Source organism: Marmota monax, unplaced genomic scaffold, assembly GCF_021218885.2.
Source record: "Marmota monax isolate L192 unplaced genomic scaffold, Marmota_monax_Labrador192_F-V1.1 WCK01_AAM20220418_F8-fsc00512, whole genome shotgun sequence".
NCBI classification, from domain to species: Eukaryota; Metazoa; Chordata; class Mammalia; order Rodentia; family Sciuridae; genus Marmota; species Marmota monax.
The window spans coordinates 40588-184766 of NW_026692701.1; the positions used below are offsets into that span (position 1 = coordinate 40588).

At 43.5% G+C, this 144179-nt stretch overlaps 3 protein-coding genes and 1 long non-coding RNA gene across 4 annotated transcripts in view; 2 read left to right on the plus strand and 2 right to left on the minus strand.

Annotated features, from left to right (window-relative positions):
• Positions 1 to 21552: 21552 nt before the first annotated feature.
• Positions 21553 to 58414, minus strand: LOC131424253 (uncharacterized). Its single transcript, XR_009226970.1, has 3 exons — positions 57995 to 58414; positions 32634 to 33852; positions 21553 to 23824 (listed from the first exon to the last, which is right to left on the minus strand). It is a non-coding gene; the product is annotated as an uncharacterized LOC131424253 (long non-coding RNA).
• Ccnd2 (cyclin D2) lies at positions 56736 to 83617 on the plus strand. The gene is made up of 5 exons (XM_046446685.2): positions 56736 to 57215; positions 58954 to 59169; positions 61749 to 61908; positions 69252 to 69400; positions 78229 to 83617. The coding sequence occupies exons 1-5, from the start codon at positions 57024 to 57026 to the stop codon at positions 78376 to 78378; spliced, it is 867 nt and encodes a 288-aa protein (XP_046302641.1). The 5' UTR covers positions 56736 to 57023; the 3' UTR covers positions 78379 to 83617.
• A 16696-nt stretch (positions 83618 to 100313) lies between these two features.
• On the plus strand, positions 100314 to 123467 carry Tigar (TP53 induced glycolysis regulatory phosphatase). Its single transcript, XM_046446688.2, has 6 exons — positions 100314 to 100475; positions 107050 to 107087; positions 111894 to 112015; positions 116567 to 116644; positions 120410 to 120520; positions 121345 to 123467. Exons 1-6 carry the CDS (start codon positions 100444 to 100446, stop codon positions 121774 to 121776), a joined length of 813 nt encoding a protein of 270 aa, XP_046302644.1. The 5' UTR covers positions 100314 to 100443; the 3' UTR covers positions 121777 to 123467.
• A 17674-nt stretch (positions 123468 to 141141) lies between these two features.
• The window catches only part of Fgf23 (fibroblast growth factor 23), an 8062-nt gene continuing 5024 nt past the window's right edge, over positions 141142 to 144179 (minus strand). Inside the window, exons 2-3 of the mRNA XM_046446687.2 lie at positions 144059 to 144162; positions 141142 to 142688 (exon numbers count right to left, since the gene is read on the minus strand). Of these exons, the coding sequence (XP_046302643.1) occupies positions 142245 to 142688; positions 144059 to 144162 (548 nt within the window). The 3' untranslated portion in view covers positions 141142 to 142244. The remainder of the gene's footprint in view (positions 142689 to 144058; positions 144163 to 144179) is intronic.

Sequence of the window (144179 nt, forward strand, 5' to 3'; positions counted from 1 at the left end):
AGGTAACACTTACTGTTACATCTCACCTTTTACCCAAAGGTAATTCTAGAGATAGAAAATAGATTAGTGGTTGCTTAGGACTGGTGAGGTTGGAGCTAGCGGAGGACGATGGCTGGAGTATACAAGGTCTCTTGTCTTTTTTTGTACCAGGGATTGAGCCCAGGGCCACTTAACCACTGAGCTACCCCAGACCTTTCTATTTTTGTTTGTTTTTTTGTTTTGTTGTTGTTGTTTTGAAACAGGGTTTCACTGAGTTGCTTAGGGTTTCTTTTTGATGTAATGGAAAAGTTCTAAAAATCGAACGTGGAGATGACTGCACAACTCTGAGAATATTATAAAAACATATGAATTGTAGATTTGAAATGAGTGAATTGTATCTCAATAAGGAAATTGTTTTTAAATATTTAGTTTAACAAATTATTACAAAATGAGTTACCCAGATAACCATCACCCAGATCAAGAAATGGAACATTCCAGAATTCCTGAAGTCTTCTTATCTCCTGTAAGAACATGTATTTTTAATGTGTTTATTTGTTCCTCTATCTCCAGAAATCTTACTGAACATCCCTGGAATGGGTCGTTGGTGGCAGCAGGCATTAACTTCCATGGTCTACAGTAAGACAGGGCAGCCTCAGAGGTGATTTTTCCCATGACACACACAGTTAATTTCTGGTGTCCCTTTAAAAGGGACACTGATAAATTTGGGCTCAACCCAAAGAAGTATGGACAGAACAAGAAAAGGTCCAGATCACATGAGGAACCACTGAAGAACCAGCTCCTCTTAGCCTGGAGAAGAGATCTCTGGGGACCTTGTTGTTTTCTTCCCATATTAGAGCTGCCACATTGACCTGTGTATCACACATTCAGCAGATCTAGGAAACGGAGAGACAGGCATAGTCCCAACAGGTATAGAGTCCCCCATTACAAATGGCATTTGACACCCCAACAGAGTCACAGCCATTTATCAAAAGTCCAGCATGTATCAGGCTCTATGCATTATCCAGAATCCTCACAATGACCTTGTCAAATAAATTTAATTCTTCCTCATTTTGCAAATGGTGAGCTAGCTGGGAGGAGAAGAACTTTATGGGGGTAGATTTCACAATGTGATCCTCTCCCGAGCATCATTATCCTGTTTGAAATGAACATGCAAAGTGAAGGAAAAAAGGATGGAAAGAAGGGAGGGGGAGAGAAAGGAAAAGAAGACAGGAACAAGCCATAAAAGCCTGTCCAGAGGAGGATAGAAGAGAAATTGAGATTGGGTAGCAGGATTCCCCAAGCTGGTTTGTTCTGAAGAACTGCAGTGATACCCCCTTGGCCTGTCCTTGACCAATTTCCCCCACCAAACCTCTGTGCTTTTACTCTCAAGCCCATTCCAAAGGATCAGGGGAACGTCTCCCCCCAAATCCAAAGCCAATATGACCATGCTGCAAAGCAAGAGAGATACAGGGAGATTAGCAAAGGAGCTGGGAGATGGGGGTGCTCCTGAAAATTGCTGATGAAGGAGAAAGAGGGAGGCTATCAGATATGCACTTGGCCTAGGTACGCGCAGGACTGGGGCTGTCTGTGGATATGAGGGTGAAACTGACCTAGTGTTGGAGGACGTCTTACCCTTTACTGAAATTCAGATTCAAGATTCCACTTGTCCTAAAGGCCTTTAGGAACTAGCCAGTCTCAGAGCTTGATGTCATTCTTATCATTAACCCCTTAGATCCCCACACCATCCCTGTGTAATAAGCAACATTGCCTGCCCCTATATTAAAGATGATGAAACTAGGGCTCAGAGAGCTTACGTTATTTGCCTGAGCCCAAACCAGAAGCGGCATCAACTGTGTTGTGAAATATTGGTCTATTTCTGGCTCCTTCCAGGTTCCTTGTCTAAGGGGCCATGTGATCATTCGCATACACACACACACACACACACACACACACACATCACCTTTGCCAGGCCTTAGGTTCCCAATCTGTGAACCTGTGGCCTGGAAAGAGCTTGGTTCAATGGCTGGAATAAGTGGCCTGAAGAGAAAAAAGAAAAGTGCTTTTTGAAATTGAGCTCATACTATGACATCATTCAGGTACAACTCTTGGTTTAGGGACAGGTTGCTCAAAGAGTTGACCATATAGAAAATTGCTCGGACGACTGAGATTTGAGCAGAGTCAAGAGATCTGACAAGTCAAGGTCATCTTGCAAGCCAAGGTTTGGTGCACCAAAGTTGCAAGTGCTTCTGTCTCTGAGGCTCTGTCCAAATCTGTCGCGACCCCTTGCCCGCAAGGAAGACGCAACTCGAGAATCTTCTTTCAACAGTTTATTCAGGCCCTGGATATTTCTTCTTCTTCCTCTCGGGTGCCCCTCCCAGCCTTAATAAAGCATCCCAAGCCCCAATGCAAAGCTGCCGCGTGGAACTTTCTCACAGGGTGGTGAAAAATCATGTGCCAACTTTCCCAGATAAGAAATTGTTTGTCACAGACCACAGCGGAGCCAGCGCCATCTTGTAATGGCGACCATAATCTGCAGAAACGGCAGAAGCGGCTCACCACAGTTCCCCCCTTTCTATTTTATTAAAACAATACAGGCGAGAGTAGAGGTCCTATCCCACTGTGCAGAAGTGGCTGCATAGTATGGCTCAGTCCCAAGGAGGGCCCTTCCCCAGATCTGAGGCCATATCAGCCGACGCCTTTTTTCGTGGGGCGGGGCGTGAACGCGTCTAACCCGCATGCAATAGGACATGCTCTCCTTGAGGTCCACGTCAAGGATCACTCAAGTGCAGTGCCTTGCCTCGCATCCTGTATCGTGACGATGGTGGACGAAGGGGGATAGCTGAGGCTGAACTGTGGCTGTTCATAACGACAAACAAGTTGACAGCACCCTGAAAGAAAGGCACGAACTTCAAGGCGATAGAAAAGCACTAGTGTGGAAACCCATCTGCGTGCAATGGCAGTAAGACCGGCAGAGTGCAAGGGCTTTCCAACACTAAGAGAATAACAAGGAAAGTCATGTCGATCCCAGTGCAATGTTATAATAACTTGGGGTGTAACGACCATGACAAAGGTTTATTGCTTAAGATGCGCAAGCCAGACTTGAGGTGAGTTGCCATTTTCTAAAGCTGCAAGAGCTTGTATGATCATAGCCTTTTCTTGTGCATGGCGAGTTTTAAGGCGACAGAGAAGCCACAAACAAAGTACAACACTGAAGCAACACATTGCACCAAAAATGCCTACCCCCCCCACTCTTTGAAGAAGGAAAAAGCAGAAGATATCCAATCGGTGAATTGACCCAAAGTCACTGGTTCGACACGGGTACTATTCAAAACAGCAATCTGAGTTAGTTGAGACTGGATCAAGTTTTCTGCTTCCATGGACCAGGTTCCGGATAGATACTCTCCGATGATGCGGGAGGCATTTCTGGAATCATTAAATCTGACAGAGGTTATGCATAAATGTGCACGTTGGTCAACACAACCCAAAAGCACCAAGTCGGCCAATTCTTCTACCTGAGCTTGGAGTAAATCTATTCTTTGGTTGGCAGCTAAAATCCCTGACAAAATATGTTGATTAATTGAATTTTGGGACTCAAGTATAGTAGAAGTTTGTTGAACAACTTGATTAATGGTGGCAGCAGTTTGTACTTGACTGGCCATGGCCACTCCGGCCGTAACCGCTGCAGCAGCAGACACTGCCACAGCTGTCACTATAGCTGCCGTAATTCCAAAATCCCTGCGGACTCTAAGTAGCTCAACAATGGGGAATTTATCTGGGTCCGCAGTGACTGGGATTGGGACAAAGGTTGGAATTTTCATAACCACTGCTACAGTCCAAGAACCATTCCAACACTCAGATAAGAGACAGGTAACACTAGAACAATCCAGCATCCCTGACGAGGTGTCATTAGTCAAAAGGAGCAAGAATGGGGATTGGACGCAGACCATCGCAGGGGGCAATGTGGCATTATATAGCAAAGAGTTGAACGAAAGAGATGTAAGTCTATTACCCCGTTCACTCTCGCGAACAGTACCAGAAACATTAGCCAGCCAGCTTCTGACTCCCAGCAATTGAGCCAATGCAGAAATATCAGCTGAAGCCCCCTTCTCATTGAAAATCAGCCATTGAAACCAGGACCAACCTACTCTTGTAGAGGAGTTGGCACTATGGTTAAAGTTATAAACATACCTCTTAAGAGAGGGGGAAAAAGAGAAACCCTTAGCAACTTGAAGTCTCTCCCAAGAATGATCCTGACAAGGCGTAAATGTTGGGGGGAAACCAAGATTAGGGGTACAGTAAGGAGAGGCCTTAAAATGAGTGGCATTGTAAGTACTATTAGAAGAAGGAGGCACTGGGATTAGTACCTTGGAGATCATAGCCAAGGTAGTTATGTTAAAAGCAGAGCTATTTACAGGGGTCCCTGAACCTAATTGCTTCCCTGAAACTACTTGGCTCAGTACGGCATTAATAATACTCCCTGAGACCTGATTGGACCGCAATGGATCCTCCCAGTTAGTCAAATTTTTGGTCTTAAGGCTGATGCAATTAGCGTTTCCAAGGCTGAAACAAAAAACTCCTGTGAGATTAACCTGAGATTGATTAAAAATGCTCTCCACGTCCCCTCTAGGAGAGGCACAGGGAGCAGACATCTCACATGAGGTAGAGAAAAGAGTGGGGAGGACACTAGAACTACCATGAACCGGCATCGGCATTGGCCAAGCCCGTGCCACTGCCCACCACTGCATTGGTGTCGTCTGTGCCATCGGCACCAGCACCAGAACCAGAGCACGTAGCAGAGTGAAGATCCTCATCACAGGGTTGCTGTGGTATCTGTTGTTGTTGGTCGGTTGATGTCAAGACTCTTCTTGTCAGACGTTCAGGGACCCACAACGGCTCCGTGCGATCCTGGGGAAAAACACATACAGATCCTCGTGCCCATGTCAGCACGGGGTCGGGGCCGTTCCATTGGCCCGTAAGAACATCCTTCCACTTAACATAGCCAAACACAGAGGGCTGAGGGGACACATGTCTATCGGCCACAGAGTGACCATGAATATCCAAATTTAAAAAATTAATGGTAAAGAGAGCTAAGGACAGGCGTTCTTTAGGAGTGTGTTCAGCTCCTATTCCCCCTTTTTGTTTTTGTAAAGTTTCCTTTAAGGTGCGATGAGCACGCTCAACAATGCCTTGTCCTTGAGGATTGTAAGGCAGACCATGAGTAAGCTGCACTCCCATGGTAGAACAAAAGGATGTAAATTGTTTGCCAGTATAAGCAGGTCCATTATCAGTCTTAAGGGATGCAGGAGCACCCCATGCTGCCCATGCTTCTAGGCAATGAGTAATAACATTACGTGCCTTCTCTCCCGACAAAGCAGAGGCATGAATAACTCCAGAGCACGTATCAACAGAAACATGTACATACTTGAGGTTACCAAAGTCAGGTATGTGCGTCACATCCATTTGCCAGACAACCAATGGCTTCAATCCCCGTGGGTTCACTCCATAAGTGGGGGGATGAAGAAATGTGACACAATGGGGACATTGTAATACTATCTGACGAGCATCCGCTCTTGAAATGGAAAAACGCCTGCGCAGCGTTAAAGCATTAACATGGAAATTCTGGTGAAATAATTTAGCCCCCTCTAAGGAGGAAGCCAAGCATATCAACTGGCCTCTAGTGGCTGAGTCTGCACAGGCATTACCCTGTGATAACGGACCAGGAAGAGAGGTGTGAGCCCGTATGTGCATTGGATAAAAAGGAGCAGTGCGGCTACAGATAAGTTGTTGAAGCTGATTAAAGTAAGCAGATACATTATGGGCATTACTAATAGCTCCCACGGCCTCCAGGACTTTGAGTGCTTGTACCACATAAATGGAGTCCGAGATAAGATTAAAAGGAAAAGAACATTGTTTAAAAACCTCAATAACAATTTGCAGTTCAACCCATTGTGGATTACCAGGAGCAAATTGATGCTGAACAGGGGGAGAATCATTAATTACATAAGCTCCCATTCCAGACTTGGAACCATCAGTGAAAATATTAACAGCCCCCGGAATTGGGTTGGGTGAAGTTACCTTAGGGAAAATGATGGGATGTTCTTTAACAAAATGGAGTAATGGATGGGAAGGGTAATGATTATCAATATCCCCTTGAAACGAGCAACATAGAATAGCCCAGTTGTCTAGAGTAGCACACAAAACATTAAGCTGAGCCTTAGTATAGGGTATAATAAGAGAAGAAGGTGATTGTCCGAAAAATTGAATGCTTTGGTGGATCCCTTTAAGTGCTAACGCTGCAACAGCATCAGGATAGTATTCTAAAGATTTTCCTGGGGATATATGTGGGTGGATCCATAGTAAAGGCCCATCTTGCCACAGTACTCCAGTAGGCTGCCGCATAGTGGCAAGCACACATAACTGGAAAGGTTCATCACTGCGGAGCCTGCATAGAGTAGCATGTTGTATAGCTTCTTCTACTGTTATAAGGGCTGCCCTGGCCTCTTTGGTGAGGCTACGAGGAGAAGCAAGATCTGGATCACCCTTAAGGGTAGCATACAAAGGCTGGAGCACACCATTAGGAATATGTAAATATCCCCTTATCCAATTAATATCTCCCAGCAGTTTTTGAAAATCATTCAGAGTTTGGAGATCCTGAGTTCTTATGGTGATTTTTTGTGGTTTCAATTTGTCATGCCCAATGATTGCTCCCAAATACTCAATAGAATTCCCCGTTTGAACCTTTTCAGGTGCGATATGTAGCCCATATTGAGCTAACAGCTTTACTAAGTCTCTATAGGCCTCATTAACTATCTGCTCTAACCTAGCGGCCAATAACACATCATCCATATAATGAATGATCTTGATGGAGGAATACTTATGTCTGAGAGGTGCGAGTGCCTTCCCCACATACATCTGGCACATCGTGGGACTATTAGCCATTCCCTGCGGCAACACTACCCACTCAAACCTAAGATCTGGCTCCTCGTGGTTACACGAGGGAAGGGTGAAAGCAAAACGTTGTGAGTCTTTAGGATGCAAAGGAATAGAAAAGAAACAGTCTTTAATGTCAATAGCAATAATATGCCAGCCCTGAGGAATAGAGGAGAGCAGAGGCAGCCCTCTTTGAATGGGCCCCATAAGTTGCATTTGAGCATTAACTGCTCGTAAATCATGCAGTAGGCGCCACTTTCCTGATTTTTTCCTAATAACAAATATGGGAGTATTCCATGGAGAAGTGGAAGGTTGGATGTGACCCAAGTCCAGTTGTTCTTTGATTAAATTATGGGCTGCTGCCAATTTAACCGAGGGAAGAGGCCACTGAGGCACCCAAACAGGCTCCTTGGTGAGCCATGTTATGGGTATTTGAGCCCCAGTGGCCCCTAGGAAAAACCCAGACCAAATCTGTTAAGCTTTTGATGACCTTGCACAGGATGCCTACGCCCCTGTAGATGTTTTCCTAGTCCTAGACCTGGCCTATACCCCATATTTTGCATAATCTGTTGAGACGCCGGGGAATAGTCATTACTAAGAGTGAACCCCATGTCTTTCATCAGATCACGACCCCATAAAGAGATAGGTAAATCAAGTACATAAGGCTGAAAAGTGCCATTGTGTCCTTCTGGGTCCTTCCAAGATAGATGTCTACAGCTGATTTGAGGGGCTTGGGCATATCCCAAACCTCTCAGTGATTGATCTGAGAGCTGCACCGGCCACCCCTTTGACCAGTCCTTTTGTGCAATTATACTACGATCTGCTCCAGTATCGAGCAATCCCAAAATTGATTTGCCTTCTATGGTTAAGTTTAAAGTAGGACGGTCATTCATATCTAAGGACAAATAAACAGAATTCCCTCCAGTAACTCCAATCTCATCACTTGTCCTTGAAAAGGAATCAGCAGAAAAGCGGGTATGCAGGCTGGGTAGAAGTAACAATTGGGCAATCCGGTCTCCTGGGGAAATAGATACAATGCCCCTTGGAGCTTCCACCATAACTTTTATTGTCCCTACAGTATCAGGGCTAATAACTCCAGGAAAGACATGAAGACCTTGCAAAGTAGAAGATGCACGTCCAATTAGCAAACCTACAGTGCCAGGTGGTAAAGGCCCTTTGAACTCAGTTTCCACCAATTGGACTCCCATCTTAGGTGTTAATACGAGTCTGGAGGTGGAACAGAGGTCCAATCCCGCGGCACCTGTAGTGGCTCTCCGCGTCTCATGGGATGGCGTAGAGATGGCCATGTCTTGGGTTTGGGTGTGACATTCTCCATTGCCCCATATATTTGTGGGCCCTGGGGTCGGGGGCCCCTTCGGCCGTTTTTTGGCCCAGCTGAAATAGGCTGTCCATGGATGTCCCTCATTGATCTACACTCTTTTGCCCAATGCTTCCCTTTTTTACATTTTGGACACAGCCCTGGTTGACGAAAGCCATTGGAAGGGCCACCGTGAGGGGGTCCAGTAAAATTATCTTTTTTAGGACATTCACGTCTGAAATGACCGGGCTGACCACAATGGAAGCATGTTCCGGCACCAGGATTGCCCCCTTTTGCCACCCGAAGGACAGCAGCTGCAAGACCTGCATTAGTTAAAGGTCCTCCAATCTCTCTACACACTTTCATCCATGCTTCTATGCCCTTATTTTTATAAGGAGTGATTGCCGCTTTACATTCCTTGGTGCATTGTTCAAAGACCAATTGCTTGATAAGGGGCATGGCTCTATCAGGATCCCCAAAAATCTTTCCAGCAGCATCCACCATCCTTGCTACAAAATCTGAAAAAGGTTCTGTAGGGCCTTGTAGAATCTTGGTCAAATTGCCAGACACCTCTCCTCTATTTGGAAGCGACTTCCATGCCCGAATACAAATATTGTTAATTTGATCATATGCCTCAAGAGGAAATCCTGTCTGTTGATTTGCAAATCTACCCTGTCCCAAGAGCATATCCTTGTCCCAATGGGGGCGTCCCGCTGCATGGTTTTGGGCGGCCTGCTCTATTGCGCCCTCTAGCACGAATGCTCTCCAGTCTAAATATTTACCCGGGGAAACGCAAGCCCGAACAAGGCTAGCCCAATCAGAGGGAGTCATACAGTATCTAGACAGATTTTCCACCTGAGTCAGCGTGAAGGCGGCATCCACCCCATAAGTGCGTACAGACTCCGCCAGGGTCTTCACAATTTTAAAATCTAAGGGTTCATGGACTCTTCCCCTGTTGTCATCCTGAAAAACTGGATAAGCAAGACCCATCTCAGCGTGAACAGCCCTCCATGTTTGGGCATGGAAAGCTCTTCCCGAAACGCCCCCGCCATCCGGCGGTGGATCCGGGGGATCGCTTTTCTTGAGCCCTTGCTTATCTGTGTTCCCTTCTCCTACAGCTAAACTCCCTAGCTGACGAGACAGCCTCTCGAGCTCTTCCTCCTCATCCTCCTCCCCCTCTGACCCACTTTCGCATGGGGGTGTACGCAGCGTACTGAGATCTGGATACAACCGTTTCCTCCCCCGTCTCATGCTCTGCACACTCCCATCCTCCCGAGTCACTTCACTTTCTGCCATCTCCGATTTTTCCTCATGCAATCGCTCTAAAACCTCCTGTCCTTTAGTAAGTGCTTCCTGACATCTATCATCTGTAAGGCAACTACGGACCATTTTCCAAAGGGGTATCACCCCACCCTCTAATATGCCCTGCTCAGAAGCAAAGTCAAGATCTTTGCCTAATTTATCCCAACTAGGCACAGTAAGGCTGCCCGAAAATGCGAACCACGGTGCAGCGATATCTATCTTCTGTAAAAATCTCTGTAAAGTACTATGTTTCACTTCCAGTCCCTTGGAACGTAACAGGCCATCTAGGGCCAGGAGAAGCGGACTTGAAGATGCGGCACCCATGACGCAACAACAAAGAAAGCACAAAAAAAAGAAAGCGAAAGTAGGAGCGAAAGTACACAGTGCAGCTGCAATAAAATATAAGGCTCTCTCTTTCATTACAGAGGAGCTGTCCCGCTTTGGTCGCGGATCCCACTTACTAGGGACTAACCCCGCTTTGATCGCGGATCCCACTTATTGGGACTAACCCCGCTTTGATCGCGGATCCCACTTACCTGGGACTAACCGGTGCACCACCCCTGACTGTTGAAAGTTCTGGTTCCCGGGTCTCGGCGCCACTTGTCGCGACCCCTTGCCCGCAAGGAAGACGCAACTCGAGAATCTTCTTTCAACAGTTTATTCAGGCCCTGGATATTTCTTCTTCTTCCTCTCGGGTGCCCCTCCCAGCCTTAATAAAGCATCCCAAGCCCCAATGCAAAGCTGCCGCGTGGAACTTTCTCACAGGGTGGTGAAAAATCATGTGCCAACTTTCCCAGATAAGAAATTGTTTGTCACAGACCACAGCGGAGCCAGCGCCATCTTGTAATGGCGACCATAATCTGCAGAAACGGCAGAAGCGGCTCACCACACAAATCCTCGTGACATCCATTCGCTTTTGGTTTCCCTTGACAGAGATGGGGAACTGGTGAGTGGGGGCAGTGGGTCCTTTTCCTCAGATCTTGTAATGCAGGCTTAACAGGCGAGCAATTACGCTCACCCAGTGAGGGCGCTGATGGTCTCTCTTCTGAACATTAACCCAGCAGCCCACGCCACACCCCTGCGTTCTGGCACCGGTCCAGGCTTCCAGAGCCTTATCTGTCAGACCCTTAATAAAAACAGGACCAGGCTGCCTAATGACCCAGGGGCTAACTCTGCCTCCTTTCTTGCCCATTCTACTCTCTGCCCCGCCGCAGGCCCTCTGCTCCAAGAAGAAAAGATGTTTTTCAGCTAACTAAAGGGCCACAAATATCTCTGGCTTCTGAAGCTCTGACGTGGACAAGTTTAGCCTCTTAGGGCTGGAAGGGCTTGGCATGTCCTAAGCTGCATCCCACTGCCTCTGGGTTGGCCTCATCTAGAGCTCCCCAGGCCTCTCTGTCCCCTCCCTGCTTCTTTAGGTCCACATCTGCGCAGGCTTTGGGAATCCTTTAATCAGATCAACCAGGCATCTCCAAAGATTCTCACCATCCTGTGCCAGCAAGAAGCTTAAGGCATGCACAGACGGTGACTTGGTGACCCATATTTGCTACCCACTGCTTTAGAAGGCTCAGAAAGTGCAGGTCTGCCGGGCACGGTGGCGCACGCCTGTAATCCCAGCGGCTTGGAGGCTGAGGCAGGAGAATGGTGAGTTCAAAGCCAGCCTCAGAAAAAACTAAGTGCTAAGTAACTCTGAGACCCTGACCCTAAATAAAATACAAAGTAGGGCTGGGGATGTGACTCAGTGGTCGAGTGCCCGAGTTCAATCCCTGGTACCCCCCGCTCAAAGTGTAAGTGTGTGACTCAGGATGCATCAGGATGCACCCCTCCCCTCTCCTGGTCCCCTCAAAGCACTCCTTCCTTTATAGTCTAGCACTAACTGTTCAACTCCTTTAATGATTCCTTGGAAGGCTTTGTTAAGTTACCCTGAACACATGGCTCATTTTCTCAAATAAAATCTATTTAAGGAGAAGGGATGTGTCTTACCCTTTATCATCTTCCCCCTGATACCTGGCATCAAGTCTGGCAAATAATAAAGATAATAATAATTATAACAACAACAACTGCTGTAAGTTATGAGTACCTACTCTGTTCTGGACACAGTGAAAGGAATTGGACATTCATACACTTAGCTTAGCTTGGCAAGGGTTAAATATTGTGGTTACTGTTTGAAAGATGAGAAACTAAGGATCAGAGTCATCAAGTGACTTGTTCCATGCAGACCATAAAGCCTATACATAATGGAATCAGCATTCTGATCCAGAATGATCTGAGGAAAAGCATTTTAGTCAGGATAGGCTAAGCTATGCTGCAATGACAAATTCTAGTGTCAGCAAAAGCTTACCCATGTAAGCTATATAAAACAGACACAAAAAAGACATTTCATAGGAGCGTGCCTCACAATAGCAAAAATAAGGGGGTAGCATAAAACATATTGTTCCACACAATGGGATATTACATAGTGTTCCAAATCAAAGCTTGACTGTAATACACATATGGATGAGTCTTAGGAATCCATATGGGTGACATATTCAATGCAAATTTCAAACTCCAAACAGAATCTACAATAGAGATATTCTCTTAAAATTAAAAACAAATCAAATAACAATATATACCACTATGGATGCATACAAATGAAACAACCTGAGCTACCAAGAAATGCAGGAGAAGGAATAGCTCCTGTTTCAGTCAGCTTTTGCGTGACCAAAACACCTGACAAGAACAACTTACAGGAAGGAAAGTTTATTTGGGGCTCACGGATTCAGAGGCCTCAGTCCATAGACAGCTGACTCCATTGCTCTGGATCCAAGGTAAGACACATGACACAAAGGCCCAGTGGGAAAAAGCTGCTCAGCTTATGGTGAGGTCAGGAAGCAGGCTGGGGGTGCCCTTCAGGGAAGATGCAACCTTCTAAGGCACGTCCCCAGTGACTCACCTCCTCCAGCCATGCCCCATTTCTCTACAGTTATTACCCAGTCAGTTCGTTCAAATGTGAATTTTTCTGCATTAATGAGTTTTTAGAGGATACCTTAAATCCAAACCATAACAGTCCCACTTTCCCCTCTGTCAGCGATGCCCCTACTTCACATGTCAAAGTTCCAGGCACACACAGGTCTGTTTCTGTGCCTTCTATCCTATTCCATTATCCAATGTGTCCATCCTGTGGCACTGTGGCAGTGTCTGGATTACTGAGGCAGTGTGAGGTTGGCTTCTCCTGGCTCTGCTTCTCCCCAAACTAGCACTGGTCACCTCTCTCTAGAACCTTATGGTTCTGATGCATTTCCTTTCTCCCTCATCACTCAGCCCACAGTGTGATACTCGGCATAACCAGAGCCTCTCCACACAGGAGTTGGAAGGCCAAGAACCTGATCCCTTTCTTGTTCACCCCTGACTTGCTCACCCTTCAGTGCCTGGGGCTCAAGATCTCACTCCCCCTTGACTCTAACACCAGGCATCTCTGTCTAGACCATCCACCACCGACTCCCATGGCGATGGAAACTCCTTCTGTATCCCAGCAGGACAGGGGTCCCCATCTGCAGTTTTACTAAAGCTGAGGAAAACATTTGCAATGAAAAGAAAAAAAAAAAAACTCTATAGTCCTCGGGGGTGGCCATGATTTATAGATGAATGAGTCCTCCATGCCTAATATTTAATCCAGCCCAAATTAGAGAACTGTAGCTTCAGACTTTCTCTCTCTCTTTTTTTTTGGTGTGTGTGTGTGTGTGTGTGTGTGTGTGTGTATGTGTACCTAATGGTGGGACACCAGGGTTTCAGGAATGTTGAAGGGATTTTTAAATATGTAAAGGGAAGTAGAACTGAAGAGTTCCAAGCTGAGGTTAAAAACAAAATGACTTTGTGAGCTACTAAATAGAATTTTTGGTGCATTTGTTTGTTTTGTGCAATACTAGGGATTGGATCCAGGGGCACACCACCACCCAGCTATATTTCTAGCTCTTTCTATTTTATTTTGAGAGAAGTTCTCACAAAGTTGCCCAAGCAGGCCTTGAACTTGCCATCCTCCTGCCTCAGTCTCCGGGGTAGCTGGGATTACAGGCATGAGCCACTGCTACTGCACCCAGATAAATAAGCATACTGCAGTTACACACGGCTGGGATTCTGAAAGAGATGGGTGTAAGACTCTTCAGAGAGGAGCGGTCCCACCAGCCTGGAGGGAGCGTGGAACTAAGTGGGGGCATGACCAGTGAAAACACTGTTGTATGTCAGGGAAGGGCCAACAATTTTCTAGAAACAGTGGTGTCTGACCTTCAATGTGTAGGGTTTTTTTCCCCTGCCCTGTGCCACCCAGCCAGCTATTCCCAACCCTTGGGAAAGTCTGTTCAGCACAATAGCCTTGTGTTAGTGATGCTCTGGGGCAAGGAGAATAGGCTCTGAACTCTAGACAAGAAGGGATGAGGAAGAACAGCTGCTCCAGGCTGGGGGTAGGGAGAGGGTAGCCCAATACAAGTGAGAATGAGGAGTCCCATAAAGGCAGGAATTAGGAGGCCAGTGTGACCATGAGAATATGAAGCCCCAGTAGAATCCTAGGAGCCAAAGGGGAGGGCCCTGGGAAGGACTCTGGGTGGCACTGGAATGGATGCTCAATTCATGCTAATTGCATATGAAGATAAGGTTGATAGCCAGAGGCCAGAGAATATGCATTCCCTAGTGATGCATGGACCTATGGACGGAGGGACTGCTAGGGTGAGATGGCTGTGAAAACTTACAGGACCTCTTTCAGTCTGGTCTGAGCCCCTCATTTCACAGTTGCTTTGGGGAAGGAATAGAGGCAGCTAAGGGGCATCCCTGAGGGGCCCCCAGGTCCTAACCACAGGCCCTCTCAAGGGAGGCCGGGCAGCCAGAGGTTAGCTGAGACCTCTCCTTCTTCCTCCCTGCAGTCTTCTCAACTGCCATAGGCAGGATCCCCAGAGAGCATTCGTTAAGCCTGTCGGCGTATAGGCTGTGCCCCACAACCTTGGAGGAAAAGGAAGAGGCCCCCAGTGTGGCAGAGTCAGGGGCCCTTCAGCCATTCCCCACTCATCACTTAAGCCTCTCCATCTTTCTTGCACCTTTTCTTTTTCTCTTTCTTTTTTTTTTGTTTGTATTTTAAAAATTGTGGTAAAATATATATTTAAATCATTTCACCATTTTACCAATTTTAAAGTATATATTTTATGCCATTAATTGCATTCACAATGTTGTGCAACCACCACCAGAACCCATCTTCAGAGTTTCTTCATCTTGCCAGATAAAAACTCAGTATCCATTAAACTCTGTATCCAATAAATCTCACCCAGGCACAGTGGTGCACACCTGGAATCCCAGGGACTTGTGCGGCTAAAGCAGAGGGATCACAAGTTTGAGGCCAGCCTGGGCAACTTAGGGAAGCTGTCTCAAACTTTAAAAAAATAATAATCATCATCATTTTTTTAAAAAAGACTAGAGATGTAGCTCAGGGTTAAAGCACTCCTGGGTTCAATCCCAATCCCCAGTACCAAAAACAAACAAACAAACAAGCAAACTCCATCCCTTCTTCCTCTAGCCCTTGGTAACATCCCTTTTGTCTACTTTCTGTATCTATGAACTTGACTGTGCTAGGTACCTCACATAAGTGGAATCATACAATATTCTCATATAGTGAAATCATACAATATTTGTCCTTTTCTGTATGGCATGTTTATCATAATGTCTCTTTGGGGAATTGTCTGTTTAAGTCCTTTGCCCATTTTTTTTGCCCAAGTTGTAGCATGTATTAGAACTTTGTTCCTTTTTATAACTGAGTTCTCCATTGTGTATATATATTATCATTAGAATAGATATTATCTATTCTCAGTTAATGGAGGCTTGGCTTTTTTTCCATCTTTGTGCTATTATAAATAATACTGCAATGAACATTGGTGCATAAGTATCTGTTTTCTGTTGTGTTTTTTTTTTTTTTTTTTTTTTTGAGTATAGACCTTGGAGTAGGATTGACAGATCATATGGTAAAACTACGTTTGGCTTTTTGAGAAACCACTAAAACTCTTCCACACCAAGTGACTATGCTACATTCCACTAGCAATGCACAAGTGTCCCAATTTTTCCACATCCTCTCCACCATTTGTTATTTTCATTTTTTCTTTGTCTTTTAGAAAAATAATAGTCATTGCAATGGTTATGAAATGGTATCTCATTGTGGTTTTGATTCGTATCTCTCTAATGATGAGTGATGTTGAGCATCTTTTATCGACCCTTTCTATATATCCTCTTTGGGGAATTGTTTATTTAAGTTCTTTGCCCATTTTTTAATTGGGTAGTCTGATTTGTTGTTGTTGTTGAATTGTAGGAGTCTTTTTATATACAGTGGATAATAATCTTCTAATGGATATATAAATTGCAATTTTTCCCATTCTCTGTTGTTTCTTCATTCTCTTGAGAATGAATGACCTTTGATGCACAAACATTCTTTGTTTTCATGTAGTCCAATTTACCTTTTCCCTCTTTCAGTATCTGTGTAAGAAATCACTGCTAGAGTCAATGTCATGAAATTTTTCTCCTATGTTTTCTTCTAAGAGCTTTATCATTTTAGCTCTCACTGTCTGGTGTCCCTTGAAATTCCATGTAAATGTTAGTATGAGTTTTACTATTCCTCCAAAAAATATTATAATATTGGTAGGATTCACATTTAACCTCTAGGTTACTTTGGGTAATATAGTCATCATTAAAATTTCAAGACTTTAAGTCCATGAGCATGAGATGTCCTTCCATTTATTTACATCTTAAATTTATTTTAGTAAGGTTTTACATTTTTTTCCTGTAAGTCTTTCACATTCTTAATTGAATTTACTCTTACATATTTTGTTTTCTTAATGTTGTGAGAAATGGAATCTTTAATTTTCTTTTCAGATTGTTCATAAAACAATGCATTCTTGTGAGTTGATTTTATATCTTGCATTTTTGTTAAACTCATTTGTTCCCTGTGTGTGTACATGTGGGTATGTGTATATGTGATGTCATGCATCCATAAACAGTGATAATTTTGCTTCCTTCTTTCTAAAATAGATATTTTTAATTTCTTTTTCTTGCCTAATTGCTCTGGCCAGAACTTCTGATATTGTGGAATACAAATGAAGGAAAAAAAAGAGGACATCCTTGTCTTGTTCCTGATCTTAAGAGCAAATCTCTTTTTTAGGAGATATAGGATTTTTTCCCCCTCTCCTGTCAGACATGAAACTTAAAATGTATCTGGAAAGACATGTGGGGTATAAGTGCATGGTAACAAGGGAATGACTTAGATCTTGGGACAATCCTTAATTGTGAGAATTTGTAGGAACCTTGGGGATCATTGCAGCCAAGGGCTCAAAAAGATAAAGTAACTTGCTTAAGCCCACCTAGCTAATTGTACACCAAACAGGGACAGGAAGTCAAGATTTCTGACTCTCATCTAGTGGTATTTACTGATCTTAGGAAGCACACAGCAAACACATAAAACATAGGCCCTTGCAACTCTACAGCTGAGAGAAAGATTTCAAGAGAAGCCGAAGGGTGCAGAAAGGAGGGCTAGATTGGCTTTGATGACTTCACAATTTGGCTGAAATGCACTGAGATACAAATTAAATTGCACAATCTCTATCAGTTGGGGTCATAGGTTTATTCATTCATTCATTCATTAAAAAATAAAGTGAGGCCTACTATGTGCCAGGAACTGGGAATATAGCCCTGGGCAGTCAAGTTTCCTGCCCTCTAGGAGCTGACACTCTAGAGCTCCTCACGCCCAGTCTGAAATTTTCCTTCTTTCTTTTAATTCTCTGTGGGGTTGCTGGGGTGTGGGGGTGTACACCTCTAATCCCAGCAACTCCACCGAGGAGGCTGAGGCAGGAGGATCACAAGTTCAAGGCCAGTTTGAGCAACTTGGTGAGACCCTATGTCAAACTTTAAAAATAAAAAAAGGTCTGGGATTATAGTTCAGTAATAAAGTGCCCCTGGGTTCAATCCCCAATACCAAAAAAAATAAAAATAAAAAATAAAAAATTTTCCATGGATGAAATGGGTCATGAGACGTGGAAACATTCAACTGAGGCCAGAGATCCTTGCTAAAGACTAGAACATGAAAATAACAGTAACAGGGGCTAATAGCAACTTTAGGGATTCTTCAGGATATGAAGAGTCTCTGGTGGCCGCTGTCTCCACTGGTACTGAGTAGTGGCTGACAGAGTGGTAGATGTCTTCAGCTCATTCTTGTATAGGAAGTCCTTGGAGCTCACCCTTACTTCTCTGATTGAAGATCCCACACCAAACCCCAACTGTGGCTAAGATACTAGCCCTGTTATTGAGAAAGGCATGGCATAGATCTGAATGCAAGAAAATCAGGTGCTTTTTCGGAGTTCAGTCCTAAAAGCTTCAAAGCAGGCTATCGTAAGAACCCTAGACCAGCAGAAACCCAGCCTGCAACATCAAAGTTATAGGGCTGCTTCTTTCCTGGGGCTGGGTGTCTCCATGCTGCCTGCCTCTGTCTTGCATTCTGTTCTGTATCCCAGCCTCAGCCTCAAGGATGGGTCCTCACCCTCAAGTTCAGGAAAGGCCAGAGGCAGGAGTTGGAAGACTTGGAGTTTAGCTTCATGTCTTTCTTTAACTTTTTGATGTTCCTGGGGTGGTGGGGGTTGGGGGATCACTTTACTGTTCTTAACCTCAGCTTTTTTTTTTTTTTCATCTGAAAAATGGAGAACAATACTGTTAAGAGAATGTTAGCTACTTGGGATGGTCAACTTGTCTGGATTGTGAAACACCTAGAAAATTAGTAAAGTGTACTTCTGGGTATGTCCATGAGAGAGTTTGAGATGACTGGCCTGTGGGTTAGTGAATTGAGGGGGAAATACCCTCCTCCCTAGTGCAGAACTGTTCAGTGGGCTGGGAGCCTGGATGGCACAAAAACAGATTACCCAACAACCATTCCTCTCCCTTGTTAGTAACCGTTCTCCTGTGCTGGGGATGGAACACAGAGCTTCATGCATGCCAGGTAAGCCCTCTACCACTGAGTCCCCCTCCAGACCCTGTGTTCCACTTTTGTTCATTCACATGTGAGTGTTCATGTTTTCATGTTTCAGACTTAATCTAGTCTCAGACCCGAATCTAGTGGATGAATCTCAATTTTCCAGTACAACCACAGATAATTCCGTTCTCTTTGACAATGCTTAAGATCAGAAATGCAATACAATTCTGGACAATGCCATGGTACAAGAGATCTGCAAGGGAGATTCTAGAAAAGTCATCTTTATTTGAAAAACAAAATGAAGAGAGACTCTTCCCTTTGTTACCTCTCCACGTGGCTCTGTGAGGAGGCGTGGCCCGAGGCTGTTGCAGCCATCTTAGGACCATGAGGCAGCAAGCCTGAGGATAAAAATCAACCTGCTGGAGAGGGCAGGATGGAAAGATGGAAAGAAACTGTGGGTCTCTGATCATTAAGCTTCCAAATTATTCAATGCCAGAAACTACCTCAGAACTCCTTGCTGTGTGATTGATGATCAGCGTCCTTTTTGTTTAAGGCAGTTGAGTCCATTATTTGCTGCTAAAAGTATCCCAACCAATTCACCATCTATGCAGACAAATATCCACAGGAGATTGTGGGTAGAATTCAATGGAAGCGCGCGGAGAGAAAGCGGGCGACAGGGAAGGCCAACAGTATGGCAGCAGAGAAGAAAAGGAAGAGAGGAAAGAAGACAGAGAAAGAGCCCCACTGGGTCAGGAAGAGAATTAGAACACACTGTGTTGTGCAAATTAAGGAAAGGAAAAGGCCCAAGGAAAAGACGCGATGGGTAGAATGAAACCATGCAGAAATAAAGATGAATGAGTTTTGCAACAATAGAGCGTGCGGAGGCCTGGGGGGGCAGGGATCATGATTTGCTGGTTGACTGACTGCCTAGATGATTGATTTGACAGCTTTGGTTCCCCTCACTGGCCACTCCATGGTGGTCGGGATGACCCTAGTGTCCAGGACTTGTGAAAGCCACATGTCCAGGGCTCCCGGGACTGTGGAGTTTACAGAATGCTGCCCATTGTCACACCGGGAGTCCTGGCACCTGGTCCTGACCCTATCTTCTGCAGACAGAACATGAAACAGTTTGTTTATCAGTCCCAACTCGAGGCACTGTCGCTTTGTTGCATTCTTGTTACCAACACCGGGCGCAGCCCCGCTCCTGCTCATCCTGCTTCCTCCTTCCTTTCTTCCTCCTATCCCTTTATTAGCTGACTCCGTGCTTCCTAGCCTTGGTCATGTGGTTTCCCTGCCATGAATGTCCTCCTTCCTCATCCCGTCTCCGCTTGTTTAAAAATCCCACTTCCTGTGCTTGAAGACTGATGCTTCTCCAGGAAGCCCTCCCCAGTCTCCCCCAGATGGAAATCATGGCTAGCACTTCCTGCACTCGCTCTCATTCCACTTGGCTTGAACTTCACCTAAGCACCAGGGAGGAGGTATTTTGGGGCATGTGTGCTCCCCTGGAAAGCAAATAGAAAGACCCCGAAATAAACTCACCTATGGAAGCAAACAGCCTGCACAAACTCTGTCCCGTAAGTGCAAAGGGGTGGGCGCAGTGGAGGGAGAGCTGCGCACACCCTCTCCTTCACCTGTGACCCGGCCCTACCCCTCTTCCCCTCTCAGAAAATCTCCAAGGTGGAGCGACCTTGGCAAAGCATGCTGGGACTTGCTCAGGCCCTGGCTATGAATAGCCCTGCGGGGCCTGGCTGTGCCCTGCCCAACTTCCCTACCTTCTGAGAGTAAGTGATCTCACAGGCCCCAGATAAATGCCCACTTCCTTTTGGGCCAGCCTCTCTCTGCGGCCTTCCCTCCTCTTGTCCTCTCTCCTGGGCTCCAGGCCCGATGTCTGGCCACTCTGTCTTATCTCTCTTTCTCGTTCTTTATCGGTCATTGTTTCTTTCTCTGTCTGCCCATCTCTCTGAGACACTGTCCTTGTCCTTCCTCACTCCCTAGTCTCCCTGAGAGGAAGAGCCTCCAAAGAAAACAACAGGCCTCCTTGCATGCAAGAAGGGAGAGATCTTACCAGATCCCGGGGAACAGACCCACAGGATAAAGGGCTTTAGCCTGTTAGGATCCTAGAAGCCAGAAATGCCAACTGTCCTCTGACTGGTGTCTTAAAATGGCGACCAATTTTTTTTTTCGGGGGGGGGGGGGCACCCTTCTTAGAAAAAACCAAACAATAACAAATGACCAGTACCCTCAGTTTATGCCTGTCTACTTATTCATAAACCATGAATAATTGTGGTGAAGAATGCTAGTTGCCTCCCAATATACTGTTTCCCTTCTTCTACAATGTTAACCACCTTAAATTTTAGCTAAACACACAATCAGTTAAAATTAAGGCTGTATTTTCCGTGCCTTAGTAGAGGGATATAACCATTGGGATTAGGTTGTGGCCAATGGGATTTCTTTCTTTTCTTTAGGTGATGGGAATGGAACCCAGGCTTGTGCAGGCTAGGCCAGTGCTTCCCAGGGAGGGACACCCCCAACCCTTTTTATTTTATTTTTGAGACAGGGTCTCACTAAAGTGCCCAGTCTGGCCTTAAACTTGTGATCTTCCGGTCTCAGCCCCCCAAGTCGCTGAGATTACAGGTGACAGTGGGATTTGAACAGAAGTGATGTGTAAATCCTTGAATTCACCCCTCTAACCTTACTACCTTCAGGCTGCCCCTGGAGTGTGGGTTTGGTGGAAAGCTCTCTTGGACTCTAGATTAGGATAAGCCCAGCCATAAGCCCAGCAATGGTGAGGAAACGAGAAAGGAGAAGCCTGAGTCACTTGACAATCTGATGGAGCAGAGGCTTCCTATCAGCCTATCTGTCTGTTTCTAGACACTTCTGTCTAATTTAGGTACCGCTGTCAAGCCACTGAAGCTGTACTTTAACTATGTTGTATTTTTATAACAACATTGTCTGCAGCATAGAACACACACAACACAGGAACTGAAAAGGATGATCTTTTAATTAAGTTTTTATTTTAGAATAAGCTTACATCTACAGAGATGTTACAAGAATAGTACAGCAGGTCTCATATTCCCCAGGCCCCATTTTTATTATTAATATGGTACATTACCATGATACATCTGTCACTATTAGTGAACCAATTTTGATACAGGATTATTAACTAAAACTCCTGCCTTACGGTGTTGTTTTTAAAATCAATAGAAATTTACTATTTTCTTCCCAACCCAGTGCATCTTGCTTGACCCTTCTGGCATGTGCACCCCATGGGGGATACCCTTGCCTTTGATGCTCAGGCCCCTTGTGTCCATGCCTGACGGTCTTCTCACTGGTCGTGCAACACAGGAAAGAGGCACCGAGAGGGGACACGAGATGAAGGGAGCCTGAGCTTTCCATATGAGAGTCCAAAGAGCTCTAGTACTGAGTAGGTCTGAGAAATGGTGTGCTAGGTATCACAAAGAAGTTCAGAAAGCCTCTGGGAGGCAGTGCCCAGGCAGTGAGCTGTTGCTAGAAGAGGCCAAGGCTGATGGAGAGAAGGCCTGGCGTTTCCAAGGTGGAGTCGAGCCCATGCGCAGACTCCAGGAGTGGAAGGAGAAGGGCGAGGTGGGGGTGGGGGTGCGGTGGCATCTGGTTTGCATTAGGAATGTGGGCTGGGAAAAAGCACAGAGTGAGGAGGCCAAGAGGCAGGGTGGTGGGTGTCTGCCCTGAGTCCTGGGGGCTTTCCTTGTTCAGAGCCTGTCTGTATGCCTCAGAGCCCAGGGCCCCGTGTGCTCCACGTGACTCCTCTTCAGGGCGGTGGGGTTTTCCTCAACCCTTGGGAGCCCGGGTATCTGGAGGGCAGCCGCATTTCAGAGAACACTTAGAGCAAGACTCTGCTGTCCAGGACAGGCCAGGAGATAAGCGTTCTCAGGAGAATCGAGGCCTTTTCTGGCATCTGTCCTCCTGAGTGCACCCATGCCTACAGGACCCATCCCTTGCTGCCAGCTTCTGTTCAAACCCTGATTTCCAACCCAGAGTGAGCATGAGGTTTTATGTGGCTATGCAGGCAAGATACCTGTGGGTTGAAGGTGTTCAGGAAGAAGCAGGGGTTCTGGGGCCATCTGCAGTTTTTCTCATCTGAGGAGAAAAAATTAGCCCAGGGAATTGTGCCTGGGGCTTTGCATCCTGACTATCATTTAAGTCTGATTTGTAGAAACATAGGCATAGAATAAGGAAGTCACAGACCTGGGAGGAAGGAACATATGGATCCTTATCATGGAAATAACCTGTTTACTTGTGAGCATCCCTGAGGACGGAGTCTGGGTCTTATTTCTTTTGGATCTCCACGTCTATTAACAGGTGCTCAATAAATCTGTTGAATGAACTGTCCATCCAGCCATTGCTTACCTTATTCACAGCAGACCCAACTGGAGTCTGGGTATCCTGAGTCTTGGGTCTGAGCATGCTCTTTGCTATATGGAATTGCTTCTGGACCTCAGGTGGCCTAGCAGAAGTTCCAGCTACTTTTTGGTTCTGTCGGTCAGCTTGTACCTCCGCCCCGAGAATAACTATGCTCACCTTCTCCTCTGGTGGTTCAACTAAGCTCATTAGAACATGGAGCTAGTGAGGGCACTTGCAGGGTCGTTTCTCACTTGGGCTACGTTTCCTCTCAGTATCATAGTTTTACATACACCTGTGTCCCCCAAGAAACTCTGAGCTGTAAGAATACGGGTCTCATCTTCTTTGTTTTCTCCATATCTTTGTTTTCTCTGTCTTCTTTGTTTTCCCCAAGACACTCCTGGCGTATCCCACATGGAGGAATGGAAAAGTGTGGTTGATGGCATTTTGCCTGTGTTGGAAGAGCAACTGGTGCTGCTCCCAATGAGACCATCTTTCCCTTAAGGTAGATGAGACCATAATGTGCTAAGAGGTTAAATTCAAACTCAGGAACCATGAGATTGAGCAGGAAATCCTAGGCATAAGCTCATCTGCCCATAGAAGCATCTAAACCCAAGAGGAAAGGACTGCTTAGAAGCCAGGCTGGAAGAAACTGGCTAAGGTCACCCAGGTGCCCAACCAGGCAGGAGGACGGAGTTACAGATTCACAGGCAGCTCCATGGTTCCAGAAGAGGAGAGGAAGCCAGTTAAGCCAGCCCTGTGAAGCAACTTTCTCTCCTCTCCCTGCTCCCCAAACCCCATGGCTCTGCTTTCTTCTGCTGCTGGAGAAAAGGGACAGGCAGTAGTGACAGCCTAGAAGACATGATGGGCATGCCGATCTTCCCTTGTTGGAATCCTCTTCAGTATCCTTGTAAAGATTGGTTCCAAATTTACCACACTAAACTTCAACTTTATTCCAGCTGGAAATAAAACATACAAAGTTAGTATTCTTGGTAATCCATCTCTAGCACAGATGAATGATTTGTCAAATGAATGTCTAAAATATCTCCCCTGTGGAAGGGTGTCTCCACAGCAGGCCATAAGGATTCTTGTCCCACTTGGGGGCACAGCCCAGGTTCACTCTCTTCCACTTGTATACCTGTTCCGTCCTGGGAAGCTCTCAAGACAGGCTCCCCTGCATGCCCCTAGAGAGAGCACTCAGTGGCCCCGGACAGTCACAGAGCCCAGAGCCTTGACAGTGCTAGTTCCCATCAGTGGGCCTTCTCCCAATACTGCTGCATGCCACCCCCCTCCCATTTCCTCAGAATACCACTGGGATCCTTGGATGTAAGGCACTTGGCAGCTTCAAGGGTTTCCCAGGCAGCCCCTGGCCCCCTAGACTCCGAATATTGGTAACCTTCGCCCCTATGCAACCCTGATCCTTGGGCTTGGAACCAGAGTCATTAAATATTACTCTCTCAGTCTCCAAAGGGGGGTAGGGTGGACTGGCTTCTGGGAAGCAGCTGGATTCTCAACACTCAAAATCTGACTGGGCAGGAATGGTGGCCCTGGCTGGAATAAAGCTGTCCCAGCTTCCCTGAGAGGGGAAATACACAACCGGCTTTTCCTCCAGCCACCGTCAAGTCACCCACACTATCCTAAGGAGGAATTGGCCCCAAGAATGTAAAATCAGGAAGAGACCTAAACCAATTCCATGTAACTTAAAGAATTCTATGACTTAAAAAAAAAAAAAAAAAAAGATTCTTAACTTTAACGATTATCTAAGTTTTCCGGGGATAGGGAGGGAGGGAAGCTGATTTCTGATGAAACCTGGCTACAGACAAGTCTCAAAACAGAGATTCCACCTGATAATGTCTGAGAGGCTGTTCTCTGAGTTTTTAAAAAGTCATGGGAATAGATAAGAGTCTAAGGGTTCTAAGTATTTTCTGCTTTGAAAACAAAACTAGCCATAAAGTTTCAGTGCTAGAAGGGGACTTTGAGACCATTGAAGCTGACATCCTCTTTACATAAAGGAGGAAGTCAGAACCCACGTGGTCAGTAGGGCAGGTAACTGACCATGAAATAGGAAGCATAGCCTCCCCTCAAAACTTTGAGTCATGTCTGCATGGTGGCAATATCTGTAATCCCAGCGACTCAGACAGTAAGTTTGCAGGTTCAAGGTCAGCCTCAGTAACTTAGTGAAGCCTAAGCAACTTTGCAAGACCCTGTCTCGAAATAAAAAAATAAGAAGTGCTGGGGATGTAGCTCAGTAGTTAAGAGCTTCTGGGTTCAATCCCTGGTACCAAAAACAACAACAACAAACACCTTGAGTCATATACACACCTATAACTAGAGACAAACTTTTTTTTTTCCGGTACTAGGGATTGAATCCAGGGTCACTTTTCCTCTGAGTCACATCCCCAGTCCTTTTTACTTTTTATTTTGAGATAGGATTTTGCTAAGTTGCCCAGGCTAGCCTTGAACTTGCTATCTTCCTGCCTTAGCCTCCCCAGTGGTTGGGATTACAGGTGTGTGCACCACCATGCCCAGCTAGAAACCAATATATTTACCCAAGGCCCCTTACCCAGCAGCTCTGCCATGCCACATAAAGATTTCTGCCCAGCTGCTATTTTGTTGCACCTGCTGGGTGTGCTCTTTTTTTTTTTTCTGTATGTGTCATTATGTACATTTTAATGACTTATTTCCCCTATTAACCAATAAACTAGAAAAAAAATGGGGCCTTTGGGTTTCTGCTTGTAAACTCCATGTTAATGACACATTAGTGACTTGGCATTAACTAACCTCTAACTAACCTCCTACTGGCTACTATCTCAGGTGACCTCCAGCAGCTCTCCAGGGTGGTGTCCTGACTGTGCTACTTCCCAGCTATGTGATCTTGAGCCATGACCTACACTTTTCTCCAGAAGGGAGGTCTACAGTCCCCAAAATATATAATGTGCAAAGTAAACAGAAGGCCCAATGAATCTCAACTTCAGGGCAAAATCCTCTGGAACCCCAGCAACCAGATTAAATTCCATAAATTCCTCCTATTGATTAAAATTCTAGAGCCGCTACTGCTCCCTTACTTTGAATTTCCTCATCTGTAAAGGTGGTAAATAATATTGTCTATGGTTATTAGGAAAGGTAAATGAGATAATCCATACTTGGCACTGTGATAAATCATTCAATACATGTAAGCACCAGTTGCCGTACAGGGATGGATGACAGGTAAAACATTTGCTGTCCTCTGGCTCTTACAGCTCCCCAGAGACAGCAAAGGATGCTAAGTGACTGATGCGACTGACAGACTAATGTAAGAATGGAGAAGATGCTGATCCAGGTTACTATGCACTGAGTTTTTTTCTTTTTTCCTTTTTTTTTTTTTTTGTACCAGGGATTGATCCTGGGGGCACTCACTACTGAGCCCCATCCCCAGCCCTTTTTTGTATTTTATTTAGAGACAGGGCCTCACTGAGTTGCTTAGGGTCTTGCTAAGTTGCAGAGGCTGGTTTTGAACTGGTGATGCTCCTGCCTCAGCCTCCGGAACTGCTGGGATCACACTGCACCTGGCGCCATGCACTGTTCGGGGAAGACTGGGAAGATTTCAGAAAGGTTAAGAAACCTGAGCACGTGCCTCGTGACCAAGGCTCTCCTAAGCAGTTGGCGACTGCCCAGCTGGAAGGACACCCTGCAGGGAAAGGAAGATAGGCCATAAACTGAACGGCATCTTCAAGGTGTGTGAGTAATTGAGTGAGGGGAGTGAGAAGTGTTAGGCAATGAGACAAAAGTGGCTTTGGATCAAGGAGACCTGGGTTCCAATAATGGCTCCATCCCTGACCAGCTGCCTGAGCAAGTCCCTTCACTCTCCGAGGGCCATTTAGAGGGAGAATGCAGCCATGGAGAGGGGCATCCTCCAGGCCGGTGCAACATTCTGGAAAGACCATGGCGAAGGATTGACCCCTTCCTGAAACAGTGAAAATGTCAATCAAAGGAGAGGGGCGGGAGATTTGGGAAGCCTGGAGGCAAAATGGACAGTCTGGGGCCCTTGGTAGGCAACTAGGGTTAGATGAGGTCATGAGGGTGGGGCCCCCATGATGCCATCAGAAGCTTTTCAAGAAGAGAGAGACCTGAGCTAGCATGCTCACTCTGCCTTGCCACGTGTTGCCCTCTGCCATGCTAGAGTGCCACCCCGGCACTCCTGGACTCGCCAGCCTCCAGAACCATGATGTAAATAAACCTCTACTCTCCATAAATTATCCAGTTACTTTTTAGTTCTAGCAACAGAAAACAGCCTAAGAGGGGATCAGAAAGGCAAAGTTACTCTCCCAAAGCCAAGGTGGGGAGGAGCCTGGGGAGGAGGGGGTGGGGCAGAATGACCAGTGATGGGGTCAAAACAAACACTGGGGACTCCTTGAGCCAGTGAAGTCACGGTCATTGGTTCAATGGCCATCTGTAGAAAAAGCTGTACATTTTTGTTTTTAACATCATGTTGTGTGGTTCAAATTGCTCTTAAACTATTGTGTACTGCAGCAAGAGATGTCGGTTCTTTTAGAAGAGGCCAGTTGATGTCATGGGCCAGGCCATAAAAACTGCCACCCAGTGTCTAGGAGGATGAAACTGTCAGAGGGACTGATCTTAAGAGCCCAGAGCGCTGACACGGTAGCAGTCACCCCTCAGGTAGATCTTTCACGTGGGCTCGGTCTCCCGGCCCCCTACCCTGGGAACCACCCTTCTCAGCTAGACGGCCCAGCAGAAGGAAGACCCGAGAGGCTCCAGGAGCACATGTGCCCACAGGAGCAGATAGGACAGCCTCCACCATCTGGGTGCCCTCCTGGGGGTGGAGCTGTGTGTCTGGGGTCAGCAGAGAAGGGCTATGGGGGTCTTCGCACACCAGGAGCAGCAGGTCTGACTCTGGCCGAGCAAGGGCCTCTCCATTGGAAGCAGAGCTGGCCAGGGCTGCCTGGAGCAGCTCCACCCCCCTGCTGGTTTTCATGGGTGGTGAGCACCTTCTGCCTTGCCTGATGCTCCCAGACCTCTCCGGCATCCTACCCACAGGCTCTCCAAGCCTCATCCTGCTCGCTCAGAAACCCGGTGAACGGGCTAAGCTGGGAGCAGGCGGCAGTCCCCAGGCCTAGCCCAGGCTGGCAGGAGCAGGCCCCTGCCTGCCTCTAGGTCCCTACCCTCCAGCTGTCGCTCCCCCTCCAGGCCCACTGGCACCATTTGGCAGAACGCAGCCCCCTGCCCCCACCCCAGCCCGGTCCAGCAGGCACAGCTTCAGTTTCCACAGAAACTCTGGCTTTCCTGGGGTTTGGAGCAGGCCAGGCGAGCAGGGAGGTGGGTGGTTTCTGCTGGCCACAGGCTCAGGCGGCCACACTCCTCTCTGAGTTCCAACTGCTGCTGGCTTCTGAAGCCCCTCTCCTCCCACAGCTTCTGGCAGGGCACGGCCACCGCAACTACAGAGGCTTGGCCAATTCTGGCAGAGGGGGATGGGGTGGCCTATTGTTGGTTCCTATTCCTCCACTCCCTGAAATCCAAAAGAGCAGCAATCGCATGTAAGTGTCCTTTGGAACCTTTCAAAGGGCTGTCCGAACTGTATCTCACTCGATCCTCCTGGTTTCTCTAAGAAGCAAGCAGGATGACACAGATGACCCCTCTCGGCCCCAGGAGAAGCAGAGACTACAGAGGTGAGAGGACCGGGGCTGTTAGAGGGTACGGGCCCCCGTGGAACCTTCCTGTTGCCACATAGTCACTGCCACCACGTATCACGTACCCGACAAGAGACTCCTCAGTGTGTTCCCAGAAGCCACTGTGAAAATGTCTTTTTGCTTTCCATCGCCTCTCCTAGCACAGAAGAACCCAGAGGCCCCCCTCATTTAGGGAGCAGAGAGGGCAGCTGAGGGACAGCAGTTGGCTCTCGGGCAGCCTCACCTTGTCCAGGCACCAGAACCTGCCTTCCTGTCTCTTGTAAAGAATGAAACCCTTTCCAAGGTAATGGGAAGCTTCGAAAGTAAGGTAAAGGAAATGACCAAGGATCAGGAAGAAGGCGGGCGGCGGAGGAGAGGCCAGGTCACAGACAAGTGGGGCTGGAGAGAGAGTTTCCAAATCTTGCTCTGTACACCACTTGGTGGTCCCTCGTGTGGACTTTCTGATGTGATCGTGAGATGAGAAGGCTCTGAGGACAGCCCAGGACTATTTACCCCTGAATTCAGAGAGTCAGTCACGGAGTCCAAGCCTCTACCTCAGCTCAGCCCCAACCCTGAATTCCCCCAGATGATGAGTCAGTCTGAATCCTCATCTGCAAGATCTTCAGAGAAGGAGATGCCTTACTGATCTCTTCCTGGATCTATACACTTGGATGGTTTCAATGAACTTCCTGGGGTCTTGCCTAAGTCCTTCCTGCTGCATTTTTAAAAGGCCTCTTTTTGGGGTCTCTGTGGGGCAGAGCAGGCATGGTGCCAAGGGGCAGGAAATGAAGTCATGATGCCGATCATTTCCCTCTTTTCTTCCCTCTCTTTCCTCATCCTGCCCCATCTCCCTGTTGCCCCCACTCCTGGGACCACTCATCAGACGTCCTGTGACTGTGACGAGAAAGGTCTGCGTGCACAGTGCCCTGATGTGTTGTCGATTTTTGCCGTGAGCCTTGAGGCTTCTGCTGCAGCCCCGACAAGGGAAATCCCATAATGAAGGATTTCACGGAGCTCCACACACGGGGGGAGGCTTTTCTTTCCATCTGTCATTTTACTTTAAGCCTTGACCTTTGTGTTCCCATGTAAGGCAGGACCAAGAAGAGGCTTGGACTGGGGAGTGAACGTCTGGTTGGGACCCTGGACTGGGTGGCCAGTGAACCAGGGCAAGTGACCTAAGACTCGGGTGGAGTGGAAAAGAGAAATTAAGCCAGATATACACACTCGAGAAGTGGAGACGGGAGACAGGCAGGGGGAGTAGAGAAGAGAAAGGACAGCCCCCTTGGTTTAGGAGTTCCTATAAGGAGGTAGGAAGGCTGAACAAGCTACAAGTCCCCTGGTGTAGCCAGACACTCAGAGAATTCATGATTACCAAAGAAAACAGAGGGTTCAGAGGAAAAAATTAAAATTCAAAAAAAAAAAAATTGGGATTTGAATACCAGTTCCTCCACTTGGAGCAAACTTGAGCAAGCTGCTAAGCTTCCTCAACTCTCATTGTCCTCTTTTGAAAGTCAGGGATAGTGACGCAGTCATAGAAGACATTGCTAGTTTGCTGTGCAGATAAAAGCACTTGGCAGCTGGGTGTGGCAGCTCAGGAGGCTGAGGCAGGAGGATTGCAAGTTCAAGGCCAGCCTCAGCACCTTAGCAAGACTTAAGCAACTTAGTGAGACACTATCTCAAGAAAAATAAAAAGGGCTGGGGATGTGGCTCAGTGGTTAAGTGCACCTGTGCTCAATTCCCAATTACCCCCCCCCCCACACACACACACACACACATACAATTCTTGGCATAGCACCTGCAAACAGGTAGCACTTCATCAGGGGTAGCTATGTCCTTGGAGAAAAGATAGGACCTCAACATCAAAAAGCCCAGCCTTCGTCTCTCTTTGCCAATGGGACCCCCTGAACCTCCCCAGAGGGGCCTCGAACCAGCACAAACAGCCGATGGGAAAGCCATCCCAGGGCTTTGATACCAGCAAAGGGACCATCCTCTGCCCAGCTTTCCCATGTCAGGTCGATAGGAAGACTGAAAAAAAGAAAAACCCGGTCTCCAAGGCTCCAAGACAAAACACCCGCCCCGCACGGCTTTGAAAGGGCAAACTCTCAAGATGCACAAGGATTTTGATTGTTTGAAATGTTGGTAACATTTCATCTTCCCAGAGACCTTGTTCATTTATCAGGGTTCTTAAAACCCTTTTGTTCATAAGCTCGTGGTGGGGACAGAAAACATTCTATCTAATATCAGAGCACAGCTGTTCAGTGACCGAAAGACTCGGGGGGAAGCCCTTAAGAAAGGAAGGGGGGACACACGAGGGACAGAGACATGGGAAAAGTAGCTGGGGCAGGAAGAAGGCCCCACAAGCAACAGCTGCCTCGCAGGAACACGCTGTTTGGGGTGGTGCGAGAAAAAGAACCAGCTCGCTGACAGCACAGCTCCACCAGGTCTCAGCAAACAGGGCAGCTCCACCAGGTCTCAGCAAACAGGGCGGGCAGGCGACAGGGCAGGCCCCGAGGCTGGGCTCCTCCTCTCTGTAGGGTTCCTGGCAATGGTGCACGAGGCCCCCAGACGGGGCCCCTAAAAATGTTTGAAGTAGGTGTGGAGGCCTGAGTAACATCTTCTTAAGGGCCAGTGTGGCTGGGGGAAAAAAAAAAAAGTCTAGTGGAAAACTTTGTCCATCCAAGGCCACAGAAGACCAGGCAACATTTTCTAAAAAGGGCTTTGAATGCTGCTGAAAGCACAAGACAGAGTGAGCAGGGCCAGGCCTAGGTGGGGACCCCGTGGCACTGCCACTGGCCGTGTGAGGTGAGGGCAGACGGTCCTGAGCTCTTGATTACTTAGTCCTGTGGAACTTCACAAATTAGGATAAGGGAAAATCACCTCCGTGTCTATGAAATGTCTGGATAGTAGGACATTTTTTAAATGTGAATTTATCTCACATTTAAAGTCACTTCCTAAAAAGAGGGAAATAAACTGAAGGACTTTTTTTTTTTTCCAGAAACAGAGCTCAAAACTAGGGCCTCATGGGTGTGACCTCAGCCTTCTACCACTGAGTTACATCCCCAGCCCAGGTTCATTTTTTAACACTGAGAATTACAGTTGCCTTGCATGTGCATATTTGTATGTGTGTACTAGTCTGTGATACCAGTGTACTATAGAAATCATCATCACCATGAGCTCCTGAATCATGTGTGGGTTTGGATTCTGGTGCTGGGTGACCTTGAGAAAATGTTTCAACCTCTCTGGGCCTGGCATTCCTCACCAGCACAATGAGAATAAAGGCACCTACTTCATGGGATTGTTATGAAAACGACATGAGAGGCTACTTATGAAATGTTTAGAAGAGGACAGGAACCTAACGAGCCCCACAAAATTAGAAGTTATAATTTTAATAAGATGAGGCCTTCGTGAGATTTTGTTGCAGTAAGAAGAACCAAGTTCAGGAAACATGGTTATTAATTTGACCATAAATTGGATCTCATAATATCTCTGGACCTCATTTTTCCTGTGTCAGAGGCACATGACCTATCTACCCTATCTGACATGCATGTTATGTTCAAAGAAGCTTATGGAACATGAAGGCATTTATGAGCGTACTCTACAGTTCAGGCAAAGTGTCCTTATTCTGTATTTTAGTACAGCAAACAATCTCATGTAAGGACTTTGAATGACCAGACAGTGGTCCCGCCTGATAACCTGACCTGATCTCTGAGTTAGGATTTTGATTCTAACAAACTAGTTACAGAGTGGGGGGCAGACACAGAGACAGAGAAGAAGAGACAAAGAATATGGGAAGTTCAATGAGACTAAGGAATTATTGTTGATTTTTAAATTATGATTGCAGATATTCATGTATGTATCAGAGGTTTTGCTCACAGTTACACATGGAGTAGTCACAGATGAAATGATAGGAGGTTTGGATTTGCTTTAAAATCATCTGGCTGGAGGGGAAACAGGGTTGGGTATTGGCTGTAGTTAATCACTGTAGAAGCCAGGTGAGGGGTGCATGGGAGTGAGCTAGAGTATATTCTCTACTTCAATGTTTGAAAGTTTTCCATAATAAAACAAAGAAACAGCACAAATGAAATCCAAAAAGGGGATCACTGACTAAGCATCCTTGACGGCAGCTGAGGACCAGGTCGAGTTCCAACTAGGAGTCCCAGATCTTGGACACAAGATGAGGCACAGTAATGGGAGAAAACTGGACACTGGACTTTGCACTGTGAAAAGTCAGGAAATTTCTCCAGGCCACAGTTTCTTCCTTTCTAAAGTGAAGAGTGGAGACTCAAATTCCCTCCCAGAATTAACATGATGTCAGTTCCAGGGATCTCAAGTGGCCAGGTATATTGTGCCAGACTTCACAAATTGAATGTTCTCTCTTTCTTTCTTTTTTTCCTTCTTTTTTGTACTGAGGAGTTAATCCAGGAGTGCCTAACGACTGAGCCACACCCCCACCCCTTTTAATTCTTTTCTTTTGAGAAGGGGTCTCACTAAGTTGTTGAGCTGGCTTTTAACTTGTGATCCTCCTGCCTCGGCCTCCCAAGCAACTGGGATTAGAGGTGTGCCCCACCATGCCCAGCCAGAATGTTCTCTTTCACAGAATGAAATGATTTTAAGGTACCAGAAATACTCTCTGATTTAAGAAGCACCACAACAGCGTCTCTAGCTAAGTAAAAAATCCTTAGTGAAGTGTGTCCCTTCTTCCCCAATTAATTTGTGGTTTCAGATTTGCTTTTGTAGTAAAAGTTAAATTGATTCAAAAATTCAAAGCTTGGAGAATTTCTCCTAAACTCCATTTTTATGAACTGAATATTAACTTGAGAAAAAAAAAGAATCCTTTATGTTTCTCTTAGAATCAGGAGATTTCTCTCAAAAGAAGAGTCTATTTTCCCATCTTAGCAAGCACAGAGCAAGGAATTCAACCTTCTGGGTTCTGACCAGAAGTTACCACAGGCATGGACTCTCACCATCTGGGATTGGAGATGTGGACAGAAGGGTAGAGGTGAAATTGAGTCTACACTGATGCCTCAGAACCTTTTAAAAGGTACATGTTCAATATCGGTCTTTGTAGGAGCCTGTTTTATTGCAACTTCTCTTATAAATAGAAGACAGAAGAAAGAAGAGTAGTTAATAAAGTGTTTTGGTTGCATCACTTTTATGAAACGTGTTTTCTCCCTGAAGTCTCAGTCCCAAACACTTCTCAAAAGATTTGGAGTTGGGCACTGTGGTGCATGACTGTCATCCCAGCTATTCTGGAGGCTGAGGCAGGAAGGTTGCTTGAGTCCAATAGTTTGAAACCAGCCTGGGCAACATAGTAGGATTCCCATCTGAAAAACAGAAAATGAAGGGGATTAAAAAAGACTTGGAATAAACTTTTCTAGGGCATCTCTCACTTACTTCTAAGTGCCTATTTTCTCTAGCATCCATTCAATACTTTTGCTCTCTTCAAAGTACCCTGTTTCACTGACCATTGAAAAAGCAGACAAGAAAGGTTAATAAGCCATCATCATTTATTGAATGGCTGCTGCATGCAGACACACTCACTAGGAGCTACAGGAGATAAAAAGGAACAAGAAGGTCCCTGAGAGCAGGGCACACACCTGGAATCCCTGCTACCTGGAGGCTGAGGCAGGAGGAGATTGCAAATTCTAGGCCAGCCTCAGCAACTTAGTGGGGACCTCTCTCTCTTAAAAAAAAAAAAAAAAAAAGACCAGGGATGTAGCTCAGTGGTAGAGCACCTGCTGAGCATGTGCAAGACCCTGGGTTCCACCTGTAGTACCAAAAGAAAGAAAGAAAGGGAATGCCCCCGACTTCCTTTTGCTGAGGGATAAGTCAGAGACAAGTTCTAGACTCTGATACCAGGGTTTCTGCACTGTGTTTGTCCCAGCTTGCTTCTCATTCCCTGAGCACTTGGGCCTCCATTTCCTTCTCTGTTACATGGTGATTGACATTACATCCCTTCTTGGGATTGCTGGGAGGACTGAATGAGATAATCCATGGAAAGTAGTTAAAATAGTGGTTGGCATAGGCCACTATGCCAAGTGAGGCTTGAGCATCTTGGAAAAGCACGCGGGAGCCCACTAACACCAGGAGACACTGTACCAGTGGGGCAATGTGGTGCTTCACCAGAGGCCCAAAGCAATTGGGCTGCCTGATCTTGGACCTAAACCTCTAGAACCATGAAATAAGTAAAACCTTTCTCTTTAGGAGTTAATTGTCTCGGGTATTTCCTTGTAGTATCAAGAAGCTGACTAATAATAGCATAGGGTGTCTGAGACTTTCAACACCCAAGTGGCTGGTCTGAGCTTCAGCCCACCCAGGACCCCCTCCCTAAATGAATGTGGAAGGCCTGGACCTTAGGGCACCTAGGCTTCTGTCCACTGAGCAGAATTGTGAGTTCTATAGGTAGCCGGCTAGAGGGGGCATCATGGAGGAGGCATATTGGACCAAGACTTCAAAGATGGGTAGGGTTTCAGGAGGTTAGTGGACAGAAATGATGAAGAGGTCAGCTTCAGAGTAGGACATGTCCTCTTTCTAGAGGACCCCTTGGTGGCCACGTCTTCCAGGCTGAGACATCAGGTGCTGCTGGGAATGTGTTCCTGTCTCCCCTTGGAATCCCCAAGCTAGCTGCCTGAATAGAAACGTATTTTCTTGCTCCCCTGACTCTTGGAAGAGCTTCTACCCACATCCCCCTCTTCCACAGAACGGCCCTTCTCAGGTCCGACTGCTGAGGTTTGCCAGCCCTTCCACGGGGTGTTCTCCTCTCCCGGGGCCACGTTCGGTTGGTTTCCTGGAAGCCAGGACTTGTATGTGTGCACCGCCCAGGGCAGGGTTGCCAACCTTAGGGTGGGGCTTGAGGCCTTCCCTGGCAGGCCCCCAGGCTTGTGGCTGCCATCTAGTCACCCTTCCACTGCCCTGCACCCTCCAGAGTTGCAGGGACATGGTGTCACTGGATCCCCTTCCCAATTCAGCTTTTGAAAAGTTGTGTTTCAAATCAAGATTCCACCAGTTTCTGGCTGTAGAATTTGGGTACATTGCTGGATCCTCCCTAGATTCAGTTTCTTTCTTCATAATACGGGAACTATAAAAAACACCTCATAGCGGAGCTGTGAATTAAATGATCGGCCACAAACTGCATGGTAGATAGAAGAGCTGAATAAATTTTGGCCATTATTGTCACCCCCTGGGCTCCCCCAAGCCTGAACACAGCAGAGAAGACTGCTCACGCAATAGTGTTAGGGAAAATCTTGCACTTTCTTCATTTTTCCAGTTGAGGGTCAGAAAAAAAAAAGGTGAAGCAAGGCTGAGTCCCTGGAATACTTCTGCCCAGTGTCCCACATCACAGGATGTGCCCATCCTGCTCTGGAGACCTCGTCCCCCTCTGGCTGCAGTCCTCCTTCCCCTCACCATCAACACCCCCTCCTTCTGCAGAGATGGTGAACACTCTGGCATTGTTTCTTCCGGCCAATGGCTTCTCCCTGGCCTGTGATTGGTACCCCCCCGAGATTCCACTGCAATCCAGGCATCCCAGCTATGTCAGCGTGACTCAAATTGTGTGTGTCTGACATCCACATGGCCCCGTAGAAGGCCGGCTCCAGCAAAAGGTTATTTGGAACACTGCTGAATGTTTGATGGCTGTCAAGTTATCTTTTTGGGGTCGGGCCATTAAAGTTGCATCTGATGTTTTAGGGAACAGAGGAGATAAACTGCATGTTGAAATTCATCAGGGCACAGAGCAGATTGTTTTGGACACAGACACGGTGGCAGCTTCAGCTAGGTGGGTTCCCCCACCAAACTGTGGAGTTTTTTCTTCCACATGGCTATTTTACTCAAATGCAAAGCAGAAACAATCTCCAAAAGCAAAGCACAGAGACTGCCAGAGGAACAGATTCAGTAAAATCTGGGCCTGCTGGGTCCCCTACAAAGCACGTGGCTCTATTCACCAGGCTTCTATCATCTGGATCAGAGAGCTCTCTGGTCCATCTCTAAATTCTCTACCTAATCTGTATCATGAATCCTGAAAAAGCTATTTTTCTAGGCAAACCTAAATCCCGCCTGAGTGCCTCTTAGATCATGCCCCTGGTACCTCTCTCTCCATGTGACCCCAAGGGGTCAAGGAGTCAGTGGCACCAGCCGATTCTTCGTCCTCCGAGCACACTGTGTACCCCTCCCACTCTTCTTCCTGTTTTCCAGAATAGTCTTTCCTTCTGTTTCTCCTTGCTATATATCCAACCACAGGTCCCACAGAGTCCTACCAAATGACAGACACACCGCCAGCCAATACTATGCAGATAAGCAGACCAGGAGTCACAGCGCTGGTCCCTGAAGCCAGGACTCCTGGGCCACCTCCTCCATGCAGTCTTCTTGGTCATCCACTCAATAGAGGTGACGTATAGGATCACCTCAACTCCCTTAACATTTAGTTGGTCCCTACTGACCTCTCCATCATATTAAAGTAAAAGGTGTGTGTGTGTGTGTGTGTGTGTGTGTGTGTGTGTGTTGAAGAAGAGGCTCTTGAGATGCTCATTTTCTTTCTTGGACTGCTTGATTAATAGAATCAGGACCTTGGGCATGGTGGAGGCTGAGGCAGGAGGATTGCAAGTTTAAAGCCAGCCTTAACAACTTAGCAAAGCCCTAAGCAACTCAGTGAGACCCTGTCTCTAAATAAAATACAAAAAAGGGTGAGGGATGTGGCTCAGTGGTGAAGCACCTCTGGGTTCAATCCTGGATACAAAAAGAAAAACAAAATCAGGACCTTGAGATTTTTCTTCCCCCACTGACACCCAAATACACCAAGAAGCGAGTACTGTGATGCTCCATGGAATGTTACTTTAAAAAGCACACAACTGGTGAGGGATGGCACCCAAGTGCCCACTCATCCTGGGAAGTCATTAAATCATGATACATCCTGACCATTGAAAAGCAACCTGTGCTTGCAAAGAGTCAAGTAAATCCACAAATACCTGCACAAAAAGAGGACTGTTGTGAACTGAAAAATATCAACTCACAGAACAAGATGTCTGGCATGTTTCTGCTTAGGTCTTTCAACTTTCATGTGGAAAAAAAAAAACAAAAAAACAAATTGGCCAAAAGTAAAGATCTCCCTAAGGTGATTGAGAAGGTGGTGGGTTATCTGAAAATAAGAATGAGAATGAGAAATGAGAAACCATTACAAAAAAATTAAACACACCTTAAACATTTTATCTGGCTAATGCACACATATTCATCAACTTCTTGATGTCAGGCCAAAGCCTATTTTTAAGTATGGGTCTGCTGATTAGAGCTCTCCATTACCTTTCATGTGTAAGCCACACTCATCATGCATTATGTAAGATTTCTAGTTTCATTTTCTTTAAAGTAGAATGTGAAGTTGAAGATGTGGAGATAGTAATTTGAGTGTAGGCTCTTCAATCATGATAGAAGCTATGAGATCTCTCCAGGCACCAGTTTCTAATAGGTAACATGGGGCGTAACAACAGCACCCAGAGGAGCTGGGGACACGGCTCAGCATAGAACATGAGCTTGGCACGCGGGATGCCCTGGGTCCCGTCCCAAGATTTCTAGATGGAGATATAGATATCTACATCTATTTTACTTTCCCATCATTGTAGTCCAGTGAGAAGACGAAGAAGCAGGGCGGGGTCACTCTATCTGGGACCCTGGCCATCTCTTCCTTCTCCTCAAACATGCTGCATGTCCACAGGTACCAGGAGGAAATGAATATCCCACCATAAAGCAGAAATGACCAAGCCTGCCACGTACCAGCCCCGTGGGAGATGCCACGGCAGCGCAAAGCTTAGTAAGAGTTCTGGTTGTCAAGGATGTGATAATATAATGGCAGAAGGTGGGAAATACCTGGGAAGGTACTAATAGTAATAAATAGAATATCAGTTAGGATATTTTCAGTTGTAAGTGATACAAAAAACTAATGAAGTAGCTTATTTACTGAAATTTTTAATTGACTCAAGCAATGGAAGATTCCAGAGGTCAGGAGACTTCAGGTGCTGCTTAAGCCTCTGGGTCCAGTTCCTTTGATTTTCTCAGTTTTGCCTCGCTACATGTGTCAACTTTGTTCTCAGGACAGACAAACTGCAGTCCTGCAAGTCACTCTGAGGGAGTCAAGTTCATGTCCCCAACTCTTAGTCAGTCACTCTAACTTGATAGACAGGATTATGTTGATCAGCCCGGTTGTTAGGGCTCAGCCCTACATTTGGTGATAGAGTCAATTTATTAAGTACTTCTTTCATGTGTCAAGCACCATGCTACTTGCCTTTATACAGATTATTATGTTTAACCTAACAATAACCCTACACCGTAGGGTAGGTGCTACTAGCATCTCTTGTTGACAGTTGAAGAAAGTAAGTCCCAGAGAGGTTAAAATCATATCAAGTGAAATTTCAGAGTGGAAACTATGACACAGTAGGATAACAGAGAGCGGGATCAGACAGATGTCAAGGGTTCCACATAGAGATGAGTTTTTCCCCAGTAATTTGACTTCTCTAGGTTCAAAGGTTGCACAGCTAATGCATGGTAGAGCCAGGATTTATGCCACCAAACTTATGCCAACACATAAGTTCTGAGATGGTTCCTGACATACAATGCCAACAATACTTGCTGGGTAAATCAGAACGGAGGAGCACTTGTCTAGGCTGTGATGATGATGAGAAGGTAGGGCTTGAGGTAGGTCTGAAGCAAGGGGAAAATCATATCAAGTGAAATTTCAGAGGTGGAAGCTATGACACAATAGGAATAACAGAGAGTGGGATCAGACAGACTGTCAAGGGTCCACGTAGAGCTGAGTGAGTTTTTCCTGGTAATTTGACTTCTCTAGGTCCATAGGTGAAATAAGAAGTCATACGAGTGAATCAAAGACCAATGGGAGACTCTAAAGAGAGAAGTGGGCTGCAAATATAATCCTGGACCAGTGAAAGTCAAGCCAAATCTTATGGCAAATGGAAAGGTCAAAGAAGACTACAGAAGTCCAGGAGTTCACAGTATGACAAGTCTACAAAATTATTCTATGGCTCCTTCACCACTGCCAGCTCAGGAAAAGGGGAGGGGGGTGATGAAGATAAAACTTCGGTCATCTTAAGAACATACTAGCCAGGCGCGGAGGCACACGCCTGTAATCCCAGAGGCTCGGGAGGCTGAGGCAGGAGGATCAAGAGTTCAAAGCCAACCTCAGCAATGGCGAGGTGCTAAGCAACTCAGTGAGACTCTGTCTCTAAATAAAATACAAAATAGGGCTGGGGGTGTGGCTCAGTGGCCAAGTTCCCCTGAGTTCAATCCCCAGTACAACCCCCCCCCAAAAAAAAATACTAATAAAGATGTCTGGCATAGTGCTTTATAAACAGAGATGCTCAATAGAAAGTACAAGATTTATTGGTAGAAAATAAGTTGTTTTTTCTTGAGACTTTTTATCCAAGGACTCAGAAGTTGATTACTTGCTCCCAAAGATAAGAATCCGTGTAGGTTCTTCTGATACTCTTGTTTTGTTTTGTTTTTTTCTTCCCCCTTCTATAGCAAATTTGAGATGAAGAATACCAGGTGTCACTGAAGAAAGAAAAGTTACTTAGTCATGCTCTCCCTCACTAAGAAAAACACCAAAACCCATACAAAACAAACAAAACCAACCAGCAAAACAAAGAAGGGGAGACTATCACAGAGGAAAATGTCAGAATCAACATTGAATGAGGAATCTGGAAACCAAGGTTATGGATCTTGTTCTTGCATTAACCAGCTCAGTGGTCTGACCATGTTGGGCAGCCATTTACTCAGATGCAAAAGTAAAGGTGTGAATAAGAGCATCTCAGTTAACTTCCAACTCTGAAATTCTGTGAAATTTGTTTCCTCTCCTAACACTGCATTTGTCTTCTTTACAAAAGACTATAATCACATTCCAGGAAAGATTGTCTAGGGCCAAAGTCACATAAAAATGGAAAGCAAGGGAAGGCATGAGAGTTGACCTCACGTGTTTGAAAAACTCTCTAGTCATACAGGAGTTAGATTTATATTGTGTGAGAGTCCAGAGAATAGAAATAAGATCAAAGAGCAAAATCAATAGAGAAGACAAGTTTCTGTTCAATACAAAACATGTGTTTTCCCCATGTAATGTGGAGCTTTGTTATTGAGTGCATATACATTTATAATTATTAGATGGATTAACTCTTTTTTTTTTTTGTACTGGGGATTGAACTCAGGGACACCTAACCACTGAGCCACATCCCAAGCCCCTTTTTGTCTCTTTAGAGACAGAGTCTCACTGATTTGCTTAGGGCCTCACTATGTTGCTGAGTCTGACTTTGAATTTGTGATCCTCCTGCCTTAGTCTCCCCAGCTGCTAAGAATACAGGCATGCGCCACCACACCCAGCTGGATTGAGTCTTTTATAAAATGTTCTTTTTGTGTCTAATAGTAACAATTTGTCTGCTTTGTTTGATATTGGAATGACTACTTCAGCTCTTTTTCTTGCCTACTGTTTGCATGGTTTATATTTATCCATCTTTTTTTATTTTAAACTTATTTGTCTTGGAATCTTAAGTGTGTCTGTGATAAGACGGCATATAGTTGGATCATGTTTTCTGCATCTATTCTTTCTCTTTTGATTAAAAAGTTTAGTCCATTTACATTTAATGAGATTATTGGTAAGGTAAGATTTATGTTTTAATTTTGCTATTTGGTTTCTTACATATATCTTGACTTTTTTGTTCTATTCCTCTATTAGTGACTTTTGTATTAAATACCATCTAGGGCTGCAGTTTGTAGATCAGTGGTGGAACACTTGCCTAGCATGTATGAAGCACTGGGTTCAATCCTCTACACCACATAAAAATAATTAAATAAAATAAAGTTATATAAAAAATGATATCATCTGTTTAAAAAATGCAATCTAGTGTGTCATTTTAATTTCTTATTATTTCATTGCATAGGTACATTTGTTTTCTTAGTGGGTGCCTGGGGATTATAAATAATATCTTAATTTAGGACAATCTAGTTTGAAGTAATGCCAAATTAACTTCAGTACTATATGAAACTTTATACCACTTACAGTACTATTTCCTCTCCATCTTCTGTGCTGTTTTTATAGTTACATCATTATGTGCTATAAACCCATCAACACAGTTTTATAAGCATTGCTTTATGCATATAAGTGTCTTTAAAATCAGATATAAAAGCTTTTACAAAAAAGAAAAATCTATATTTTATTTTTTATATTTACTTAGGTAGTTACCTTTATCAGTGCCTTTTATTTATTTGTGTGAATATGAGCTACTATCTAGTGACTACAAGAATTCCCATTAGTATTTTCTTTCCTTCCTTCCAACCACCCTTCCTTCTTTTCTCCTTCTCTTTATTCTTTCCTTCTCTCTCATCCTCCCTTCCTTCTTTCCTTTCTCTCTCCTTATTTTTCTTTCTGTCCCAGGAATTGAACCCAAGGCATCCCACATACTAAGCGTGTTCTCTATTACTGAATTACACCCCTGACTCCCCTTCAGTATTTTCTCGTGGGGAAATCTGCCAGCAATAAAATCTCTCAGTTTTTGTTTATATGGGGATGTCTTTCTTTCTCTTTCATTTTTGAAGCATAATTTTGCCAGATATCCAATTCTTGGTTGACTCTCTTCTTCTTTCAGCACTTTGAACTTGATATCGCACTACCTTCTGGCCTCCATGGTTTCTGATGAGAAATCAACCATGAAACTTACTAAGGATTGCTTGTATATGGAGAGTTACTTTTTTTTCTTTCTGTTTCCAAGTTTCTCTCTTTATATTTTGAAACTTTGACTATGATATATCTAGCAGCAACTCTCCTTGAGTGTATTCTACTAAGAGTGTGATGAATTACTTGGGTGTGTAGATTAAGGTTTTGAAAGAAATTTAGGGAGTTTTGAGCTATTCTTTCTTTAAATATTCTTGACTCCTTTCTCCATTCCTCTCCTCTAGTATCTCCAATTATGTGTATGTTGGTAGGCTTGATGGTGTCCCACAGATCTCTGAAATGCTTCACTTTACTTCATTTTTTTTCCTTCTAATCCTTGGACTGGATAATCTCCATTAAACTATCTTCAAGATCATCAATTGCTACTTCACGTCTGCTATTGAGTCCCCCCATCAGTGAATTTTTCATTTTCATTTTCATGCTTTTTAATTTTAGAATTTCTATTTGACTCTACCTAATAATTTCTGTATTTTTATTCATATTTCCTATTTCATATGCCTTAATTCTTTGGAGATGATTTCAGTTAGTGCTTTAAACATATTTATAATTATAATAGCTGATTTAAAGTCTTTGTCTAATAAGTGCAACATCTGGGGTGCCTCATGTAATTTCTATAGATTGCTTTTGCCCCTTTGTATAAACCATACTTTCCTGTTTCTTTCCGTGCCTCATATTTTTTTAATTGGAAAGTGGACATTTTAAATAATAGATGTGAACTCTGGAAACCAGAATTCCTCCTCCCTTTCATCAAGTTTATAATTATTGTGATTTTGCTTACTTGGTGACTTTGCTAGACTAATTCTATAAAGTCTCTATTCTAGATCATGTTCAATTTCCAAAGTCTCTCTTTGGTTTGCTCAGTGGGTTGCTAATGGCTAGACAGAGATTTCCTTAAACACTTCAAGCCACTATGTCTTCCAGCCTTTGCCAAGGCACTCTAGGTGGTGAGAGATGAGCACCTTCTTAGGTTTCTCCCAGTCATACACAGAGTATGTATGTGACCTTTACATTCTCAAGAACATGTCAGAGTTTTTCTGAGCTCCCCATGGACAGCACATGTGTTAGCTTTCCATTGCTGTAACAAAATACTTGAGATAATCAATTTAAAAGGATGAAAAGTTTATTCTGTCTCACAATTTTGGAGGTTTCTATCTGTGGTCTCTTGGCCCCACTCCTTTGGGCTTGTGGTGAAGCAGTATATCATGGAGAGAATGCATGTTAGAGGAAGATGTTCACTTCATGGTGGCCAGGAAGCAAAGATAGAAACAGGAGGGACTAGTGTCCCAATATCTCCTCCAAGGCACACCTTAATGACCTAATTTTCTCCCACTATACCCCATCTCCTAAAGACTCTTCCTTTAGATCACAGTTTGCCTGCCACAGGCTGGGGGCCAAGCACCTTTGGGGGATATTCAAGATCCAATTATAGCTGCACAGCTCCCAGTTTTTCCATTTAATTTCCTTTTTGTCAATCTCTTGTTATCCCCAGCTGGTGTTGTCACCTCGGGTAGCTGAAATGTTAAACAATTGCTGATGATTGTTTTGGACAAATAGAGATAGAGCTGACTGCAGGCAGCAAGTTCTGAATCAAATAATGATAAGCCCTGAGAATAGAGCTTTTCCAGAAAACTGTCAGATAAATCAAGCAGTGACTTTTTAAAAAGCAAAGAGGTTTGGAAAAGTGATATGACAAGGGCAAACCCACCCAGAGAGGCAAAAGTCATAGGCAGTGGTGGTCTGGTAAAAAGCTGGACACCTAATCCAAAAGTTCCAAGTAGAGAACATCAAAAAACAGACGTCAGCATTAAGAAGTATCTAGGCCATTTGGAGTGCATACTTCATTGGTGAAACAGAATAAATCCAGGAAAGTAAAATATTTACAGAAGAAAAACTCAGGTGATATGGCAAAATTCAACAATATTGTTTAAATGAAAATAATTCATGCAAAATCTTAACTTCTTTAGTCTCAGGAGTGAGGGGCACTCCTTTAGTCACAATCATGTTATTGATAGGTATGTGATTGTGGGTGTAAGTGAGCCACTGTCCCTCTCTGATCCTGAGTTATTGTCATTGTGTAGGGAGGGCAGTGGGGTGGGTAATGCTGGGGATCAAACCTAGGACAAGTGCTCTAGCAACTGAGCTAAACACCCACCTCAGTTCTAAGGAAGGACGACCTGGTGTCAGCATTTCCTAAATTTCACTTGTTGGCATACAACTTATGAGATGTTTAAAAACCGTATCTGCAAATAGTTTCTTCAATTATAAGTATATTCTTATTTAATTTTTTAAAAAGTTTCCTTTTTTAAACTTAAATTCTACAGTAACATTTGTGAAATTATAAGTTTAATATGTTACATCTTTTCCCCTGATGTTCATCAAAATAAATCTCAAATCACTAAAATATAAAATTCTCCTCTGTATGCCATCTACCTCATTATGGAAAACATTGGGTTTGCTATCTAAGATTCTTTCCACTTCTGTGATTGTGCTGTGTAGCTTTTCTCCTGTCCCTTCTGCTGAAGTTGGAAGATTATCTCATAGTACATGTCTGTACCAGGGAGGTAATCTAGAATTTAGAATGGATTGGCTTGAGATTAAGCCATATTGGTTACAGCGACTGAGTAAATGACCCCTAATGGTGGTGAACAATGAGTAGGGACACCACAGAGCTGAGATGTGGCATGGGAATGCCCATATCTTCACTGAGTATATGAAATACATTAAGAGTTCCTCAGATTCCCAGAACTGAAATGTTTCTTAAAGGAGATAACACAACAGAGATTAACAGTGATAATAAACTCCACTTGGATTTATTTCAGTGTTTACCTATGCCAATGCACCAGACTGTAAACATTTTCTCCTTAAAACCACTTAATATCTCATTCACAGATGAGGAAACCAAGGCCCAGAGCAAATAAATGACTTACCAATCACCTCAGCTACTCCTACTGAGTTATCCCAGACCCTTTACCTGATCATTGAAGGCAACTCTGCCATGTTGTAATGGCTTGCACTGGAGCTCATTATATGAGCACAGATCTGTCTCCTTCTAGTGTTTCATCAGAGACGCTAGTTCTATTCTCTGGAGCCACAGAACACAGATGAGGTATGATCCACAGTTGAATTCACTCAATTTTTAGATGAGAAAATAGAGTGCTATTTTGGGCTTCATTAGTGAGATCAGCCTCTAGAAGATGGGTTAACCCTTTCATTTTTCTCTAGACTAGTGCCCCAATGGACTACAGCTTGCTTACTCCAGGACCCTGGGGTCAACTGAGGCAAAGATGGCAGACCATGGTCTTACTGTGTTTTGCTGTAGCTGTCTTAATGGTGTGTGAGTTTCTGAAGTTGCTCCAGGTTGCTCTTCCTCACTAGTCACACATTAAGAAGGTTGTAACACTTTCAGATGGATGTAGTGGATTAGTCAGGATCAGAGGAGGGTAGCCTGCTGGCAACGGGGCTAAGGCCAACTGAATAGATGAGAAACGATAGAGCAGTTTAGGGAGAAGAAGATAAAGGCACGGACATCCACAGATATCTGCTCAACTCTCTGTATAAATGAGGGAAATGGCTTGTTCTTCCTTATATCATTGGCCAAAGACAGCAGGTTACAACTGCCAGGAAATAGGAAGTTTGAACCTCTGGCTAGCTGTGTCACCTTTAGTAAGTCATTTCACCTATTCTTTCTCCAGGATCTGAATGTGACATGGTTTGTGGGGAAGATTCTTTGGAGAACCTGGTTCAAGGCTCATCACATAGTAATAAGGACATGCTCACTAACAGTTACTAAGTTTGGATTTGGATGAAGAAAGAAAAAGTACAACACAGAACTGTTCAACAATGGGGTGACATCACACATATAAGCACCTCATCATTTCAGTGGAGGCATCACTAATCTCTGTAAGGGATGCTCCAAAGGGGTTCCTCCATGATGGATGGGAGTATGACCTGGGAGACTCATGGAGTTCCTGGACCCCTAAACTGCTGTGATCTCATCTGAGTCTCTCTCCAAGCTACACAGTGCTATGGTTTAGGTGTGGTCAGAGTGTCCTCCAAGGCTCCACTGTGATTAAAGTCTTGGTCCCTAGGGCAGCACCATGGAGAGGAGGTGGATCCTTTGGGAGGTGGGGCCTAGTCAAAGTCTCCTGGGTCATCAGAGATGCGTCCTCAGGAAGGATTGTAGGATGTCAATCCCCCCTCCCCCACTTCCTGTTTGGCAATGTAAATTCTTCCTGATCTTGAACTTTGAACTTCCAAAACTATGAGCTCAATAAGCCATTATCTTTACATATCTTTACATTTGCCTCATGTATTTTATTATAGTGATGAAAAGCTGACTAATATAGCTGGTGGAAGAGTGACAAATAGAACACACTTTCCCTAATCCCAAGCCCAGGGCTTTCTCCATGATACCACAAATTTTAAAAAAATTAAAATTTATAAACCCCGTTTAGAAACTATCCTAAATGTAATTATTTGTTAATGACTACAAGTTCCTCTTTTTCAGTAACCACATTTTAAAAGGGAAACATGTACACACATATAACTTGGTAAAGCAAATAATTTATATCTTCGTGAAAACTGAAGTTTCTTTATGTTCAAAGTAATGAAAGTGAGCGAGAAAAATGGAAGACAGCACAAAGCTTTATTTGCTTGTTCCTAGATATTAGGACATGCCAGAACTCAAGAAGTCATGTCTCATCCGAAGAGTGTAACCTCTGGGAAATTTGCTTTCCTCCCTTTTCATCAGAGGAGGAATTGATTCTCCCTGAGTTCCCTGTAGCTCAAAATGAGTCTAAATTAAAGAGGCTCACAGCTCAAAGGGCCACACATTGTCACTGAGTCACCTAAAGAAGGAGCCACAGGTTAGAATGCATTCCAAACTAAGTCTGTTTTTTTTTTTAAATTTGTTCTTTTTTAGATATACTTGACAATGGAGTATATTTTGGCATACTATACATCCATGGAGTATAACTTATTCTAATTAGGATCCCTTTCTTGTGGTTGTACATGATGTGAAGTTTCACTGGTGGTACATTTGTATATGAACATAGAAAAGTTTTGTATGACTCATTCTACTGTCTTCCTAACTATGCCCGTATACATTCTGCTGGGGGCTCTGTTGGAGAGGCAGGAATAAGCACCAGGTTATTTTACACCACCTGCAGGGATTCCCTTAAGCACCTTGGAACCAAGTTACGTTCCATGCATTCTTGTATTCTTTCTATTTATGAAGTTTTCCATTCTATTGTATTGACTTAAGACAAGGAAAACAGCATTTTCCATCCATTGACAACAGGTACCAATTGCCTGCTTGTATGAGGAACTGAATTTAAAGAGTTCTAAGGCTTGATGAGTTAATAACTCCCAGACAGCTAGGGAGCAACAGAATACCTAAATATATAATTTAAGAATCTTTAAATAAAACACAAAATGTGTAAGAGATGCCATATAGATTTGATTCCTGTTTCGATGATCATAATAAAGTCATGGAAAATTTTTTAGAGATGTAGAACTGAAAGGGAAAATTTTGATCATTCATTACAGACAGTTAATTTTGTAGATGAGGAAACTCAGTCTCAGAAACACATAAGCTATCCCCAAGGTCACAGTGCGAGTTGGTGGCAGAGCTGGAACCACAATGAGAGTTTTTTTGACTTGTAGGCCAGAGCTGTTTCACCCAAGTGACACCAATGGCAAAGACAATCTCTTCTGCCTCGATTCTAGGAGACATGCAGACTGTTAATCACAGATCTATATTCTGCTCTCAATGACTGGGTGACCCAGGGCAGGAAAATGAGCTGCTGTGACCTCAAAATCCCTCACTGAAGGAATGACACACTAATCGATACAGGGAGAGTTCATTGAGATGAGAAGTAGATACGCTGGGAAATAGAACTACTCAAAAAAAAAAAAAAAAAAAAGAATGCTCTAGAATGATGAACAAAGGACACAGTCTGTCTTTCAGTACTTTAAAGGGACTACCAAAGCCCCAAATGTGTGACAAATGACTCAGATAGCCAACCAACTAGTCAACAACAAGTAATCAACCAATGGATGATAAACAAAAAAAGAACAATCTAAGAATAATTTAGGAACATAATAAAAAATACTGTGCAATCCAAGTAATAGTTACTTGACCAGACTGAATTTAAAGATACATGTCCATCTCCCTGGCTTAAGGTAGGTTGTATAAGATGGGTAGCATAGCATCTCACTCTACACCTTTTCCTCTTATGGGTTTACTATTTAAAAAAAAAAAAGAAAAAACATTTATTGAGTTATTAATTCCTTCCTGTACTTAATCACTAAACAAAGTGCATCTCAGGGACAGGGGCTGTATTATTCAATTCTTTTCTCTTTCCCTGTCTACCTTCAAAAGCATTTATTGAATGTCTACATATGCCCACGATATCGCCTACGCCTAGCAGATTTTGGCATCTGGTAAGGACTCAAATAATCATATAAATGAATGAATAAATTGCAAAAGCCAAACACATTCTCCATGCATGGAAATTTCAGCATATTTGACTCTTCCATTAAAATCACTTAAATTCTGTCTTAATAAATCTGAATGACCCCCCTGGCATGCTGATGCATCTGTGCAAGCATCAGTTTAACATACATGGGATTTCTATATACTTTATATAGTATTGATGAATACTATATAAATGCAGACTCCCAGATACAGAAGCCATATTTATGATAGGCAAATATTCTGTGACAAAATGACATAAAGTCCTATAGTCCATTCCCCCATTCCCCTGGCTCCAAGTAAGACTGTATCTAATCTGCAGTAGAGAGGAATGTTTTACTAACTCAGAAAGATTTCCATTGAATGAAACACATAGTCTGCCAGGCAAAGTCTTAAGTGACTAAATGGGAGGTCAGACTTTGATTTCTTGAGGTAAGTATGGTTTTAATCCCAAGTATAGCAAATTTCACTGGCGTTCCATTACTAATTTAATTAAATCATTTGTTAGATGACATAAAATTACTGGTAATTACATTATAAAGAGTAACTGTACAAAATTTTTGTGTACGAATGTAAGTAAATTTGAGCCTTGTTCAATATTTCGTTAAGGAAATTTTAAATTAAATATACTATTTTATTTAAAAAGAAGAACAGAACATATATTCAGAAAAAAAGTAGGGGACAGAAATAGCTCACTATTCACCAGTTTATTGAAATCACACAACAGAGATGAAATGCTGTTTGATACAACTAAATTTTCTGATTTAAATGATTTCAGTAAGACCCTCATGAGGGAAAAAAAAAATGGCCTGCACAGACCTAACTCATGATATAATCTCCCCGTTCAACAATACATTTCTTAAAAATAAAGTTTCAGGTCTCCGAAATACTTGGTCATAAACTGCCAGATGTAAAACATTTCATCTGAAATCTCCTATAAACTAACCCAAACCATCTGTTTTAGAACATTTTTGTCCACACCAAGGAAGAGTTTGGGTTCTGGTTTTGCATTGGCGCTATGGACCAACTGGCTGCTCTCAAAAATGGAAACATACGAAGGCACGAGGAAGGAAGAGGCTCTGGAAATTAGGCAAAGGTGTTTTCTTGCTCCTTTTTAATCCTATGTGTTGTTTTCCTTTCTCTAGACAACAGGTATACTAATTTTGGTGATTTTAAAATTTCAAATGTGAAAAAATTTAATGTTTTTAGTACGACGAAACAATTTTAATATACCTAATTGCTTTACAATTGGATGAAATTTCCAAATAAACCAAGTAAAGGCTCTCACAAACTCACTGCAAGATTAAGATGGAGAATTATTGTTGTCATCATCATCATCATCATGATTATTATTAATGAAATGGCTCCAAAGAACTCACTTCTACATATCACAAAGCAAGAATTACTTGGTTTGTAGCTGATGGGACCATATTGAAAGTATGATTTGAGATAGCTGAGAGGACAAATAAATTTGGATTTTTTTGCTCTAATTTCACCTCCCACATAAACTCTGATGTAGATTTGTGCTTTTCCAAGTTGTTTACATAATGCTTAGGCACAGACTTTGTTTCAAGGTCATGTAAAAGCAGATGCCCTCACTTAAGGCTGAGGGAAGAGGAAATGCATTCCTCATAGGAGTCTAAATCCAACCTAACTTGGATTGTCTAGCATACTTATACAAACTGCTTGCTTTCTGGTCAATTCTAAAATATAAAGAACATCTCTCCAAAGGTGTACATTTTGAAAGTTAAAAAGCTTTTAAAATAAACTGTTTCATATTTCAAAACTCATTCTTTTTAATGCCAACAAAAGAACACCAAGAAAATGATTTTACAAATTTTTTCAATCTGCCTCTGAAATTTGCCACCAGGAAAAGGGGAAAAAAAAATGCCTGAGAAGAAAATTATTTCTCTATTTTTTACTAATTAGTTGTTTAAAGTTTGGAGAATATGAATTCAGCATGTTGTAGAACTGTTATAAATTTTTACAAACAGATGCTGGCAATCCTTATGCTTAATGATTGAAAAATAAAATATGAAATGAAGAATATTTATGAGAAATATTTTATACTGCTATAATTGGTTGTAGCTGACACACAACTGAATAAAAACCACAAAATCGAAAGAATATTCAATCACACTGAAAAAGTGGATATTTTAAAAGTGATTGAATGTTTGAATTTGAACAAAATTGAAGCATCCCGAAAACAAACAAAATTGACTATTACTCAGAAAAAAAATTCTGCTTGGTGTAGTCTGGACATTTTACAAAGAATTTACATCTACAAAGTGCTTAACTTAACTTCCTCAACTTAAAAGTCTGAAATGAAGCTGGAGCAAAAATTAAAGGACATTTATCTTTTGGGTTTTTAATACACTTTCTTTGCCTTCTTCCTTTTTTATATCTTAATAATTCATTCCATTTTTCTATGTTCTCACACACAAAGCAAGTGTCTATCAAATCAGTCACCTAAAAGCAGGCATTCTTGAATACTTTTCATTCAGACTGAGCCTCAAGAGTAATTATTGACATTTTTATTAATTAGAATTCCTTTTTCAGAACAAACAAAAGGTTTCTTGGGTCAGACTAGCAATTATTAAACGAAAAAGAAATAAATAATAAGTAAAAAATAGAAAAGAATGTCTTAAAACGAAGGAAGAAAGTGCTGCTCATAACCAAACTCTACTCATCTTAAAAAAAGAAACATTTCCACACTTCATATCTGATTTAAACAGAAAACTTCTCCCCTACTTTTGAAACAAATAATTCCATCTCAAATCCACATTTTCAAAGAAGCCCCAAGCTTTCTGCATCTGGTTCCTCCAACAGTCACTTTGCCTCAATAAGGTAAAAAAGCCAGTTCTGGGTATTTTTCTCCCAAACATCCCCACTGAAGCTCCTTACAGATTTCAGCATTGTTACCATGGGTTTAGAAAATAATGACACATTTCAGCTATCACCTCCCTAGACTGAAAGATTAAAAAGACTTTGCCCGAATTCAGGGTAAATGAAGGTGCGTGGGCTCACTCTGTAGTTGCAGCTCTCAGCTCTTGCACTCTATCTAGAAGGTTCTCCACCACTACGGATGCCACATGGGTATCCAGCCAGCGGGAGGGGGAGTCGCCCACACTTCTGCCCATCTATTTGTAGAACTCTTTTGACAAAGGTGTTTCTAGATCGACTTGCTCTGAATGCAGCAAAATTCGTGTAATATTGTTCGCATACATCCTCGCAAGCTCTTGCATGTCATTATCATAGTATTAACAAACCCAGATGATATTTAAATAGTGAAAGGGGTGGGGGGGCAGGGAGGAATATGTCGCACGTGAAAACTCTGGGTGTGAGAATAAATACAGAAGTCACTCCCTAAGGAACAGAAAAACACATGCATGTCTCCCTCCGTGGAGAGCGAACCGAGAGCCAAACGGCGGGCGTCGCGACGAGCAATCGCGATATTGAGTCTCAGCATCAAGCGGAACTGGACCACAACCCAAAGAAATCAGCTTTTTCCGGAGCAAAGAGCTGCTCCCGATTTCAAAGTTTAAAAAAAAAAAAAAAAAATCAAGTGCCTGGGGTAGAAGATGGCGGGGGCATGGGAAGCGAGGCTGAACAGGAGAGGCGCAACTCTGGCCCCGGCCGACAAGAGAGCCGAATCCCCAGCTCTCCGCTAGCTGGCAGGGGGCGGCAACGTTGCCCGCGGCAGCGGCGCCCACCGCGAGGGTGCCGGCCCCTCCCCCGCCGCTTCCTCTTGCTCTCCCAGCCCCTTCCCCCACGTGTGGGTGACGTCAAAATTCCGCGAAAAAGCCGCGTGGTGGCTCCCCAAGCAGAGGCGCGATTCCGCCGCCCAGCGGTCCCCTCCCAGGGGCGCCTAGGGGAGGGAGAAGGACCGTGACGGCTGGTTCCTTTTCCTCCCGGGAGGCAAAAGCCCCCCGACGCCGCGAGCCAGACGCCCCCACCCCAATTTTCATTGAAAAATTGGCTTTTATAAAGCAATTGCATTTCCAGTGCTATTTTCGGCCGCGTGAGGCGTGTCCTGAAGCTGAATCAGACAGGAAGAGGGGGAAGTTCGGGTCTTTAATTTTCTTTTTTTTTTTAACTTTCCAAGGGAGGGGTGCTAGATAGGTGAATAGACGGCAGGCGCTCGCCGTCTTCACCCTCGCCTCTCGCATCTGCTGCCTTGGGAATCCAGCCCCGGTCCAGGCTGAGATATACCGAAGGGCAGTTGGGACACAGGCCGGACGGGCTCCGCCCCGCCAAGTCCCCTGCGCCCCAATGCCGCGGGGGCGGTTGCCTTGAGGAGAGGAACCCGCAGGCACTTTCACACCCGGAATCCTCTCCTAGGCGTCAGGGACTCTAGAATCCCAATCCCATCCACCAACCCTCTTTCCTCGTGCTGTGCACTTTCCGACTTTTCCCTCTTATCATTTCTCACATTTTTCTACTTTTCTGCCAACCCCCCTTTCTGTGCCTTTTCTCACTTCATCTACTTTTAAATAACCGTCGGGTTTTCACTTTTGATGGGCTGACCATCCATCCCAACTTGGAGAAATGTAAATATAGCCCTGTTCTTTGGGGGACCTGGGAGGGAGGTTGATGGCCCCCATTCCTGAGCCTGAACTCCGTCCCCTTCCCCCACCCTGCTTGAGCGCCCCTGCACCCAGGTGGCGGGGCTCGAACCCTCGAGGCTTTCCAGCTTTGAGCCGGCCGCAGTATCACCTGGCTGGCCGGCATCTGCCAGGTGAGCTTGAGAGAATGTGTGCTTAGCGTTGCAGGTTCCTGCAGAAATGCGCCTATAAACACCCAACACCCGGCTGCACCCTACACCTACAGGGTTTTGTACACTCTCCAACCGAAACTGCAAAACCCAAGGAGTGGTGGCGGGCGGGGGGGGGGGGGAGCCGGCCCGGGAGGGAATAAAAGTCCAATAAAACTTGCGTTCCTGAAGTTTATCACCGATCCTACAAAGGACAGGATTTTCCCCCCCATGAGAGTGAAAAGGTGATAGATAAGGAAGAACCTTTTTACAAAATGACCAGAGCACACTTGCGCTTTTTCTGATCACCTAAGTCTACATGAAAAGAAAATGCGCACATTTCCCCGGGGGCAATGTGCTTTTCCCCCGTGCTAGGTGGAGGGATTTTAAAAAGAAATTAAGGTTTTAACACATGGTCGGAGTGGCGACCAAAAGGGAGAACTCAGTTTCCAGTCCTAGCCTCCTGGAGACGTCCTGCCAACCTCCGCACCCTCTCACGCCCCACCCCACGTGTTGGAGACTGAAAAACGACCAGGGGACTGATTCGATGCGAGCGAGGTTCACGTTCGGGAACAGTCTGTAATAGGAAGGGGAAGTGGATGGGGGAACTTAAGAGAGCCTGCCACGAGGGAAGCACCCGAACTTGCAGGTCTCCATGAATGAAGAGGGCCACAGGGAAGCTGGGGCATCCGCCCGCGACCCTCTCAGCCCCTCCCCTACGCCGGCCACCTCTACCCCACCCCCACCATCCCCCTCCCCGCTGGAATTTCTCTGTAAAGCAAGGAGAGGGTGGGGGGGAGGGGGAGAGGGAAGGGGCGAGGGGGCCCTTGGCTCACTCTAGAGACGGGCTGACGCGCCACCCAGGCTTTCTCCTCCGGGTGGGCGAGCCCCCGGGTCGACCACCCGCCTTTTGCCCGCCCCGCCCCCCCCCCCCCGACTTCGGGAGACCCAGAGCTGGGGATGCTGTCTCCCTAGTGGTGAAGAGACCTTGCTCGGTTAGTTATCAAGTGATGTGCAGAGACTGAAGTCCTCGCCGGCTTCTGTCCTTGCCTGTCGGGTTAGATTTATACTTTTAAAACACCTCTTTCCGCCCCCTACTCTTCTCCCTACTCCCTTCTCCCCCAGCAGCTGTCTTGGATCCGCTCTAAGGTGGCCGAGGAGAAGTTTGAGTGTAATTTAATGTGAAGTCGGGAAGTCCAACTTGACTAAAATCAATACGTGATGAACACTGACTGTACTCGGCCAGAGTGTCATCCGCTTGCAGAGCTGTTTCCTTTTGAGTTTGCAACTAAGGTTTTTCAATGAGTTGTTTTTTTTTTTTCTTCCGAAAGCTAATGGCTTCCACAGCAATTAGACATTTTCCTCGCCCGCCCCCTCCCCTCCCCTTTCTTTACGTATAGTAGATTGGATACTAATTCCCGCTGCCATTGATAAGGTCGCTGGCGCCCCAGCCTCTCCCCGGCCCCCGCCCGCCCCAGTCCCCGCTCTCCCTCCGCCCTCCCTTGGCTTCCTTTTGATGTAGCGGGGAACGCGTCCTACTAAAAAAAAAAAAAAAAAAAAAGTAATCTGCCCGGTAACAATCAGCGCGCAGTAGCAGGAGCCCCAGAGCTATTGGCTATGCAAATAGAGGGAGGGGAGACGGCGCCCCAAACTCTTACTCACCCTTTTAAAGCGATATCCCCCCCCTTCCACCCACCCCTTCCGCCCCACCCTCGTTTAAAGGGGCTGGCTCCCGGGCCAGAGTTAATCGCCTGCACCTCTGGTTTATTCACTCCCCGCCTACCCCCTTCCAATCCCGCTCCGCCTTTCAGGGAACCTAGTGAAACGGCTCACCCGGCCCAGCGCCCCCACCCCTCCGCTCGCCTTGTCCCTGCTTGGGCCCCCTTTCTCGGCGAAGGAGGTACTCGGTCAACTTCGGTATGCCCGGAGAGCCCAGTCCCACGCTATGCTTACTGCACGTGCCAGCTCGGCCAACACGCTGGGGGCACTGGGCTCTCGCCCCTTCCTCCCCAAAGGAATACACTGAAAGACAGTGTGAGGGGTGGCGGTAGGAAGGAGATGAGGAAATGCCACTAAGTCCCCTGTAAAAACAGCCTTGACCCCAGGATGCGTTAGAGCACATGTCAGGGCCGACTGCGCTGACAGCGTTTCCACCGCAATCCAAAGCCCTGGATGGCCAAGAGAGGCGCGAACCCGGAGGGGTCGGCGAGGATGCAGGACGAGGATCCGGAGGGGGGCTGAAGCCTCCGGGAAAAGGAAGGGGTGGCGTTGTTTGCGCAGGGGGAGCAACGGGGAGCCAAACCTAATCCCTCTCTCGCCCCTCTCCCCTGCCTTCCCCTCCCCCTCCCGGGCTATTTCCTAGAAAGCTGTATCAGTGTGGCCACGCTCTGCGCAGACACCTCGGGCGGCTTGTCAGCAGATGCAGGGGCGAGGAAGCGGGTTTTTCCTGCGTGGCCACCCGCCGCGGAAGAACCGCTGAGAGCCCTGCCCCCGTCCTGCGGCAGCCCTGGGCGCCTCGCTGCGTCTCCCAGTGGTGCCCTAGTGCCCCCAAGAACACGAAAGTTTCTGCTCAAGGATCCCATTCTATCAAGTCAGAGAAGCAGCCCCTTCCTGATACTCATTCCTTCATCCTCATCTTCTCCACACACATTCTTGGGGGTAGGGAGACGTTGTTCTGGTCCCTTTAATCGGGCTTGTGAAACAGCTTCGAAGTTACCAGGAACACAAACTTCAGGGACATAACCTTTATCTTTGGGTATGAGAGGTTGCTATTTTCTAAAATCGCCCCCCCCCGTTATGTTTCACGTATGGGATCTATTTCTAAATTGTCTGAGTTCACCCCATCTTCAAGAAAATTACCCTCCATTCCTAGATCTTGAATACGTGGGCAGGAATATTAGGATCAAATTTGAAGCCAAAATTGGAGGGTCGCGTTTGGGCATTGGTACACCTACAGAATGTGTGACATTAGAGGGAATAAATAGGAATTAGTGGGGTTTTGTGGGTTCCCCTATCCGGGGCCCCTGGCATGCGGGACTGGATAGAGGGAGAGGGCCCGGGAGAGCTAGGGAGAGGGGTGAGGGGGGAGCGGGGGACCGCGTTTGAAGTTAGGTCGGGCCAGCTGCTGTTCTCCTTAATAACAAGAGGGGAAAGGAGGGAGGGAGGGAGGAGGGGGAGGAACGGGAGGGCAGGGAAGGGGAGGAAAGGGGAGGAGGAACCCGAGAGGGGAGCGAGGCAGAGGGAGGAGACCTAACTGCCCAGCCAGCTTGCGTCACTGCCTCAGAGCAGAGAAGAGCGAGCTGGGGAGAGCAAGACGAGTTTGAAGGCGAGGACCGGTGCGAGTTAGGCAGCCCTGAGGCTCTGCTCGTCCACCGTCCATCCCTTCCTCTCTTCTCTCCCAGCTTCTCTCTCTGCCCTCATCTTTCCCCCGGAAACCCCCGATTTTGCCAAAGGAAGGAGGTAAGGGGAACCCACGCCCCTCCCCCTCCGACAAAATAAAATAAAACTTTTCCAGTCGGAGAAATCAGGAGAACGAGTCGCTCGGCTGGCCATGGAGCTGCTGTGCTGCGAGGTGGACCCTGTCCGCAGGGCCGTGCCGGACCGCAACCTGCTGGACGACCGCGTCCTGCAGAATTTGCTCACCATCGAGGAGCGCTACCTTCCTCAGTGCTCTTACTTCAAGTGCGTGCAGAAGGATATCCAGCCATACATGCGCAGGATGGTGGCTACCTGGATGCTGGAGGTAGGTGTGCAGGCGACGCTCATTAGGAGCCACAGCCCCACCTGGATTCTTGGCCCCCCACGCAGGGACCCAAACTGGGAGAGGACAACCCCCTCGCGGGCCTCCAGGCTACAGTGCGTGAGGTTACCCCGCGCCTCTGGGCGAGACGCGTGGCTGCAACTCTTTTCCTTGCTAGATTAACCCAGGGAGGGGGAGGGGGAGGAAAATCTAGGAGAAACGAGGCTGTCCTGGGGCGGGGGTGGGGGAAACATCCCGCGCGCTTGTGCCTGCATGTGGCTTCCTCGTCTTCCCACCCCCATCCCGACCGGTCTTTTGCCGATCGGCGGCTATTTTCAGTGCCATGAAGAAGGGAAAATCGCGACCCACAATAAAAGGCAGCCCCCCAAAAGGTCGGAGCAAATTCGTCCTAGCCTCGGGTCCCCGCATGTGGTCGCGACTCCGCGTTGGCACTTCTGGGGGGAGGGGGAGGGAAAAAGGAGGAGGGAGGAGGAGAGAAACGGGGAATTCAGGAGCCCCGGAAGTCGCATTAAAGAAACGCGTGTTTTAGGGGAACCCAAAAGAACCACTTCTTAACCCTCGCTCGGGATCTTTGCCGAGCAAACTGTGTGCCCACGTATGCACAGCTCTGGACCTGCCGTGGTTTCGCCATGTTGCTTTGCAAACTCCAGTTGGAAAGGCTGGAAAACGTCGCCCGCTCCCTTAAGCACCCCATTATCCCGACCACCCCACTTCTAGTCCTGCCCTCTCCCCCGAGTCCCCAACTCACAAAGATTACTTACAGTTTGGTTTTCCAGCTTCTTCAGTGCGGAGATTAGGGTGGGGTAGGATGGGGGGAGGGAGGAGGTGTGTGTAGGGGGAGTTTCGGGGCACCCCTAAATAAGAGGTCAGAGCCCCCCAGTGCCTCTTCCCGGGGCTCCCTGTTCCCGTCTTTCCTCCAACTGGGCACCACGTTCCTAGTCTCTGCCCTTGTGGGCCGCAGCCGGACACTCCCGCGCGGCTTCACTCCTTCAAGTTTCCCCTCGGGATCCAAAGCCCCAGGGGTCGAGATGCAGACCTTCCTGTCACCCAAAACCTCCGTTTCGGGAAGCCTGGATCCTCTTTGGGGTTTTCACGCCAAAAGGGCTTTTCTAGGATATTTCCTCGATTTTTAATTATTTTTTGAAATCGTCCCCCCCTCCGACTCCAGCTGCCGCGGCTGCGGCGCTCTTCCTCCTCCCCTCCCTCCCCCGCTCTTCCCCACCTCTCCCCACCCACCCCCCCAATAGCGGCCCCTGGGGCGCAGGGACCCCCTCGGGCATTTTTTTCAATTGTCGGGAATGATAGAGCAGGGTCTGGGGATCCGAATGAGACCAAGAAGGAGACCCCCGGAGCCTCCAGAATATTTTTATTGATTTTTTGAAAAGATGACGAAATCCAAAAAAGAGTGAGTGAGTTAGAGTGCGCAAAGAAGTCGGAGCCAAGGGGAGCGCGGTGGAGCCTCGCGCGGCAGCTGAGCTGTTCTTTGCCTCCGGGTCTTGGTTCTTAAATTCGCCCCCTTTTTTTGGCTCCATGAGAATATCCAAGCACGGATGACCTATCGGATTTTATCCCAGTTTTCTCTTCTTTATTCTTAGCACACTTTTTACTCCCCTCCCCCTCTTACATAAAAAAAACTAATTTTTTGTTGATTCCATACTTTTTCATTCTTTTTCTGATACTATTTTCATTCTCCCCCGACCCTTGCCCACTCCCTGTATAGGTTTGTGAGGAACAGAAGTGTGAAGAGGAAGTCTTCCCTCTGGCCATGAATTACCTGGACCGTTTCTTGGCTGGGGTTCCGACTCCGAAGACCCATCTGCAGCTCCTGGGTGCTGTCTGCATGTTTCTGGCCTCCAAGCTCAAAGAAACCATCCCGCTGACCGCGGAAAAGTTGTGCATTTACACCGACAACTCCATCAAGCCCCAGGAGCTGCTGGTAATGACTGTCCCCTGCCTCCCTTTCTACTCTTTCCTTCTTGCTCTGTTCTGGCCTGACATTCTGCCTTCCACTCACCAGTCCCAAATCAAATTCCTAGGATCCTGAATAAATCCACCACTGGAGTTTTCATACGGATAAGTCTCTTTGAATAAGAGAGAGCTATCCTTTGTGTTCCTACTGTGTGCCAGTCAATGAGCCAAAGCACTTAACCTACATCTGTGATCTACCAATAAGATCCTCATTGAAATTTGTGTTGATGAAATTCATTTGAGTTGTGTGTGTGTGTGTGTGTGTGTGTGTGATATCTTAATTAACTGATAATATATTAATTAGGTTCCAAATTTTCAAACACTGAGAAAAGAGCCTGATTTTTCCATTATAGGAATGTGTTCACAGGATAGGAATGTGTTGCAGGGTGTCTCCTAAGAACCTGGAGGTCAAAGGTAATGTCCAAGATATTGATAAAGTCTCAAGATACCTACATATAGTGGCTGATCACTAAATCTCAATACACTGATTTCTGAGTAAAGTCAAAATTTGGCCTTTTGTAGGAGTCTGAGGCCTGTTTTCTTAGCTCCAATGGAACTGTGACCTCTCTACAGCCCCAGGGGGTCCTGTCTTGGCTCTGGTTTTCTTCCAGGGAGCCTTTTCCCCACCAAATCTAATATTTTTCCCCTTACAGCTTCATGTGTAAGATGGCAATATTGCAACAGTACTGGAATCATACTTCCCTGGTCCACTGGTCCACCTTGGATGGTTTGCACACCTTTTTCTGCCCGGATTAGAAAGGGGGCCCCCCTTTTCCTGCCCCCTCCTCTCCTTACTGGCAGGGCTTGGGCCTGCCTGCATGAAGTCTAAGTCTGGCTTCTTGAACCGAGCTCTTTGTGAGGAGCCTTCCTTTCTGGGGCTATGCTGCCATCTAGTGGCAGACATGCACATGGTTGGGGGAGGAATTGCAGAGAATGTACAGAGGGGCATGAATGACTTCACCTTTGAACCGCTGCCAGAATTCAGCTGCTTCTGGTTTGGTCGGAGAGGCCCAGAAAGGTGCTTTTTTCTGGGCGATCTGCTTCCTTTAATAATAGTGCAAGACGAGTGCTTTGTCCTCGCATTTCCCTGTGAGGAGGAAAGACTGGGATTTCAAGTCATCTTTGAAGATGCTGGTTATTGCCTACTGGGTCATGGATAGGTTTTTACCCTAACCTTCTGCATAAAGCCAGGGGAGATTTCAAAGCTTCTGAAGAAACACAGTGATCAGAATTGGGGACCAGCTTTTTTTGTTTTGTTTTGTTTTGTTTTTAAATCACGAGAGAGCAAGGGGTAAAAAAAATGAAACTTCCATTTGGGAGACTGGACGTATTCTTCAGGATGCCCAATTTTTCTGGGATTATCCAAGCTAATTTATATTGTCCCAAATAAACGTGTTTTTTGTTTGTTTGTTTGTTTTTAACTCTCCCATCTCTATCCCAGAAGTTGGGATCTGGAAGAGTCCACCTATTTGACAAATGAGAAAGCTAAGGCCCAGGGAAAGAAAAGGAATCGCTGCAGGCCACATGGCCAGTTGGTGCTCTGATTCAGCATCTATTCCTGGGCCTAACGAATGCAAGAAATTCAGTGTTCTCAGAGTGAAGGAGAGAGCTGTGCACTGGGGAGGTGGTCCCTGCCCTTCATTCTTCTGAAAATGACTGATAGGCATATTTTCCCTCTGACTACACATATTTTTTTTTAAAGTTTTGGTTTGGGCTTATTTCCTTTTGAGCACAATTTCCCACATGTATCTTGAAGAGTCACAAGATTTTTCATTAGCTGGGCTGCTGGTAAGAGGCTCAGAAAGGACAGGTTTGTTTCCATTATCCCAGAACTTGGCTTAGGGGTTCTGTCACCCTGACAGACACCTCCGCTTTGTCCCACATTACCTCCATCTGCAAAATGGGATTTCAAATGACCATTAGCCACGGGGGCAAAGACCTGTGCAACATTTAGGTGAAAGGACCGAATGTCATATCCCCAAGTTTTCTGTGTGATGTGTCCAAGGGGAATTTTTTTTTTTTTTTAAACCAGCAAAGAAAGAAACAGCACTTTTTAGCACCAGGTAAAAGCCAGCTAATTGATCACCAAAGAGTTGGGCCAAGGAAGCCTATTTTACGTTGTATCTTCTGGCATCATTTTTTCCATGAGGATTTAAAAGACTATCCATCCAGCGATAGAGATGTGCAATAAATTATTCCCAAGGGCTACAATGTCCTTGGCCATAACTTATGGTAGGCCCAACTTTCTGGGTGGGCAGACAGCAGCATTTCATGGAAGTCAGGATTGGGTGGGAGTGCGGGGAGCTAGGGAGGAAAAGAATTACAAGAAAATAGAATCTTGGCAACAGAGCCTGACATTTGCAGCAAAGAAGAGCCATCCCAACTTCAAAGCTCTCAGGGCATCCTGACAAACAGACCCCCTTACAGCTTAGCAGCCCCATCCTAACAAGCATCATTAACACTTGTCTGGACCCCAATGCTCCCACACACACCAGATCAGCCTGCGGAGTTTTTATTCCGCTGTCCTCTCCCTGTCTTCCTCACCAGGAGTGGGAATTGGTGGTATTGGGCAAATTGAAGTGGAACCTGGCTGCTGTCACCCCTCATGACTTCATTGAGCACATCCTACGCAAGCTGCCCCAGCAGAGGGAGAAGTTGTCTCTGATCCGCAAACATGCCCAGACTTTCATCGCTCTGTGTGCCACCGGTAAGGACCAGGCTCAAAGATTGGAACCAGGGAGGGAGAAGAGCCCATTAGGGCATGCCCTGGGGCAGGGGATCCTAACTTTCATGCCAGTTGGGGTGTTTCCCGGAGGGGGGAGTCTTGAGCAACCCAGAGTCCCAGGTTTCATTCTTGAGTTCTTTGTTCTTTAACTTTATCGGAGCTGGTTTATTCTCTTTTCTCTGCTAAACTCATAAATGGTTTATGACAGGTGTGGTAAGGGGAAAAAAATTGGTGCCTGTTAAAATGTTCTTTATGGTGTCTAAAGTGCTCTTTGAAGATTATGTATACTGCTTACTGGTTGTGTTTAAATCTTTAATCTTTTGAGGAAAAGGATGGCTTGGAGATAAGCCCAAGAGGAAATTTGGGGGGGGGGGGGCAAGTACAGGTTAAAGGAGCAATGTCAAGGTAAATGTGCGGCCTTTGCTGATAGTGGCGAGGGAGACGAAAGGAATTCTTTCCCTTTCCTCTGTGGGCATTTATTGCTGTTGCCTCTGCTGGGTGGGGGAATGAGCCTTTCTGAGGCCTAGGTTCTAGTGCCCTCCCTGCCTCTGGATTTTGGCTGTGGCCTTTAACACAGCAATTGCAGCTGGCTTTTCCATCCACACTGGGGATCCCACTGATTGATACATAGTTTTTGTATTTTCCTAATAGAAACTAAAGGCAGTGGTTTGAAGGTGTCTCATGAAGCTGACCCTTGGCCCGTTTGCACTGTTTTTTTTTTTTTTTCTTGCTAATGGCCATGGTAGGAGACCCTGGAAGCTTAACCACCCAGGGGAGAGGTGTCAAGAGTTCATATTTTTCACAATCAGAAACATTAGGTAATGAGCTAATGTTTGGAGAGGTTCAGCTTCAATTTGCCAGGGGTAGTTGGGTTGTATAGGTGGAACTTAGGGTGAACCTCTTAATATCTTGTTACATGTTATTCATGAGTTTGTGCAGATGATTATATAACGTGCTATAGTGTATATGCTCTTTGTCCACAGTCAAAAGGTCAGGCTTTGTTACTTATCACTGAGTGACCTTGCACAGGCTATTTGACCTCTCTGAACTTCATCTGCAAAACATGCCTGTTGATACATCATCCTATAGCTTTTGCAGAGTGGTTAGGAAAATTAAAAATCAGAAAGGATGTATGTGCAACCAGACATGTAGGAGAATGTGCCAAGGTACTAATTCCAAAAATGCCGCCCTCCCTGATTTTTAACTCTGATTTTAACTGTTCCAGCTAAGGTGGATCTGTCACTATGACTCCTCCAGCCTCCCTCCTCTGGTTCCAGCAGGGCCCATGAGTTCTGTGTTTGCTGACTTGAGTGTAAGAGTCCAAATCTTCTACTTTTGAATCCAGAGCACAGGATTTGCTGATTTTCTTTAAGTCCTGTTCTTCCAGACCCCAATCAGGCCCCATAGCATTGCACATGTCCCCTGAGCTCCTGTGGAATCAGCGGGGACAGATCCTGCAGGCCCCCACCAGCCCCTTTCAGCAGTGCTGCCATTTGGAGGGCAGCAGCCTTTCTTTGCCTCCCTCCGTCTCCTGCTGTCTGGTGTGGGCCCTAAAGGTCAGTCCCTCATTGACCTGTCATTTTGTCTCCCAGGCTCTGCTGTCTCTTTCCTCTCTTGTCATGAATCTCCGTGGGGGAGGGGTCAGCTAGTCCTTTCTCTCAGGCCCTAGGACAGCTGACCCCTGACCCTAAACTTCCCCATTGCCCAGCTGTTGATAGCCAGAATTCTGCTTTGACCTTGTATCTTGACTGACAGATCTTTGGGGATCTGTTCACCCCTTTCTCCTCTCTGATCTCTTGTCTGATCCAGGCAGAGGTGCTAGGCAGAATTAGCCAAACATGGGCAGGTCCCCAAATTCTGAATAGGCCATAGGCCCATTCTCTAAAATTGGGGAGCCCATCCCCCACTCTTGGCCTTCTTGCCCAGATCCTTGGGGTGGCTGCCAATTTTGGGGCCATAATAGGGAGCCTGGGATTCAGGGACAGAGGAAAGAGGTCCAAAGGGAAATGAAGTGTCATGAACACTGCCTTTTGGGGGCCCTGAGCTCGCTTTGGCCAGAGAGTAGGGAAGAATCGGAGAAAGTGTGCCTCCAACCAAATCAGAACCGTGTGTCAAGTCCTAAGCCACGGACAGATTGGAGCGGAGGGAGGCCCTCAGAAGCTATAGAAAGGATGGTATAGGTATAGAAAGGATGGGTGGGCCCATCTCACTAGGTACTTGTTCCCTGATTTGCCCCTGAGTTTGTGCAAGTGACTGAGTCACACAGAATCCCCGCTGCATAGAGGTTTATGGCAGGCAGTTGGCCTGACGGTCTGTAAACACCAAGCGCTGCTTTTCTTGGAGGAAACCCCTCCCAGGGAGAGGAGCTACCATATCCTGCAGTCAGGGTCTGGAAAATGGGTGAGTACACAGGACTGTGCCTGGCATGCAGCAGGCTAACAAAAGGTGGGGGACACCACACCCCTCGGCTGAGCTGCTGCTAGCCTGCATCAGGCTCTCACGGATGCCCCCCTTTCACCCAGTCCCGATCGTTCTGACTTGGAGTTGATGAAGCACCTGCGGCCAGGGTCTCGGGGTCCCATGGCTGCATGTGGGGACAGGGGTGTCCCGGAAAGATGGTAGGTGGCCAACCCTCAGACTGTGTGGCTAGTTTATGGGAAACGTTGGTTGTGAAAGAGCTGGCAGTGGTTCTGCAGAGAGCATGGAGAGCGCATGTGTGTGTGAAAGGGGACGAGAGGGCGCAGGAGAACACAGGGACCACGGGGAAGGGTAGCAGGTTGTCAGTCTTCCTTTATCAGACTCTGGGGGTAAGATGGTGGTGAGGCAGAGAAGTGCCCTCCTTCCCTTTCCTGCATGGCCAAAATGGCTTCTGGGGTAGAGACAGCCTCAAGCTGCCTGGTATCACTCTCCTGGCTGGTCCTGGTCAGCGGAAGTATTGGCAGGGAGTGAGGGGGTCTTCCTAACTCTTGCTCCTGGCATTGCACTCTCTCTCCTGGAGCTTTTGGTACTGAGTGAGCAGAACTGAGCCCTAGTTCCCCTGGGGAGTTCTGATGTCAGATCTCCCCGGTCAGCAATTGAGGAAAGAAGACCATCTGAGATGACTAGCATAGCACTTAGGTGTTGGGAGATTCTTCCCACATATCATGCTCAACAGACAGTCTCAGTTAGTCTGGAAGAGCCAATGACATTGAGTTTGAACTTGGTGCAAGGGAGGAGGTCACTGCCTCCCCAGGGACCCTGCGTCCCCCTCTTTTTGCACTAGGAGCCTACCTTAAGGAGTTGCATCTAGGAGTTTATGCCACACACACAAGTAGCCCCTCCAAGGCCTTCCCAAGGTCTGAGCCTTGGTGATAATGATAATCCATTGTGCTTTCTGAATCTTCCCAGTCTTAACTAAAGATGCTTCAATAGTTTCTTTCCCCAAGTTGTGGCCAGGCTGTGGTGACCCAGCAAACAAGTTCAGTGACTTGGCCCTTGATCCAGAATGGGAGATCTGCCTCAGTGGTTGCCAAGAAGAAAGAATTGAAACTCACCTTTCCATCCTGAGCCTCTGAACTGCCTCCACCTCCACAGTGGAGAGGTCACAGGGCTGAGAGGAAGTGGCATGTTGAACTGGGAGTCTCAGTTCTTCTGTAAGCACACCCCCGTGGGGACAAAAGTGGGACAGAAGTGTGACACTGACTATCTCACTTCCCATCTGGCTGTAAAATGAATGAGTGCTTCTCGCCCTCTCTCCTCCTCCTCCTCCCACCTAAGGCTTTGGGGTGAAATTGTCATAGTTATTTTGTCTTGACAGTCCTGCCCCACAAGGACAGGGTGTGCTGAACTCTGGGGGTGGCAGATGACTGTGTGCCGAATGACATCATTGGTATCATTGGTTGACCAATGAGTACCCTGGGTTCTGGCCCTTTAAACTTCCACCTGGCTGCAGGTTGGAGGAGGTGGGGAGGAAGGAGGGGGGGAAACACAGACCTGGTTTCCTGTGTCTCCTTAGCCTTAGAACAAATATCTTTCGCCCCCTAGTGGTGAAGAAGAGCATAGTAGTCAAGATGTTTTTTGCAACCATAGCTAAAATAGTTGGTGCTAAACTTGCTGGGGAGGAGAACCACAGAATCTATTGCCAAGTTGATGAATATGGAGCACTTCTCATGGCCCTTGTTCAGGTTATGGAGACCCCTAAGAACCCAGTAGCTCCTATAGCTAACCTCCTCTTGGGAGGTTAAGCAATGTGTATGAGATCACATAGCCTGCAGGTACCACGGCTAGACTAAGACCCATGTCCCTGGACTCCTGAGCTAGGACTCTTCTTCTGGACTTTTCTTCCACTTCTGATATAAAAGTACCCTGAATCTGGGAGATACACTCAAGGAGCTGTTCAACTTCTGGTAAGTTATACAGAGCTCTGGATCTGGAGTCCAAAGATGTCCATCTTAATCCAAGGCCCAATCCTTACAGTGAGTGACATTACACAAACCATTTAACCTCTCAAGGTTTCCACTCACCTGTAGAAGACTTCTGAAACTGGTGAATTTTAGGTCATTTTTATTGATGTGTCACCATCACCACCATCAGCATGAGAAGCAGCCCTTAGTGCTTGTCTGCAGAACCAGGGAAACTTTAATCTGTGTCCTTTGCCTCTGCCCCCTCACCAAGAGGGAGGAGGTAAAGTCCGATGCTCCTCATATGCGGGCATTGCCCCTTGGCTCCTGGTGACCAACACTGAAATGAATGTGGAATGTGTTGGAAATAGAGTTGCCAACTTAAGTCTTTCATTCATCATAGGCTCTTTCCATTCCCCTGTGGGGCCTTAGTTTTTGCCACTCCCGACAAAGCAGTAAGAGGCTTTGGGAGCTTGATGAGGTCATTTCCGGGACACACACTCAACTGGATAGTGAAAGATTCTCTGGGAAGTACAGAGCCCTTATTCTTTCTGGCTCTCATCATGCCTGGCCTGCTCTCTGCATCCGCCTGCAACCCTAGGATGCCTTTCTCCCTACTCCATGAGATGCTTGATAGACTGCAGCAGCCAGAACAGCCCCTCGCAACCCCACAGAAAGTTCCAAGAGCAGGAACAGTGCAGGTGATAATGAGATGGAGGCTTACCACTGTGCTTTCCACGGGCTATTTTAATTGATCCTCAGAACAACACTGCGAGGTAGGTATAATTGTTATCCTTATTTGCGGATGAGAGAAGTGGCTTTAGACATTTCCCTGGAGTACATACCTAGCCTTTTGTAAAGCCCCATGTTGTTTTGTATTGCTGTGTAAAGAGCTGGTGCCCAAGTTTAAGAAACTGGTGTTTTCTTTGGAGCACAAGCAGTGTTTTACATTTTGGGGAGTCATCCATGCTGCCTGGAATGGTGAGAACACATTGTTAAAAGACTCCATCAGGCACTGTTCCCAGGAGGACTACCCTTAGCACTGAACGTAGAGTCCCCTGTGTAGGTCTTGCACCTGTTGAAGCCCAGGACAATTCACATATCCTTGGTGGCTTCATGTGCTTAACAGTAACGGGTTTTCTTAGCAGTGGGACAACAAACATAGGCACGGATGTGTGTGCTTCCTGGTCTGTGGCCTGTGGCAGAGGGAAGGGAGGGCCAGAGATATTTCCCTGCCCCTTCCCTGCCAGATGCTCTCATCCAGGGCCTTGATGGGCAGAGGGCCACGGGCCGGCTGCCTCCTCTGTGTTTTGAATGTCACAGGGGGAAGCTAACGAGGTTATTGGGCAGAGAAACACTCTCCTGTGACCCACGTGGAAGAGACCTACAGCAGAGCAGGAGGCAGGGTTACACCATCCATGAACATAGAGAAGGCACAGGCAGAGTTGGCAGACAGTAGGCGCTGGGTGCAACACCATAATATAGGGCCCTCGGGTGTGAATGGTAATGGCAAAGGAAAGAGAGCCAGGGAGAGAGACAGACTTACCACCAGGCTAGCATGGTGTTCCTGGGATTCAGCCGAAATGGGAGGGGAAGTATGTGCATGGTTCATTGATCCCCAGTGTGTCTAAGAGTACAGACTTGATATTGTGGCAGTGGGCTCCCCACTAAAAGTGCTTCCATAGAATATGCTTTTACAACGGAGCATTGTACAGGGAGAAGGGGAAATACTAGGGAGACATGGGCAATACAGTGTGACTCATCTTCCCCTCTGCTCTGCGCCCCCACCCCACACGCACCTTTACTTCTGCATACAGTAAGTTCACTGGACTCGTGCTAGCTGGAGATGGCCCATTGGAAGGGTTGTGGCAATCCAGGACTGAGTAATCAAACTATAATCTCTAACACCATAAGTCAGGGGTAGGGCAATGTAAAGTCTTAGCATTAGGGTTATACCTCTGTGCACCTTTTTATGGTTGATGCATGAATTAAACAGGAAAGATGTGGAAGGTATTGTGGGTGGTATTGGTAGCTGTTAGCAGCTGTAACAGGCAGCAGCTTTTGTCATGTCCCCTTGATGGACTGACCCGCTGTTAGATCATAGTCACCTAGCTCACTGAGGGAGTACCAAGGGGACAATGAGTGCCTGGAGTCCCAGGCTGGCCCCACTGGGGTATAGAATCGTCCTCTGACTATGCTCTTGGAGAGCCAGAAGTAGAGGGGGTTTAACTGGGATGCAGCGGTTAATCTTGGCTGCTTGATTCAAGTCCTCTGTCCTGTTGTCCCATGGATTCTTGTTGTGGGGCTAGAAGTTGAGAACGGTGTAAAACTCGGCCACCATGCACCCCATCTTCTGCATAGCTGCTTCTCTCACTTTGTTTACTTGTATTTATAAACTAATCTTTTGGGTTTTTTTTTTTTTTTTTACCATATTAGCGAGATGGTAAGATCACAACAGGACTGTCATTCTTCATAAAAGTTTGCCTGATTCTCCCACCTGTTTCTTGGTCCTCCTTCCAACATGGAGAGCCCTTGACTTATCCCACCTGTAGGGCACATGGGGTAATTTTCCGCAGTCCCGGACCTCTTGTGCTCTGTTCCACCATCACCCTCTAGAGGAAATTGTGTCTCATTCACCTTGAGGCCCCCACCAGGGCCAAGAATAGTACCTTGCACATGAGATTGTGGGACTCGGGACCTAGGACGGTGGGCCCTCTTTGATTGGCTGGGTGCACTCAGATGGGCTCTCGCTCTTCCCTGCCTCAGTCTCCCATCTAAAATCTGGAATAGCCATACTGCGTCAGACAGAGGGCTTGCTGTGAAGGGAGGAGCTGAGGGAGAATGTGCCGTGGACCAGGGGCCACTTGGGCAGCTGGTTTTCCAGCTCCGGCTTGCAAGCTCCTGGGTCTTTCTGTCCCCTGACCTCCTGCCCCTCGTCTCTTGCAGACTTTAAGTTCGCCATGTATCCGCCATCGATGATCGCAACTGGAAGTGTGGGAGCAGCCATCTGTGGACTCCAGCAGGATGAGGAAGTGAGCTCTCTGACTTGTGATGCCCTGACTGAGCTGCTGGCCAAGATCACCAACACAGATGTGGTAGGTGGCAGCCGCCTGCTTGGTTAAGACCAGGTGTCTCAGCCCCTGTAAAGAGGCCATTGGTTTGATTATGGTGGGTTATGGGTGTGTGTGTGTGTGTGTGTGTGTGTGTGTGTAGGCTAGGGATGATCTGTTTTCTGAGATCAACATTTAAGGTCATATGAAATAGAGCAGGTGAGGTCCCTTGAGGTTTGGAAGCACCACTGCCATAAACCCAGACAAGAACTCAGCAAGCTGATACTAGGGGAGGGTTGTTATCTAAATTTTTTTATGGTGTGGGCTTCTCAGTGTCTGAATTACTACTTCATTTCCATTTATGTCCACGGTGTCTGGCCGCCTCACTGAGCAGTGGAGAGCTTCCCGGCTGCTCACACGCACTGAGATGGCGAGACACAGGGAGAAGGCCCAGCTAGAGCCAGGGCACAGGAGGCGTCCCTGCGAGAATGGCGTCCAGCCCTGACAAACCTCCCCCACTCCCGTCTCTTACTTCCCTTTTGTTCAATATAGTAACGGCTTAAAAGGCACTCTGAAAAGACAAAGTGCTGTACACATTAAACAAACTATTATTAGCTATAGGCATCTTTCCTTTCTGTGTGGACAGCCCAGAGGCTGTTGCTTCTAGCTGCCAGAGTTGGGAACTCCTTAGAAGAAAGGGTTTGAGACAGACCAGGGTTCCATAAGGCCCTGATTTCAACGGCAAGGAAATTACAGTCCTGGAGGGTCGAGACAGGAGGGTTCTGAGAGGACCCAGAGGCAGGGGAGGCAGTGACCCAGCTGGGGGGCCCAAACCTCCGAGCCCTGGCTCCAGCTTGGAAAGTCAGGCTCCGCCCCTGCGGCAGCTCCTGTGATCTTGTTGTTTGAAAAAGGTCTTTGGTTGAAAGGCAACTGGAGAGAAGGGTGTTGGCTCTGAGGCCCTTGTGCATCACCATGGAGAGGCTCAGGAATGCAGGGGAACTTCACGATGACACCCTCCGGATGTTCTAGGGGAATTCAGAATGCCCTGTGTGGGAATGCATTGAGTTAAGTCATGTGATCTACAGGCCTGTGACTGTTGCCTCCACAAGGGACACTGAGCACAAGGTTAAACCTCCTGGAGCCCAAGGCTGCAGCTTGCTGGCTTTCCGACCCACCCACCTGTATTTGGCTTTGGCGTTTATTTTTGCCAGCTCCCAAGAAAATGGCAGGTAGGGAAGGGCCCGAAGGATCAAACCCTAGGTCCTTGTCTGAACCAATTTTTAAATATTCTCTTTAAGATGCTAGCTCCAAAACCTGTAAAATCTAGATTGCAAAGAGCCCTCCAGTGCAGTGTAAGGGTGCTCTTTTATCCCCCAGAGAAAAATCGTGGACAGAACTTAGAACTTCACATTTCTAGAAATGATCCACTTCTTTTCTGTTCTGAATGTCTCCTGCTCAGGTCGTCTTGGACTTCCAACCATGGAAGACCAGCCTTTCCTCAGCGCCCTGAGACAAACTGTCCAGGGCGGGAGTCTGACTCCCAGGCATTGTCACCTCCTTCAGATATTTATAGACTGGCTCTGATAGGTTGACCGCCCCACCCATCCCAGGTCTTCTCCCACATCTCTCCTTGTTAGTCACATGGACAGAAGTCACTCCTGGGGGCTGCCACTGAGGCTCTTGGTGGTGTCTTCTTTTTGTGACTGCAAACCAGTCTGCCATGTCATCGTATTGGGGAAGCTCTGCCATTTCCAGATACCATGCAACCGGTCCATTCCAGTCAGCCCTCGGGCTGGGCTGCATGCCTGCAAGGCCTTCTTAGCTGTCCTGTAAATCACGGCATTGAGTTGGCACTTCATCTCTGTAAAGGGCCTGTGCCGGGTTTCTTAACTGGGGCTGTATGCCCCTGCCTTGTTTTCCACAGTGGGACTGGGGATTAATATTTTAATATTAAAAACCAAGCATGAACATCATTAACAGAATATAAAATTTGCACCATTAGTTCAGATAAAAATTTGAGACTTCTAACATTCCAAGCTTCCCTCTGGCTCCCAGTGGCTTGCTCACTCTCTCCCTAGGGGTGTTTTAGTGGGAAGGTTAGGGCTTTGGGCACTGGGCTGGGGCACTGTGTATGAGCAGCTTCCTGAGTGCTAAGTGCTCCTCCCATCCATCAGCTTGTGTTCTCTGAAGAGCTGAAGTTCAGAGTGAAGGAGAATGAAAGGACTAGAATTTAGAACGCATTAGCATTTGGAGGGAGGTGAGTTCTGCTTCCTGAGCTCTGTTTGCCGTGAATGAAGAAGTGGTGTATTTCGAGCACTTCCTGTCCATTCATTTCTGGAAGGGTTCAGTGAAGGCCCAGTTGTTGCAGGCTGTATAGAGATGAGCATGGCATGGTCCCCAGGCACCGTGCTAGAAGTTGGGGGCAGGTGTGCGAATGGGGCCTGGAAAATAGATGATGACGTTCCGGTTTTCAAGGAACTTAGTGATTATACAGAGAATCAAGAAAAGGACAGTATGCAAAACCCTTCCCAGTCAAGATTCGAGAGGAATGTGTGCCAAACGTGTGTTAAGAACTATAAATGCAGTAGGGCAGCAATTCAGAGGAAGGAACTCAGGAGCCCTAATGCAGAAATTCAGGCCTCTTAGCTATATGAAGTTGGTGACAGAAAACGTCTTTGAAATGCAAGTGCAAAATGTGGTATGGACAGGCAGTGGAATATCATTCAGCCTGTAAAAAGACATGGCCTTCTGATAATATGCTACGATGCGTGTGGGCCTTGAAAGTATTCAGATAAGTAAAATAAACCAGGCACAGAAAACAAACACTGCATGAGGGACCTGGAAGAATCAAATTACTAGATAGAAGTAGAATTGAGGACCTGCGGGGAGAGGAGAATGGAGAGTTAGTATTTAATGGGTAGAGAGTCTCAGTTTGGGATGTTGAACAAGTTCTGGAGATGGAGCATTCTGGTGATGGCACAGCTGTACTTCATGCCCATATATGATGAAAAATGTCTAAATGGTCAATTTTATGTTATGTGGATTTTACCACAATAATTTGTATATGTACATAGCACATGCACATTGTGTGTGTGTGTGTGTGTGTGTGTGTGACAACCTAAGACGTGCTCTGAAGACGTGTTGAGGTGTCCTTGGAGAAGTCAAGTACATGTTCACCCTGGACCACACCTTGCTCCCTAGTACACAAGCACATAACTCAGGAAGAGCTGCCACCTGACCCCCCACCCCCCCCAAGTCCAGTACTCCCCATGCACCTTGTTATTTATGATCCTTTCAAACTTACGGAGTTTGCTCTCACTTTGGGAGATAGGCCACAAATTTTCCAGGAAACAGACTTTTGAAAGTGGGTCCCCCTGATTCATCTGAAGTGGCCAGACAAGTTTCTCTGCCACTGGCCAGCGGCAGTTAGCTTGGTTAGGAGGGACCCATGCAGCTCTGAGGAAACGGGTCTTTGTTGCTCCATCTGGTTGCTAAAATAAACCGGAACGCTCCATTCCAAAGAGAAAGCTGAGTGAGAAGCCTGACAGTTTTACAGGGAAGGAAAGTCTCAGAGGGTGGTATATTTTAAGTACTTTTTCCTTCCAGTTATAAGAGTTGCTAAAAACAGACCCTAGCGAGCAAGCGAGCGAGGCTGGCGTTTCGGGGGGGAACTTCTGCTGAGGCTCTTGTTGCCAAGGGTAAGCTTGAGAAGAGGGATCCACCATCCTGGGCCCCCGCAGAATCGGGGTTCCTCTTCCGTCCCCTGGGCACTGTGCTTGCGCTTCGTGCCAGCATTTACCTCACCGTCCCCTTGTCTATAGGACTTCTTGAATAAGACCCAACTTGTACTCAGCTCTTTATCCAGAGCCCCTGGCAGAGTCATTGGGGAGTGATGCTAGAGAGAGGGAGGGAAGGAGGAAGGAAGGAAGGAGTGAAGGACAAAAGGGAGGCAGATGCATTTCAAGCATGTTTCTCATTCATTGGTGTCCCTGTGTCTTTCAGAAAGAAACAGAGAGACGTAACACGTAGACTGTGATTAGATATTGGTATGTTACAAGTCTGGGTCCTCTGAACATTACCTGACTATCTCAGAGCAAGTCACTTAATTTTCACACCAAATGGCACACATTCATTCATTCATTAAAGAGTGGCATGGAGGCTCTCCGGCTATGGAGATGTGAGATGACTAGGAGATGTTTATCAGAACAGCTACAGACTCTTAATCATCTGGCCATTACATTTACCCTCTTCTATCTCAGTTACATCAAAACTCTTTGTCACATTCTTAAATCCTGCCCAGAGAAGGTTCCAGCATGTCCCTTCCTTGGGATCATCCTGGCATTTGAAGACCCTGGTTGTCAGTGAGCAATTAAAAAGCAATTAGCCTGTAGTGAAAGGAAGTCTCCCCCTGTGACTCCAGGTCATTTGTGGGGTCCCCACTTCGAGGTTTTCTCCTCCCCTCGGCGAGAAGCTCAGAGCGCACCTTGTTCCAAGGCCTCTCCCCGAGTGACGGTGCCTTTTGTGGGCTGTATAGAGCCTGTGGTCAGGAACCTTGTGAGGAGTTGCTGGAGGGCAAGCTGGGGGCGGGGAGGGGGAATACAAGTGGGGGCCTCTGCCTCCCTCCCCGCCTCATTTCTGCGGGCCTCATTTGGTATGCAAGGAAATAAGCCAAACAGCCTGTGAAGAAAGGAAGAATGAGATAGTTTCCTAAGTTGTCTCTGCCTGAGTTGGCCATGGGTCTGGGGCTCATTCAGCCCTTTGTCCCCCTGTTGAGTGCAGTGCGTGTGTGGTGACAATGGAGTGATGCAGTTCCACTGAGGGCTAGTGGTAGGAGTTCCGTCAGCCCATTCATGGAAGCAGAGGAGGGTGCAGGGCACGGAGCTCGAGCCAGCAAGCAGAGGAAGTCAGAGGCCCGTGTAACGAGCTGGAGATCACAAACGCTGCTGTCAGGGCTCCGGGGCTGGGGGCTGGGGGCAGGCGCAAGGGAGAGGGCCAGGGGAGGGGGCCTATCATCGTAGGAGTTGGAGGGGTGCCCGACCTCCAGCGCTGTGGAGTGCCACCTGTCCAGGCTGACAGACGAGCATTATGGCTTTCCTTTTAATCAGCTTAATTTGGGGCATCTTAGTACAATGGCTGGTGCTTCTGGAGGCTGCCACGAAGCTGAGATCCCAGAGCCGTGGCACCTCACAAGCACGGAGCATCTTTTTGTTGGAGGCGCTGTCGCCATCCTCCCTTGGGCTATGTCTCCCTTTCTTGGAGGTTCTCTGGCATATTTGTCCTTACTGAGAGCCCAGAAGAAACAGAAGTCTAGGAAGAATACACCGGAATTGGAGGCTGGCCCTTATTAAAGCCAGACTCACTTGATGTCACCACAGGGCGAGCCACTTCACCTCTCCAGGCTTTGGTTCCCTGGCCGGACAATTCCCTGCCCATTTGCTCTCCAAGAACCACTAGAACCTCCAAATTCTCCAGTTCTATGATTTTTTGGTGGGAGGCAGGAATTGAACCCAGGGGCACTCAACCACTGAGCATCACATCCCCAGCCCTGTTTTGTATTTTATTTAGAGACAGGGTCTCACTGAGTTGCTTAGCGCCTCACTTTTGCTGGAGCTGGCTTTATAGTAAGTCATCTGAGAATCCTCCCCTTTGGAAACACTGTAACTCTACTCAGGTTGGCCTCCCAGCAGGAGCAGTATGGCTGGATTAGGGACAGGGTTCTTCCTCCTGATCACCACCTCCCCCACCCCATCCCATGCATTCTCCTGTCCTGCTTTGGGCAAGAATGTGGCTCTTGGGATGTGATGTCCAGTTGCAGGTAATGATACCACTGCAACATTCTCTCTCTCTCTCTCTCTCTCTCTCTCTCTCTCTCTCTCTCTCTCTCAGACACACACACACACACACACAGGCTTTAAATCCTCTGAGAATCCTGCCATCTTCTTTAGATAACAAAAGCTTTGAGGCTTTGTTGTGGGTGAGCTTTGTCTCCCATGGGCAAGTATAGAGTTGTAGGCAATATATAGTTACTACCTCTATGGCGTGGAGTTGTTCTAATTCATTCCTTTAGCCTCCCAGGGGGAAAAAAAAAAAAAAGGAAAATATTTAAAGTGTCAGGGTGCTTTACCACTGAGCTACATCTCTAGTTGTTTTTATTTCTTGACACTGGGTCTTGCTAAGGCTGGCCTCCAACTTGTGATCCTCTTGCATCAGCTTCCCAAGTTGCCAGGATTACAAGCATGTGCCACCACACCTAGCACTACCACAGCTGGCTAGAAAAAAACATTTTTAAAGTATCCCCTTTGACATTTCCTGGAGTACCTGCACAGTGAAGGAACATCACACACTAACTTCCCAGATTCAACTGATTATTCTATACAAGGAAGAAAGAGGAAGAAAAAATAATACCGTGCACAGGAAGGGGGCTGGTGAGATGGGATGCTGCTGGTCTCAGCCCCAGCTCACACTGCTGGGGTGAACATCCCCTCCAACCATGATCTGAGGGTTTGAAGAGGTGTTGCCGTGCAGCCTGACCTCAAAGCACGAATCAGCTCCTTCCTGTGGTGCTCAGATGGAGCAAGAACTATCTATTTCAGCTCCAGAAGAAGAACTAATGGTGTTGCACTTACCAATGTAATGTAGGACGACCTTCCTGAGGGACATCTCACTGTAGTTTTGACCTTATGCTAGCCCTCACATTAGCTTTGATTCTTCATTTGAGATGATTATTTTTAGATCATAAGACTTTAACATTTTCAGATACCTTCTGCTGAAATGCAAGTACCCCTAGAAACATGCTTTTAGTCTTTTCCACTGAGCAAGTCATGACCTGTGGACTCAGGGCTGCTGGATGAGCCTTGGGGAAGGAACACAGTGAAGAGCTCAGCAGAGGGCCCATGACACCCAGACTCCTAACCACTAGTGAAGGGGGTCAGGCAGGGTAGGGAATGGGACTGGGAGATGTAAGATTACCTTACAGGGAAGGTAAGAGATGTTAGATCCTTGGTGCCAGTTCCTGATGCCTTTTCAGCTTCGAGCATGCACAGCGAGCCCCACAGTTAGGCCACATTGGCCTAGTTCAGCCCCATCTGTTCTGAGCACATCCGTAGCCAGTCTTGAGTAAATGCTAATCCACACCTCATTTTAAAGAAATCTAGGCTGGACATGGTATGCTCCTTTAATTCTAGCTACTTAGGCAAGAGGATCACAAGCTGGAGGCCAACCTGGGCAACACAGTGAGGCCTTGTCCAGAGAAAAAAAGGGAGCTGGACATGGTGGCACATGCCTGTAATCCCAGGGACTTGGGAGTCTGAGGCAGGAGGATCACAAGTTAGGGGTCAGCCTCAGCAATTTAGCAAGGCCCTCAGCAACATAGCGATGCCCTATCTCAAAAAGGGAGGGGATATGACTCAGCCCCCCCCCCTTCAATCCCTAGTACCTCCCCCCACAAAAAAAAAAGAAGAAGGAGGAGGAGGAGGGAGCATTCTTTCAGATTCCAGGACTGATTCACTGTTATGTATAATAAATAGTATTCATTTATTGGGCTGCTACTTAGCACTTCATATATATATATTGCCTCAGTTGCTGTTTTGCTTTGAGCATTTCGTCATTCTGATTTGACAGATGGAGAGACTGAGATCAGAGTAGTTAAATAACGTGACCATTGCCTGCAAATAACCCTTCATCGGGCCCTAATTGTTGCATTCTGGGTGATATCGCATCTCTGCCCTCTGCCCTCCTTGTCTTTAAGTTTTATTAAAAGCTGCAGTTTGAAATGTGGTATTGATGAGAGATAGGAAAGGGAAGTTGAGGCATAATGGAAACTTTGTTCCTCAGTATTGGATTCCAGCTTTACTTTAGATATTCTGGGGGGAAAAAAAAAGATAATGCTTTTGTGTTTGGCAAAATAGCAACCTCTAGGTGGCGAAAATGGCACAGGGAAACAGACAAAAGGGACGTGTGTGTTAAACCGTGGAAAGACATGAGGACGTGCAGTTTAGGGTATTTTCTATACACACGTGCTGCTTCAGAAAACACAGAGAGGCAGTCTTGCAGGGGAAAGAGGCTGGAAAATAACTGCCAAGAGCAGTTTCTTCAGCTCACACCCCAGCTAGTATTACTAACCACACTCCCTTCCTAGTGACAGCCGTGACTGGCCCTTGCATTCCATGTTGCCCAGCTATTAAAGCTTCTGCTTGGACGGACTCACTCTAGATTTTCCCTACCAAATATAGACTAATAAAAACAACTCTGCAAATTCTTGCTTATTCCCAAATTGGACAAGCTCAAGTGTCCTGAATTTTGTAAACATTCTGTATTGTATTTTTGTTAGCCTTAAGGGAGTGGTAAATAAGCAGAAAATCCAGGATTTTTGTGTTTCGTTTTGCTTTTAAGCACTTACACAGTTTATGTGAGGGTCAGGACAGTGCAGTCTCCCAACTTCCCTTCTGATCTGTTTCTCAGTTACTGAGAAACTAATCGCAGTGCTAATAACAGCACTGCTGGTGGGCTTCTGCCGCCTTCCAACTTCCCCAGGTAGAAAGCATCTAGATTTCCCACTTGGTCCTTTGATGACCAACGATGCCCTTCTATGAATGGACCATCATCTTAGGCCAGTGCTTCTCAGGATTGAAATCACGCAGGCTCCTGTAGGTCGTGATTAGCTTGGTCTGGGTTAAGGGAGATGATGCATTTCCAGCCAGTTCCCTGCTTGGAGATCTGAGGTTCCGTGGAATTTCACGAGCATCTCTCATTTACTTCTACTGGAAAACGAACCTGGAGTGATGTGAGTTGAATTGTGTGTGCCTTCCTGAAATAAGGTCCCGTGCCCTGCTCATCCTCCTAATAGCTCTGGTCTGGACCCCTTTCCTCTCCAGGATTGTCTCAAGGCCTGCCAGGAGCAGATCGAGGCTGTGCTGCTCAACAGCCTGCAACAGGTCCGTCAGGAACAGCGTGATGGATCTAAGACGGAGGATGAACTGGACCAAGCCACCACCCCTACGGACGTGCGGGACATCGACCTGTGAGGCTGCCATTCGGGCCCAGGGAGAGAGGCGCGTTCATCACCTGCTCTCTCCCTCTCTCTGGTTATGTTTTGTTCTTTGTGTTTTAGGATAAAATTCTGCCCCCACCTAGATCATATTTAAAGATCTTTTAGAAGTGAGAGAAAAAGGTCCTATAAAAACAGAATAATTAAAAAGCATTTGGTGCCTATTCAAAGTACAACATAAGGGAATCCCTTGTATATGCGAAGTTATCGTTTGATTATGTAAAAGCAATAGTAAAATGCTTACAGGAAAACCTACAAAGTAGCTAGAGAATATGTACGCCTGCAACATGGGAACAAATTAGAGAAGGCTCTGTATTACATGTTATGAACTAGTGCATGTGCCCCTTTTAGTGGAATCGCAAGGAACTGTGTATGCCATTTATGGCATGATTAGATTGCGAAGCAATGAACTCAAGAAGGAATTAGAAACAAGAAAGCATGATGGGGAGGGGGTACAAAGCAACCTGTCAACACAATTGGACCATTTTGGAGGTAGAAGCACCTTCACGCCTAACCACATGTTCCTAAGAGAGGAGCAATGTTGGATCTCTATGTTACCTACTCTTACCTATAGTAGCTGCTACCTAAAAGAGATGTTGGGTTTTGCCAGTTGGACACAGGTGATTGGCTCCTGGGTTTCGTGTTGGGTGACTTTCTGCTTCTTCTTCCAAACATGGTTCATTGCAGACACCACTATATTGTTATCTAATGAGGAAATTTCGCTATGGTCCATAACCAAAACTCATCTGAAATGGAGGCAGATGGAGACCAAGGGCGGGATCTAGAATGGAATCTTCTATGTTATGGAAGAGGGTGAGGTGACCTTGGCATCCCTTATTAGAAAAAAAAAATAATAATTTTTGGTGCTGATTGGCATGTCTGGTCCACAGCTTAGCATTGTTATAAACCATTCCATTCGAAAAGCACTTTGAAAAATTGTTCCCGGGGGATAGATGGGATGGTTTATGCAAATCGTGCTGAATACTCCTTCCCTCTTCTCTTTTTTGCCCCTTCCCTTCCTGCCCCAAGTCCGGTTACTCTTCATTTCTGGAATCTGGCATTTTCTGGTACATAGTTCTAGTACCCCTGCCAGGGCTCAAGAGACAACTCTTTCTGCTAACATTCCCATCACACCATTCCTCAGAAAAGCCTAAAAACAAAGGTCTGTTACCATTTGATGGCATAGAAGGATCTGAATTCCCATCTATATATACTTCTCCTTTGGACATGAAAGTTAATTGCTGGTGCAAAGACATAGACAGCCAAACATCAGGGTGTGGCATTTTGTTCCCTTTTCTGTTTTTTTGTTAATTTTATTGCAAAGTTGTATTCAGTGTACTTGAATTCCCCCCCCTCCACTTCTTAGAGGCATTCAGTTAGCAGAGGGTTTTTTTTTTGTTTTTTTTTTTTTTTTGCACAATTGTAATTGACAGGTAATGAAGCTATTTGTTAAAAGATTTGTCTTTTTTTAAGTAAAAAAAAAAAATCAGAACAGGGCTACTTTGAAGAATTATGTGCAGATTCTGCCTTGTTTCATAGTATGAGGGTTGAAGATGGAGAAACATCTAAGGGTTTCTTATCTTTCATTTTATTTCATTCAGTTTATTGTTATTTTTTTTTTTGCGCTGCTAAAAAGCTGAGATCATTCATCCTTATTCACATTAACAGTACCTAGCTGTAATGTTTCACAGAGTGTGCTGCTATTTTATAAACATTTTTATAATATATTATTTTACTGCTTAAATTCCAAGTCCTGAAGTAGGTGGTTGAGATATGAGTTCTTCGTACTGGAAAAGCCCTTCCATAGTTTGTTTTCTTCGGGTAGCAGATTCATGGTTGGTTTTTTTTTTTTTTTCTTTTTTCTTTTTTTTGGGGGGTTTGGTTTGGTTTCCTCTGATCACATTCTTCAAAGACAGAATATTCTTTACCTCAGGTTTACTGGACAAAAATCAATAAGTACAAAGGACAATGGTTCACATTTTTTGTTTTCATAATACCTCACAACCGTACAGTTTCTGCTTGGGAGCCCACTCTCGTGAGGACTAGAGCAGGCAGGAGGGGCAGCCGAAGGCCCCTTCAGGAAGGCAGGAAAGATTTGGCCCCCAGGTCTCACACCTGGGGACCTTTTCAGTTTTGAAAGTCACCAGGCTCCCATTTTGACTCCGGTATCCTCATCATGATGGAAAAAATACATTGAACCAAGGGATCCTCCCTCCCTCCCCCTCACGGTAGACATTCAACCCGAACATTCATGCAATGGACTAGGAACTCGGTTCCCACAAGGCACCAGGTATCAGGAAACAATGAAAACAAACTCCAGCAGGCTGTTTGGAGATCCTCTTCTTGTAGACCTTTCAGAAGCAGGGCCTTCGTCTGCTTAAGGCCCCTTCATCTTGGAAGTTTCTCACTTCCTCCTCTGTCTTTCCCCTTCCCTGGCATGAAACCCCCCCCCCCCCCCCCAGGAGTAAGATCGTCTCCATGGTTCTCCTAGGTCTGAATCTGTGGGCGGATGAGTCTAGGGCTGGCGGTATCTATGGTGCTTCCTTCTCTCACCTCTGTTCTTGGCTGTGGCAGGCAAGCACTGTGCAGGGGCCAGGTCCTCTCCCTTGGTGGCACTAGATGGTTTGCAGGTTCTGAATCACATTGAAATGGCATGATGGGAAAAACAGGTATGACGAGTAAGGGCTGGAAGTTGAAAGGATGCGAGGAGGCTGCTTCTCTGTCGAGGTGAATTCCAGGTGATCCAGTCTCTCGGGAAGTGTGTCGTGGAGGGTTCAGGATTTTGTGAGTAAATGCAATCCTGAAATGAGAGGGAATCTCTGGTGGGTCAGTGGGTGGTGAATTCAGAAGTTTTGGAGAGGAAAGTTGAGCAGCCAGTAGTTAGCCAGTCCTCTATGGGGAGCTGTCCCCTAGAACCAGGAGGCTTGAAGCCCAGTGAGGAAACAAGGTGTACTTTCATTTAACAACGACCAAACCGTGGTCTTAAACAAAGAAAGCAGCAAAGGACAGGACCTGACAGATAAGGAAGGAATAGGCCCTGAGACTCTACCCACAGTCTGTAACTGTCCACTTTTCCTTGAGCCCAGGTGACACTGGACACTTCTAGCTTTTCCCCTTTCCCATCCTTGGGGCCTACTGTGATAGTAGGTATGGGGCTGTTTGGCTTTTCTGACACAAAAGAAGGAATCCTGGATTCATTTAAGTAACTGGAACCCCCTTTTTGGATTTCAACTCCTTGGTAGGAGTTTTTGTCCCAGAGGGGTTCAATTCTCCCCATGAATTGATTTGAACTTCCTTTCCCCCTACCTTTCTTTCCCTCTTTCTCACCACCCGATAAAGGGATTCCAGATTTATTCTTTTCCTACCTTGCCATCTATTCTTCTTTATTCCTCTTTTGTTGTTTTTCCTCCATCAGTGGGGACTAAGTTGTTCCTCCAGCCTGCCAAATTTTAATCCTTTCCCTGTTTTGACCAAATTGTAAGGGGAAGAGACCTTCGTATGCCAAAAATATATGCTAAGCATAAGAAAATTCCATGCAGGTTCATAACAGCCAGGAATCCTGCAGGACGCAAGGGGGAGATTCTCTCAGCTGAATGTCCCGTGTGCTGAGAGGCACGAACTCCTTCCAGAGGGGCTGTTCTTAGAGATTTCTTCATTTTGAACTGTCCCAGGACCCCACTGAAGAGCACAACATGTCTTATAGTCATGAGCACCCTTGGTCTGCGTGCTCTCTACTGGAGGGTCCATCTTGCCTCTGTCAGCCAGGGCAGGGTCGTCCGTGGAGCTTCCCCAGCCTGCCTCACTCTGCATCCCTTTGCTAGCAAGATAGGTGATATCTCAGAGGGAGCTCTGGGGCTTTCCCACAGTCTCTCCTGGCTGAGCCTTGGGAGCTATAGGACTGATAGGTGATGACTTTCCAATTAGGGCAGGCTTGGATGAGTTTCTCAAAGAGGGCAGGGGAATTTTCTCTCCATGGGCCACAGAAGACAGCGCTGGGAGAAGAGATAGACTTGCACCTTATGTCCTGTAAATATTAATTTTCTAGTTCAAGCAGGTAATATTGGTAGTGTGGAAATGGGAGGTAGGAGGAAGTCTGAGTAAGCAGGTTAACTTCTAAGCCAAAAGGATTCCTCTTTGTTTATCTTTGAGACTGTCCATCCTTGGGAATAGCTTTAAAAGGGAAATGGATGCTGAGACAGTGAAGTCCCCGTCAGCCAACAAACCCTCTCTAGGTATAGATTGAGCACAGCTTACACTGGTGCGGACTTGGAGCAGTTCTCAAGAGCTGCGGTGCAGTCGTCCATTTGTACAAAATAGGGTAGGAAGATCTCAGAGGATGTTTATGACTTCCCCAGACCCCGTGACTCTTGATGATTCTGGATTCTAAACAACCCAGAATAGTCACTTCAGCCAGAACTATCCTCCTACACTTGTGCGTCTCTGCTTTTGAACTTGGCTGGGCTGTCAACCCTGTTCTTGGCTCAGGTTTTAAGAAGCCATCAGCAGATGAATACAGCTACACTGTAGCTGCAGGGTGCATCCTTTCCCTGCAGCTCACTTTGGGGAAAAAAGTGCCTTACTGACTGTAGCCATTACAGTGTCCAATATATTTTGACAGGTGCCTGTCCTTGAAAAAAAAAAAAAGTTTCTTTCTTATTTTTAATTGGTTTAGTAGTTCTTATTGCTGGCCAACTCTTACATCCCCAGCAACTCCACCAGGCCATTGGATTTTTTCCATTATGTTCATTACCCTTGTACCGTGTACCTCAGACCTCTCTCTCTCTCTCTCTCTCTCTCTCTCTCTCTCTCTCTCTCTGATATAGTTTCTTGTCTTGGATTATTATTTCTTTTTTTTAATTTGCTTTAAAATGAGTGTGATGCCATATCAAGTCAATGTTATTCTCTCACAATGTACTCTATAAGAGGTGTGGGTGTTTATTTGGTCGGGATGCTAGAAAGTGCTAACGTAGCATGATGAGTGTGAACAAAAAAAAAGTGTTTTAGGAAGTATGGAAAAAAATGTATTGGCTATGATGGTGACATGATAAAAGTCAGCTGCCTTTTAAGCAGTCTTATCTGTTCAGTGTTAAGTGATTTTAAAAAGTAATAACCTGTTCTTTTGACTAGTTTAAAGATGGATTTGAAGATGGATTTGAAATTGGTTTTGGATGCAATTAGGTTATGCTATTTGGACAATAAACTCACCTTGACATAAATTCTGTGGCCATTGTCAACTTATTTATAGGCTAGCAGTCCTAAGAATGGAGTATACCTGACTTGTATCAGAATATACCTGTCTTGCAACAATTGATAGTGGCATAAAAAACCAAGTCCTAACCTGAAAGATAGTCTACATGTGATTCTGTGTCCTTACAGAACAAGGAGTTGTTGACATGTTTTGTTTTGTTTTGTTGGGGGGGGGGGGGCAACTACCCATGCAACCAGATTACAAACTAGAAGCTTCAGTCCACTTGATAAGGTGGTTGAGTCACTGATGTTATCACTGGGCCTCAGGTAATAGCTCTTGATGACCATCAACTCACTCTTGGCTGGGAGTGGCTTGGATGCCAGAAACCTACAATGCTAATCTCCAGATTCCGGGGAGTCCCTGCCCTTGCCCATTGTGTGGCTCCTTCCCTAGTGGCTCTCATCTGATTACTGATCTTTGCATCCCTCATGTGAGACCTGAGCTACAACTGCCCTTGGTGGAGGCTGGTGAGTTACACCTTGGCAAAGGGATGGCTAGGTCCTAGTCCCAGCTGGCCTTGGACTTCAGTTTCTCAACCCAGCTTTTTTCCCAGGACAAGTGCTGGGTATTCAGAAGAGAGTGGCTGAATAGCCATTTTGATATTACTATAGAATTTCATTTTCTTTCTAGCTATTAAAGGTTGTTTTCCAGTTTAATTCTAACCTGAGTTGCAAGCAGTAAGATTCAAACTGCTCATTGGGGAAGTCCAGATTAAGATATTCCCTGTCGAACTCAAGAAACTTCACTTAATATGTGTCTCAGCCCATTCTCTATAGCTGTAACAAAACCCTTGAGTCTGGGTATTTATAAAGAACAGGTTTTTTTTTTTAATTATGATTCTGAGGACTGGGGCATACGAGAGTAGGATACTGGCATCTGCTTAACCTCTAGTGAGGGCTTCCTTTTTGCATCACTGGTAAGATAGCAAGCAGGCTAGCTCTGGTCTCCTTAAAAAGCTACTAATGTCATCGTGGGGGTTCTATCCTCATGATTCCATCTGATCCTAATTACCTCCGGATACCAATTCCGTTTCCAATACATGAACTTTGGGGGAGCTCATTCAAATCACAGCAATATGGTTGTTAAGGTTATAAGGATGCTAGACATTCCCTTTGTCATTTCTTGTTGACATCTACCATTCTTGGACAACCAGGGGTGGATTTCTACCAAGGGAAGTCTGCTGGCTTCTTGGGAACTTCCAGGGCCTTTGACTGCCACTCTTCTTCATCCTTGGAATTCTCTTGGGCGTGACCTACTGTAGAGCATGGCACCTCTCTCCCACCTCTTCCTCATCTGTTCACTCTACACCTTCAGTGCTTTGTCTGTTAATGGCACTCCCTCTCCCAGAGGCCATCCAGCCACACCACTGTGCTTCTCCGTTCAGAGCAATGGGTGCTTCCAGTAGGCCAAGAACAGATACAGCAAGCGCTGCAGCCCACACAGCTGGCTAGCGACACGTCTCACTGCCCTGTATGTGCTCTTTCCATGAGACAGGTGAAAACTTGAGACGAGCTTTCGTGGGTACCCTCTGAGTGCTTTCGTATTTCTAACAACTTTCCAGAGCTCTGGAACTCTCATTGAGTCCGCAGAGGAACGTAAGAGTTTCTAGTTGGCTTGGGGGTGGTGTTCTCAACATTCTGGCATGAAGCAAATCCTCAAAAGCCGAATGTGACACCAGATTACTTCTCTCCCACTTGCCCAGCAATAACTACAGCAAAAATGCCATTGGCTGTGGGTGTGAAGGTTCAAAGGGGGAGGATAAGTCCAGTGTCCATGGCACCAACACATTTGCAGGGCCTACCCTGGCCTTCAAGGAAAAGCAGTGAATACACAGCCCAGGCCCCATTGGGGCTGGGGAATCAGCTCATGGCTGAGTGCTTGCCTTGCATGTGCAAGGCCCTGAGTTCAATCCTCAGTGAAGAAGAAAGAAAGAAAAAGAAAAAATGCACTTTCCATGAAGAGACAGAACATATAGGCAAAGAGGTGGATCAGCAAATCCCAAATATGTCAATGAACATGGGGTGAATCGATGCTTCAGGGAGGGGGTCGCTATCTGAGGAGACGGGCAGGTTTCCTGGAGCATATATTTAGGAAAGCACTCTAGTTACAATGTTCTTGTAGGGCAATGTGGTTTGGAACCAGTAGAAGCAGAGTTTGACCTTTCCCCAAAAATAAAGACATGAAAAGTTGATTTTTAAAATGAAGGGAAAATATTCAAATAGGCAGCTGGAAAAGCACACACAATCTAATGGCTTTTAAACACTATAAACACAGATGTTGCCCTCATGAGATGGGATAAACCCAGCCACAGACATTGATTTGGGTATACCACCTACCTAATCTCCCAGGAGGCTTAACAGAAAAGGCTGGAAACTTCTAGAAGAAAACTGGCGGCTTGCACTCTGTCTGGGGGGCCTTCTTTTGGGGCCTTCCCCTTGGAGATGGGCAGATCTCATCAGCTCTGACCACAGGCTCAGTCAACCAGAACTGGGCCGCCTGAGAAAACAGTAAGACAAAGCTCAACTTATTTCCCAAACTCTCTAATTATCCCACTGAAGCTGCGAGGGTATGCTTATTCAGAATGCACCTTCGGTTTTGTTTGTGATGATGTGCTTTGGCCCTGGCGACAACTGGTTGCCCTCAGCCCCCACCATTGTGGAAAATCACTCTAGTTAGGTTCCCAGCGGTGCTTCCCAGCTAAGTCCACTAGGGGACACTACGGGTGCCACAGAAGGAAGCCAATTTACAAAGAGACCCAGAGGCAACCAGGTAGAGGATGGCTGTGCCCAGAACACCCCCTGCAGCCCACCTGCGGGATGGCACTCCTGAGGGAGGGCAGCCTGCTGCACCAATGTCAGGACTTTCCCATGCACACCTGGCAGCACATCCTCCCGTGTCCTCTGGTCACTTCAGATCACACTCTGACTCCATCTGGGGTAGCTGGTGCTCCAATTCATCACCTTGTCGGATTCTTTTCAGTGGCTAATCTGGAGATGGGAACTGGCAGCGGGCAGACCAAACACAGCCTGCAGACATAATTGGTTTGACTCCCACAGTGACTGAAATTGTTTTGGACTTACTTACCAATATAAGATGAGGGCTTTCCCATGGAAGTCAGGGTTTTAACTACTCTTGGGAAATCTGAGTCCTGGAGACCACAGGCCTGCAAAGCAACAAGGGCTTGTTGCCTAGCAGTCTGACTGACTCCTTTTTCTCTCCCTTCCGCTCCCCATCAACCTGCATAAATACTTCTCCACAGCCTAATTGATGTTGTCTTAACCCTGTGGCTATGAAGTAGGACCTCTGCAAACCCCAACTGGAGGAATCTGGAATCTTGGAGAATGGACACAGCCCTAGAACTCTCCCTTCTCCTTTATCTCTTTATGTGTGTGTGTTTCTGTCAGTCATTGGATAACCCAGGACAGAGTTCAGCAGTGCTTAGCCTCACACCGAGGTCTGCAGATAGGCCAGGGTGGGTTAAAGGTCCACCTTTTCTGTTTTTGCTTGGTTTTTGAGTCATTTTTTAAATTCTCCTGGCACCATAAGAACCCCATGAAAAGATATGTCTGTGAGCTTTCCGGATCCATTGAAAAAGTACAAATCACTATCTTAATCAACTCATCCCTTCAAGGTCATTACTCTTTACCATCTCTTTTCACACATGGGGCTCCTGAGCACTACAGATTCATTCTACAGATGAGGGCTGGTTACAGGCCAGGTGTTTGTATGGAGCACCTCAACTGACAAAATTTCTTTAGTACCAACTTTGTTAGTCACCAGGTCCCTTCATTCATAGATCTCAGTAGCTTATGGCAGAGACAAACAAGAAGTCACAGTTTGCTGCTTAAGGCAGTGAAGACGAAGAAGTACCCTAGAAGGCCACCTGCTCTGGAATCCCCAGTCCATCTACCAGCTTGGTAACCTTGGGCACAGTTACTTGGCTGCCCAGCAACTCAACACAATCAGTTTCTTTATCTGTGAAATGCGGTTAAATAATAGTAGTACCTTCCTGCAGTGGTTAATCTTAATGGTCCACTAGATTGGATGAAGAGACACCTAGGAAATTTCTGGATGTCTCTCTGGGGGGTGTTTCTAGAGATGATTGATAGTGTAGAACAACAAACGGGAAAAGCCCCGCCCTGAATGTGAGTGGCACTGTACGATAGACTTGGGCCCCAGATGGGACAAACATGGAAGGAGAAAGCCCACACACAGCACATGCAAGCTCCATTCTTCTTGGGCAGGTGCATCTTCGGCTGCTGCCATCTCCTGCAGACCTTGGACGCCAGCTTCTCCTGCACTTCTGTGTAGGCTCTCACCAGTGACTCTTCAGGGAGCTTTGAGTCCTTCATCTTGGGACTAGAGCAGCATCAGTGGTCCCTCATGTTCTGAGGCTGTAGCTTTCAGGGCTGAGCACCATTGGTTTCTCTGGCTCTCATTATGGGGCTACCCAGCCTCTGATTATGGAACCCCCCCCAAAAAAAAAAAAAAAACCCTTTTATAATCATACCTATCCATATCGTGTTGGTTCTGCTCCTCTGAGAACCCTGACTAACACACTTCCTCTAAGATTGTTGTCAGAATTAAGTGAGCTAATTCACTTTGTAGCTTGAACAGTGCCTGCCTGGCACATGGCCAGTATTTGATCAGTGTTAGCTGTTGTCATGGGCTAAAGCAGAGTACAAGACAGGCACTTAATTCAGTCTTTTTAAAAAATAATTTTACAGACAGGTACTAATCTGTTAGCTACTCCGTCTTGCCAACTTATGACACTGAGATAAGGGAGGCTTAGATAATTAGCAGTGAAGTGCATCTTGTAGTTTTAGGAGATTGCACAAGCCTCCCATGTAATCCTCATGACCTTCTGGTGAAAGTGATTCCTGACTCTGTAGCTAAGTGAAGTGAAGGTCACACTGTTTGTTCAACTCTGGGCAAGGAGTCTCAGCTTGCAGAAGGGAATTGGCTTGGACTGGAATTCAGATGTGGCTGACTTAAAATATCATGCATCTTCCACTGCACTGGGCAACTTTATTTATTTCTATTTTGCTGAATGAGAATTGAGCTGACCGAGTGAGACCTGGTATGGTGGAGTGACTGGATAATGACATGGCTCGTTAATTCATCAGCAGAGTCAATATCACCTTTAATGAGGACAAAGCCCAAGAAGAAAGAAAAAGGCCTCCTATTTGAAGAAGTTTATAGTAGTTGTATATACTGGGAGGTAGTCCGGTTTTCCCCAGCATTTTTGCCTCATCTCTTGGTTGTCCTTCGCAGTAATTCTGTTCGGGTATCTCCCAGTACAAGTGCTTTATCAACATGTAACTGTGCTCCTCAGCTTGTGAAATCTTACGCAAGTGCAATGGTTTGGATATGAAATGTCTCCCTAAGGCCCGTGTGCAGAAGCCTTGGTCCCCAGTGAAGCAATGTTCAGAGGTGAGGCTTTAAGGAAATGGATTAATCCATCTGATGGATTAATCATGTGAATGGATCATTGGGAGGTGATGGAAATTAGAAGGTAGGACTTAGTTGCTGGAAGTAAGATCACTGGGGACATGCCCTCGAAGGGAATTTCTTGTGCTTGGCTCCACTGCCCCACCTCTCTTTCCCGCAGCCCTCCTCTTGAGTTAAGCAGCTTTCCTCTACCACACCCTTCTGCCATGATGTCACGCCTCACCTAAGGCCCAAAGCAATGGAGCCAGTCCATCATGAACTGAAACTGGTGGCCAAAATAAATCTTTCCTCTTTTAAGTTGTTCATATCAGTATGTTGGTCACATCGATGAAAAGCTGAACATCACAGCAAGTATATAACTCTTTGCTCCTAAAATTCAACTTCTCACCTGTAGAATCTGACTCTCAGACTAGTCACAATTTTATTCTTTTCCAGTTCAGGTTTTCTTAGCGGTGACATTTAGGATGGGAAGGCCAAGGGTGGGAATGTGAACCTCAACCCTCCAGTTTATGCCTGCAGAACCCCCCACCCCCAGATAATAACTTTTATGTATTGATGATTCTTAAATTCTTTGGGCCAACATTTGTAGCCACTAAAAAGTTTAAAGTGTGTGGGCACTGGCTGCTCCCTTAAAATTTTACTATCAACATACAATGGAAGAAAGTCTTAGGCTAAAATTTGCAGCACACACACATAGATCCTTAGCAGACAAACAGCAGTATCTAAGCAGTTTATATGATTGCCCAAGTAGTAATTGGAGTTACTACTCAGGGTGAATGTCGTGCTTAGAAACACCAGCAGTGGAGGAATAAAAGTAGAAGAGAATAAAAGTCTGTGCAGACTTCCAGTCATTGCTCAGCCAGCCCAGTGAGCCTCTGGGGATTTTGATCACTACAAGTTGAGTACTTCTAATCTAAAAATCCAAAAATCTAAAATGCTTAAAAAAAACTTGGGGCACCTGCACAAAACTCAAAAAGTTTCAGATTTCAGAGCATTTTAGATTTCAGATTGAGGGATGCTCAACTGATAAGTCCTATGCAAATATTCCAAAATCCAGAAAACTCAGAAATTTGAAGCATTTTTTTGGTTTCAAGCATTTCCGATAAGGGATATGTATATTTTAAAAATAATCATATATTTTCCATAAACCACTGTAAACTCTAAATGAAGGAATTATAGAAGACTTAATTTAATGTGGTATCTTAACTATTTTCCTTGCTTTGTCCTATAAAATCTTCTTAGATGTTAGGTCTGGGAAACCAGCATTTTAGTGTTTTCTTTCCCTTAGCATTCTTTCAGGGATCTGGTCAAAGCAAAAGCCTTAGCCTTTCCAACAGACATCCCCCAATACTTACTACCTGCCTGAATGTTACTGACTGTATCATACATTTATCTATTACGCACCATCATTGTGACAGGGAGAAACCAGAGTGCTCTAGGGAAAAAAGGTTTCACTTTAATCAAGAAAAGCTGGGTTTGAATTCCAGGGCTGCCACATATTAACTGCATGAGCTCTGAGCCTCTACTTGTTCTTTTATAAAATACAAAACCTTTCTGGGGGGCTGGGGATGTGGCTCAAGCAGTAGCGCACTCGTCTGGCATGTGTGTGTCCCGGGTTCGATCCTCAGCACCACATACAAACAAAGATGTTGTGTCTGCCAAAAACTTAAAATAAATAAATATTATTAAAAAAAAAAACCTTGCTGGATTATCAAAAAAGATTAAATGAGTTCATAAAGTGCCTAACACATAGAAAGCTTCTACAAGAATCAGCTAATCTGAACATATGCAAACACATCAAGCACTGTTCATTCTTTTTAATGGCACAATAGAGACAAATGTTATTTTCCCAGAAAGGCGGGCATGTGGGTGTGGGTGTGGGTGGGGGTGTGAGTGGAGGTGGGGGTGGGGGTGGGGGTGGAGGTGACATTTCTGTGGGTCCTAATGGAGGAGACTACTTTGATAACCTCAGCAGTAAAACTAAGCACCTACAACTTTCATAATCTCTCCTTCACTCTGCCGCCACTCTTCCAAGCAGCAATGAACTTGAGCTTGGGGAGAGTTCTTTCCCCCCACAAAGTGACAGGCTAAAAGGCACAGCATGAAAAGGGATTAGTGGATATGTTTATTCAAATAAAGGGGAGTTTCCCAGAAGTATGTCAGGCTGAGAAGGCATCCTTCGAATATCCATCAGCAGAAAAGCTGTTTGACTGGCAGATATGATTTTTGGGAGCCAGCAATAATGGGGAGCTATTGGTGACAGATGTCAGATGTTGGCAGAGCGGCTGCCAAAACAAATCTCCCTCCACCTTCAGACATCACGCTGATGGAGCACTGGGCACAGTTGGACTGGCAGCCCCTTCTCACTTGGATCATTGGTCACATTATTATTTCTCAGTCGCTGGACAAAGCAGATGGTTTACCATGTATTTGTGGTTTTCCGTTGGCCTACAGATTCTGTTCTTCCATCAGGGTCCAGCATGTAATCAATTATGACAGTGGGTGGTGCAAGAAAATCCCTGCCAGTGAAAGTCCAAGGCCTTCTATTTTATTGTGTCTGCATAAACCACTACAATCTCCTACTTAAAAGTGATGGAAGAAAAAAAAAAAGTAGTGGTGTTAGAAATAATTTGGGTAATTGCAAAACCACAATTCTCGGTTGGTCTCCAAAAGCTTTTACTCTGATGTCAATTCTATTCTTTTTTTTTTTTTTAGTCTTAAAATCCTCCTGTTTCTATTTTGGTGAGTCTTTTAATTTAAAAATTATTTATCTTTGGGTCAACACACAAAACTATACATATGTATGGGGTATAAATCGATGTTTTGGTTCATATGTATTTTTCTTTTTGCTACCAGGGATTGATCGCAGGGGCACTTAACTACTGAGCCACACCCCCAGTCCTTTATATATATATACATTTTTTTGAGACAGGTTCTTGCTAAGTTACTTAGGGCCTCACTAAATTGCTGGGGCTGGCTTTGAATTTGCCATCCTCCCGCCTCAGCCTCTGGAGCGCTGGGATTACAGGCATGTGCCACTGTGGTGGGCTGGTTCATATGTACTTTGTCTAATGGTCAAATCAGAAGAACTAGTACAGTCATCACTTTAAACTTGTACCATTTCTTTATGGTGAGTACACTCAAAATCCTCTCTTCTAGTTATTTGGAGACACGTAATGTGTTACTGTGTTATATTTACTACTGTGCAATAGAATACCAGAACTTTCCCTTCCCATCTAACCAAAACCTTGCACCCCTTGATCAACCTCTGTATCCTTCCCAGCCTCTAGTAACCATTATTCTACTGTCCATTTCTTTGAGATTAAATGTTTTAAATTCGGCACATTCTGGTGAGTCTTCATGAGCTTTATTTTAGAATCATAAAATGACATAAAAACAAATAGAACAAACACAAGAACACCTACGTCCATCACCTACGTCCTTTAATATTTAGAGTTGTACTCTGTTAAATTGCAATAAGAGTAGGTTGGTTTGCCTTAGTATGAGTGGCCACATACATAGAACAATATAAGCATTTTCCCTTATCCATTTTCTTGATGATTTTCCTCCTGAAAGACATCTTGTCTATTTATATGTATATATTTCCAGAAACAAAGCCTTTAGTAATGGAACAGAACAAGCATTTTTAACTTTATAATTACCACCTAGAGAAATCCTTCACATAAATAAAATGCATTTTTCTTGTCTTTTAAAAAATAATATGTATGTTTTATTAAAAATCAGGATCAGAGTAAATTGATAGTTTTCTTTCTTACACATTTTGTTTTCCACTTAATCACATATAAGGGAATGTTACCATAATTTCTGATGATAATGAATTTTGATTGGCCTTCTATAGTATATCTGTCACTGTTCTAGATACTGGAGACTAGCAGGGAACGAGATAGTCCCTACCTTCAAGGAACATAGGTCCTAGTGGAGCAAGACAGGCCGTGAACCTGTAAAAGAGTAAATACGTGATCTAAGTTTTATAAAAGGGAATGATAGAGGCTGGGCAGGCTACGAGGGTCTCTTGATGACATGACTGAGTTGATACCTAAAGGCTGAGAAGGAGGCAGTCATGCACATTTCTTTTTCTCTTTCTAATTAAAAAAAAAATTTTTTTTTTGTAGTTGTAGGTAGACAGCATGCCTTTATTTTATTTGTTTACTTTTATGGGCTGAGCATAGAACCCAGTGCCTCATACATACTAGGCAAGCACTTTGCCACTGAGCTACAGCCCTGGTCCTTCATGCATATTTCTTGGGGGAAGAGCTCAATGAACAGAAGGAAGAGAAAACGCAAAGACCCTGAGATACGCATGTGAATGAGATGGTCCAGGAACAGACAGAAGACACGGCTGGAGGTTGGTGAAGATGGGAATGAAGACAAATGGGACCAAATCCCAGTAGGTTCTAAGTCACAGAGCCCTTTGAGGTATTGGGACGTTATTCTCATTCCAGGGAGAACTTACAAGAGAATCTTCCAGCGAGGGATTGGCATACATGTGAGATTATAGTAACATTATTTTGGCAGCTGAGTATCAGAACACAGACAGCAGGACTGTGTTAACAGGCTGTCACAGTCACCCAGACTAGAGATAATGGGGGTTGCTATGGTTTGGATGTAGAACTATCCTTGTCCCCAAAGCTCATGTTTTGAAAGCATTGTCCCCAGTGCAGGAAAGTTCAGAGGTAGGGCTTTTAGGAAAATATTGAATGATGAGAGCTATAACCTCATCAGTGAATTAATCCATTTGATGGATGAATAATTTGAATGGACTACGGGTGGTAACTGTAGGCAGGTGGAGAGTAGCTGGAGGAAGCAGGTCACTGGGACCATGGCCTTGGACTGTATCTTGTCCCTGGCTCCTCTCTCTCTGTTTCCCAGCTGCCGTGAGCTGAGCAACTTTCCTCTGCTACACACGTCTACCATGATGTTTCTGCCTTGGAGCCGTGGACTGAGACCTCTGAAACATGAGCCCCAAATAAACTTTTCCTCCTCTGAATGGTTCTTGTCAGTTATTTTGGTCATAGCAATAAAAAATCAGACTAATACAGGGGCTGAGCCTACGATGTAGAAAGGTTATGTCTTTGTTTTCACTTGCTATAACAGAATATCTGAGGCAGAATGATTTATAAGAAATAGAAGTTACATGTAAAATACAAACCATAACACAGGGCTTACAGATATGGAAGCTGGGGATTTCAAGAGCATGGTGCCACCATCTCAGCTTTCTCATGAAGATCTGATGCTGCCTCAACTCATGGTGGAAAATGGAAAGGCAAGTAGGTATGTGTGAAAGAGACAAAACATGGGGACTGACCCACTTTATAACAACTTGCTTGTGTTAGCATTCCACTACTGTGACAAAATAACCGAGAAAATCAACTTAAAGGAGAAAAGGTTTATTTTGGCACACAGAGGTTTCAGTCTATGATTCATTGGCCCATTGCTTTTGGATCTGTGGTGAGGCAGAACATCACGGTGGGGAGTTTGTGGCGGAGCATGCTGCTCAGCTCATGGCAGCTGGGAAACCAATAAATAAATAAAATCTTAAAAGAGAGGGAGAGGAGGGCCCAGGGTCCCAATATCTCCTTCAAGGACATGCTCCCAATGACCTAACATCCTCCCACTAGGCTCCACCTCCTAAAGGTTTCACGACCTACTACAGCCACCCAATAGCACTGCAACCAAGGCTGTGACCAAGCTTTCAGCATGTGGGCCTTTGGGGACACATAAGATACAAACCATAACACTGCTCTCATGGTAACCAGTACAGTCCACGAGATCAGCATCAGTCTCTCTCAATGTCTTAACCCACTCTTAAAGGCCAGTGCCACAATCTAATGTCAACATGAGTTTCTGAGGGGAGAAGCTGTGTTCAAATCATAGCGGGTCTCAAGAACTGGTGGATTCAGGACGGAGGTGGTGATGGAGTTCATGAAACTTGTTTTTTTTAAAAAGTTTTGGATAGATCGGTTTTATTATTTATGAAATATTATTGAAATTTTGGACCATATAATAAAATTGATTCAGATGTACATCTATAGAACTCTGCACCAAATAATACGTGAACCACATTCCTCACAAATACACATGAAACATTTATGCACAATGATGATGGACTAGTAATTCACAAAGCAAATCTCCTAACACGTCAAAGATGCACACTTTAAAGATCTAAAGTTCTAGATATTTGGGCTTAGAACTCTCAGTCTTACCATCAGAACAATATCTGTGGGGAAAAAAACCTTTCAGCTTTAAAAACTGATAAACAAGATGAATATCAATGTCACACATACTGTGAGTAACCAACAGACAAGCATTTGGTCACGTTGTAGTTAATCTCACACTATTGCTATAGTCTGCATCTTGAATGTCCCCCAAAGGTCCATGTGTTCAAAGCTTGGTTTTCAGGCCGTGTTTGATGCTGGAATGTGGTAAAACCTTTAGGAGATGGGACACAGCGGGAGGAAGTTAGGTTATTGGGGTTACATTGCCCGTAAAGGGAATATTAAAACCCTGTCCCCTTCCTGTCTCTCTTTGATTCCTCTGAAACATGTTCCCACCATGATGTACTGTATTGCTATAGGCCCAAAGCAACAGGGCCAAGTAACCATGGACTGAAACCTCTGAATGAATGAAGAAAAGCTTTCCTCTGTATAAGTGTTTATCTCAGGTGTTTTGTTATAGTGATGCAAAGCTGACTAACACAGTTATTGTTGAAGTTTCTTTTTTACTTTCTTTCTTTTTTCTTTTTTGGTAGTGCTGTGAATCAAACCCTAAGGCTTTACCCATGCTAGGAAAGTGCTCTACTACTGAGCTACACCTTTGTCCCCCTGTTGAAAGTATCTAAATACTCAAGAAGCTGACTCCAAACTACACTCTCTTCCCATAGTCCATGTTCCAAGTAATTTGGACATTTTACACTTGGCTTATCTCAGTAAAGACTGGAGTTGAGTTTTTATTTGAAAATCCGAGTAAAAGTCCAGCAGTCATTTCATTAGTTAGCTTATACAAATCTGTGATGAATTTTATGGGGATTGTTAGGTTAAGGTAAAGAATCAAGGATTACATGAGCAACTGTGTAGCTGGTATTGCCATTTGCTAAGATGAGAAAGAAAAGCGGTCTTTGGAGTTTAAAAAAAATAAAAAGTTCTGTGGGAACAAAGTCAGCTTGAAATATCTATCAAGGAGCCAAGTGGTGATGTTGAGTAGGTAATTAGATAAATGAATGAGAAGCTCGGAGGAAAGGTCCAAGCTGGGATATAAGAAAGATCTGTACAATGCATAAGATCATCTAGGAGACTGCATGATTGAGGGAAGAGGCCAGTTTGCACAGTATTGTAAGCATGGTCTACTCGCTAACTATCCACGTGTGTCCCACATTTCTCATTGTCTTTGCAGTTAGATAGGGCCACGTAGGTAGCTCTAGACAATGAATGCAGATTGCACCTAAGAACTACGTTAAGATCCTCCATTGCTTTAACCAGCCTCAGCAATCATGAACTCACGTGTCAAGGTGAATGTGTCTAACTATGGAACCAGCCTAGTGTCCATCAATGGATGAATGGATAAAAGAAAATGTGGTATATATACACAATGGAGTTTTATTCAGCCATGAAGACAAATGAAATTATGGCATTTGCAGGAAAATGAATGGAATAGAAACCATCATGTTAAGCAAAAAAAGTCAAACTCAGAGGTAAGGGTCATATTTTCTCTCATAACAAAGGTGTGGGTAATCTCCTAAGAACCAAAGGGACATCTGTAGAGGAAAGTGACTAAGAGGGTGGAAGAAGGAGAGAAGAGAGGAAGCACTGGGAGTGATATTGGTCAAATTATATTACTATATCATATGCATGTATGAATATGTAACTACAAATCCCATCTACATGTACAACTATAAAGCACCAATAAAAAATGTGGGATAAAAAAGCGAATGTGTCTGTCAACCTGAGTCCCTGAATATATCTATGTGCTACAAAGCTCCTCTATGATCCATGTAAGATATAGAGCATGAAAAAGAAATAAATATTTGTATGTGTTTAGCCACAAAAAAATCAGGACTAATCTGTTAGCTCAGCATAACTTTATCTAGTCTGTTTAATTCAGAATTCCATCATATTGTGATACTATGTGCCTCAATGAAGCACCTTGTTCATTTAAAAAATAAAAAAAGGTATATGTGGTTTGATAGGCTGTCAACAAAAGTATATCAGTGGCTGTTTCTAGCTTCTATGTGAAGTTTAGCTGAACTCGATGTTCAGCTCCTGAATTGTTGAAAATAATGTCAAGATAATGGCCATTATTTTGAAAATGCTTCATTTCTCAACCTGTTTTTTTTTTTTTCCTGATACTTCCCCCCCACCACCGCCAGTTCTGGGGATTAAACCCAGGGCCTCACACATGCTAGTCAAGTGTTCTACCACTGAGCTACACTTCCAGTCCTTTTTCCTGATTCTTAAAGTTTATGAATACTTTAAAAAGTGTATTTCTTGGAAAATTTTAAAAATTAATATCAGTTGATGCTGTATAATTTTCTCCTAAAAGAATCCTCTTCCATTATGTCTCTCGTTCCTTCCTCTCTCTTTTCTTTTCTTTCTATGTGGAAGATTGAACTCATGGCTGCTTTACCACTGAGCTACATCCCCATCCCCAGGATCTCACCAAGCTGCTGGGGTTGACCTTGAACTTGTAACCCTCCTGCCTCAGCCCCCCATATTGCTGAGATTACAGACATGTGCCACAGTACCTGGCTCAGCTTTCTTTTCTGATACATGACTCATTCCACAAACTAATCCTAGTGGATATTTCCCATTCATTCATTGGACAGATTCATACACACACACACACACACACACATATAGTTGATAGACCTTTATTTAATTTATTTATTTATATGTGGTGCTGAGAATTGAACCCAGTGCCTCACATGTGCTGGACAAGCTCTTTATCACTGAGCCACAACCCCAGCCCTCATTGGACAAATTTTTAATAGAGTTCCTATTATGTTCCGAATACTTTGTTAGGAACAAAAGAACTAAGGAAATGGAGCCAGTACATATCCTTATGGCTTATAGTTTTGATACCACCTGGAACATTCATTACTGGTATCAGAGATACCAGATATCAAAGATACCAAAGAGACGGGATCTTGAGAGATGGAAATGAGTTTAACCTTTATGTGCCATAATTCTTCACTTGTAAAATGGAAATGACAACTTCTACCTTGCAGAGTTATTGTATTAAACGAGACCTGAAATGTTTTTATTCAAGTTTTAGAAATTTACTTAGGCCATCTTTAAGAGAAAATGCTCTTTCCTACAAGGTATCTGGTACTATGGTGACTCAAGGTACTAGTGACCAGAGACTCTTTGCCTTCCTGTGTCTGTGGCTCTGTGTGTCTACATTGTTCTTCCATTACCACTGCTTGTTCTTACCCTTTTTTCTCTAAATCTGTTCTCAGACATGTCTTATTTATGGTTTGTTTCTTTATAACTTCAGTCTACATGCCCCCTCTTAGCCCTCTGTTTTGTGGTTTCTCTCTATGATCATTTCCTGCATCAGCCCTCAAAATAACTAATTTCATTTTTCACTGAAAAAATTTCAGAAGAATCTGTTGAATTGAGTCATTTTTTGAGGTATTCAAAACACATACATGGAAAATCTACTATACACAGGAAATGAGCCGGCATTCTGGGCCCCACTCAAAATTGTCCCTCCAACCTCTAACCTCATCCTGAAGATGCCTCCTGTTTACTTGAAGGCTGTTAGATAATGCTGAATTTAGCCTCCAGTCACACTGCCTAACGTCAGAATCTGCATTTAACATGATCCCCAGATGATTTGTATGCACATTCAAGTTTGAGGAGCACTGCTTGAAAACTGCTAGCTCTTCAGGCAGGAAACAGCTGGGGACTAAAAAATAATGATGCCTGGGTTTCCCCCCAGAGGTTCAGATGTAGTTTTTCTGGAGTTCAGCCTGGTATTCAAAAGGCCAGTAGATAATTCTGACAGGTAGGTTTGAGGACTTACAACTGACTAGCTGCATGAGCCTAGATAAATTGCTTTAGTTTCTCTGCAGCCCAGATTTCTCATTTATTAAGCAAAGATAATGCAGTCCACCTATTCCATCTACCACAGAATTTTAAGTCCCAATATAATACATTGTGAAACTGTTTTGAAATGTGCACCTGTGACTCTGTCTGATGTATCACTTAACTCCTCTACTCCCATGTTCTTTTTAATCGCATGTTCTCAAATATAATTGAGGATTTGAGATAAATGCATTACCAAATATGTGTATTTAGGTAAAAATGCATGAAAGACAATGTAAACTAGCTAACATTAAGTTTTACCTGTGTCATGGCCAGGTACTGTTATCCCAGTTTATCTATCATATGGCTGAGGGCTAGTGAGATTCAGTAATTCATCAAGACCCTGAACATTAGAAATTATTCACCTGATACTTATTACAAAGGCAAGAAAGACTTATACAAGACCACTGTAAAAAAGATCAAGACTATTACAATAGAGGAGAGAAACTGACTTCAAGTCTGAAAACAACAGAGGAGATTTACAGCCAGGGCAGGATGTAAGGGATGGGGGAGGAGATGGAAAACCATTAAAAAGGAACTTAGTAAGGTAATGAAGGGTGAGCAGAAAGAGGAACTTGATTGAATATCAAGAGTAAGGGGACGCTGAAAAACTGGCTTAGCAGGATTCTTTGGTAAAACAGGGCTCGGCAGAAACTGAACTCAGAAAGAGGGCCAAGGAAGAATTAGGAATGAAATTGAGTGCGTTTAAATCTGCATACTTTGCTGACCTTCCTACCCCAATATTAAGGATTAACAGTTTAAACCTCAGAGGATGCAATCTGGCTCTGTACGTCGTGAGGTATTCACCACATTGCCCAGCCGTAAGATTACTGGTTGCATCCCAGCCTCCAATCAGATCAACCAAAAATCACAGCCTTCCATATCTCTGTCCTGAGTCTGCAGGCGGCAAGCAAACCAAGCATCCCATAGCCTTATCTGAGGGCGGGGCCCCACGCACCTGCTGCGCGCCAATCACAGACCCGCGCGCAGGAGCGCAAGCGCCACAGCCGTGGGCGGGGCCTCACCACTCCCCAGTCTCCTCAGACCTGTAGGTCTCCTGCCGCTCTGATTGGCTTTCTGGGGATGACGCAAGAGGCCGCCTCCGCCTATGGTTGCGGAGCCGGCGGCCGGTCGAGTGGCGGAAGTGGTGTGAGCGAGGTGATCCCGCAGTGCAGGAGCCGCGCTGGGCTGGGACGCAGAGCTGAGGCCACTGCTTCACCTTCCCCCCAACCACGTGAGGATGACGCGCTTCGCCCTGACCGTTGTCCGGCAGTGAGTACCGCTCTTGCAGGGTGCCTTTCTTTCCCTTCCCATCGAGTATTTTGGAGTGGGTGGAAGGAGCATGGATCTGTCATCTCTTGTCCCTGCCGGCTCAGCCCTTGGAGGGATGACTTGGAAGGGAATGTTTCAAGGTTCTTTCGTCTGGGTCATCCCCTCTGATCACAACCATCCGAGTGCTGAAGGCAGGTCTTAAATATCATCACTCCGGTGTTTCACGTGAGAAAGCAGTTGTAGCTGAGTAAACGATTTCGGTTCTCTTTAACTTAGTGGCAGAACTAAAACTGAAGAAAGACAACCCTGTCTCTCGGCTTCTGTGCATTTTTTGCTGCTCCCCAGCAGATTTTAAAGAGTTTGCAGAATTGCCCTTCCGTGGCTGGTATTTTTAATGCTCTCTGCCTTCGGTTACTGCCTTTCTCCCACTCTGCTGATCCTCTTGGTTTACCAGAGCAGTCAGCTCCACGGGCATGTATTTCCGATTTATTTCCTTCCTCTCCAGAGATTACAGTTCTGAGAGAGAGAGAAAAAAAAGAGGGCCTTAGCCTCTTGGCAGACCGCCATCACCCAGAATAAATATTTTTATCATAACAGATTGCATGGAGCTAAATCTGTTATTGTCTCTTTTTTTCCTTCTCAGCACCTATTGAGTGTTCATGGGACGTGTAATTCAGTGCGGTTCAAGAGCAGAAAATTTTCAAGTAAAATAGTTGGGTTGGAATCTGCCTCCAGGACAGAGCCCTGAAGCCTGAGCCTCTGATAACCAGCTTAGTCTTTCTGACCAGTTTCCTGATATGCAAAATGGGAATAATGATAGTACCTATTGCTGTGGGTTATTGTGAGGATTAAATGGGGAAAGGTAAAGTGTATGGCATAAGGTAGGGGAAGAAAACATCTAAGAATTAAATAAGTTGTATAAGGACAACTCAACAAAGTGCAATTGGTTCTCAACAGTACATGTATAGTCTATCTATGTGCCAGTGGAGTGAATTACAGGGATAATAAGATACTGTTTCTGCCTTCATGGAGGTCATAAAGAAAGAACTCTTATAGGATTTAATCTTGTCAACCCTATTTTAACTGAGGTCTTTTCTCTCCCGTTCTTCCCTTATAGGAAGATAATCTTGGGAATCATCTGAAGTTCTCCTTTGAGGACTCATAAAATTTTAATGTTTCCCTATCACCCCACCCCCACCCCCCCATTTTAGAAAGCTTTGGGAGGATTCTTGACTTTCTTGAGGTCATACAACTAAATTGGTTAGCAAAACTGGAACTAGATCCCTGATTACTAACACCACTTTTTTGTTTGTTTTCCCAACATAGGAGTGCTTTCTGGATCCATCCAGAACAGTGTAAATCAAATGATGGAAAATTTAGAAGTTAGGAAGTCTGAGTTAAGGCACCCCTTGAAAAGTAAGGTGATCCCTGTTTAGATTTTTAATAGACAAAGTTTTATGAATGTGAATTTCATTCCCTTCCTCTGCTTAAAAAGTGCTTCATTAAAAAGGCCTTCATAGGAAATCACTTAAAAACCATCTCTTAATAAATTATTAGCTGCCAAGCAAAGGTGTAATTAGAATCTGACAGTCTTGAGGTCTGACATCCTCAATTTGCAGGTGAGAAAAATGAGGCAGAGAGGCCATGTAACTTGCTTAAATTCATGTGGCAAGTTGGGTAGGTAGGATTCAAACCAAAACAACTTGCCCATTGTGTTCTGCCTTTTTTTTTTTTAATTATTATGTCAAGTCCTAGTATTTGAAGATTACTTGAGTATCACTGGCCATGTTTGAGTCTCTTCCCCTGCCCATAAGATAGTTGTGATGAGAATAAATTTTGATCTATTTTAAACTTAGGAAAATGGAAAAAAAAGGTGTTGGAATAATCAGGAGGGCTGTGATTAACTGCTTTATTATCAGAGCCATTCCGTCCCTTTTCTTTTTTTTTAATATTTATTTTTCAGTTACAGGTGGACACAATATCTATTTTGTTTTTATGTGGTGCTGAGGATCAAACCCAATGCCTCATGCATGCTAGGCGAGTACTTTACACTGAGCCACAATCCCAGCCCCTCCATCCCTTTTCTTGCCTTGAGAGTTCTTAGAGCAAAAAAAAAAAAAACAAGGTAAAAAATAAACCAAAACACAAAACCAACTGGTGGTTCTTTCAGGAAAAGAAATTATTTTAAATTTGATAATCAACATAGTTAAATATAATGAAATGTTAAAGAGTTGAATAATTTTATGGAACTTCATGATGTATAATATATAACTATATAATTTTTATAATGCAAGAAAATTTTAAAGCAACTAAATCCACCATGAATTTTGTTCTATTATTATATGTGTGTTTATCTTTCTTCATCATACTTTGAAGTGAAAGGACCAGTGTGTATCATTTTTGGAAGAGAATGCTCAAGATTCCCAACTTTGAATCTACCATTAATTTCTCATGACAGCACAGCATTGTTGAAAACTCCAACAGATGTAGGTTGGCATTATCATCTCCTGATAGGTGACAAACAGTTGAGTGGTGGGAAATGCGGTACATGAGGATAGTGGGATAATTCTATAAACTGGATCCATTATGCTTTCCCTGACCCCCACATGTTTTTTTTTTTTTTTGTACTGGAGATTGAACTCAGATGTGCTTAACCACTGAGCCATATCCCCAGGGTCTTGAAACAGGGCTTTGCTGAGGCTGGTTTTGATCTCATGATCCTCCTGCCTCAGCCTCCTGAGCCATTGGGATTAAGTCACACACCACCTCACCCAGTTCATGTGTTTTGTTTTGTTTTTAAAGGCAATTTACCTGCAATCCTGCCTGGTTTAAGTCAACAGAATATGTTATGTTCCTCAGCCAACGATCTGTTATATGCAGAAGGGTGGGTCCAAAATGCCAAAAAGAACACAAGTTACCCTGAAAAGGGGTGGAGGTTGTGTGACCCTTATACAGACTAGATTCCAAAACTGGAATTCCCCCTAACCACAAAATCAGTAAGAACAAATTCCAATTAGAACTAGTCAGCAGGGGTCAAAGTAATCAGAGTTGCCTTGATTCTTTATCCTGTGCAGTGGAAATCTGATGCAAATGTGATATCAACTAAAAGTCAAGAGGTGGACTTTGGGCGTGACTCAGGAAATTTCCCTGGGACCCCCAGTAAAATTGGAGGGCAGAAGGAGCATGCTGTCCTTACCCTCTCTGAGAGGACCCACTTCCTACCTTGAGAGTGTCCCCTTTTCCTGTTCTTTCTAATAAACTCCTACCTGTTTCTCTGAGCAACAATCTGATATGTTTCTGGCATGATCACAAGACCCAGTGAGAGAAGAGGGCTGTGGCTGCCTCATCTTTGCCCTTGCTCTGGAACACCCGACACAAGGCTGTTGAAGGCCCTGGTTCCTTGAACTATTTTTTTGTTACTGTTTGCAGTCAATCACTTGCAAGCCATCATTTCACTTCCAACTGACTTATAAAACTTTTTTTTATAAAGTATATTTAATTTACATTTGATGACTTAAAGATGATCAGTTAGTAAAGCTGTGCATAGCCAAACTGCCCTTTCTTATTCTGCTTCTGTCAGCAGTTACTTTTTGTTAAATGTTAGTCATGTTTTAGACATTAAAAAAGCAAAGCAGTATTAAATTATCTGCAATTTAATATTTTTATAAAGATATATGTAATTGCTATATTACTGTGATATTGGTTCCTAGGTATTGGGGTGGTCAACTGAGGGGAGCCTTTACAACCAGGATGCTCTATATATAAACAAAAAATGTATCATGAGTTGGCTATTTTACAAGTGTTTTTTTTTTTTTTTGTATCGGAAATTGAACCCAGGGGTGCTTAACCTTTGAGCCACATCCCCAGCCCTTTTTATATTTTATTTTCAGACAGGATCTTGCTAAGTTGCTAAGGGCCTCGCTAAGTTGCTTAGGGTCTTGCTAAGTTGCTGATACTGGCTTTGAACTAATGATCACCCTGCCTCAACTGTCCAAGTTGCTGATATTAAAGGTATGCACAACTGTGCCTGGCCTTATGAGTGTTTTTCCACTCAAACCGTCTAGTGAAAGTCCCTGTATTACTAACCTTTGAAATCTTCTGTTTGCAAATGAATTAATTGTAAAGGAATTAGAATTAAGCTGTATTCATGAGTAAATATCAGAAGGTTTTATATTTCCATGTACAATAAAGCATATTTATTCTGAAAATGTATACTAATGAGTATATACTAATTTCCCATGATTTGTCTCTCTGGTATGGCAAACTGAGTATTGTCTGTTGGATTTGAATCCCTCAAGAGGACATAATGGGGGAATTAAGCTTTATATGATTTCTAAAGAAATTCCACAGAATATAAATCTGGACTAAAAAAAAAAACTTTTAAGTGAAAAACCGTATGATAAACTACAAAATGAATGATGCATATTTGTGGGCCTATAAATGGCTCATCATAAGACTTCACTTCTTGGCATAAGTCTTTAGATTCCTGCAGAGTTGGATGTTGTATTTTGGAAGTGGATCACACTGCAGTTTTGAAAATGAGTGGTGTTATTCTTGACTCCTTCAAAATATATCCCTCTGACCTTTCAGCTGCCGCCTCTTCTCTGTCTCTGTCATAAGCCAAGCTTTGGTTAAGGAAAATGGATTAATAGTTAAAACTATTTTATCCATCTAGTTTCCACTCCCCAAACTAATTTTAAACACTTGCTTCAAGGATTTATGTAATCTTGGTAAAGCTAATAAAAGCTCTAAAATTTTAATAAAAGTTTTAGGGAAAATGCAACTTTTGGATTCCTACTGTGTAATATTTATAAAGTGTTTTGAAGGCAAAAATACCCAACACAAGTTAAAAGCAAAAGCCGTGATTATGATAATACAGTTAGTTTTGTAGCAGTCTTTATTGACAAATAGCTGAAAGAAGTCCCGCATTACATCACAGCTATTTTTCTCCTTTTGCCAAAATCATTAGATGGTGGGAAGTGCCTTTACAAAACTACCAAATTACTGGTGTTTCATTTTTGGTAACTTTAGCAGCAGTTCTTTTATTCTTCATCTCAGCAAGATTATGAGGTTGAGATACAAAGTGAATCTAATGCATAACACCATTTTCTAGGTGAGAGATGACAGAGTTCCTCAAACTTGCCCTGGATGCTTCTGATCCATCTGCAGGGTAGAGGTTAATTTTCTCTTTTGTGTCCATTAGGATTCCCAATGAATTCTGGATAGTAATGATGAATTAGTACTATTTGTTTTGCCAAGGCGTAAATAGTTCTATGTATATATCATACTTTTATTTGTAAGCTAATAAACATTTTTAGAAATCAAAACAATTCTCCCTGTTGTTCTTTCCCTACCCATAGATGACTGTTTCTTAGTTTCATTATGTATCCTTCCAGTGTTTCTTCTGCAGATCCAAATATTATTTCCCTCCTTCCTAAAAAGGTGATGTTCTTTTTATTTTATTCTATGCCATGGTTTTTCTATTTAATTAGTATCTTTACGTAAGTCTCTCAGAGACACTGCTTGCTACACATTATTCCATTAGGTAGATATATCACTATTTATTTGTTAATTAAACCATTAATAAATGGTTATTTGAGCTATGGTTAGGGAAACCAACTTCCTGTCAATGTACATTTGGAATATTTACAATCTTTTCTGTTAGAAATAATTTTAATATGAGTGAATGCAGGTGTTCCTAGCAACAGAGCTGTGGTTTAATAAGCCTGCCAGTTAATTCTGATGAGGCTCAAGTTTGAGATCCATTGCTCCAAGCAGCCATTGATCACAATGGTCAGGAGTCTACGCAGAGACTCAGTCTATATTCCTATTCATGGCTCAAGAAACATTTGATTAAAGCACAAGAGTTTTAACTGAATTCTCCTTGATTCTACTTTTTACTTACTTGAGGATATTGCTTTTATTGGTCTACCCTGTCATCTGGTCTTGCCCATGTACTCCCCTCTCCTCTTTCCTTTCCAACCTCCTTTTCCCCAGTTACCTGGTGACCAATTTTTCTAGTCCTCTCACCCTTCTCATTGTTTCAAGGCTGTTTGAATTTGTTTTGTTTTTTAACTCTTAAAATTGTAGTGTCCAAGCCTCAGTTCAGTGTGCTGTGGTCTGCAGGATAGTGTTCAGTACTACAAAATGTTCCTTCTTTCCCATTCCATTCCAATGCTCTTTCCCTTGCTCAGTTCAAGGTCAGCAATATAAGGACTGATCTTTATGTTTTGGTTCTGCCTTTGAAAGTAATTTTGAGTAATATATTTATTTCGACAAGATTATTTAACAAAAATAATGTATGCACATATATAAATATTTAAAAAATAGCATTATACTCTTGCAGTTTATTTAAGATTGATTCCTAATCTATACATTTTAATTTGGGTAGTTTGAAATTTTGAGCTCATCACTAGAGCTATAGAATGAATTGCATTTTTATAGGTTCAATTATGAAGTGTGTTATGATTCAGATGATCTTTATGAATATCATTACCCTTCATAGCTAGTTTTCTTCTTTTCAAAAATGACATAACTTGATATTAAAGTTTTTTCCTCCCTCTTTCTATTTTAGTGGGGAAACAAGATTGAACAAAGAGAAAGTACTTCAAGGTTGGTATAATCTGGTTGTTATTCTAAATCTCTGCTTTAGTGTTAAAGTGATATGCAAATTAATCAGATTCAGTGGGTAGGGTAGCCTGGGGGCAGCACTGTACTGGGATTGACTTAGATTGAGATTTCAGAAATAAAGTATATAACAGCCACAGAATATGATCAGAGCAACTGGTAACCAAGAGGAATAAATCTCTTGACTGAACTAAATGGACACAACAGCTCTTCAGCTGGGCATAGTGATGCAGGCCTGTAATCCTAGTGATTTGGGAGGCTGAGGCAGGAGGATCGTAAATTCAAGGGTACCCTCAGCAATTTAGTGAGGCCCTGAGCAACTTAGTGAGACCCTGTCTCAAAAAATAAAAAGGGCTGGGGACAGCTCAGTGGTAAAGTACCCCTGAGTTCAAACCTTAGCATCACCACCACCAACAACAAAAAACCCCAGAAACCACTTCTCCAAATTGCTCTTTACATTCAGCTTCTAAGAGACCTAGTCAGCTGATTAGAAAGTTATATTGGTTCTAGATGCCTTAAAACATAACTGTCTAGATTTAAAATGGTTCCTATTTGGAAATACGACGTTTTCTGGCTGGTGTTAATGGTATTTTCTAGCTCAGATATTTTAGTTTTAATAGTAACCAAGAGCTTTAATTCTCATGTGTGCTCGTTATTTTATTCTGAACTGATTCTTCCTCTTGAGTTCTGTTAGTATGGACCCCAAGTGTTTAGTTGTCCTGTGATCTAGCTCAGCTTTTTAAAGAATATCCTGAGTGAACTTTCAGGTAGAACTGCTATTTCTGTGCTGTGATTATAAAAGCATTTAGTTTTGTTTGAGGGGTAGTGACCTGGGGTTAATATAAACTGGTTTTCATTCCCAGGGTGCTTAACTCCCTTTTCTGGAGACCAACTAATCTGACACTTAAATGAACCTGCTTTTGAATGACCCAAGTTATTCTCTGGCTTTGATCGGTTGCCACCACCTTGTTCTTTAGTACTGCTCCTTTGTCTTACTTCATTAGAAGCTGACCTTAGAATGTGAATAAAAGTCTTTTGTGTTCACATTCATTTTTTAGTTTATTCTTTTTTTTTTTTTTTTTTAATTCTTCTCCCAACATAGTTGGATGCTTAGTTCTTTAAAAAATATACATAATCTTTTTAGCTGGTAATAGTCTATTTGCCTTTATTCGGGTTACTGATATGTTTGAACTTCTTTCCTTTGTTGTTCTTTTCCTCCTTCTTTTTGTAGTCTTCCTCTTTATTCGTACTGGCTTTTATATCTTAAGTCCTTATTTCTCAGGCTTGTCTTACCTTCCCTACTGGTTCCACCATTTCTGGTCTTTTAATGGTTGCCTTTAGATTTTCCCATTCATACCCGTTTTAGTCAGTTTATGACGATGGACTGGGCAGGTGAAACCACACGTTTATTTCCTGACAGCTGTGGAGGCCAAGTCCAAGATCAAGGTCTTCCCAGTCTGCTTCCTGGTTTGCAGACTGCTGTCTTTTGGTTACATCCTCCCACGACTAAGAACAGACAGTAAGAGCTCTTGTGCCCAAGCATGCTTTTGTTCTCTCTTTTTCCCTCTGTACTAGGGCATTCTACCACTGAGTTCATTCCCAGCCCTTTTTATTTTGAGACAGCATCTTGCAAGGTTGCTGAGGCAGGTCTCCACCTTGTGATCCTCCTGCCTCAGCCTCCTGAATCACTAGATTACAGGTGTATGCCACCAGGCCCAGCTAAGAGCTGTCCCTTCTCTTGGGTCATTCATCACATTCATGAGGGATTGACCCTAAAATCTAATCATCTCCCACAGGCCCACCTCCCCAAAATACCAATTTTAGGGAGACATGGATATTCACCCTACAACACCTAATGAAGAATAACGTTGTTAATGTCCCCTCTCGAAAAATACAGGAACTTATGTTATCATTGTCTGTCATCTTAGCCTTTTTTTTAAACCACTTGATGTGGACATTATTGCCTCCACTTGTCATTCAGGCAGTGTTTGCTAGCTTTGCTGCTCACCGCTTCTTTTGCATCTCAGACCTTCTTTCCAGAATTATGTTTTCTGGTGTGTGTGGCTAGGCTGATGGTAAAGGTGATCTTAGTGCATACAGTTTTGGTTGGATGGTTCTTCAACACTTGGAAGATGTTAATCTATTCTTATTTGGGCTTTCATTGTTCCTGTGAGGAAGTCCTGGCCCGTCAAGTGGCGTTCCACATTTACATCTTTCTCTATAACTGTTCCGAAAATCTTCGCTTTGGTTTATCTAGGAAGATTTTTTTTTTAATTATCCTATTTGATATGCATTGTGTTTCCTTTATCTGTACATGGGTGTCTTCCCTCATTTTTGGAAAACTCAGCCATTATCTCTTTTTTTTTTGAAAGAGAGAGAGAGAGAGAATTTTTAATATTTATTTTTTAGTTTTCGGCGGACCCAACATCTTTGTTTGTATGTGGTGCTGAGGATCAAACCCGGGCCGCACGCATGCCAGGCGAGCGCGCTACCGATACCACATCCCCAGCCCCAGCCATTATCTCTTTATGTTTATTTTCTCTGTTTTCCATTTTACATGTTTATTTTCTCCATTTTCCACCTCCAAAGATTTCATCTCTGAAAGATGGAATCTTTGGGAGGTGATTAGGTCATGAGGGTGCAGCCCTTGTGGGTAGGATTATAAAAAGGGGGCCCTGAAGAGCTCTTATACCTTCTTTCTGCCATTTGAGCACATAAGGGGAGAAGTCAGCACTCTGTACCCTGGAAGAGGCCTTCACCAGAACCCAGCCATGCTGACACCCTGATTGTGAACTTCCAGCCTCCAGCACTGTGAGACATGAATGTTTGTTGTTTATAAGCCATCTAATCTCTGGTATTTTGTTACAGTAGCCTGAACTAAAACAATGCATGTGGGGAATTCTCATTCTTTCCCGTTCATCACCAGTATATCCACATTCCTTCTCCTTGTATCTGTGCTGCATTCTGGGTAGTATGTGCAGCTTTGTCTTGGAGTTCATTACACCTCCCCTCAACCACATCGCTCAATCCACTGAGGGAATTTTTTTTTTCTTTGCATTCTGTTTTTCCTTATTAAAAGATTTATTTTATCTTTTAGAAAGCCATCTGGTTGTTTTTAATGCTTTCTGTTAATTGCTTATCTTTCTGAATCTGTCTTTATGGTAGGGACCAGACAGATGTGAGCAGTGGAAACATGAGGTTAAGGGAATAATTCTATAAAATGAGTCTCGTGTGCTGACTCTCATGTGGTTTCTTTTTTAAAAAAGCAATTTGCCTGCAGCCCTGCCTGGCATAACAACCTGTTATCTGCAGGAGAAATGCAGGCCTAAAATGCCAATAAAAACATTAGTTACCCTATAAGGGGAGAATTTTGTGACCCTTCCACAGACCAATCCCAGAACTCTGAAAGGTAAGGATAATTCCCCTGACCATAACATCTCTAAGAACAAGTTCCAGTTAGTACCACTCAGCACAGGACAAACCAACCTAGAGTTCCCATGTGCAGAGAAAACTTGAAAGTCTGCTGTCATCCTCCTGTCTGTCAGTCAAAAGTCAAGAGGTGGACCTGGGTGGGTCTTTCTGGAAACTTCTCTGGGACCCCCAATATAATCAGAGGGTAGGAGAGGCATGCCATCCTTCTCCTGAGAGGACCCACTCTCTCCCTTTTCCTATCCCTTCTAATAAATTCATGCCTGTTACTCTGAGCAACACATCTGAAATCTTTCTGGTATGACCAGGAATATTCTGCCTATAACATTTATGTCTTATTCATAATTAATCTCATAGCTTTTCTTTGCTGATTTCAGGGTGTGAATTCTTAGTGATTCTAAATCTGTTCTTTTTTTCTGCTGACTCTCATTCATTATTATGACTCTCCTTCATTCATTATGGATTATTTTCTTGTGTATGTGTTGAATCTTTGGCTGAACTATTATTTGCTCTAAAATTAGTGGAGAGCTTGTTATCCTCTGTTGTGAGTGGTTTGTTCTGAGCAGGATTTGCATTTGGCCACTGGCCTGAGATGACAATAGCCTCCTTCCAGGACCCCTTGCTTCAGTGCAGTTTGGTCCTCCCACTTTGCTGTCCCATGAGCAGGCCTCCTCCAGAAACCCTTCCAATGTGAGCTGATGTTGCAGCAACTCCAAATTTCCCATATCACTTTTCACATTTCAGCCCAGGGGTCTTTGATGGCTCGGCTTTGTCCCTTGGGGATTTCCTTGCATTCTATGAGCCCATTCACGCCAAGCATACATCACTTAATTATTCTGTAATAATAAATCCCTTCTCAGTGTCCAATCTGCTTTTTCTTCTGGAAGGAAGTGTAGGTTTCATAGTGTTTTTTTTTTTTTTAAACGAAAAAGAAAGGGAAGGGAGCAGGGAAGAAAGAAGTACCATCATTATAATATTGAACATTTGGACAATGGAGATATTGTAGGCACAACTCTTAGGTAATGATAGCAGCACATGTAGGGTCAGAGCCACCATTTATAAAATGCAACTAATGAGGACATGGGCAAACACAAAAGAGGGAAGAGCTAAAACCGAGATGTTCTTAGCATCACCTTATTTCCATCAGGCAAACAACTCTTTGGAAAACATTTGAATCTGTGAGCCTTGATAGAATCATAGCTTAACTTCACAGTAGGTACTGTCGGCTCTCTGAAAAGTCGTGTGGAAAAGTGCTCGAGGAAACCTTTCATTAAAATAGAGATAGGCACAGTTTCTGTTCTCTTATCTGTGGCTTTATCTGTACCCCTCAGTTATGTTTTTGAATGCTTTGTTTCACCACAGGACAAGGAATAGATGAACCTCTTTCAGAGACTGGATTTAAACAAGCGGCTGCTGCTGGTAGATTTATGAGTAAAGTGAGGTTTACTCATGCTTTCTCCAGCGACCTCACGCGGGCAAAGCAGGTGAGTGTAGGGTGAAGGTTTAGGCTAAGAGGTCCCAAGTCTCAACAAGTGTATAAGCTTGAAAGATCTGCCACCAGAGCCCGCAGGGAATTAAATCACATAACAGCACCTCCTCCCCACTCTCTCATCTCCATGTGAACTCTTTCCTTTTCTTCTCGTTGAACTTAGTTTTTTGTTTTTTGTTTTTTTTAATTTTTAAGTTAGAGGAGCTTTGGAAAAAAATGCTTAACAAAAAATAAAAATAAGGTATCAGGAAAAATCCAGGAGAAATGACAGGCAGGAGATCAACCCACAGTCACATCAGATAATAGAAAGGCTAGCAGAGTAAAAAAACATTCTGATTCCATAAAGAAATATGTGATATGATATAAATGTCTTTAGAGAACAGATCTCTATAAAAATGACACCCAGATTTTATTAAAAAGAACCAAATCAACTTATTAAAACTCAATGGAAGGAGACTTTTGTGACTAACTATGAGGGAATAATAGGATTGGAATTTACCTCCCTGTGTAAACAACTAGAAAACTCAACAATAAGTGCAAAATCTCCGCGAGGCTGGGGTTGTGGTTCAGTGGAAGACTGCTTGCCTAGCACATGTGCGGCACTGAGTTTGATCCTCCGTACTGCATATAAATAAATAAATAAAGGTATTGTGCCCATCTACAACTAAAAAAAGTATATGTTATTTTATATATATGTATATATTATATACATGTAATACACTTATTTATAATTTTCTTCCAATCTGTGGTTTGCCTTTTCATTTTACAAATGGTACTTGCAAAGAACAGACAGCTTTTACTCAAATAAAATCCAGTAAGTGAGACCTTGGACTTCAGGCATATCATGGCTCTGTGATGCCTAGATGAGGTGGAACAAATAAGCTGAGCCCCAGGATTGTCCAAAGCCATTTCCAGACTCTGGTAGGGGGCACAAAATAGAGCTCGGTGGTGCCCGTGATTTGAGGAGGGAAAGCATGGAATTTGGGGATATTAAGGTGACTAAAATTTGAGGTTCAGAGAAGTAGAAGAGCTAGACAGAGAAAGAACTCTAGAAGTATACATAACAGTCTGCTTAAATATGTCAAAATACGTTCTTCTGTCATGGATAACTAAAATGAACAAATTTTAAAAAATTCAACCAAAAAGAAGCTTCTTTGGTGGACTGTTATCTGCGTATGGGTGGAATGACACTGCATGAGAACAAGCAAGACACAGCTGTAGAGGAGGGACTGGTTCCTGGGGAGGGAAAAGTGGAGCGATTCCTAGAGCTCACAGAGGGTGGGGAAGCACGTGAGTCCCCACCAGTCAGCGTGCAGGGATTTTGTGGAATACACAGGGCACGCAGTAGTGATTCCAGAATGATCACTTCCTAGCAGTGAATAAGGAAGAAAAATGAGGAGAGAAATAGAAGATAAAAACCAAAAATCTTAAAAAGGAACAAGGTTGAGCTCTATATGTGTATTATGAATTGTAATGCGTTCTGCTGTCGTATATAGCAAATTAGAATTTAAAAAAAGAACCAGATTGATCTAGAGATGAAAAGTATGATGTCCTGAAATAAAAATGTCACAAGATGGACTAACAGGGTAGGCACCGTAGAAGAGGTCATTGAACATGAAGACTTAGCAATAGAACATTCCGAATTTACTATGGAGCAGAAAGAAAGAAAGAATAAAATAGGAAGATAACCAGTCTCAGCGAAGTATGGAACAGTGTCAGACAATCCAACACACATGTTGGTTGGGAGTCCTGAGAGGAAAATGGGGAAAAGGAGGTAGGAGTGAGTACAGGAATTTTTAGAAATATATTCTAAAGGTATAAAGATTGAAAATACTTTGAAAACTAAAAAGAAGACTTTTTTTTTTTTTTTTTCCTCAAGCAAAATTGGGGAGGCCAAAAACAGAGCTACCCTTATATAGTCAATTATTGGTTTTATGTTTTTGGTCAGTAGGATTTTGACAAAGGTCCTATAGTAATTTATTAGATAAGGGTAGTTTTTTCAATAATGATGCTGACACAACAAACATGAACGTCAACCCTTACCTTGCACCACACACAAAAACTAATTTGAAATTGATTATATAAACTGGATTTTATTCGAGTAAAAGTTGTCTGTTCTTTGCAAGTACCATTTGTAAAATGAAAAGGCAAGCCACAGATTGGAAGAAAATGTACATATATATATATGACACTGTGTGCATATGAATTCTTTCTACTCAGTAATTAGACAAACTTTAAAAGGGGCAAAAGATTTTAATTAGAACAGGAACTCCATAAAAGAAGATGCATGCAAAGACAATAAAAATGATACAAATGTAAAGATGTTCGGCATCCTTGATCATCACATAAATGCAAATTAAAACCTCAGTGAGATACCACTGAACATAATATTTGAATGACTAAAATGTGAAAAGATTGTAGAGTATCTAAAAGTCACATATTGCAGGTGAGAATGTAAAAGAAACCAACTACTTTGGAAAATAGTTTAACATATGCTTATTGTTACCCAGCAGTTTAAGTCCCAGAGACTTATCCAAGAGAAATAAGAACGGATGTCTGCACAAAGACTTGTGCACCATTGTTCAGTAGGACTTTCGTTTGTAACAGCCATATAATAGACTCTGTGTTTATCAGGAGGTAAATGGACAAATGAACTGTGGTGTGTTCATACAGTGGAATACAACTCAGTACTGAAGGTGGAACACTAGACATGCATCAACATGGATGAGTCTCTCAAAAACATGCTAAACAAAGGAAATCGGGCACTAAAGAGAACATAATACATGATTCTGTTTATATGAAATTCTGGTAAAAGACTGATGTACAGTTATATAAAGCAATTCAGTGGTTGCTTGGGCCAGGGGTGAGAAGGATTTACCGGCATGGGCATGAAGATATATTTTGGGGTGATAAAATTCTTCTGTATTTTAATTTTTGGCACTTAGATGGGTGTATAAATTTATCAAAACTCGAACTGTAGACTTAAGATAGATGTATTTTACTGTTGTAAATATGTATCGATAAAGTCAGTTTAATGCAGGGAATAAGTTAGGAAAAACCTCAATGAATATACTGAGTTACAGATTACACACAGCTGACATGATTGTTAAGACAGTAGACCTAAGGGCGACATACATGACTGATTTAAAAGACATGAGGAACATGGTGGGAAGTTGTAATGTCTTTCAAGAGTAGACGTCAGAGAGTGAGGATGAGGCAATATTCAAAGAGGTCATAGTTGGTCTTACAGAATCATTAAAAGACAGTGGATCTCAGATCCAGAAAGTGTAACCAGTCCCAATTGGTAAACACAAAAGATATCCACCTCTGTATTCATCGTAGCCAAGCCAAGATTCCAAAGAATAAGGAAGACAAACATCATTCACTAGTCAAGCAGTTAGGCTGTCTACAGGTCTGTCAATGTCAGTAACAGCCTCTTCAGTATGCTGAGAGAGGGCAAGGATTAACCTAGGGTTTTAAACTTTTTCTAGAAAACAGGTGAAGACCGTTCGGACAAACAGAGCCTCAAGGCATTTTCAAAAAAATATTGAAAATAATTCTAGAAGGAAGGTCCGAGTTTCAGAAAAAGATCAGTGAGCAAAGAAATTGGCAAAGGTACACATAACATAGATAAATACAAAGAAATACAACATGCATATAACAGTAATGATAATGTCTAACTTACAGGGAGGGGATGAAAATGCAAGGTAGATGTGGACTTAAACAATTTCTGTAGTTTTGCAAATACGGTGTTTTATGTCCACTAAAACTAGCCAGATAAACTGAAAGAAGGAAACATGGACACAAATGAGCAAAATTAAAAGATAAACAGCCGCAGGAGAAACACACCCATGTTACACACAAGTGAGCGATGACCCAGAATCTCAGCAGAGAACTGTAAACAGTAAATTTTAAACAAAAGTTCAAATTCTAGAACCAAAAATAGCACTGCAGTTGAGGCTAATGGATGTTAAATAGCAGTTTAGACACTTGAGTGGAGATTTAGGAAATGGAACAGGTTAGCCAACCTTTTCTATAAGGAGCCATGTGATATATACTTTAGATCTTGTGGGCTCTGAGCTCTCTGTCACAACTGTTCGCCCCCACTGTTGGAGTGTGAAAGCAGCCAGAGACAATACCTTTGTGGAACTTGTGTCTGTGTTCCAATAAAACTTTATTTACAAAGCAGCTGACAGTTTGGATTTGGCTTGTGGGCTATAGTTTGCTAACATGTGAACTAAGAGATAGTTTAGCAGAAAATACCAGAGTCAGTCATGAAGAGACAAAAGGAGGAGCAGAACAGAAGGGGGACCATTTGTTATTGTTGGTTGGTTTTTGTGTTGCTAGGGAAGGAACCCTGTGCATGCTAGGCAAGTTCTATACCACTAGGGACATCCCCAGCCCAAGAGGCAGCATTTACACAGGAAATTTATTGCTTGTTCTTTGATCTTATTATAGTTTTTAGTTAACGAAAGTGTCATGTATTGTGTTGATGTTTCATAGTGATTAACATTTGTATAAGAAACAGTTGTGTTTTGCTTTGCAGACCATGCATGGGATTTTGAAGCATAACCTGTTTTGCAAAGACATGACAGTACAATATGATTCAAGACTTCGAGAAAGGGTAAGTGACTTATTTGTTGTGTATGCCAGATTTTCATTGCTGTGACAAATACCTGAGAAAAACAACATAGAAGAAAGATTTATTTTGGCTTATGGTTTCAGAAGTGCCAGTCCATGGTTTGCTGGTTCCATTGCTTTGGAATTGAGATGAGTGAGAACATCATATGGAGGAAAGCTGCTCACCTCATGGTAGCCAAGATGGAGAGAGAGAGTGGGGGAGGGGAGGGATAAAGAGGAGGGGCCAGGAACAAAATATAGTTCCCAAGGGAAAAATATAGTCCCCAATAACCTACTTCCTCCACACAGGCCTACCTGCCTAGCGTCCATAACCTCCCATTCAGTTATCCGTGGATCAATCCACCAATGAGGTCAGAGTCCTCATGAGCCAGTCACTTCCCCAAAGCCCCACCTCTTGAACATTGGCACTGGTTATCAGTTCTTAAACTCATGAGCACTGGGGGGACATGCCTGATCCAAACTGCAGTATTTATACATCATGCTTTATCATAAAATTTCAGCTAGCCACCTCATTTTATAATGTGGCTAAAAATCAAGTGTAGTTCTACTGGGGTCTACTAAATGAGTCACATATTCTTTTACATATTCTCATAGTACGTGTGTGTGTGTGTGTGTGTGTGTTGCTGGGTGTCAAACCCAGGGCCTTGCACATATTAGGCAAGTGCTCTACCACTGAGCCACACACACACCCAGCCTGTATGTAGCACCTTTTAAATTACTAAAATTTTATGACATAAGATGGGATAAGCCTCTTGAATCATAAAAGGAGATACTTGTAAGAACTTGAAACAATATACAAGAGTTTAGAGTAAAAGGTGAAAAGTTCTCACCTCTCAGTCCTACTCCTCCCTTACAGGTATAAATAGATTTTTCTATTGCCCATTTTATATGCCAGAAATGGGTCTTCCTGAGGCTGACGTAGCAAAGTCACACAGCAAAGTCATACAGTCAAATCATTAGATTTGAATCCAAGTCTCCTAGAGCAGTCTTGATTTTTATTGTGCTCTCTAATACTAACCTGTAAGCCCGTTAGCATCCCTGCCCTCATGAATCTCTTCTTTACCTGGGCAGAAATGTAACAGAATGTGGAGGGCATTTTTAAAGAATGGCTTCCCATAACTTGCATGTGTTCTCTGTTATTGTTAAGAATGGATCTTAGAGCAACATCCTCAAGGCTGCACAAAGGGCTCAGTCTGTGGGCGTGGCCACCTTTTTCACTTTGTCTCTGTTCCTGGAGTAGTTTCATCTCCTATGGTTTTAGTTGGTGAAATCCCAATGATTTCCAAATCTGTGATTAGCTGAGATCTCTTACCTGAGCTGCATGTTCACTATCAGACTGCCTACTGTGGGGTTTCTGGTTTGTATGCTCTGCACCTGTTTTCTGCTCAGTGGGTGTTCTGCCTGTACCCCAGGCTGCTCCTCTTTACCCTATTGGTTGAGCCATTGATTTTTGGCTCTTTGTCTCTTATGCCCCACCACCTACCACAGGCAGTCCTACTGTGTTCTCTGCAAACCCCTGCTGCCATCCTGGAGCAGCTCAGTGTCATCTCCTACCTCAGTCCCTGTGATAGTCATTCTCTTCTTTCCTGTCTTGCATTCTCTTTTCAAACCTAATCTCCAACTGCAACCTGAATAATCCCTTGCAGAAGGGTTCACTAATTCTCTTAAACCTGGGTCCCAAAGTACTGCGTAAACTCATCTGTCACCTCCTTGCCTTCTCTTCCTCCCTGGTACTTCACGTTGTAGTCTCAGAGTACTGGTTGGGCGTTGGCATGGTGTTTGCTACCTGCTAGCATTCTTTCCAAGCACTGCAAATTCATTCAGCTTCATAACCTACTGTGTGAAGACTGAAAAACCTTACGTTTTAATTCACATTTTATAGATGGCAGACATCAAAGCACACAGAAGTCAAGTCTATGCCCCCAATCACATAGCCACCCAGCCCTGCAGTCCATACTCTGGAACGCTGATCACAGGCCTCTCGGGCTCTTCTCTGAATCACCCAAATTCTTCTGGCAAAAGAGCCAGCCTCATGAACTTCTGGCCTGTGCTCCACTCTGCTCCCCGATCTGCCAGTTTCTACTCACCTGTCAGGCTTTGGCCCTCTGTGATTCCCCCATCCGTAGGAGTCATCTCCACAGGTGTGCCTGTGTCCTTCGTTTTCTCCATTGTGCTCCTTGGTCAGCAGCTCACCACACTGGTCTCTGCACAGGCAGGCTCAGCCCTGTGGCCTCAGTGCCCAGTTTGCTTCATGGTGGCACTCAGGATACTTAATAAAGGAAGGTTTCCATTCCTCTGAAATCAAAGCAAATGATAATTCTTACTGATCCCTTTTGTAATAGAGATTGCTTTGTATATACCTGGAGACATATGAATTAGGCATTGAGGATTGCAAGAATGGATGACTTCATAGCAAAACATGCATATATTCTTATAAAATGGTATTTTACTCACGGATTTCTATCTGATGATGGTATGAGGATCTTTTGGCATCATCTGTGCAAAGTATAACAGTTTTTTTTCTTTAAATTCATTATTATGCAAGCAACCCATTATCTGTATAAGGAATTAAAAGTGACTTGGGGAGAAATACAGTTAAAATCTATACTACCCCCAGATAAACACTGTGAACATTTTTGGGTATGTGTGTTCTTAATTTTTTTCCCCCTGCTTGTGCATTTTTCTAAATGGAATTCTTTGTATTGCTTTTAAACTAGCATTTCTCATTTATTGTGTACTGACTGCTTTTCAGTGCCTGTAAATGCACCTTGATATAATCACCTAATTAGTGACTTAATGGATATTATGTAATTTATATAACCCAGCAACTACTAATTAGCATCCAGGTTGTGACTAGATTTTCTGCTGATGTAAATAATGTTAAAATAAATATTTTTGCAGTTCATTCTTGGTACACCCATCTAACATACTTCTAGAAATGGACATTGCTGAGTGTGTACTTTTTCTTATATTAACTCTAAATTGCCTAGTTTAAATGGCGTTTCAAAAAGCCACGCCAACTTATATTCCCATGAGTGGTCTAGGAGAAAATATTTCCAAGCCACACTTGATGTTGTCAGTTTCTTTAATTTTACAATGCAATAGCTGAAAAATGGTGCCATTTAATTTTTACATTCTTGGGATTCCTAATGAGGTAGTTTCCCCATGTTTCTTGGCCCTTTGATTTCATTTATGACTTGTATGTCCTGTGCTTGGGCTCAGGCTTCATGCGCCTAGAAAGCTAGCAATTTGGACTTGGATTTTAACTTTGCTGTTGTCTGTGAAAGTGAGGCTATTTGTTTAACCTCCTCGAAACTTGGCTTCCTCCCTTATAAACGTGGAGAAATACTTTTATACCTGCTTCAGAATTCTCTTATTAAGACCAAGTGAGAGAGTGTGTGGATGGGAGGTGGCCAGCATGGTGCCTTGCATGTGTTCTCTAGCCCAGGAGTCTGAGCCTGACCTTGTATTTATTCAGTAAAGCCCCGACGTCTACTTAGCTTCAATGACTTCTTCCATACAACCCTCTTTGGACATAGTGTACCACTCAGGTTTCTGTTGTATTTTCTAAGGCTTCATGGCCTCCTATGATACTGAATACGTTCCTGTTATCAGGAAGAGAGAGGATACTAAAATAATATAGGAAACTAAGCTTATTCATGGAGCCATCTCAATTGGCCAAAAGTCTGAACTGAATTGTTGTCTTGCAAATTCACCTGAGGCACCTTTGTCTGTTGGACCATGACAGAAATATGGGGCTGCGGAAGGCAAGCCTCTAAGTGACCTGAGGAACATGGCCAAAGAAGCTGGGGAAGAATGCCCTTTCTTTACACCTCCCGGAGGAGAGACGTTAGACCAGGTATGTACGTACCACTGACCCAAGCTGCCAAGTTGGGGGACTTAACATTGTCAGAATGGCTGAATCTGACTCAATTGTAAATTAGACGTTTGTGAATTATAGCCAAGCAATTCGAAAGTTGCTTTGTTTATAACACAACTCTGCATGATGTTATTTCTTTTTTCCTTTTTAAGGCATCCTCTCTTTCTCATTTGCTGCTAAGTTAGCAGCCATTACTGATCATGAATTTAAGGAAACCTCCTCTTTTATGGTACATCTAAGAAGTTTGTGAAGCAGTAGCGAGCAGCAGTGGTGTTCAGGGGGAATAAGCAAATCACTCAAGGGCCAGGTCATTCTGGACATGAACTCTGGCCACTGCTGCCCAGCAGCTCTTGAGTGACATCCTCAAGTGCTCACACTTCTAATAAGTCATCATCTTTGAATTGTGTTATTGATAATTTTCCCTCTATTCTTTATCTTTGTAATTTTCTGATAAACTCTATTACCTTAGTAAGAAAAAGATTTGTTGTTGTTCCAGCTGAATTGAAGTGCCACATAGTTTCTTGGTGAACATGATTTTATGGCTTTCTGTTCACTTGTAGATTTCCTTAACCTAGTGCTCTGAAGTCAGAAATTAGAACAATATCCTACTCATCTGTATCCCTGGTTTGCCTCCAGAAATGTGGTAGGCACTTTCTTGTACCTGTGAAAGCCCCGACTGAATGATCGGAAATATAGATTGAGATTCATTGACCCATTAGAAAAGCAGGCAGTTATGTCATGTTTATGTTTTCAGGAGATCATTAATGTCCATTTATTTCACATTTTCTTTCTTTCCTTATAAGGTGGAAATGCGTGGAAAACAGTTTTTTGAATTTCTGTGTCAGCTAATCATGAAAGAAGCAGATCAAAAGCAACAGCTTTCTCCAGGAGCTCCAAGCAACAATCTGGAAACTTCTTTGGCAGAGACATTTCCTTTAGAAACAAACTACAGCTCTGAAGTTAATTCCGACAGTGGCGCTCCAGGATTAGTGGCCAGTGTCTTAGTCGTGAGTCATGGTGCTTACATGAGAAGCCTGTTTGGTTATTTTCTGACTGACCTTAAGTGTTCCTTACCAGCATCTCTGAGAAAATTTGAACTTTCGTCAGTCAGTCCCAATACTGGGATCAGTCTCTTCATCATAAGCTTTGAGAAAGGAAAAGAACCTACACCGAAGTGTGTTTGTATGAACCTACAGGATCATCTAAATGAAGTGACCAAAACACTCTCAGTTTAGATCTGCGTCAAAATTCTAACAGTTTTGAGCTTCTGAAGGGAGTGCCTTTGGCTTACTTTATTTCCGTCCTTTGCTAGTGCTAATTCGGAAATAGTTAAAAATCATATTATAAACTCTTCTGGAATGTCGGCCACATCACACAGTAGTGGAAAGCCATTTAGAATTGACTTATGTTGTCTTGAGTGCAGCCTGCGTTTTCCACCCTGCTTGATCCCATCTCTGAGTGATAAATGGAAGGAACTCAGTGTTGCAATTGGGGGATTCACATCCTTGCTATAGAAATTTTTTCCCCCTTTTAAAAAATGTTTGTTTGTGTGTTTGTTCTTTAATGAAAAAATTAGCCTATTTCATTGATTGATTCTTGGTAAGATAATGTTTATTTTTTACTATCACATCCAAGTCTTGAAAGAAAGAACTATTTTATTTCCCATTGCATATTTATAGTTACTGTTATATTTTGAAAGAAAAGTTCTTTAAATGGAAAATTCATACCATTATAAGTCTATGTATAAAGTAAAATGATAAAATGACACTAAAATCTTTTACTTAGAAACAAACTGTTGGATTTTTTTTTTTTTCAAGAGGGCTTGAAATGTAGATGAATGCAGATTATTAGTGCAGAGCAACCTGGGGGAGGAGGTTAAGACATCATTTACTAAAACACATTACAGATGGAAGCTCTGAGCAGAAGGTAAAAGAACGGTGTGCTCTTTTATCTTGCAAAACACAAAGTCAATGGAAGCCAAGAAAGTCCTCCAAAAAAGTTTGACTCAGAGAGTAAAGACCACTATCCACTTGCTTCTTCTTTAACCTGTAGGCTGAAGAATTTCCAGTTTGGGGAAGGCTCCAGAGAAAGTGAACAGTTGATAGTGGGAACCTCAGAATCTAGAGGGAGCTTCATTGAAAAGCATGGGGCAACTGTGGTTTTTTATGGAAGGTACAAATGAAGTTACCTCTGCTTTCCACAAGATGGCGCTGGAGGAAAGGAATTTTGACTAACCTAATTTGGACATCAGCTTGGTCCTTCAAAAGTCCTTGTCTAAATGAAGGCAGTGTCTTACAAGTAGTTTGCTTTAAGTAATCATGTTGCTGAGTGCCATAAATTTCAGCTTACAAGAGGATGAATGCTTAACCTGTCAGTTAAGGCTAAAATTACTTTTGGTTGATATCTCCTTTGAATATCATTTAAATCTTTTGTAAAGTTGTATATTTCAGCATTCTTGGTGTGTCCACAACTACCATGTTTTCTGCCAAGATTGGAAACAGGGTGTGAATTTGAGCACTGGAGGAAGTACACTAGAAATAAGTACTTGAAATGATAGCCTAAAAGAACAAATAATATCCTTATTCTCACCGTCCCAAAGTAATTCCTTTCTCTCTTTTTTTTCTTCTTACATTGAGATGTAAGAAGAGTTTCCTTTAATTAATTCTCACAGTGCTGTTCCCCTGCAGAGGCGATCACTGCAGTGAGTGAGTGTCTGTGTTCATCTCTTCTTCTCATGTTCACCCTGTGTCTGCGAGGCAGCAGTATTGTTTGGTGCTTTAGAAATGTACATAAATATCATCGAGCTGTCTGTGTTCTTTATTTTTACCTATTCTGTGTTAGGGCACTCTCTATGTTGATATATATAGACCTAGTTAATTATAACCACTGTACTCTCATGAATAAATATAGCACATTTGGTTTATTATTCTACGAGTGGACATTTAGGTCTCTTCAGTATTTCTCCATTGAAACACTATCACAAGGAAGAATCTTTAGTCTGGCTCCTTGTGCAGAGTGGAAATTGTGCCATTTCTCTTCATGGTGGCTGTGCTACTTGTCAATGCCACTGGCAGTACCAAGAATGCCTCCCTTCCATATCTTGTCAATACTCGGTACCATCTAACTGGTTTTTGCTAATCTTCTGAGTGAAAAACATTATCTCACTATTTTATTAAGTTTTTCTGTGATTGTTAATGAGCCTGGGCTTTTTTTTTTTTCAAATGAATGACAGTTCCGGTCTCCTTGGATTGCTGATTCACTGGTTTATGTTCTTTGCCTGGTTTTCTATTGGCTTGTTCAAGTCAAACCAGTATATCTTGTCCTTTTATGTGTGTGTGCACTTGGATCTTGAAGAAGCCTTTTCCATGATGAAATCGTGGAATAATCTTCTTTCTTTTCCCTTATATTTTTAGAGGGTTTTTGAATGTCAAATTTTAAAATTACCTGGATTTTATTTTTTTTAAGTATAAAGTATAGATTCAGTTTTATGTTGTTTTCCATGTGGGTGAAACAGTTACCCCAGCACATTTTTTTAATATTTATTTTTTAGTTGTAGTTGGGCACAAAACTTTATTTATTTTTATGTGGTGGTGAGGATGGGAACCTAGGGCCTTGCACTTGCTAGGCAGGCACTCTACCGCTGAGTCACAACCCCAGCCCACCCCAGCGCATTTTTGCAAGTCTGTTCCTAGCCAGGCATGGTAGTGCATCTGTAGTCCCCAGTACTCAGGAGGCTGAGGTGGGAGGAACACTTGAGCCCAGGAATTCAAGACTGTGGGCAACATAGCAAGACCTCATCTCAAATAAAATAAAATAAATGAATAAAAATAAAGAGTCTCCTGTCCTGTGATTCATCATTGTCACTCCCTTATACATCCATCTGTGCCTCTCTGTGGACTCTTCTGTCTTAGCGCTCTGTATTTCCACATCAGTGTCTTACTGTGGTTTTGCAACTGAATGTCTCACAGGGTGAGTACTTCCTCTTCTTCATTTTTATGGTCATCTTTGTGTTATCTGTATACCTTTGTTCATATGAATTTTAGAATCATTTGGTTTTCAGAAAATTTCAGTTGCAATTTTTTTTATCACATTTATTTACTTATCAAGTCATTCAGTAAATATTTTTTTAGTATGGCATGTACATCCTAGGATAGCATAAGAACTCAGAGCTATTATAAGAACTGTGAATATGAAACAAGGAGCTCAAAATACAGTCCTCATCTTTGTGGAATTTAGAGTTAAGGAAGACAGCAGTGAGTGCTATGAAGAAAAAGAAGAAAGCTGGGGAATGGGGCCTGGAGGGAGATGTGAAGCTTTGTTCAGGATGAACAGGAAGGACTGAGGTGGTACCAGCATATACAGGCAGGGGAGTGAGCTCTAATGATCTCTGGAAGAACCTTCCCACAGACAGCACAAAGGCCCCAGGAGGAACCATGCTTGGGAGGTTTGCCTGGAAAAGGGAATGGGATGGGAGTGGAACCTTGTGTGGGCCTCCCAACTAGGGGCCTGTGCTAAGGTCTTGGGCTCTTACCCAAGCAGGTTGGGAAGGCTGGGGAAGTTTTGAGCAAAGTGACAGGATCAGATTTATTCAGTAGCCTTACCCTGGTTGCTGTGTGGACAACAGACAGTAGGGGGCGCTATAGGAACATAATGCTGGAGGCAGCCAAAGCAGGCAGCTGTGCCACTTGAAAAAACAGCCAGGGACATTAGCAGGTCAGAGAGAACCCAGTGATAGACAAACCTGGACACTGGGTTCCTAGATTAACTTGGAGAAGAACTGTCCTCTTCCCATCTGTGAACATCATAGATCATTTTTTCTGGGTCTTTTACTCAGTAAGGTTTTGTCATTTTATTTGTAATGTTTTGCCTGCATTTTTTTTTCCTTAGAAAAGTTTTAGGTTTATGGCAAGATTGGGAGGAAGTACAGAGATTTTCTGTATATCCCCTGCCTCACCCATGTGCATCTTCCCCAACAACTACATGCCTTACCAGAGTGGCACTATTTGTAACAATAACAAGTCATTGATATATGATGGTTACCTAAAAGTTCAGTTTACATTAAGGTTCACTTGGTGTACATTCTGTGGGTTTGGACAAATGTGTGACATGTATCCACCATTATAGTGTCATACAGAACATTTTCAGTGCCCTAAACATTCTCTGTGCTCTGTGTATTCACCCTCTCTTGTCTTCCCTGGCTGTTGGGTTTAGCCGTAGGCCTGGCAAGGGGAAGGGACACTCCCTCAACTTCAATTTCCTACACAGCTTCCTCTTTAATGCTTTTTAACTGAACTATTTTCCCATTAAAAGCCTGTTTTACCCGGCATCTTTATTTTTCCTATTGTGTTAGCTTCCCATTATTGTAACAAAACACCTGAGATAAACAACTTATAAGGAGGAAAAGTTTATTTTGGCTTACAGTTTTCGAGGTTTTAGTCCACAGTTGGTTGGCTTTGTTTTTGGGCCAGTGGTGAGGCAACACATCGTGGTGGTAGTGCGTGGTGGAGGAAATTGGTCATCTTGTGGTGGCCAGGAAGCACAGGAAGAGTATGAGCAAGAAAGAGGAGGAGCAGCTAGGCTCCCAATATTCCCTTCAAGGAATTCCACAGTGAACTACCTTCCTTCCGTTAGGGCCCTCCTCCTAAATGATATATTACTTCCCAATATCACCACAAGCTGTGGACTTAGCCTTCAATACATGCATCCTTGGGAAACATTCCATATTCAAACAACTATAGCAACTATCTAAAATTTCTTACAGTGTCATACCAAGCACATTATAGGCTTTCATTAGGGGAAGCACAGAAGGTAAAAATACTAAGTGAGGATACAACAGGGTCTTTAATCAGGCTCTTCTCATGGCTGACTTGGGCAGGAGATGCAATGTTTGGGTATTCCATTTAGAATAAATGTTTTTATATTATGTATACTTGCATGTATATGTATTTTTGCATTTACACATAGTTGGATTTGTTAAGTTAAATGTTTCTATTATGTATCTCCATTCTGTTAAGGAAAAAAATCACAATTTTATCCAAACAGATCTTCTAGGTGAATACACTCAGCTGTAATCATCAACTTTATAAGGGCAGATGGCACTCACCAGCCTGGAAATTGAATGGGACTTGTTTTAGTCATCTTTCTGTTATTGTAAGAAAATACCTAAGATAATGAACTTATAAAGAAAAAGAAGTTTGTTTTGGCCCACAATTTTAGAAGTTTCAGTTCATGGTCGGCCTCATTGTTTTGGGCCTATGTTGAGGTGACACATCATGGCAGGAACTTGTGGAGGAAGAAAGCCCTCACCTCATAGCCAAGAAGCAAAAGAGAGAGGAGGGCAGGCTCCACAATCTCCTTTGAGGGCATGCCCCCAATGGAGGGTGTATTCCCAAGGGTCTAAAACCTCCTTGTAGGCCCCACCTCTTAACTGTCCCACCACCTTTCAATAGTACCACCCTGGGGACCAGGCCTTAACACATGAGTCTTCGGGTGACGTTTCAGAGCCAAATTATAACAGGGTTCTATAGCTATTACTCCTTAACTATTCCCCCATCTTTCTGTTGGTGCCTGTAAGTATAACTTTTGAGTTTACTCTTTAGCACCAGACACATACACAATTTTATATATATGTGGGAATAAACATGAAATCAGAAAAAAATGACTTAACAGTGTCTCATATTTTCTTTGTGTTTTATTGGTTTCATGATCCTGGAAGTTTTGAAGAATTCTGGCCAGATATTTTGTTGGCTGTCTCTGTTGGAATTTGTCTGGTGTTTTCCCCAGAATTAAGACTGTAATTGTGAGTTTTTGGAAGAAAGATCATTTTCATTGCATCATATCAGGGGCCCACTATAAACACAACTTGTTTCATTTGATTGTTGGTGTTGGCCTCAGTTATGTGGGTAAGATTATGTCTGCCAGGTTCCCCTGAAGCAGGATTGCCTATTTTTCCATCTTTTTCAACAACATTCCTTGGAAGGAAGTAGATGTATGCACTCAAGGAGCGAGGACTTAGAGAATGGAAACTCTTTAAGTCTAGAAGAGCCTGAGGACACAGGACAACTGAAATTACCCAGAATTCCTCTGAAAGGAAGGTTTGCCTCTCATTCTCCTGTTGATTTACGTATTCTTTCAGTCATTGGTATCAGCTGGACTTGTGAATGGTGTTTTATACTGGGCTAAAATTCCATAATACTATTGTTGTTGCTCAGATTGTTTCACTTTAGCCATTGAGAACTCTTTCAGTTGGCCTCTGCCTCCATCATCTCAGGATGGTTTTTTGTTTTTAGCACTTCCGTACTTCCCATCAGTACAAGATGCTCCAGGATCATCTTGCTTTATTTTGTGTCCCAGTCCTTGAATCAGCCATTTCTTCAAAAAGCTTTGGTTCCTTTTATTAGAGAATGGCATTAAAATCAAGGTCTGGGTGACAGGTGTGCTCATTACTTTTTTGAGTGTTATTTCTTTTCAGCCTTCTTCTCAGCTGAGTGAGCAAGAAAATATGTGTGTCTATTAACCTTGTGTTATGGTTTAACTATGAGGTCTCCCTCCAAAACTCATGTAGAGACAATGAGAGGGCGTTCAGAGGTAAAACAATTGGGTTGTAAGAGCCTAAACCTAATCAGAACATTAACCCACTAATAGGAATTAACTGAGAGGTACCTTTAGGCAGTCAGGATGTGAGGTGGGTCCCTGGAGACATGACTTTGGGCTATATATTTTGTCCCTGGTGAGTGGAGCTCATTGCTTCCTTTCTGCCGTGTCCTGAGCTGCTTTCCTCCTCTACACACTTCTGACGTGATGTTCTGCTTCACCTTTTGAGTCAAGAGCACTGGAGTTGGCCATCTATGGACTGAGACTTACAAAACTGGGAGCCCCAAATAAACTTTTCTTCCTCTAAGATTGTTCTTGTCAGGTCTTTGGTCACAGGGATGAAAAGGCGGACTAAAACACCATGTGCAGATACAGATCTGTAAGTATTTCTGTATGTAGCCAGCTCTATCAACTAACTAGGTCCTCTTGTTTGATGTGCATTGTAAATCAGCTTGTCCATTTAATAGCCTGCCTGTGGAGACTCTGACCTAGCAATGTTGAATCTTCCAAATCAGGAAGATCATGGATCTCCCCAAGTATTGATGACTTTAATTTCTCGCCATGATGCTTCATAATACGTATTTTGTTAAATCTGCCCATAATTATTTTGTGTTTTTGTTTGTGCTTGAGTATGTGACCTTGTTATGGATGGAATCCTCACATTAAACTTTTACTTTCCAATTGTTCATGCTGGTTTTTAACAGCCTATTTACTTACTTTGGTGCTGAGTTCTGAACGAGAGCCTAACACATGCTAAGCACACACTGCCATTGAGCTACACCTGTCTATTTTTTATATGTAGTGAATTTGCTCACATTGCATATTATTTTTAGTTTTAATTTAGTTCTGATAGTTGCTTTGTAGACTCCTTAGGGTTTTATACACTGACAAGGTGTTGTCTGAAAATAGAGAGATTTTGATATTTGTATTCCATTTGTTCCTTGCCTTTGCATTGCCTAGGACTTGCAAAACATTTACATAGGAGCAGTGAAAGAAAGCTTTCTTGCCGTGTTCCTAATTTAAGATCAGGATGTTAAGATATGTCAACTACAGGTTTTTCATAGGTGCACTTTATTGGTGGATGAAATTCTCTTACATCCCTAGTTTGCTGAGAGTTTTGTCACAAATGAATATTAAATTCTGTGTAGTTTTTTCCTGCATCTATTGGACTGATGATGGTGATGTTTCTCCTTTGTTTTGTTACATTGGGAGAAAACGTGAATGTGAATGATACTGGCTTTCAAATGTTAACCTTTCATGCTTGGAATAAATCCTACTTGGTCCTGATGTATTGTTATCATTTTAATATATTGTTGGATTTGGTTTTCTCTATTTTGTTAGGGATTTTGTATCTTTATTTATAAGGATGATTTATAGTTATATTTTTTTTGTAATTTCTTTGTCAATTTTTGGAATCAAGTTTATTCTGTCATTATAAAGTAAGCTGGGAGGCACTACTCCTCTGGAACATTTGGGTAGGACTGGTGTTATTTGAAATGTTTACTAGAATTCACTAATGAGACATCTGAACCTGGAGTTTTCTTTGTGGGATTTTTGTTTTGGTAATTATTTTAACTTTTTAAATAGATGTAGGGCCATTTTGTCATCTTGTGTCAGTTTTGGTAAGATTCACACTTTTTAAACAATTTATCCCTTTCCTTGAAGTCAAATTTCTTAGCATAAAGTTATTTTTGAAGTTCACGTATTATCTTTTTAATTTATGAAGGATATGTGGTGATTTCCTCTCTTCTATTATTCATACTGGCATTTCATATTTTCTTAATATTCCTTGCTAAAGATTTTTCAGTTGTATTAGTTTTTTTAAGCAACCTTTCATTTGTTTTCTAATTTATTGATTTCTTCTCTTTATGTTATTTATTTCCATCTATTTCTTTGGTATCTAATTTCCTTTTTTTTTTCCCTTCCAAATTTCTTAAGGAAGAAACTTAGGATGATTTTTTTTTATTATTGGTTGTTCAAAACATTACAAAGCTCATGACATATCATCTTCCATACATTTGATTCAAGTGGGTTATGAACTCCCATTTTTTACCCCAAATACAAGTTGCAGAATCACATCGGTTACACATCCACATTTTTACATAATACCATATTAATGACTGTTGTATTCTGCTACCTTTCCTATCCCCTACTATCCCCCCTCCCCTTCCCTCTCATCTTCCCTCTCTACCCCATCTGCTGTTGTTTAATTCTCTCCCTTGTTTTTTTTTTTTTCCCCTTTCCCCTCACAAACTCTTACATGTAATTTTGTGTAACAATGAGGGTCTCCTTCCATTTCCATAGTTTCCCTTCTCTCTCCCTTTCTCTCCCCCCACTCATCTCTGTTTAATGTTAATCTTTTCCTCATGCTCTTCTTCCCTGTTCTGATCTTAGTTGCTCTCTTTATATCAAAGAAGACATTTGGCATTTGTTTTTTAAGGATTGGCTAGCTTCACTTAGCATAATCTGCTGTAATGCCATCCATTTCCCTGCAAAATCCATGATTTTGTCATTTTTTAGTGCTGCGTAATACTCCATTGTGTATAAATGCCACAGTTTTTTAATCCATTCATCTATTGAAGGGCATCTGGGTTGATTCCAAAGTCTAGCTATTGTGAATTGTGCTGCCATGATCATTGATGTGGCAGTATCCCTATAGTATGCTCTTTTAAGGTCCTCAGGGAATAGACCGAGAAGGGCGATAGCTGGGTCAAATGGTGGTTCCATTCCCAGCTTTCCTAGGAATCTCCATACTGCTTTCCATATTGGCCACACCAGTTTGCAGTTCCACCAGCAATGTACAAGTGTACCCTTTTCCCCACATCCTCGCCAGCACTTATTGTTGCTTGACTTCATAATGGCTGCCAATCTTACTGGAGTGAGATGGTATCTTAGGGTGGTTTTGATTTGCATTTCTCTGACTGCTAGAGATGGTGAGCATTTTTTCATGTACTTATTGATAGATTGTATGTCCTCCTCTGAGAAGTGTCTGTTCAGGTCCTTCGCCCATTTGTTGATAGGGTTGTTTGTTATCTTGTTGTTTAATTTTTTGAGTTCTTTGTATATTCTGGATATTAGGGCTCTATCTGAAGTGTGAGGAGTAAAGATTTGTTCCCAGGATGTAGGTTCCCTATTTACCTCTCTTATTGTTTCTCTTGCTGAGAAAAAACTTTTTAGTTTGAGTAAGTCCCATTTGTTGATTCTAGTTATTAACTTTTGTGCTATGGGCGTCCTATTAAGGAATTTGGAGCCCGACCCCACAATGTGTAGATCGAAGCCAACTTTTTCTTCTATCAGGTGCAGAGTCTCTGATTTGATATCTAGGTCCTTGATCCATTTTGAATTTACTTTTGTGCATGGCGAGAGAAAGGGGTTCAGCTTCATTTTGTTGCATATGGATTTCCAGTTTTCCCAGCACCATTTGTTGAAGATGCTATCCTTTCTCCATTGCATGCTTTTAGCGCCTTTATCGAATATAAGAAAGTTGTAATTTTGTGGATTGGTCTCTGTGTCCTCTATTCTGTACCATTGATCCACCTGCCTGTTTTGGTACCAGTACCATGCTGTTTTTGTTACTATTGCTCTGTAGTACAGTTTGAAATCTGGTATCGCTATACCTCCCGATTCACACTTCCTGCTTAGAATTGCTTTTGCTATTCTGGGTCTTTTGTTTTTCCATATGAATTTCATGATAGCTTTATCTATTTCTACCAGAAATGCCGTTGGGATTTTGATTGGCATTGCGTTGAACCTGTAGAGAACTTTGGGTAATATCGCCATTTTGATGATGTTGGTTCTGCCTATCCATGAACAGGGTACATTTTTCCATCTTCTAAGATCTTCTTCTATCTCTCTCTTTAGGGTTCTGTAGTTTTCATTGTATAAATCTTTCACCTCTTTTGTTAGGTTGATTCCCAAGTATTTTATTTTTTTTGAGGATATTGTGAATGGGGTGGTTTTCCTCATTTCCATTTCAGAAGTTTTGTTACTGATATACAGGAATGCCTTTGATTTATGCGTGTTGATTTTATATCCTGCCACTTTGCTGAATTCATTTATTAGTTCTAGTAGTTTCTTTGTAGACCCTTTTGGGTCTTCTAAGTATAGGATCATATCGTCCGCAAATAGTGATATTTTAAGTTCTTCTTTTCCTATTTTTATGCCTTTAATTTCTTTTGTCTGTCTAATTGCTCTGGCTAGTATTTCAAGGACTAAATTAAATAGAAGTGGTGAGAGAGGTCATCCCTGTCTTGTTCCAGATTTTAGCGGGAATGCCTTCAGTTTTTCTCCATTTAGAATGATGCTAGCCTGAGGCTTAGCATATATAGCTTTTACAATGTTGAGGTAAGTTCCTGTTATCCCCAGTTTTTCTAGTGTTTTGAACATAAAAGGATGCTGTACTTTGTCGAATGCTTTTTCTGCATCTATCGAGACGATCATATGGTTCTTATATTTAAGTCTATTGATGTGGTGAATAATATTTATTGATTTCCATATATTGAACCAACCTTGCATCCCAGGGATGAATCCTACTTGATCATGGTGCACAATTTTTTTGATATGCTTTTGTATTCGATTCGCCAGGATTTTATTGAGAATTTTTGCATCTATGTTCATTAGAGATATTGGTCTGTAGTTTTCTTTCTTTGAAGTGTCTTTGTCTGGTTTCGGGATCAGGGTGATGTTGGCCTCATAGAATGAATTTGGAAGAGCTCCTTCTTTTTCTATTTCTTGAAATAGCTTGAAAAGTATTGGTATTAATTCTTCTTTGAAGGTTTTGTAAAACTCCGCTGTATACCCATCTGGTCCAGGGCTTTTTTTGGTTGGTAGTCTTTTGATGGCTTCTTCTATTTCTTCCTTTGTTATTGGTCTATTTAAGTTGTGTGTGTCTTCCTGACTCAATCTGGGCAGCTCATATGACTTAAGAAATTTATCGATGTCTTCACTGTCTTCTATTTTATTAGAATATAGGGTTTCAAAATACTTTCTAATTATCTTCTGTATTTCTGTAGTGTCTGTTGTGATATTGCCTTTTTCATCCCGTATGTTAGTGATTTGAGTTTTCTCTCTTCTTTTCTTCGTTAGCATGGCTAAGGGTCTGTCAATCTTATTTATTTTTTCAAAGAACCAACTTTTAGTTTTATCAATTTTTTCAATGGTTTTTTTTTGTTTCAATTTCGTTGATTTCCGCTCTGATTTTAATTATTTCTTGTCTTCTGCTATATTTGCTGTTGTTTTGCTCTTCCTTTTCTAGGGTTTTGAGATGTAGTGTGAGTTCGTTTATTTGTTGGTTTTTTCTTTTTTTGAGGAATGAACTCCAGGAAATGAATTTCCCTCTTAAAACTGCTTTCATTGTGTCCCATAGATTCCGGTATGTTGTGTCTGAATTGTCGTTTATCTCTAAGAATTTTTTGATTTCCTCCTTTATGTCTTCTGTAACCCATTGATCATTCAGTAACATATTGTTTATTTTCCATGTGATGCAGGATTTTTCCTTCCTTCTTTTTTCATTGATTTCCAGTTTCATTCCATTATGATCAGATATGGTGCATGGTATTATCTCCACTCCTTTATATTTACTAAGAGTTGCCCTATGGCATAATATATGATCTATCTTTGAGTATGATCCATGTGCTGCTGAGAAGAACGTGTATCCACTTGATGATGGTTGATATATTCTATATATGTCGGTTAAGTCTAGGTTATTGATTGTGTCATTGAGTTCTATAGTTTCTTTATTCAGCTTTTGTCTGGAGGATCTGTCTAATGGCGAGAGCGGTGTGTTGAAGTCACCCGTAATTATTGTGTTGTGGTCAATTTGACTCTTGAACTTGAGGAGAGTTTGTTTTATGAACGTTGCTGCACCATTATTTGGTGCATGTAAATTGATAATTGTTATGTCTTGTTGGTGAATAGTTCCTTTTAACAGGATATAGTGTCCTTCTTTATCCCTTTTGATTAACTTAGGTTTGAAGTTGATTTTATTTGATATGAGTATGGCCATCCTGCTTGCTTCCGAGGGCCATGTGAGTGGTATGATTTTTCCCAACCTTTCACCTTCAGCCTGTGTATGTCTTTTCCTATCATATGAGTCTCCTGAAGGCAGCATATTGTTGGATTTGTTTTTTTGATCCAGGTTACCAGCCTGTGTCTCTTGATTGGTGAGTTTAGTCCATTAACATTTAAGGTTACAATTGAAATATGATTTGTACTTCCAGTCATGTTTATTTATTTATTTATTTTAGTTTGGCTAGTTTTTACTTTTTGGTTGTTTTCCTCCCCCTTTACTGAGATACCTCCCGCTGTTGGTTTTGGGCACTGTTTTTCCATTCCTCTTCTTGTAGAATTTTGCCCAAAATGCTTTGCAGTGCTGGTTTTCTGGCTGCGAAATCTTTTAGCTTTTGTTTATCGTGAAAGATTTTAATTTCATTGTCAAATCTGAAGCTTAATTTTGCTGGATACAGTATTCTTGGTTGGAATCCATTATTTTTCAGCGTTTGAAATACATTGTTCCAGGATCTTCTTGCTTTCAAAGTCTGTGATGAAAAATCAGCCGTTAACCTATTTGGTTTACCCCTGAATGTAATCTGCCTCCTTTCCCTCGTAGCTTTTAATATTCTCTCCTTGTTCTGTATGTTGGCTATCTTCATAATTATATGTCTTGGAGTTGGCCTATTACAGTTTTGGATGTTTGGGGTCCTGTAGGCTTCCAGGATTTGGCAATCCATTCCATCTTTCATCTCTGGGAAGTTTTCTAGGATTATTTCATTCAATAGGTTGTCCATTCCTTTGGCTTGAATCTCTGTGCCTTCTTCTATCCCAATGACTCTCAAATTTGGTTTTTTGATGAGATCCCATATCTCTTGGATAGATTGCTCGTGAGATTTAAGCATCTTTTCAGTATTGACTATATTCTTTTCAAGTTGATAAACTTTGTCTTCATTATCTGATGTTCTGACTTCTACTTGATCTAGTCTATTTGTAATATTCTCGTTAGCATTTTTAATCTGGTTTATGGTTTCTTGCATTTCTAAAATCACTGTTTGGTTTTTTTTTAAGATCTCTATCTCCTGGTAAAGCTCGTTCTTTGCAGTTTGAATTTGTTTGTTTAGTTGGTTTTCAAAATATACTTTCAATTCTTGGATTTGCTGTCTCATGTCTTCTCTAAAATTCCATTCCATCTGAGTTAGGTATGCCTTGATTTCTTTCCCTGTCCATGTTTCTGATGCTTCTAGGTCCTCCTGTAGATTTAAGTTGTCCTGCATTATCTGTACTCCTTTTTTCCTTGGTTTTTTCATGTTGTTCACGTTACTTTCCAGCTCTATTTGACTGCTTTGTAACTGCTTTCTCCTATACATTTGTTTTGGCTTTGTTTATATCTGTTGTTTCTCCTTTGTGGTGGGAGATTATGCCTATAGATGTTGGGCTTTATTGTACTTTAGAGCTGATTCATTCAATTTATAAAGGGCTTCCGGATTTTGTATGCATATAGTGATTTGTTTTTTGTTCTTAGGACTTTATGTTGGGTGCTATAAAGGTATACGGGTTAGTATGTCTTGGCTACTTTAGAAGATTGCTCTACTGAAGGGGGATGCTAACCATCAATTGGATCAGGGTGTTGGTAGTAGCTAGGTATTTAGGAGCACTATAGACAGCCTCGAAACATTCACCTGTTTGCATTTAGACAGTTACACGAAATGGAGGACGTAATGCTTGGGATGAAAGTTGGGGGGAAGGGGAAGGAAGGTGCTCTTGAAAAGTAAGAAGGAGGGGGAGTTAGATAGCATAGAGGAGAATGGAAAGAACAATAAAATACTTCCTGGCAGGTCTCCTTTCAGCGGAATTTTGCTAGAAGTTCCTCAGTAGGTAGAATGTAGCTGTTTTAATGGGTGTTTCTGATCCGGTTAATGTGGAGATACTGAAAGTGCTGCTTCCTTGCCGGCCGCCATGTTGGATCCCCCAACTTAGGATGATTTTGATTTTCCTTTTTTTTAAAAAAAATATAAGCTTTTAAAATATAGAGTTTCTTCTAAGCACCACTATTAGCTCCATATCACAAATTCTGATGTATTATGTTTTCATTATCATTTATTAGAAATATTTTCTAATTTTAGTTTAATTAATAATTAGTTTTGTTCTTTGATTTATGTATTATTTATAAATGTGCTATTTTTCATTTAACATATTTGAGGATTTTCCAAGTGTCTGCCGGTTATTGATCTCTAATCAAATGGCAGGAGAGCTTCTGAATTTTAAGTCAATAGGGACTTGTTTATTGGCCTAGCACATGACCTATCTTGATGGACATTGATTTGTACTTGGAAAGAGAATGTATTCTGTAGTTATTGCATTTATTGGTCTATAAATGTCAACTCAATGAAGTTAGTTAACAAGGTTGTTCAGATACTTATATCCTTACTGTTTTTTTGTTACCTTCTTAATCAATTACTGGGAGAGGGGTGTGTGTATATATTTCCAGCTAAGGTTTGGGCTTGTCTGTTTCTCCTTTCAGTTTTGTCAGTTTCGCTTTCTGTATTTTATTTCTTTGTTTTTAGGGACATGAGCATTATGATTTTAATGTCTTCCTGATGAACTGGACCTTTTATAGTTACAAAGTGTTTCTCTATAGCAGTATTCCTTAACTTGAAGCCTATTTTGTATGACATTAATGTAGTAAGTTTCTAATTTTTATGCTCACTGTTTATGCTGGAGATCTTTTCATTCTTTCTTTTATAGGCAGATAGTTTGATATTTTTTCTAAGCCAGTGTGATCATTTCTGCCTTTAGTTGCAGTGTTCAGCTTATTTATATTTAATGTCATTATCGAATTGATCTGATTTAGTCTAACAACCTTCTGTTTGTCCCATTTGATTTTAGTTCTACTGTTCCTCCTTTCTTGCCTTACTTTGGAATAATTGAATATTTTTTGTATTCTAATATTTCTGTTGGCTTGTTACCCATACCTCTTTTTAAATTATTATTTTAGTGGTCATCATAGGGATTATAACTTATCAGTCCATTTAGAGACTGGTCTTACTTTCACATATAGTTATAATCATGTGCACAAATCATTTCACTTGCCCTTTTCATATATTTATATCTACATATGTTATAAACCCCATAACATAGTATCATAGTTTTTGCCTTAAGCAGTCTTTTAAAGAAATCGGGAAGAAAGTACATAATGTATTAATTATTTAAATCTACAATTTTCTAGTAGGCTTTCTTTAATTCTAAATTTTCATCTGGTGTGATTTATTTTCAGCCTAGCAACAATTTATCTTAGTTTTTATTACGCTTTCATTTTGAAGTGTATTTTTCCTGCCTATATAATTTTGAATAGGTATCTTTTCTTTCAACCTTTTCAATGTGTCATGCCATTGTCTTCTGATTTTCATGGTCTTTGAAAATTGATCTAGAATTATTTCTTCCATTACTCTATAGTTGTTCCCTGATATTTAAGTATCATTTTTTTAGTACCAGCTTTCAGTGTTTTCTTTTGTTTTCAGAAGTTTGAATGTGGTCAATCCAAGTATGATCTTTGTATTTTTCCTTGCTTGGAGTTTTCTGAGCTACTTATACCAGAACATTTATGTTAAACCAATTTGGGAAACTTTTCAATCATCTTATTTTCAAATATTTCTAATTTCCTAACATTTTGTTCTTTTCTCTTTCTGGGGCTCAGCTTACACATATGTTGCATAACTTGGTAGCGTCTCACAGATTATTGAGGCTCTGTTTGCTATTTTAAATTTATATTTTTGTCTGTTCTTCAGATAAGACAGTTTTATATTAATGTTCTTTACATAAGATAGTTTATATTAACATTCTTTATCTTAAATGACCTATTCTTCTCTTATCTTCAATCTGTTGTTAAGCCCATTCAGTAAAATTTTCATTTCAGATAGTCTGTTTTTGAATTCTAGAATTTTTTGTTTGGTTCTTTTTTCTTTCTCTGTGGAGATTTCCAATCTGTTTATTTATTATAATCATGACTTCTCTTAATATCCTCAAGCATATTTTCACTAGCTGCTTTAAAGTTCTTACCTGCTGATTCTAACATCTAGATTGGTTTCTAGTGACTGTTTTCTCTTGACTGTGGGTTAGTTTGCCCTGTGTCTTCTCATGTGTAGTTTTTGTTGCTGTTATTGATGTAGATGACATCATGTATTGAGTCTGGATCATGACATCTTCCTTTAAAGGGTATTAAGCTTTGTTCTGGCAGTCAGTTAAATTATTGCCCAATCCTTATAGTTTTGTTAGTATTATTATTATTACAATCCTATTAGAGGAAGTCTATTTCAGTTTTGAATTTAATTTTAGAGTATATTTCCTTTCTCTAGAGCTTAGGCCTTAGACTAAGACAGGCTTTTGAATGTCGATGCACTCAGTAAGTTCTTTTAACCTGGCTTGGTGAATCTTCGATGTTTTTCAGTGTTGTATGGTCTCTGGCGTAGCTTGCTGTCCATCTCCTAGTGCTATAGCCAGTGATCTTTCTTAGAATGCCTCACCTGTGTATGTGCTGCTCGGTTTTTGGCTAAAGACCTGCAGTGAATGCTCATGACAACTTCTGAAACTCCCCTTTTCATAGCTCCCTCTTTCCAGCTACCCTGCCCACAAATACATCTGCTTTCTCAGCTCAGTAAGAACGATCACCACTCTGCCTGGGACCCATCTCCCTACTTTGTATTCCTAAAGTAGAAAGCTAGGAAACATGGGATTCAACTTGTGAGTCTCCTTTCTCCGAAGGATCATAGTCCTGTGCTACTCCATGCTTGAAAGGACTGCCTCGTATTTTATTCTATTTATAAATTTTGGCAGGAGGGCGAGTCAATTATCCTAGAAATGAAAATGTGATATTCAATGTTAAATGAGTTAAGATGTTAAAAAAAGTTCTGTATAAACAATAAGTCTCTAAGCAAACACCTATATTACAGTGATATCTTTATTCAGCAAGGATTGGTAATCACGCAGACTTTTATGTATCATAAAACTGATTACACACCACACACAAGAGTATGCACATGTATACACACACGCACACAAGATATATTCACTTTTTTCTTCCCTTAGTCTCTCCTGTCTTCACCCCACCAATTGTTTTCAGTTAAACTTCAGCTGTTCTTTTCTTTATGTAAGGGAGAAATTTATGGGGAAAGAAAGGAACTCTTGTAGTCTGTGGGTGGGAAATAATCAGTCTGTTTTTTTCTCTTCTTCAAGGTTTAACTCTCTTTCTATGAGGGAACAAAAGTCTGATTATTCCCAAAGGATCATTTTAATGCTGCTCTACCTACTTTTGTAGGTGTTCAGGTGGCGTGATCCAGGAGCAAAGTTAAGAAATACCTGACCCATCCCTTTTATTTCTGAAATACCATGGAGGGGTAAAACCTACAAGCTGAGGCCAAGTCAGGGGGGGGTGGGGAAGTGCTTTTGAAACAGTAATAACCTGCCTTTGATAAGTCTGTTTTGTGTGATTAAAGAAATAAAGCCTGTTCCCTATGCTCCTATATCTATCTAGTGACTCTCCCTTGCTCTACTCTGTAATATGGAAGACTCTGGCACCCAGACTCTTAAAAGGGACATAATCAGAACAAAATTCCCTGTGTAGACTTTGTCAGAAGTCATTTGAATGCCAATCAAAATGGTGACCCTCTATGCTGAGTTCTTCCACAGTCATTATTAAAAGTGAGAAGCAGGCTAAAGTTAGGTAACAACTAGGCTTGAGCCCATGTGAACTTGAACGGAGAGATTCAGATGTGTAATAAGCATCTTTGGTTCCTGGTTTTTAGAGCTGGAAGGAGGTTAAAGAAGGAATGTTGAGAACACTAACTACAGAAAGAGAAAGTAGACTCTACCTTGCTGGCTGCTATCACATCTCACAGGACTGTAACACTGTGTTAAGTGCATTTGGTATAGTTTGGATCTTGCATGTCCCCAAAGCCCCATGTGTTGAAGGCTCAGTCCCCAGCCTGTGGTACTCTTGGGGAGGTGGTGGAACATTTCAGAAGTGGGGCATAGTGGGAGGTCATAGGTCATTGGGGGTGTGCCTTTGAAGGGATGCCTCTTCCTCTCTTGCTTCCTGGCCATGAGGTGAGTGCCTTTGCATCATGCCCTGATGTGCTATCCCCCAACCAAAGAGCTAAAAGCAAGGTGTCCTCTGGATCATGGACTGGAACCTCCCAAACTATGACTCACATTAAATCTTTTATCTCAGTATTTGTCATAGTGGTGGAAAGCTGAAAAACACAGCATAACACCTGGTTTACTGAGGTATTGATGTGGTTGTGTCAGTGTACATTTTTAAATTAGAAATTCTCCTTTAAGGGGCTACTTTAGAGCTAGAGTGCTCTGAAATCCAGTATTGATAAAATTTTATTGTTTTCAATGATTAAGATGAATCAAAATTAAATGTGCTTATGAATGGAAAAAAACTTTGAATATTTAAAAATTCTGATAACCTGTATCGATTGTCCTTACTCCAGATTTTCTGAATGCTCCCCTCCCATAAACCCTTTAATTCCCACATCCCAACATGCTTTTATGTAGTAATGCAGAGAAAAGTAACAGAAGCTGAGAGAAATTTTATTTTCTTTTAAATGGAAGGAAGGAAAAAGTGGGATTACATTTTTATAAATATCTATAAATACAGAGTGAAAGGCAAAATCTTCCAAATAAATAAATAAATATGGCCATATGCTAAGGGACACAAGGAACTGCAGGGGCTACCTTGGCTCTGCCAAAAAGAAAACCCCCAATAGCTTGTGAGATTACAATCAGTTTTCTACCAAAGTCCTTTTGGGATTTCCCATCTAATTATCAGGAAGGAGAAAGCATCTATAGCTACTGTACAGGACAATGTCCCCAACAGGAAATGAAAACCATGAAAGAAATTATTCACCACGCCCCACTGTATATGCTGCTCCACACAGTTTGAGTATAGGAACTAGTCCTTCAAAATCATCAGGTCAAAGTGGTCGTCCAGTGTTTCTCTGATCAGGAAAAAGAATGGGTACATGAAGGTGGCAGGAAAAATAAAAGGTGGGAAGCAGTTCGAATCTAGTTGTTAATATTCTGCACTTTAGGTGGTCATTTTAAATAGAGGTAGGAAAAGAGGGACCTTGCAGGAAGAGTCCAAGTCACTGGGAAAGACTAAGATGAGAGCTGAGCATTAGTTCCCATCCGGCACACCGCAGCTTTCTCAAAGACAGGCTGATTTTTCCTCAGCACAGCACTGGGGCTCCTGGGACTAAAAGCTCTCTTTACATAATGCCTCTTAGGAGAGAGTGAATGTGTTTCCCTTTTGCAAAATCCTGGCAGGTGGGGTAGATTTTCATGAACCAAAAACTAAACTTATTCTTTCGGCCTAATTCATTAAAGCCAAAAATGGGGCCAAGGGGTGAGGCTAAATTATCAGGCACTCGGGAACTAGCGCAGAATCACTCTTGGTCCTCTGGCTCTGGTTCTGTAGAAGGAGAGAGGGAGGCAGAGTGCAGCCACTCTGCAAAGGGGTGGAGCTTTCTGCTTCAGTTCCGGGAGCATTCTCCATGTTGTTTCGACCAGCCCGCCTCAGTCTCCTTTGATAGCCTTTCCCCCAGAGATACTCAAGGCAGAACCAAAACTTGAAATTAGTGTTCTCATCAACTTGCCTGGTTCAGCTCTTAATGTCAAGGTGTGCAAACTCAAATGCCAGTAGGATCCAGATAGATAACACGGAGCGCTGGAGAAGCTGCTAGATTGCCCCTTGCCCACACCATGCAAGTATGAAAACCCAACATGCCACTGCTTTTTCTAAATGCTAGACTGAGCTAGAGGAGAGGCATAGGGAAGGGAAGTGGGGGTGGTTGGAATCCCTTGTCTTCCCTTTAATGGGACATTTACCTGTTGGGGTTTCTTATACCATAAAGTGGGGGTGTAAAGGTGGGGGAAATGAAACCCCAGTATTCAGGCGGCAAAGGCTGATTCTCAGGGGACCTGCGGGAAAGGGAATGGAGGGAAGCAGGGATTGCACGCATCACCTCCACCTTGACCTTGGAGTGTGAAGGGGGCTGGGTCCTTTAGAGAAAGCTGAGTGGGCTGAAAGGTTGGTTAAGGAGGATTCTTTCCGGCTTCCCTAGATGAACTTGGGGAACGGGTGGCACCTTTCCACGCCCCTGCCCCCTGCGTGCGTGTTGACCCTACTGCCTCGGAGCACGCCCAGGGGGTCGCTGGCCACCACGCTGTTGTCTTCGGCACTCGGGAGCTCCTGGGAGCAGGAGGCCGGCGCCGGGGTCATGCGGGGCCGGGGCTTGAGCACGTTCAGCGGGTCCCTCTCGGAGTCGTCCTCTGCGCTCCGGGTGTGCCGCCGGCGCGGCGTCGGGGTGTTGAAGTGGATCAGCGGGACGAGGTTCCTCCGGGACAGGAACTGGGAGTAGGGCGGCGGGTTCATGCCTGGCAGGAAGGCCCTCTTGGCCCGGCCCAAGCTGACCAGGAAGTGGTGCTGGGGGGAGTGGTAGATGTCATAGCCGTTCTCCAGCGTCTGGTGCCTGAACCTGCAGTTGTCCGCGTTGAAGTAATGCTGGAGGGGCGAGAGGGCAGTGGGTGAAGGCTGGCTGGGTGAGGGCCTGACACCAGGCCCCCAAGGGCTCAGGCGCCTGTGTACCCTGCCCGAAGCATGGGAGTGTTTTACCTGTTCAGCTTTCCCTTGGCTCCTTTCTTGGAAAACAAGGGATTTCCACTAATGCACTCCAAGCTGTCCAGGGGCTGAATATGGTTCCAGTCTTTAGAAAACCTGTGCTCTGGGTCCTTACAACTCAGTGCCTGAGACCTGGCAGGCCTGGCATTTGGCTTGCTGGGGCTGGGCCCAGAGAGGAACCGGGACACTCCTTGTGCCTAGTTTCTGGAGGGAGGGCTAACAATACCAACCCCCCACCCCCCAAAGTTTCCAACTTTTAGAGCTGTTCTGGCTGAAAGTTGGCTTGTGTTTGTCTCCTTGCCCGGAGAAAGGAGGAGATGGGATGTAGTGTTGGGTCAAACATGAATGAGGATACTGACAATGGAGAGAAAATGTCCTTGGGGGATTAGGGACATGAACTTGCTAACATATGAATTGGGTTTAAATCCTCATTCTACTACTAGTACTAGGTTTTATTGAGTTCCTATGAGGGCCTTTATATACTATTCCACTTAATCCTCAAACTCCACAAAGTATTTGTACAGATGAGGATGATCTATATGCCTGTATGGGCTCAGCCGGTGTTTATCATCCACTCTGACCAGATGTTGGTCCTGGGACACAGCAGTGAACAAAATAAAGTCCTCACTCTCAAGAAATTCCTAGTGGGTATGCTGGTTGGTAACAGAATCCTAGGGTAAATAATCCTTCTCTTTGACCATCTCAAAATCCTCTGGACTACACAGCAAGCTTTACTTGGGAAACCCTGTGCTTACCAGTCTTAAGGACCAGAGATCCCCACTAGGGCACAGGTAGTTAATTAAGAGATCTTTAATGGGAGGGAGCATCACAGATCATGTGGTCCATTCCACTTCACTTTTTCCAAGGGAAGAGACTGGAGAAGTGAGAGGACTTGCCCAAGGTCATAGTTGGTAACAGATTACAGAAGACACCACTGGCCTTTCAATGTTTTCTAATCTATGTTGCAGCATGAATTTACACAACTTAAGAACCTACAAATACATTCAGGGGGCCACACTAGATGCAAAAGTAGGAAACAGTAGGCAGAACAGACTGGAGGAAGCCTGGGCGGCATCACCAGGCTGTACCCACCCCCCACCCCATACAGCTGCGCATTTGATATTTAGTCTGAATAAAGTACTAAGTGAAAACAGATTACCCAGGGACACTGCAAGTAGAGCCTTTAAACTAGAAAGTCTATGCTCTGCCAAAGAAATAATTGCAAATGGTGACCAACATAAAAAGAAACTCACTGATCCAAAAATGTTGCCTCTGAAATCCATACAGAGGAATCTCCTACTCATCACACCTGTGATCACCACAAAGCCAGCATCCTCTGATCTGATCAGCAGGGCACCTGTGGAGAAAATTATT

Bases quoted from the DNA above. Each gene is read 5' to 3' on its own strand.
- Ccnd2 (XM_046446685.2), top strand. From the start codon at position 57,024: ATGGAGCTGCTGTGCTGCGAGGTGGACCCTGTCCGCAGGGCCGTGCCG. The intron at 59,170-61,748 runs GTAATGACTGTC...CTTCCTCACCAG, and splicing joins TCAAGCCCCAGGAGCTGCTG to GAGTGGGAATTGGTGGTATT. The intron at 61,909-69,251 runs GTAAGGACCAGG...CGTCTCTTGCAG, and splicing joins CATCGCTCTGTGTGCCACCG to ACTTTAAGTTCGCCATGTAT.
- Tigar (XM_046446688.2), top strand. From the start codon at position 100,444: ATGACGCGCTTCGCCCTGACCGTTGTCCGGCA. The intron at 100,476-107,049 runs GTGAGTACCGCT...TTTCTATTTTAG, and splicing joins GCCCTGACCGTTGTCCGGCA to TGGGGAAACAAGATTGAACA. The intron at 112,016-116,566 runs GTGAGTGTAGGG...TTTGCTTTGCAG, and splicing joins ACCTCACGCGGGCAAAGCAG to ACCATGCATGGGATTTTGAA.